This window comes from Anas acuta, chromosome 4 (assembly GCF_963932015.1).
Source record: "Anas acuta chromosome 4, bAnaAcu1.1, whole genome shotgun sequence".
Classification (NCBI taxonomy): domain Eukaryota; kingdom Metazoa; phylum Chordata; class Aves; order Anseriformes; family Anatidae; genus Anas; species Anas acuta.
Genome location: NC_088982.1, coordinates 47,429,829 through 47,574,007, shown reverse-complemented (window position 1 = coordinate 47,574,007; position 144,179 = coordinate 47,429,829). Strand labels below are relative to the sequence as shown.

Sequence of the window (144,179 nt, the reverse complement as noted above, 5' to 3'; positions counted from 1 at the left end):
GATGAGACATTATACAAGATGATCAGATTTGTTAGAAATATATAACACGCACGTATATTATTCTGGCAAAATGATTAAGGCTGCAGTTCAAAAAAGTACTGAAACATTCACTTAAACTTCTTGATAAATTTGGCCTTAAGGCTTGTTTAAATGTTACCTTATAGTTTAACATTTCAAACTGACACCTCACACATTAAGTGTGGCTCAGTTCCGTGAAATGAAGTCTTCTGAGTATTTTGTATTTAAATATGTGCATGATGACTTTGCAACACCTCTGAAACATGTGAAATTAAAATGTTAATGAAACAGTTGAAAATAAATAAAGAATTAGGTTGTTGTTAGGAAATCTTTACTCACTCTTTCAAGACAAAGCTTTCAGTAAAAGCTGTTAACATGGGACAATTAGTCCCAGGTACTGATATGCATACAATGGACTTGAATGAATTAGTGAAAAGATTAATGATCTACTTTTCTGTAAGCCTTTTAACTACTACATGTATATTAATGTTTCTACTGCACTGATATTAACTTGTCCGTTTGGTGGTCCTAATTCTAGGCACATTGGTTTCTAGAGATATAGTCTTTAAGAAGTCCTTACTTACAAAGAGACTGTGAATATTACAGGCTTATAGAGGGAGAAATGTTCTTTCAAAAAAATATTATTTTAAATACTGTCCTATCCAAATAATGTTCAATACAGTATACGTTAGCATGAGTATGCACACAGGTTGCTTATACCACTAACACAGTTTGGTTTTGTTGTCTTTGAAAGAGTTCTTACATGCTCAACTTTTGATTTTATATGGTGATGTGACTACATGTATTTCTAGATATCTAATGCAGTCCAAATGTAAATGTATAAAACTTGAATAAGGACATTTAACAAAAGTCTTTGAAAGGTTTGGAGCTGCTCTTTGAAAAGTAAAAAATATTTCAACCTGTAAAGCCAATAATATTACACTAAAATAAACAAAGCAGTATAAACAGGCTTTCTATAGAGGGTTCTGTTCTGACCGATTGGGTATGTTGTTTTTGAAGAGTAGGTTGTAAAAAATCTCCTCGGGGAAAAAAAAAAAAAAGAAAAGGAGGGGAGGAAGCTACAGAAAAGAACAACAAATCAAAAAAAGCAAAGGCAGTTAAAGAACAGAGGGCTAACATCAAGAAACAAGAACTTGCAGCAGAACATCATAGGTTCCTAATAACAATGAACAGTTTTCTTTTTGGTGGTGGTTTATATAGCCTCCAAGAACAATGCACTCTCATCAGAAATAGTAGTGGTAAAGTACAAAATCCTCAGTCACCCTATTCCTTATCTACTTACGGTGATGCAGTTCTTCATTGCATGGCCAGATACTATCAGACTCCAGCTGACAACTGGAACTATATCTACAAAATACCATAAGTATTCACTTATAATATAAGTGGTCAACTATTGTCTTATTCTCATTTCATTTCATTGATATAAGTTCAGCAGAAACTTCTTTCAAGTCAGCACAGAGAGCCGAGGTGCAGCTTTCAAACTTTTGCAAAGGTATAGACCACAATGGTGACAGAGGGGAAAAGGAATGACAGATTCTGACCAGCAGTGAGGTTTAGTTATGGGTATGTATGGTTGTCACTTTCAGCATTGCAGAAGCCTTTCAGATAGTCACGTACTGACAAGCATGAAAGCAGACTGACGTGAAAGGATTCCTTAAGAGAGAAAGTGAAAAAGGAACCTTTTGAGTTTTAATGTATTTTATTCAGATTTATTTTTTTTTAAATATAAAACTACTAAACATCAAGGAAAATGGAGGATATGAAAAGTCTCAAGGCACCACTGTATTAAACAGACTTACACAGAATTATCAGTTTAGAATATCTTATTTTTCCTCCTCAGACTGTAATTTGCTTATGCATCTCACAGATGCATTTTACAGTGAATCTTTCTATTGTTCAAGTTGTCATAGTTCCTGACCTATTTTTTCTTTCTTTTAAAATCTGTTTGAAACACACTGAAAATAAAATATTTTGAATTTTCTAGCAAAAAGGTTTTGTCTGGTGTACATATCTTACAGATACATCCCTGCATGATATCCTGTCTAGATAAAAGGTACCATTTTCCCCCAAATTGACAAATAATTTCAAACCTAATGACAGTGCAAAGGTGAAGATTACACATCAAACTTGTATCACAGATTTCAGGCAAGCAGCTTCTCAAATAAACAATATATTAATGGCACTCTACAGCAGCATGTAATGTGATGAGTCCTTGAGTCACAAAGTGTGTAATTCTATCTTCTGTACTGGGAGCAGGATGATGCCCAGTGCGTTGCAGCAGCCTGTGAGAGATACCATTACTGCAGCTCCTCATCAGGTGCAGCTAGACAGGTTGGCACACACCATGTGAAATGACCAAAACTTACAGCCTCAAAACACCCAGCAAAGCTTAGGAGTGCCTACATTTCTGCTGCTGGGGATGAAGAGAAACGCCTATAGTAAAGCTGCTTTTGTCTATGCTGTATCTCATTGACAGTGGGATTCACAGATTAGACCTTCAGGGCCTGATCTCACAGGCATGCTCTGAGCAATCTGAATTCCCTGAGAAAAAAAAAAATGTGGAGAAGTGTCCACTCCTGCCACAGAGCACAGCTGCAAGCTGACAGGGTGCTCAGCTGGGACTCGGTTAATGTCTCTTCCTTATCTGATTGCATTTTGATGAAAGTATTTTACTTCTCAGCAGAGCGCCCTAATTGCAATATTACCAGATAGTTTGGGACAGATCTCTCTTGCTCTGAATTTTTTTCAGCTGAAGGTATTTAATTATTTTTTTTTTCTACAAGAAAATAATGAAATGGTAACTGGAACAAAGAGAAAGTAGAGGGAAGAATTGCAAACTTAGTTCATTTGTGGGGTCTAGTACTTGTTCCAGCGAACACTGAAACTGTTTAATTGAAAGTGGGCATTTTCCAAAGGGGGGAAATTCACCCTGGAATACAGGCCTGCCCAATGATTAAATTATTTGGTCAAGTATTAACATAGACTTAAGCTGTGCTGAATTACTTGAGACTATAACTGGTCTAGGCAGCTACTGGGTGGACAGGGGAGGTATGGGGGAAGCTCCTTTCTGCCTATCAATATCCACATATATTTCTCTTAATTCCTTATAAGCCCAAATGTATTGTTTGTTATTGAGGACTTAAACTGGTAGTAGAACTATCAGTAGAGCTACTACCAGTAGAACAGCAGTCATTGCAATGCTAAGTAAGTCTTTCTGTCAAATATAGTCTCTATATTTGTCTCTATATATAGTCTCTATATATAGTCTCTATATATACTCTATGCATTTCAGGAATGTAGGATTTTTTGAGTAGTGGGAATGTGGAGCTACCTGCAATATTTTCCTGACTACATTGCCTCTGCTGTAGAGAGTGCATCTACTTGTTCAACTTCTTGAAAGTGTAATTTTGGACCAATACAAAAAAGTATCAGCAATACAAAGTAATTTGGAATGAAAGAAGTATAACTTTGAAACAAGGGCATTACATATAATGTAAACAAAAGCTGAATAAAAGCAGTGTTAAGGCAGTGAAAAAATTAACTGAATGTCAGCATTATCTCCCAGTTGTCATGGTTTTGTATAATTGGACTTAATATTATTTATAAATAAGTCTCTGCAACCCAGTAATGAATATAATGTACATGATCAGGATTCAGTAGGCAGTCAGATAATGCACATTTTTTAATGTCTTATGGGCTTTATATGATATTTCTTCTATCTTTCAGTCTGAAGACTATATTGGACTGTAGTTCAAGTGAGTTCAAATGTGGTCTCTCAGTTACATCTTCAAATGTTGCAAATCATCCCACAGTTCAGTGGAGTTGTGTCAACACGTACCTATTTTTGTTCTGCTGAAATCATTCACAAAGAGTAATAATTGTGTGAAAGTACTTTCACTTACAAACAAAATGCAATGTGAGATAATGTGCTTGTGTGAAAACCCTAGATAAACCAATTTTACACATGTAATTTTTTCACCTGCAAATGTGGCAGATCACAAAACAAATATCTTTGAAATTAGTGTTTACCCACAGAATGAAAGACATGGTTAAATAAAAAGACTTTTTTTTTTTTTACCAAGAAAAATTATTTTTACATGTTACATACTAAGATGTACTTACTTCTCAGAAGCATTGTTGATCATCAAAAACTCTCTTTCTTACTGTGAAGGAATATCTCATATAAAATCAGACTGTTGTGACTATAGAAGAGATTCATAACACTGTCAGTAATGACAAAAGCAGGTCATGACTGTTGGTTACATAAAAAAATATCAGTGTGGGATGAAGGAAAGGTCATGGGAGGTTTTGTCAGAATGTATAGATACACACCTTGGAAAAACAGAGAACACAAAGTCCTCTACATTTATTGACTTGTACAACAGAAAGGTTTCTATGTGACATGTTCTTTGACATGTTAGCAATAAGGCAGGCAAGTGAAAAAGTCTTCAGAAGTCTTCAGAAGTCAAATTCATTTCATGACTGTAAGCAGATGTAGAAAATAAATCATTTTAATTTTCAAAGTCCTGTACGGAGATGTCAACATAATTGAAGTTCCTTTTTAAACCTAAAGGTGTTAGGTGTAGTTACCATTTAAATATAATCAGAGTATCCTTGTCCTTTAAAGAATGACAAAAAATGATATTACTTAATAATTTAAAAACACAGAAAAAAATCAAAATTAAAAAAAAAGTTGCAATATTATCCATACTAAAACATGCTCAACTTAGAATGCAGTCAATAGAAAATTAATAATATGAGGATTTCTGTTGCTAAAAATGTCTGTAAAATCAGTAATAGGAACAATATTAGGAACAATTGCTTGAACTAAATGTTATGATTCATATTCCAGGTGCTGTGTCACACCACGTTTCTGAGATTGGAGCTCCCAGCATGACAATATTAATGCTTATCTATGCACTAACACTTGTGTAATTTATGAAAGCAGTGTAGATGCTATTGAATAAGGGATAGAGGTAGTAAAATAATTTGGCATTTTAGGTTCTTTTTTCTACATTTCTTTCTATATATATGAAAGCAGACATTTATCCATATATTGTGATTTATGATTATTCAATTCTCAGGATCATCCTCCTGAGATCACTTGTAATTTCATGCAACCTAAAGCATCCGGTATCTTCCCAGATTTGCATCAGAACCACACTTCCTGATGTGAAAAAAATCACATTTTCCAGACCTGGTTTGGTTAGTGACTGATTACTAATTCAGTGCAACTGCAGTGCCCTTTGTTTTCTTTCCTGATAATCTTCTCACTCAGCCCAAGAAAATACATTTATTTGGCATCTACAGAAGCTTCAGTAGCCTATTGACTATTGTTTCTTTACAATCTCTTATGTCTGTAGATCAGACAATAATCACATTTACAGTACCATACTAGACTTTCATCTACACTTATAGAATAATCAGCCTACTTATGTCTCCTAATATACATACATGTATATCACATATTTCTTCAGTCTCCTCCTAATACATTTATTTTCTCAATTACTCCTATCTCTATAATATATGATTTTATCCATTAGTTTGCACTTGTACATTGTTTTTCCTCGTGCTGCTTGAGTAATGCAAACTGATTATATGTGAATGAGAACAATGACTTTGGCTCCTACTTGCCTGTTAAAGTCTTCTCATTAATGATTTCTTTTTTTGTTCACTGGTTACATTTTGATGCTCTGACAATTCAAACGGGGCACAGAGTACCAATTATTTCTGTTGCTAAATCATTTTTTAAAATATTTCACTCATGCGTATCGGAATTAATACGGCATGACTTGGGGAATGGTTCTCCACAAAGGGTGAAATAACACCATCATCCAAAACATTGCTTTAGTTTGTAAATACTTATGTAAGTAGCAAATGAATTATTAAAAAAATAGGGTTGATTAATGAAGGATTTTCACATGTGAAAGCTGAGTAAGTTTTTTATCACTGTTATTTGAAATAAAAAGTCTAATCAAATCTACAAGAATGCAACTGGGATCTGCATAATAAATGCTATGCTAGCAGAGGGTCAATTGATTTTCCACTGAAGACAATATTCTACTTGTTCTAATGTGAATAGCTTAAGATGTTAGACATTTCATTGGGTGCTTGCATAATATCTGCCTTCATGATGCAGGCTTTAGAAAGAGATAAAAAACTACTCATTTTCTAGTTTGTATCCTTACTTAAAAATAAATTATTTAACCTCAATTACTACACAAAATTCACACTCTGTTTAATATCTGACAGGTAACATTAACAAAAGAAAGCAATAAAACATTTCTCTAATTTCATTTTCTTGGTTTCTGAAATTCAAAGGAAAACTTTGGAATGTTATTACCAGAGAGACATATTTATATGTCACATTCATATTATCCTAAAGAGGTTGAAAAAAAGTGGAAAGCTGGTAGAGAATTTAGTTGCCTGAAAGAACTTTTATTTATTTATTTATTTATTTTCTGTATCTGATGTCTAGGAAGCTCCTAAAGATCTGGGAACAATTGCACTGAGCAGGAAACAGCCAGCCAGTGAAAAATTTTAAGTAAGTAAAACAGTGTCTGAATCCCATCTCACAACTTAATGATGTCTTTAGAGGTACTGGTGGCTATTCAGCTACTTCTTAGCTTAATACATCAGGGTAGCTTCTGAAATGGTGAGCAGAACAAACTTTATCCTTTAAAACCTAATACCGTGTTGGGTGCTAATAAATATCTAGTAGCCTTCCAAACAGTGAAAGACCTGGGCCCTTTTCAGGCTAAAGCTTAAATTGATTTTTTATTTTGTTAGTATCTGAAGGTAGAAACAAAGATGATAAAACCCACTTGTTTTATCTTTTTATCTTATAAAAACAAGATGCTGCAGTTCGTTCCATGAGAGCTTATATTCTAATAATTATAAATAAATAATAATAAAAAAATCTTTATATCCTTACAAGCTTAAAACATCTTTGAGGTGGAAGGAGGTGAGGTCCCTATCACATGGCTATTCACCTTTATGGTTGTGAGTCACCTGGTTTCTTCCCCCTTATCTTTTATATATAATTTAGATAGAAGTGTGTGTTTGTTCATGAATACACATTTATAAAGCAAGTAGTTAAGGCTGGAATAACAGACTTATGAGACAAGAGCCATACTTCACTCTTTATAGGTACTCTAAGTGCTAAATAAAGAAGCTTAGCTTAAAATGCTTTTTACCATATCTGCACTCTGCATCTGAGGGTTGAATAAAATCCATAGCTTCTTAATGAACTCCTCTCTTTTCCCCCCTTCCAAAATATCTGTGATTCAATAACTAGTTTGATGGTAGGTACAAAAGTGACAACTAAGGAATTAAACAGCTCTTGGGGACAAACAGTTACGTATCAACTCACTTTCACATCTTTCTGGCATGCTTATGTTTATGGAAAACATTCATTTCTCTTTGAATGTAAATCAGAAATGCATTTTCTTATTTCTACTACTTTTCCCCTTTGCAATCTTATTTCGTCAAGGAAATTATATGATGTATAGTGCATAGATTTTTCCCTTGTAAAGTAACATGTAAGCAATTAATTGGCAGATTTTTGACCCACTTGAAAAAGGAAAGAATAAGATCTTAAGCTCATGCTAAAGTCATTAAAAAGGTATTGTATGTGTGTGAGATAGGACTATCAAGTCCTTGCCCTGAACAAGAGCTGAGTATAATACAAACAGACTTTTGAGCCTTGGTTTGAACCATGAATTCAGAACTAACAGGAGAAAAATACTTGAGCCTGCTAGAAAGGTATGCCATGGCAGACTGTGGGGCTGTGATGCCACCTGGCCATAGAAGCTCACACACACAGCGCTGGGAGCCTCTGCTTCTGAGAAGTGGTGGAGACTGCTACAACGGCTTATTTACACACTAAAGCAAGTTTTACTTATTGATATCAAAAATAAGCATTGTAGTTACCTGTTTTATCGATACTCTGTTGACTGATTGAGTTCCCAGCATATCGGTCCATGAGAAGGGAATCACAGAATCATCTAGGTTGGAAGAGACCTCCAAAATCATCTAGTCCAACCTGACCTAACACAAACAAGTCCTAACAAGCCCTCCACTAAACCTTATGATTAGACCTTCTAATTCCTATACATCAGCCCTCACCATGCAAATAAGGAAATCATTGCCAGAAGCAGTCCTAGGATGCATACCATGTTTTAATATATAACTGAAAAGTACTAATATTTAATACGAGTCAGAAAGTCTTTTTGTTGTTGTTTGTTTGTTTGTCTTGTTGTTGTTTTTGTTTTGTTTTGTTTTGTTTTCAATGGCAGGGGAAAAGCAAAATCTACTGCTAATTAATATGAAAGCTTTACTTCTTCATTTCCTAAGGCTTTGGAAATTCAGAAGTCTAATATTGATTTTTTTGGAGACCATTTGCTGTAAATTATTCACATGAAAGAATTGACAGTAAATTTAATGAATGGGCACTTATAGGATGTTCAGTACAGTTCCGTAATGTAACAACAACTGAAAAAGGATCTATTTTAAAATGATTTTTAAGTTAACAGAGAAGAACCTACCTGGGTCATAAATAACATACATCCCATAAATAACATACATCCCAATCTTAGTCTGCTGTCATTAAGTCAGTCTTATTACATCATTCAGGTAAAATATGACAGTAAATTCTTACTTTATTAGTGAAAATTAGTTCTCTGGTCCTCTAGCAGCTGAATTATATACCAGAAGCTACAATTTAAAGTATAATCAACAAATCAAACATAATACAATGCCACTGCTATCATTTAAAATGAATCAGAATTTTGTCTTTAAAAACAAACAACAACAAAAAACCACACAAATAAAAGCAAACAAACAAAAAACATTTTGTTGAAGATAGCGTATCCATATCTTTTTTACTTTATTCTCTTTCCCTACAAGCATGCTTCAAAATCAGTTTCCTGTCACCATACCTGGGCCTATAGCTTATTACTGCCAGGCGGAGGAGATTCTCCTCAAAGGAGGAGAATCTGGAATAGGAGCCGCTGAAAGATAACCAAGAATTGCACACCTCCTTTGCAATTTGGAGCATGTAGAGCAACTATTCCAAGTCACATGGGATCAGCCATGTTGGGGCCTGGCCTTCCAGCAGGCCAGATGAAGCCTCTTGAGTATAACCATGGAACTGTAGCTCTCCATCACTGCACAGCAGGCCATCTGGGTTTAAGTGCCAAAGGAGGTCTACTGAATCAAATTATCTGTGCACCTGGGACAAATTTCCTCAAATAAAGGCCAGGATTACTACCCTCTCCTCATGTTCCTTTGCTGTTGATGCCAGATCCCTGGAACAACCTGAGAAAAATTACTAGAGGGAAGTTCCACAACTGTCAGAAGTGGTATTGGTTGGTTGTTTTTGTTTTGTTTTGTTTTTCTTTGTTTTATAATAGGACGCCAAAATATATGTCTGGAGTGGTGAAATCATGAGCAAAGAAAGTAGGGTGTGGGAAATCAACCTACACTGAAATCTTTGGATGGAAGAGAAAGGTAGCATGGCAAAGTGATACAGTGCTGGCCATACAGCTCAATCATTCTCTGCCCCATGCTATCAAAACAACAGGAATTATTTGCTCCTGCTAGTGCCATCTATTCTAAAAAATGTGACAGAATAAACATTTACATTCTGGGTGCATAGAATGGCCTTGTTTCATATACTAGGGTAAAGTATCCTTTTCTCTGAAATATTGCCTTGAATTTTAAACATGTACTTTATAAGTGTATTCCTCCATGACATAAAATACACTGAGGCCATACAATGACCTGCAAAACAATGAAAAAGAGAACACCTTTAGTGATATACACGGAAAAATTATGTGCGAGGGAATATGGGATTTCCTATGATTTGCATATATACATAGGAGTCAAGGTCTGCTAGACCATCTAAATTAGGTTTATGTTTCCAAGATGACTAGATCCTCTATATTTGACACTCTCTGTGTCAAATAGAAGGTATTGTGCACAACTCATAGATTTGTACAACTATTCTTTCATCTGAATATCACTATTTCCCCTTCTAAACTAGTAGTTTATCCTCCCTCTATTTTATAACTTACTTTTCTGCTGTGTTAAAGCCAAAATTATTCAAATGTTATAAATTCTTTCCTGAGTACAAATGCGTAATTGAAGTAGGACTGAACGATGATAAAAACATAGTGCATAAACATTAAAAATAAATAAATAAATAAAACCAAGTATTTAAAAAACATAACCACTTCAAGTTTATATGAAGTGTTGATTGCTTGCCATTCACGTCAGTCAGTCTTTAGTTGCTTTGATCATAGTTTAGCAGATTGTATGAGGACCACCACTCCTTTCTTCCAATCATAACATGAGAAAAGAACATCTTATTAGGAGGTAAATCTGACTTTTTCCATATGTGTAAGAAATACTTTTGTTGAACAGCTTGCTTATAAGAGGATTGTGCCCAGAAGAAAGTCATGTCTAGTGCAGCCTTTTTTTTTTTTTTTTTTTTTTTTTTTTTTTCTGAGAGCTAGAGGGCCTTTGCTGACTTACCCTGTAATGTTTCAGCTATGTAAAAACTCCCGACTGAGAGACATAGTTTATAGCACAGAGACTACAATATTTTGTGGATACTTATTGCCAGAGTAAATAAAAGACATATTTGACAAATTCATTGTCATTGCAGTCATTGGCAAGGCAGGGCCAGTTTCAAGCAACGGAAATAAAGAATACAAGACACTCATCTAACTGACAAGTATGACAAATGGAGACTAGTCAATTCTAAACTATTGTTATTATTAATTATTATTATTATTATTATTACTATTTGCCAGAATTATTTCTTCTTTAGAATGCTTACTTATCCACGTTGATAGGAAATGTGCCACGAAATTACAGAATCACTGAGGCTGGAGGGGAGATTATCTAGTCTAACCCCCTGCTTAAAAGCAGGTTGCTCAGAACCATGTCTTCAGGTTTTGACTGTCTCCAAGGATGGAGACTACAGAAACAGACTGGATACCTTGTTCCAGTGGTCAATCACCGTTACAGTAAATAAGCTTTTTCTTTTGTTTAAGTGAAATTTCCTGTATTTCAGTTTATGCCCCGTCTGTTGTCCTTTCACTGGGCATCAATGAGAAGAGTCTAGCTCTGTCTTCTGTACTTTCTCCATCTGATATTTGTACACACTGAGATAGTCCTCCTGAACCTTCACCTCTTCAGGCTAAACAGTCCCAGATCTCTCACCCTCTCCTTGTATAAAAGATGCTTCAGTTCCCTAATCATCTTTCTATAATTACGTGAATATGAGTATTTTAAATAATATTATATATGTTTACTCCTCTGGCAAATAAGAAGCTGTCATAATTTATAGCTGAATGTATTTTTTTCCTCTGGTCTTTAGCATGTTAACCCAGATTCTGACATAGTTGTTTCCTGAAGGCTTTTGTTTGTTTGTTTGTTTGTTTGTTTGTTTTTTGTTTCATAAATTATGCCTTTAAAGCTACTTAGAATCCTTTCTTCTTCCCCCCCATCACCTCAGAAAAATGCAGTTCTTCATGCTCTGCTAAGCAAGTACTTTGGAGTTCGTACTAGAAAGGAGCTTGATTATTTTTCTGTTTTTGGAAAAAGATGTAACAATGGAAAAAAATAACAGACTAATACATTGTCTTCTTAGAGTTCAAGTTCATGCTTGATCCAGTAGCTCAAGTAGCTTCATCTTCAAAGAATTGGTCTTGTTTAATTCATTTTTTTTTGTTTTTATTTTATTTTATTTTATTTTATTTTATTTTATTTTATTTTATTTTATTTTATTTTATTTTATTTTATTTTATTTTATTTTATTTTATTTTATTTTTATACATAAATGAGTCCCAGTGGCACAAGTACATTTACACATAACATATGAAGGATATTTCCTTCAAACTTTTTTTGTTTGTTTTGTTTTGTTTTGTTTTAGGTACTTAAAAATCTTTTCTATTCCATCTAAACTCAACTCCTAGTCATTGCTAAGTACTGATATTTTTAAGCACAAGACCCTTTAAACAAATGATGGCCAGTGAATGTGAAATTCTTATTCTAATTGTCACCCATTCTTTAAATATGTTTCTTGTTTAAAATTTGGTTTTAAAAGCTTATTTTACTTTGCAGTTTGTGTTTGACTCTGTGTAAAGTGCTTTCTTGTATAGGGATGATGATATAAAAACAACTGAATCGTATTCTCTCTTTGTAACTCAGCATGCTGCACTGAGAGGTGCAAAGGTGGCTTAATTTCTTTCCTCCCTTCCTCCCTTCCTTCCTTCCTTCCTTCCTTCCTTCCTTCCTTCCTTCCTTCCTTCCTTCCTTCCTTCCTTCCTTCCTTCCTTCCTTCCTTCCTTCCTTCCTCAGTTTAAGCTAGATCCAAAGTTATTTAAACACATTTGTAGTCGTATTTCGTGCTTAACATCACAACTGGTATTTCAAATGACTAAAAAAAAAAAAAAAAAACCACAAAGAAAAAACCAAAAAACTTTACACAGATTTACAGTATTAATTGTTGATATTCTTTGACTGTTCTGTTGAAAATGTAAAAGACCAGTATTCTGCATACTGTGCAATATATACATATCTATTGCTAAATATTGTTTGGCATCCTAAGAAGTTGGCATGATTCTTGTGCTTCCCTATTAATGCAAGGACAGAGTCATGGAGAATGGGAAAATTCTACCTATATCTTATGATAAACACCAACATCATTTCCTTAAAATTCAAGCTGAAAGCATTTTTCCACGGGTATGTGTTTATTTATTTATGAGTTTTAACTCCCACAGAACAGTTTTTAAGGTATATTAAGCAATAAGAATAGTAGAATGTACCAACAGTTACCACTGCTAACCCATCTATCTGTTCTGGGAATTTTACCTGATCACTGTCATCATTACCATGAGCTTCAAAAACTGGCCTTTTAAGATTTAAGAATTTCATTGGCTAATGTAATTTGTATGTAGATTCAGTGGCAGGCAATTTTATTTTATTTTTTAAATTCCCTCAGGAAATATACAGACAAATGGACATTTTAGATCAAATTCTGGTAAAGGAATCTGGAGGCTATATTTGGACCATTTGCACAATTTCAACACTGATTGTGGCAATAAACCTCCCTTAAAAACACCATCCTAACTATCTGTCAATTATTTAAACATATAAAAGCACTATCAGTTTAAAACACAGCTCACATCTTCGAAAGTAACAATTTTGTGCAGTTACAGTTGGTGGTATTTCTTTGTTCTCCATCTCAAAATGTTAACTTTTAATATACTTCAAATTGTATTATCATTTTATAAAAGATATTAAATCGAGACTAGTGGATAGCTACCAAATATTATTCCTAAGTATTGCAACATTACTTAAACATGGTACTGTACATCAATCAGTTGGTTATGTATGTGACCCATTCACAGTCCTTTGTATATCAAACCTGAATTCTTAGCTCTGTCTTTAGAAACCAATGAACAAATAACAGAAGAAAAAAAATCTAAATGTAATCTTCCATCTTCCACATAACTTTGAGATAATTGATTGTGTCCAAGTTGTTATGAGGAGAATTCATTTAAAGCATTGTGAATAATAACGTTACCTTTCAGGTCTAACCTTCAGTACTTAAATTTCCATGTCAGTTTTCAGTAATAAACCACATATGGAGATAATAAAGACATTAAAATCCAGCATTTAGTCTAATCTCTGGTCTTGGAAAAAGATCTGTGCAATCTACATCAAGGACAGTGATTGTACTCATGCAACGGATGGTGGCTGATAGTGAAGATGGGCATCAAGCTTGTTTTTATGATGTAATATATTTGAACCTTACATGGTTTGTGTTAAACAGTATTAAACAATGGGAAGACATTGGTAGTATAGCACTTATTTTTTATTTTTATTTTTTACTTTTATATAAATATATATGTATATAGATAAACTGTTGCAATTAATAATCTACTTTAATGTGCTTTAGCACTGAGGGAAAATTATTAATCTTTACTGGAAATTATTCTGATTTGGAAGTTCATACCTTCTCAGTTCCACTGAACTTTATGAATACCAGGAATAAAAGCCTAATGCCTTATCTAAGTACGTGGTCTGATATGTTCTGTTCCATTTGTAAGTACTGGGCAGGGGGAGATGGAAAATAAGAAATGTTGAATGTTAGCTATCTTAAATGCTCATATGGTAATATGTCACCGTTTTCCCTTAATTCCATTGTTCCATTTATTTTTCCTCTTACTGGTTACTGAAATACTAATTTTAATTGTTAATACTGAAGCATTTCTACTTCTAAGTTATAAGATATAGGGGAGAATTTTTTTTTAAATATTCATTTCCTATTGGAACAGACATCTATTTATCCTTGATGTGATTTTTATGGCATAATGTCAGCTATTGGTGCATCATTTTTAGCATGCACATTTTTATTGGAAGAAGAAATTAATTCCAATATGAGTAATATTTAGAACTAATACATAATAGCAACTAACATGTTGGAAAGATATTATATTGTAGTATGACAGAAGGCAGATTTTTAAGTAGATACTTCGTAATTCAGATAAAGTTTTACATTATTTAAATATATTCTCAGTGCCATTATCATAGGCATAAGCTAACAGATTATATACAGTATAATTATATACAGAATGGTTACATCTTCTGCTTATTTTCACCTCAGATGTTCATGTATTATTTTACTAACATTTTATTAGAATTACCATAGTCAAACATCTGCAAACGTACCTCAAACATACCTCTTCTGTTCAGGATACATATAGATATTAATTCAAATGGCCTCTAATCATGTGTACAGATTGAAGAGTGGGGAAAATGATAGATGTAATTAATTTACTTAGAAATGTCATAAAACTCAATAGTGTATAAATAAATTAAACAGCAATAAATATATAAACATCACTTAATTCCATTAAAAATTATTAAATGACAGAAATAGCGATGAATTGTGATATAGGATGAATTTTATTCTTGGTAATCAAAGGTTTTTATTACCTAGTCAACTTCATGGGATTCAAGATTGCATATTTATTTAAGAAATGTATATTGGATTATATTCATCTTCAATTAAAATTTGAAAGATCCACTAATAATCAAATTAAAATAGCTGTAAAATAATATTTAACCATGGTCTTACCTTAAATGAATTATTTATAATGGAGTATAAACATCAGGAGAAGAATTCCAGTATTTTATTATAAATTGTGTTCTTATTCTACAAACCCCTCTACAAATAAAAACAATATAAAACCACAAAATCCTCATCATGTTTGATATATTTGTTCTTACACAGAAAATACTGACTCATGTAAGACTGTTAAAACAACTTCTTCTTTGTAAAATGTAATCAAGCTGAACAGAAAAAGAACTGTAGATGAGTGAAACTCACAGGCTTTGAAATTACAAAAAAAAAAAAAAAAAAAGAAAAATGCTATGCTGGAAGAACATATTGAAAAATAAATAATAATACAAATAGATAAAATGCAATGGTAAGTTTGTTTCACTTTTTAATTTTTGTTTCTAAATATTTCATCTTGTGCATGTCAGTAAGGCAGTATAATCATAAATAAAAGTATAATCACAGATTAGAGACTATCACAAAATGTAGCACAGAAAATTTCTCTTATGCAGAATCCCGCTCCTTGCAGTTTTTGGGATGAACAGTTGAGTCGACCCTCTGAGGTACTTCCCAGGATTTTTCCAATGCACTTTGTGTTAAGCTAAAAAATAACTCTCTATGCCTTCTTTCATATCACACTAGAACTTGCAGGATGAAAGAATACATTAGCTGAGGTGAGAGCTTTCCTAAAGGATAGTAACAATGGCCTTTTCCCAAATCCTAATACAGTCCTCCTGCACAGCATGACAATTGCAGTGAAAAGCAGTCTGCTATATTTGCTACATAAAGGCAACCTGTAAAACTGTATCACTGCAGATACATACCAAAATGCAGAAGAAAAAGATACCCATGGGACCACTTTAGAATTATAAATTGGTATAATTTATCAGAGTTCAGCTGCAATATGGAGAAGCCAACAGATGCAGAATTGAAACTGCCAGCATTAGCACAGTATCTGTATTTTCATTCCTGACCTTCTCACACCTTTCAGCAACAAATAACTGCATGAAATCTGAAGCCCTCAATCTGAACATTGGAAGGGTTCATGTTTTTGAAGGTAGAAATCCTTTATTAAAATTCAAGCTTACTTCAGGAAGGTTTAATATGTGATTATCCCAAACTGTCACAAAAATTGGTTGCACTTAGGAACAGCGATATATAGTTAGCAATTATAACAGCAGCACTTTCTTCTAAATAATTGGAACAACTCTGAAGTTATATTGACAATAGTTGACCACCATGAATGCACAATACAAAGTAAAGAAGGGGCTGACATTTACATGATGGGTTTTCAGTACAGAATTAAATAACCAGAAACACTTTTGTACAGGTCAAAATGAAAACAAAATAAACAAATAAAAAACAAAACCTGGATGAAGGCATGCTGGCTGTCTCAGCTCACCTCCTCCTCTTGCATGTTTTTAACATTGCTTGCTTCCAAGAGAAATGCTCTATGATCTTCCCAGGCACAGAGATGAATCTTTAGTTCCCCATGTTATCTACAACCCATAAATCTTGGTTACTTCTTAATGAAACTAAATCTAATACAGGATCATAATTTGTTATTATTTACTGAATAAAAGAGGTAGGTAATAAAATGCAAAATAAATAAATAAATAGATAAGTAAATAAATAAATAAATAAATAAAGATCCTGTCATCACTCTATCACTTTTACAATTTGTTCTTTTTCAATTTGAGTTTGATCCAGGCTAATTACACTCCTTTTTTGTTTGTTTGTTTACAGACAAAACAACAACAACAACAACAACAACAACAAAAACTTTGAAATCCTTCAAGATTCTAATTCTTTGATGGTATCATAATTTAGCAAAGTCATTCTTGATAATTTAGCAGGAATCTGTCAAGTGTCCTGTCAACAGCAGATTCTGCTGTGTTTACCTTGGAATTTAATTCAGCCTCAGATAATATCTGCTGGTCTTTCTTGTTTCATATGACTTGGTATCTTGTCTTCTGCTTTCCTAAGTTGTAGTAGTTGTCCCCTAGCATTCCCTTCTATGCTGTACTAACTGCTATTTTCATTTATTTATTTATTTATTTTCTAAACCTGCCATCTAATATGACTTGTTTTTTTCTGCAGCAGCAAATCTTTCTCTGAGCACTCTTCTCCATTTTCTATGTTCATGTAGATTCTTCTCTTTTCCATAATCTTCTCAAAACTAAACTTCTTTCTATGCACCAACTAACTCAGTAGCCACCAGGACTTGACCATGTGACACTGCGATCTTTCACTAGGGTACTATTCAAGAATAAGGAAGAGACAATAGCCTCTCATTTTGTCATCATTTCCTCCATTCTTCAGATCCTCTGCAGTTCTTTATCAGCATGGTCTTATTTACCTTACTTCCAACTCTAAAGAAAAAAAGCAGTATCTAGCAATGTCTTTCAGATAAACACAGGATATAGGATGTAAAATATGAGATGGGGTATGACAGGGAAAATAAAAATGCTGAGATGAGTAGGGGACAAAAAGAAGACAAGCAGAATCTATGTCTGCTGCAGCACTTGAATCAATGTGAACTAACAGTTTATCTGAGAGAGTTCTGTGTGAATCATTCACAGTTTCCTGTTTTAGCTATAAATAAGATAGATGGAATATAATACCATTCGTTATTTAGTATTTATTAAAACAAGGAAGTATATTAAAAAGATTGTAAATTAACTATTTAAAAAATAAATCAGAATTAAGATTAACTGAACCAATTTGATTTGTCATCTGGCTTTGGTCGATTGTCTTCATTAGATTTATGCTGATTTACATTTTCTGAGAACCTTGTCCAGGCCTGGTATACGGCATTAATTTACAAAATCTCTACCATGTTGGATAGGGAGGCCAGGAACGTGAAATGGAGTACCCTGAAATATTCACTCTTGCTAATGTGCAGTTATCACCATTTCCAAAATCACAGGCAGCATAATTTCTCTTCAAACAGGCATTGAGTCTGATGTCATTTATTTCTTTTTGTGAAATTCTGGAAAAAAATACAATAGATTTATTATACTTTACAATATAATTTAAAGGAATTTCAATGTCTGTGAAGATTCTAGAGAATGCTGTAATGAAGTCTTACTCTAGGAAAAGTTTATTTAATTATATCTTTTTTTTTTTTAATTCGGATTCAAAAGGCCAACAAAAAAAATTTGTGATGCTTCACATTTACTTCTTTTTACCTGTAACCCTCATCACAACTTTATATACTTAACTGTAGCTTTGTATTACCATTCACATTGTTTCAGTCTCTTTTCAGACTGAATATTGTGCTACATTCTTAGATAGACACAAAGTATTTACACACATATCAATATATATCAATATGTATTATTCCAGCACATCAGTTTTGCTTTAGTAAGTCCAGGTTTACCTGGACTTCCTCTAAAAAAAAAAAAAAAAAGCAAAACAAAACAAGACAAAAGCCAAAGCATTTCAAAGTATTTTTCAATTTGGATTCTCAGACTTTGGATTTGGATTTTCAGATATGGAATCTATCAGATCTCTCTGATTTCAAATAACAACACACCACAAGAAACATCTGAAATTTGAAGTAGATTCACTTTATTTTCTGACAGTTACTGGAGTAACACTTTGCTTCTAGTCTTTAAAAGGCAATATCATTATGATGTTCCTAGGTCCAACGTCTGCATTGATATTAAACTTATGCTGTCCTTGAATGAGGGATGTAAAGCTATAAGGAAAACTATTCTTCTGTAAGTAGGAAAAGCTCTTTGTGTCTCCCTCCCCTTCTGATCTTTTCTTTTGCCCTCTCTCTTTCTCAATGTCTTCTACAGTTTAGTAAAGGGGTTAGCAAACTTTCAAGGTTATGTTCAATCTTTGCAAAAATTTGTTTTTCTTTACCAAATTATGTCTTAAAATACCTCACTCTGGGCTCTCATTTCCTAACTGTTTGACATTTAGGCAAATTCTGACCCTAAGCAAGAAGACCCAAGTAAACACACACTAATAGCCAAAAAAAGGGATAGTAAGAGTTAAAAAATGCCCACAACTTTAATATGCATTTTTGAATGGACTTACCAAAAGAGATCATAAAGTACATCTTAAAATAAAACTGCCTATTCATAAAACTAAAATATTAATCTCTTAAATTATTCAGCAAAAATCATTACTTTATGTTTCCCAGTTAAATGTAATTAATGCCTTAGAGTATCACAGACTGCTTGATAAATCAGAGATGTCAGAAACTCTAGCAATGTTCTCTTCTAGTAAATCTCTTCAGTAAATAATGGTGGGTCAAACACAATAACTTCTTCACATAAAGGGATTTGCATATTTTTTCTGCAGAGTAACTATAAAATAGGCATCATTTTTCTTGAACCAGGAGTTCATTTTATATATGCTTCCTATGTTTTCTACATATATGCTGAAAAATAAATATGTATTTCCCTTTAAAGCATGTAGAAGATGCAACCAAAAGTGAGGTAATAAAAGGAGATCTAGTGTTTTACCAGTTTGTGGGGAGTAAAGGCATTAGAATTGTTAGAAAAGGTTTGCTCTATTATTCAGAGCTACCCAGAGATGCAAAGCTTGGTCTTCTGAAAGAGCCTTTCTTTTTCAGGATTCACTGTTTCTGTGCATTACACTGAAGATACAGAAATTCTGCAGTCTGATTGCTGGCAAAACTCTTACTTTCCAGTTAGAACAGGACTGGCCCCATGCACTTCTTACTCTTAGTTAGAATTCTGAATCTATATCATTGTAAAGGACTTTCTGTTGCACCACATGGTCTCTAGTCATGAATAATACTAACAATCATTCTGCTTATAAGGGTGTAAAAAATATAACTCACTGCTTTTGATAGACATTATGCTGTTCTTTCCAGTAGTACCTGCCATTCTCACTTATGATCATGCTGTTAGTCAGAACTTTAAAATTTTGCTGAGTGTATGATCATTAAAATGATAAAAGCATCCTCCTACTACTGCTATTGATTTTTCCACTGAATTTTCAGCATGAACATTTTCTGCCCCTGAGAGCACTCCAGCTGTGCTGCACAACAGGATAAATAACACCTTTCTGTTTCCCTGAAAAGCTACTTTCTTCATCTTCTGATCTAACTTCCCAACTCCAGTTATTTTTCTCTACACAAACCAGTTAATGGATTAAATTAGAAAAAAAAAATAAGTAAGAAACAGTCAAATGAAAAGGAAATAAATGAAGAAATTATTCAGAAGTTGTTAAAGATCTTTCCAAGGTTAAACTGATATGTGCTCTAGATTTCACTTCTTATTTTAAAGGTTAAAGGGTGCATTTGCAGTCTGTGAGAAGAAGGGCTTTCTGTTTTGCAGTGATTCCAGCTGACTTCATAAGGAAGGCAAAGAAAGTAAGGGGAAGGAAAGAGAAAAAAAAAAAAAAAAAGAAAGAAGAAGAAAGAAAAGTGAGGTGGACAGCTCTTTTACTTTGGCTTTAATGTGAAGTTGTTTGAGGTTTCTTGGACTTAGTTTACAATCAGATTGTATATTTCACAACTAGCAGATACAGCTCTCCTAAATATGAAAGCACAATGTTGTCTGCATTTTCTCTGAGCAGTAGGTCATACAGGTTTTTGTTATTTCATGTATCATTCAAAATTTAGTCATTCTGTGAAGTGCGAATATTCTGCATCTTTCTTAGTACAGAGCGGGGAAAAAATAGTTGTTTTGTTTGCTTTTTGGCAACACACTTGATTAGACATACATTTTGTTGCCATTATGCTGCAATGCCGTGAGTTACTTCAGATATCCATGAATTAGAAAAGAAAACCAGTCTTTTCTTGATTTACTATGAATGTGTTCTTTGCTCTTCAGGAACACTCAGCCTGGATTTCTGGATTTGGCAACATCACAAGCACACCTAACTCAAATTGAGTAGGTTATGATGTTAACAAATAAGAATAATGTCCCTGGAAGGAAATAGAAATACTAGGGCTTTAGTAGCTGCTTATGCTCTGTGTAGTCCATTTTACCCGAGTTGCTTGTGATAATATTATCCATAATCATTATCATGATGTTAACAAATTTAATTTATGACACTGCAGACAGAAAGATGTATTTTTAATTGTAGTTTTTCAGTCTCTGTGGTTTACAGTGGTTTTCATAATCCCCAAATTTAAAGGTTGGTGTTGAAATATAATGCAATGCTTGGTCAGACATCTTAGTAGAAGCAATGTTTCTTGATTGCCTCTAAGTAGACTGGGCCATTATGTATCTGTACTGAGCTGCAGTTAGCAGCAACGTCAAGATGAAAACAATGCTCTTGGAGAAAACTGCAGCGTTCCAGAGCTTGGGTCAGACTCTCATGAGATTTCAGGTTACATGTTTAAATATTTAATCAAAATTAATATTTTTTGTAACATCTAAATGTTGGGGAAAAAAAAAAAAAAAATCATTCAAATTAAGAAGGTGCAGTTCAATATGTATTTCTTTGTAGCAAAATTGTGGGCACACAGTCGGAGTGGGAGGATAGAAACATTTATAGTAATTTTATTTCATTTGTAGCTATGCTTTTGTTTTTCATGCCTTAAAAGTGCACTATACATCAGTGACAATGTTATAGAGATGGCATAACATATGTAACATTCGTATAGCATTCACACCACCTGACTTTGGGCACCCAAATTAAAAAGTTTAGTCAAGTACCATTCATAGTGTTTTCCAGTCATTTGACACAGTTGCAAAAGTACTTTGAAAAAAATTATGCTGATTTCTTTGGCTCACTGCCTAAAGGGGACTCCCCCTCTAGTTTGCCTAGGAAGACCAGCCACCTTCCTTAGCCTGGTAGTTGTGACATCTCTAAGGCTAGCCCAGAGGTACAATGCAAGAAAACAAAATACTGTACATCTCTGCACCTTCCTCTCTCAAAGTAGCTAGGAAACACCATGTCATTCTCCCATTCTGCAAGCTGTTAATATTCTGAATAAAAATAATCTCTGGTGTTTCAGACAATATAAACAAAACAGAAAAAAAAAAAAAAAAAAACCTTCAACTGTCATAATATATATTTGAGTGTGACAATCTGTGTTAATTCAAAAGTTCTGTATTTCATGCTTATATTTGTGACCTACTTAAGCCCACTTTTTGCTACAGTAGACCCCATCAGAAACAACAGAACAGCTGCCAGTTGCAAATGTAAGAAACATTGTTTTATAAACCTTTTGCAAAGTAGTAAGAATGCTCATTTTTCTTCTCAGTTCTTAAGATACCACAACGATTGCACAAGCCTTTTTCTTAACCTGCATATATTCAAGGAACCACAAACTGGATTTTTCTCCTTGTTAGTATTTAGTGAGTAGTTCTTGCTGAGTCCAGGATATCTCACACACAGATTCACACACAGATTAAATTTACCAAATTACTTAGATTAAGAGTGCTGTGAAGGCAACTCCAGTCCCAAAACCCAAATTCAAAAAGGCTGATGACAAGCAAATATTTTAAGGGAAGGTGAGAATAAGATTGATACTTAAAGCTATTAGGTAATTAATTTCAGCTGTTGTCAAAAAGATTCCATGCCTTTTTGTGTATTTGTTCAATAAAATTTAGATTGTAGTCTGCAGGAGAATTCATGTTGTTCTGTCAGAGTAGCAGCAAATACTCCAGAAAGTCTTCTGTTCTTGGCACAATGACACTAGCATTATTTACTTTTCATGTTATGAAATTTATACCTTGCCTTGAAATTACAGACTATTTTACTTAGTCTAATTTTGTATTGAAATATGGCTGAATCAACACTTGAACTGTCCCAGAGCCACAGTTCTAGGCCCCATTCCAACCTGCACTTCCCCTTTGTTCCTACGAAATAACCTTTTTGTGTGACTGGCCATCAGATACACTGAAAATGTTCTCCTCTCTGCTCAGCTTAGTTATGATGAATACAAGGGATGCTATGTGTTGCTTACCCTCTTCCCCATTTTTCTCACAGAAAGGTGAGTCTGTGTAAATATTTCACATGTAAGTATTGTTTACTTTTTAATGTATGGACATGGATTTACATTTTTATATAATGATTATTTAATATATGTATTCAAATATTTACATGTAAACATTTTTGCATGTTGTGTAGGTGTATGGTGAAATCTAAGCTGTCAGTGTCCTGGGCTTAAAGCCAGCCCCTCCTACCTCTATATCCCTCTATTTTTTCTTCTATATTTTCTTGCTCTTTCCATTTTCCAAATCTATACTTAACCTTTCATTCCCTCAATCCTTCCTTCACTTTTCACTTCACTTTTTCACTTCACTTCTTTTCACTTCACAGTGTCACTTTTCTCTCTCTTTTTTTTTTTTTAAATCATGACACAAAAGCTTTCATATCCACTTCTTAATAATACCTCATTACTCTGCATTTAAGTGAAATTGAGTCTTCTGTGGGGTAACACAGTCAGTACACAGACACTAATAGTATCATTTAAAACATTTTTAGAACAGTATTGCTGAAAACTATGCTTGAATGGCTAAAAACCGTTGCTCTCGTTAACAGGATGCTTTTCCTGAGACAACTGAGAGAAAAAGTCAGTGGATCTTTATAATGAAAGGTACAGAAACATTAGGAGTAAGATGTAACAAAAAAAGGCAGAATGTGTTTTGGCATTGTAAGTCATCAGTGCTTTGCTCTGACAGCACTGAGGTCAATATCAATTTTGACATCAACTTTAGTGGGAAAAGCCTATGGTTCATCATGAAAAACTAATGTGTATTTTTGTTAGCTCTTCATGACAAACCTATGAAAATATAGTACCCCCCCATCTGGCCGCAGCATATATATGCTATTTACTAAAGTAAAGCAGCTCCTCTTCAAATCCTGTACAATGCTTATTCTGTAGTTTATGGCTTCAGCTTTGGGCAAAGACATGAAGGTTCTTAAAGCACTGTATCTGTGTAACTGTGGTACACTTATTTTACATTAACATAATTAAAAAACCTACAAAACATTTTGAATCCAACATTTCTTTTAAAATTTCAGTAGGATTCCATCTAAACATGAGGAAAATATACTTGTCTGAACTACCATATCTTATCCTGAAAGCACAACATGACACATAGGAGGCAGACTACCTGTGGTTAAATTAGAGGTGACATACATGAGTGCATTCACTTATTAAGAAACTAAAGGCGATATTATATCAAGTCCCTAGCTTCTTCACTGAAATAAACAAAGACATCTTAACCCTTCAGTTTCAGGGAAAAATAATTTAATAATAATAATTCATAATACTCTGTGATGAATCTTTTTTGACTCAAAGAGGTCCTCTGGATATTTTTCACTCTGTGCGCTCTGGATGCAATGAGAGGGAAAGCAAGATAACATACCCCACAAGCTTCCATGTGACTGTGACATTTGTCAAATCTGTTACATTCAATGACAGCTGAAAGGTCTGCAGTCATCTGATTGTGCAGGCAAGTGAATCCTATTGTCATCACTCTGAAGTCTAAAATCTGCTTGGACCTATGCCAGAAGCACTGCAGTTTTAGCAAATGCAGTGGTTTGATAAACCCATATTGATTGCTAAGATCAAGCAACATTCAGGTTAATGACTGCTGTTCTGTGGTCTGCTTCCCAATGCAACATTGTTTACAGATTGAAGAGTAAAGGTAATATTTAGACAGGTCATTTTGGGGTATCGCTGTTGGGTACTTGTTCATTTCTTTTTTACCTTTTTTTTTTTTTTTCTTCTCATTAAAGTAGCATGCAAGGAAACTGGTAGAATATACTTCTATACATCACAAAGAAATAAGGGATGTTACTTTTGGGACTTTTCAGACAATATTCACTACTCCGAAACATAAAACATATGATTTTGCATTTAAGCTCCCTGAGAGTAAGGAAAGAATGAGACTGTTTCCACTGGGATAGCGTTAAACTATCCAAGTAGATGTTTAAGTGAGTGCTATTGAGTTTCTTATCTAACTTGGATGGTGGTTAGAATAACTGCTGAATCCAAAGAAGACCAAAGGCTTATTTTAGCTTCAGCTTTGCCTCTGTGGGTGACACCCTGTCTTGACTAAGTCAAGCAGAAATCTCTCATTGACTGCAACAAAAACAGTATTTCATCCTGTTTGTATCACTAACATGCAGAAAAATACACTCAATTTTTGACAGACTCTTCACACAGTTTATCTTCTTCTGGCCAATGACAGAACTGAACTTTTCAGGTACAAGATAAGACAAAATGTCTGCTTCTGTGGAAACCTTCATAATTTCATACAAATTAAAGCCAGAGGTATCATTAGATGTTTTCATATGTTAGGCAAGTACCACTGTCTTCCTACGATGTGAATGCAGAATGATAAAGAAAAATCTGCAGTCTTAAGCAGCCCACAGGGTGTTGCAGCATACTCCAGACACGTAAGCAGCTGAAGGCCTCAAAAGCTTCTTTTCATGTCTAACCCCTGTTGTTTCTTTAGAAATTTCAATTACTATTTTGTCTGTCCTTCTGTACATCAAAAGCCACCGGGTTTCACTTAGAGATGCTCTATCAGGTGGAAAAACTGTAGTTAGCAAAACATTTCAGTCTTCAGAAAAATTAAAGCACAAGCTACAGGTGAGTACAGCAGACACTAAGGAACCACTGGTGCCTGAAGCCCCAGACAGATGGAGATTCTCTCCTACCATTCCCGCGCTTCTCTCTGAACTTCTGCAAGGCCGGGGGGCTTCTCAGCTTTGACATCTTTTTCTTCTTCTGATCTACATCTCTTGCTGAATTCGTATCTTATATAGCTCCAGGCAATAACCAGAACATCCTAATGGTACTTGGAGAACAGTATTACCCAGATATACTAACCCCCTACAAAAGGACCTTAAATAACAGGAGAAACAAGGAGTGGTAAAGACCTAATGGGAGTCTGGATCTTTAGTGCATATACAACCTTTTGGTAAGGAAGACACAGCAGAGGTGAAGGTCCCATCCCGAATCAGAACATGGATTATTTTTCTTTGCCAATGGCACACACTGATATCTGCTGTTATTAGCCAGAAACAAATACTATACTGCCCTCATTACCACCAAATCTAATGCATATTTGTGTATGCATTTTTTTAATTCCTCCTTACCAAACCAGCATGTGCTGCCTTAAGTGTCTTCTATTTGTGATCTCACGAGAGGGAGAGAATTGTGACAGCCTAATCTAGTTGGAGTCCCTTACTGTTCATTCTTACTGAAAATAACCCTACCCAACACTGAGCCTTCACATCTACGTGACAATTTTATCAAAAACTGAATAGAGCTTTTAAGTGAAAAAACTTCAACTCTAAAACTACCTCTGTAAACACAGCTTGCCAGTGATAATACAGCTTGTCAATAGCAGTAATAGGATAATGAAAAGCAAGTATAACATAAGCAACTGAAAGGTAAAGCTAAGCACCAATGCAAGATGGATATGAGTTAGTTCAGTAGTCATAATTTTGTAGTCTATGCAGATCACAAAGAAAGCATTAGTTACTAACATCAAGCTGTCACAAAACAAGAAAAAGTATACTTGGATGCATAAACAAACATGACACCTCTAAGACATCAGAGAAATTTCTCCTAATTTATTGAGCATATACAGTGTTTCAGCTGGAATACCATATCAAGGTTTGGTCACTGTATTTCCAAAGAAATAAACTGATGGAGTTGAGAGGATGACAGGAAGATACAAAACACGATGCTCAAGAAAACAAAGAACTGAAATTATTTGGTTTGAGAAGAGATACATTTTGAAATATATTTCAAAATTTGAGCCCTGCCTGGTCTGACGTGAATAAGTCTTATTTGTTTCAGAGAAGCATTTTCAGGGAAGCCTGCATGGAAATAGGACATGATGCTGTATCTATTTGATGCTGATTTTGAAATATCTTAAATCTTTGAAATATCATTAGAAGAAAAAAAAAAATAAATTAATAATTAAAATTACAGTTTACCTCAGCCCATCGGTCCAGCCTATCCAGATCTTCCTGCGGAGCCTTCCTACCCTCAAGCAGATGGACACACGCACCCAACTAGGTGTCATCTGTGAACTTACTGAGGGTGCACACGACCCCCTCATCCAGATGGCCCACCATCTTTTCCAAAGATTGTAAACCCTCTTTTTCCTCCTAAGCTCAAGCCACAATTCTCTGTTCAGCCAGGCCAGTCTTCTTCCCCATCGACTCATCTGTGGGCACATGGGGACAGACCGCTCCTGTGCCATTGAGATTTCCTTCTTGAAGAGCGCCCAGCCTTCCTGGACTCCTCTGCCCTTCAGAACTGCCTCCCGAGGGACTCTGACAACCAGTGTCCTGAACAGTTCAAAGTCGGCCCTCTGGAAATCCAATACAGTGGTTTTACTGGTCCCCTTCCTGGCTTCTCCGAGAATGGAGAACTCTACCATTTCATGGTCACTCTGCCCAAGACAGTTTCCAACCACCACATCTCCCGCCAGTCCTTCTCTGTTTGTGAAGAGAAGGTCTAGTGGGGCACCTCCCCTGGTAGGCTCACTAACCAGCTCCATCAGGAAGCTATCTTCCATGCTCTCCAGGAACCTCCTAGACTGCTTTCTCTGGGCTGTGTTGTGCTTCCAGGATATGTCAGGGAAGTTGAAGTCCCCCACGAGAACAAGTGCTGACGATTTCACAACTTTTGTCAGCTGCCTGTAGAACTCCTCATCAGTCTCCTCATCCTGGTTCGGCAGTCTATAACAGACCTCCACCAGGATGCTTGCCTTGTTGGCCTTCTCGCTGATCCTAACCCATTGGGACTCAACCTTGTCATTCCCAGACTCAAGTTCCGTGACATCAAAACTCTCTCTGATACAGAGAGCCACACCACCACCCCTTCCATGCTGCCTGTCCCTTCTGAAGAGCCTATAGCCAGACATTGCAGCACTCCAGTCATGAGAGTGGTCCCACCATGTTTCCGTGATGGCAACCAAGTCGTAGCCTGCCTGCCACACAATGGCTTCCAGCTCCTCCTGTTCGTTACCCATGCTGCGTGCATTAGTGTAGATGCACTTCAGTTGGGCCATTGCCTTCTCTCCCAGCCTTGCCATTGTTACCCCGGCACAGCTCTAACAAGCCTTGTTTCAGCCCCATCCCCCTTCTCACCTAGTTTAAAGCCCTCTCAATGAGCCCCGCCAGCTCCTGGCCCAGGGTCCGTTTTCCCCCTAGAGATAGGGACCCATCTGCGGCCATCAGGCCGGGTGACGACTAAAGCGCCCCATGGTCAAAAAAACAAAAAAATTCTGTGTTGGCACCAGCCTCTGAGCCACGTGTTTATCAGGTGGGCTTTCTGTGTCCTCTCTGTACCCTTCCATGCCACCGTAGGGATGGAAGAAAACACCACCTGTACTCCCGCTCCATCCACTAACCATCCCAGTCCCCTGAAGTCCCATGTGATGATCTTCAGGCTTCTCTCTTCAATGTCATCACTACCAGCCTAGACTATTAAAAGAGGATAATAGTCAGAGGGGCAAACCAGGTTGGGAAGCTTTCTGGCAATGTCCCTGACCCTGGCCCCAGGGAGGCAGCAGACTTCCCTACGGGTAGGGTCAGGCCGACAAAATGTTCCCCTGAGAAGGGAGTCACCCACAACAATCACCCTTCTTTCTGTCCTCGTGGAGGCAGTCCTGAGGTGTGGAGTTGACTTCCTTGCCCTAGGCATCCTCCTGGGTAGACTTACTACCTCTTCCTCAGCTACCGGTCTCTCAAGCTCCAGGGCCTCAAACCTGTTGGGTAAGGGCACCTGGGAAGGTGGGGCTGGTAGGGGAGGGCATCGCCTGCAATGTCAAGCAGGGACCTGTCTCCATTCCTCCTCAACTCCTAGGTCCCCTGCCTCTGCCCGACAGCAACAGGGCAGGGGGTCCACCGCCATTTGGGGTGTCTCACCCTGGGGCCTGCCCTTCAGGCCGCACAGGGAGTTGCTGCGCAAGTCTATCTCCTGCTCACACTCCCTGATATCCCTCAACCTCTCGATCTCCTCCTTGAGTTCTGCCACAAGGCAGACCAGGTCGTCCATCTGCTGGCACCTCACTCACACAGTCTCTTTGCCCCCCCGCAGGTGGTAGCAACAGGCTCAGGCACTCCCTGCACCCAGAGACCTGAACTGCCGCAGTTTTGAGCAGGCAGTCGGTCTGGGTGTGTACAGACTTCCTGGAGAGCACACTGTGCCTGGTGTACACCATTGCAGCTGAGCTAGCGGTAGACCGCCGTTAAGGAGGTGTTTGTATGGGCGGGGGAAGCGCTCTGCCCTTCCTGCTCGCCCTGCCTGTGCGAACTGCCATGCTAACTGCCGCGTCACGCCCTATTTGTCTGTCCTGGTCGCCGCACTCCTGGTCGCTCACACTCCCTAGGGGCAGCTTATGAACGGCCGGGGAGGGGGCGCTGCTGGCTCCGCCTACGCCTCGTTCTCGCCTCATTCCCCTCCCTCGCCAGGGCTGCCGGGTCCTGGTGGCTCCCTCGAGTGAACTCGGTGCCGGAAAAATTAGCCCTGCCTGTCCAATCCCCCGCTCCACTGCAGAAAGCGTCTGCCCCGGAGCCAATCACCTTTGCAAGCCTCTGACTATATGCCTCTGACTAATGTAGCTTTGTTCTTGTGAGCATTCCACACACAACATATGACCAAGTTTTTAACACTGAAGTCCCTCCATTCCTTGTGGGAATTGGCATTGAAAAATTAATAGTAGGACAAATATATATTTTTAAAATTATTTTTAATAATTTAAACATGTACTTAATAATTTTATAATTAAGTGGCATAAAACTCAATATTATCAACAATTGTATTGAACCCTTTTTTAAAGTTAAATCAAACTAAGTATACACAGGGCTGCATCTTATTCAATATAGTGCTTCTGAGAATGCTCGCTCTCAGACATGAATAGGCACAGAGGCCTCCCTTTTCCCCCTGTCCATTGCAGCTGCATGCAGCTGGACCTGCTGTTTAGGGACATGGTTTACTGGGTGACATTGGTAGTAGGGTGATGGTTAGACCAGATGATCTTGGAGGTCTTTTCCAACCTTAATGATTCTATGGTTCTATGATTCTGTAGTTAATTATTTAGTTCAAAGTTAAGGAAAATAATAGTTTAGATGCTAAAAATATATAACTGCAAATGTAGCTGTAAGTATCCTGCATCATCTCACAATCACAAGTTGAACTAAATGACTTGCTGTACTGTAAACAAATACAAATTTGTTTTGACTCATATTTTATCTTGTACCTCTTTGGTGTTTGTTTATTGTTGTTTATTTCAAAAACAGAACAAATAAATAAGGCAAATATTTTATGGTTTTTTCCATGCCCATATGATGATTATTCCTATCTATAAGAAAGTCGAACTTGAAAGTTAACTATTTTGCCCTTCTTTTCTTAATAAATAAAAAAATAAAAATAAACCTGAGATAGTGAGTCTTACCTAAAAATCTCGTCTCAGTTCTTATTGCTTTCATTTTGGGGCATATTTAGAAAACTTCATTTCATAGTTGTTATTTCTAGTTGTGATGCAACTCCTAGAGGCTCAGGGGTACTAAACTACAGAAATACTTGTCAAAGTGGTAGTTTACCTAACAAAATTTATGTGATCTAACACTGCAAGTACCAAACAATAATATAAATCAGTCTTATAAACTCTCCATTCTGAGTGATAAGGGCTAACACCGGTCCTTAGCTGCAGCAGTCCTTTTATTAGTTTGTGTGAATTTATTTTAACACCACTCTCAGGACTGGATGTATGCCCAGATTTGCCTCAGTTATTTTCTCTCTGAAGTTGTTTACTAACAATATGACTAACCATTAACTGTAGAAATCCAATCAAAAAGATGAAGCAAATAGATAAAGAAGCAGAAGCCCTTCTCTCTTGATATGTTTGATTGACACAAAGCAAAACAAAAATCCTCCATTTCACCTGTGTGCAAACTTTTGAATTTCAGATTCCCTGTGGCTAATGCACATTTACATGATAAAGAACAAGACTTGCAACTATATATCTGAAATATGGAAACCCATACACTGATACTCTTACTGTAATGTTATCTTTTAATAATTACAAAAATGGATAATTACATAATTACAAAATGGATGACTGTGGCTGATAGCACAAATTCTGTCTCTATTTTATCAGTAGTTTATACTTCTATAATAATCATTCATACACATAGACATTACTATTCTGATCTCCAAACAAATCTACACAATATTTAAATATTTTGTTTGTTTGTTTCTTTACAATAAAAGCTTCATAGAATTAACAAATAATATTTGCAAACACTAAAAGACTGGACTCTGGGTATGTTGTAGGGTGTCTCTTGAAAGCAAAGATGTTCTAAATGAAGCCAAGATTGTTTTAAATCTACTTGATCCACAACCTGAAAGATTTTTCCTACATGTGCAGGAAGGTGATCTCAGGAAGTTATCAGGCGTAGCATGCAACTTTCTTCCTGCTTGTAGTAGATGTGGTTTTGTCAGGAGAAATTGTATGCCTCTGCTTTCAGCTGGTAGTGTCACTGACAAATAAAACAGCGGAGTTTACCTAAATATCTTAACCACACACACAATTCATGATATTACTACTTTACAGCTCTAAATGTGGTGTTACCTTGGGTGTCTAGCACAAATTATAAATTTTAGAAAGAAAAAAAAATCCTTGGAGAAGACTGTAAAGTGAAGGAACAGCTCTACTCAGTGAATATGCCCCCCCCAAAAATGAGAGAAAAACCTACAACCCTACACCACAGAAACACCAAGTCCCAAATTATCCCTAACTGACTCTGAGTGACTGAACTGAGAAATTGGATCTCGATATTTGAAGGACTAGTAATGACTCAATTTTGGGTAACACTGATCTCTGCCTAGTGCTACAACTCACTTATCCATAAAAGTAGCAAATATCACAACTGTTAACTACATTAACTGAAAATAAACAGTTTTACAAAACTGGTACTGACTTTTTTAACTTACTATATAGAATTTAGAAACCAAAGTATTATTATGATTTATCTATATGGTTTCAATTACTTTGGATCATCGTCATACTGCAAATTCAATAAAAGATTGCACACTATAGTGAATTTCTTCTTTGTGAATTCCTAATTTTTAGTTTAATGGAAAAAAACGTATTAGAACTGCAATATGCCTGGCTGGCTTGTTTCAGGCAAGTGGGAAAAGAGCCATCTGTCTTTTTTCCCATCTTAGATATAGATGGCACATGGACCACACAGAATTAATGTCTCCAGCCTAGAGCTCCAAGGTCTACAGTAAGGGGTAGAAAACAACCAGTGTAGTTTGGCTGTAGCTAGGGAGAAGGACTGTGAAGAGTAACAGTGCTGCACCACTACTGGGATCTACAGATTCTATGCTGGCTTGTGGACAAAAGAGATCCAGGAGGTGTTTCTTTGCAAATAACCCAGTAGTGATCTGAAGGAGCCACACAGTCTTGACTTGTTCTCACTTTGGTGTTCATATGCATATTTCTGCATTTTATACCCTTTGATCTGTAAGGCACATTATGACAAGAGCGGGATTTTAAATAAATAAATAAATAATATCCAGCAATTAGACCAAGAGAAAATTACAAAAATATATGCTAACTTCGTTGGTGAGATTTTGCTATTTCAAACAGATGGCAAATTAAGGGTCTCACTCTGCATGTTTAGAAGCACTCTGCATTGCAACCTAAATAAATGACTAATTTTGCTACCACTACCTTACCATGTGAATCCATGGCAATTGCCTTGATAAATGAGATATCTCCAAACTTACTTCAGTAAACAAAGACAGCAGAACTTAGCCCATGGGGAGTTGAGGGTAGTCATCATCTTGTAAGAACAGAGACAAAGTTTTGGCATTTCCACAGCTGAAGATGGTAGACAAAGCATATGCTGTCACTTATGAAGTAAATGTCACTCCTAAAGCTGTCTTTACTGTTAGCTTGCTATTGCTTGTTTTGCCACAGTCCCTATAGTACTACATAGTAACTATAAAAATTAGATTTCTACTATAAATATTTAAATCCCAGTCAGACTTGTTAACATTTTTTTGGAGAACAAACATAAAGGAGCCACATGCTTACTCTGTTTGTTCCGGGCCTCATAGGAAGGTTTTATCAGCTGTAAGTCTTTTTGTGTTTCTGGGTATAGAGATTTCTAAGTAATTTCAACTATAGTATGCTCTGGGATAATCTCATTGTTCCAAGAAAAGCTAGTTACAACACGTTAGTAAATTGCTGGGTACTGGAATGTTATTTTCTTCCTCTTTTTTTTTTTTTTTTTTTTCTCCTGCAAATAATTGACAAGTTTATGAATTGAAGAGCAGCAGGGAGTTAGACCTTTTCAAACATTTCTAGTGTTTGAACTGACATCAGTTTAGTTATTAGCACTAAAATCTCACAGAACGTTTTTTCTCAGTTATGATTAAAATTGAACATACAAACAAAAACTATCCCAGGTCACTTGAATTCAGCAATTTCTGACAGTCACTTACTGTTATTTTGCAGTTTATCTTACAAATGAATTCAGAGGTTCTTATCCACATAACACCACCACTGCACTAGTACAAAAACACGTAAAGGCTTGATGTTTATCACAACAGCTTTATAGTCTAAATGAAATTAAATATGACCAGAAAAATAATTACCAAAAAATGCTAAGCAATCAAACAGAAAATACTGATCTGAATGTTTAGGTTAACAAGAAAATCACATCATTTTATGAATTAAATAGAGCCTAAATGGAACTTTACAGAAAACATGAAAGTGTTTTCCATTGTTGCCTTTTTATACTAAAATAAACAAACAAACAAAAAACAACAACAACAACAAACAGAAAAATCTGTGGATTTGTTGGGACATGTGAATAAAGAATACTGCTAGTGCTAATAATAGTCTGATTATTTTCCTTCTCAGGAAATCTGCACATGTATTATTTACTTCATTTAATTTGTTGGCTAAGCAAAAAATTAAGAACATTGTTCTAAGTGCTGTTATATTGATCTCAGACCAGTCTTATTGGCACTTGTGTCAATTGATACAAAATCAATTTGATCTACTTTCATACTTGAAATCATATTTTATTAATAAGAAACACTTAGAAAAAGAAAATACTTTTTGAAACAAAATCACTCTGATCCCTCTTTAGAAGTTCCATTAATTTATAATGTTATTTAGACCTAGAAAATTGTTCACTTTTATCCTTTCAATGAATAGGGATTTGCTCCTGTATCTATCAAGAAAAATTTCTTCAGGCAAGTTTCCTGATACCTCATAGCACATCAGTCATTACAGAAAATAAAAACTTACTTTAAACAGCCTCAGCATGGTTATAGCTGAAGGCACAATTTGGCCAACAGAAATTTAATACCTGTGGAAAACAAATAAATATCTCTGGTTGCTATTTGCAGATATAGCTGTAAAGGAGCCATATGTTTATTTAACAAATTTGTATAGCTTTTATTAATTTAACCTAAATATTGGCAGTGTAAGTCCCTCGGAGCTATTACATATAAGTGCAAATCTCCTGTGCCAATATTTAAAAAAGAAGAGACTAAAAAACCTAATGCAATGTTTACATTACTTACACTATTTTTTGAAGATTGCACCCAGAGAGTGGTGGTCAATGGCTATATATCCAGGTGGAGCTGGTGATGAATAGTGTCCCTTGGGGGTCTGTCCCGGGACTGGTAAGGTTTAATATCTTTCTCGACAACATAGACAATGGGATCAAGTGCACCCTCAGCAAGTTTGCAGATGACTCTAAATTGAGTGGTGCAGTTGATACAACAGAAGGAAAGGAAGCCATCTAAAGGGACCTGGACAAGTTTGAGAAGTGTTCTCACATGAACCTAACAAGGTTCAACAAGTTCAAGTGCAAGGTGCTGCACCTGGGCTGGGGCAATCCCAAACATGAGTATAGACTGGAAGAATAACTCATTGAGAGCAGCTCTGCAGAGAGAGACTTGGGGGTTCTGGTGAACAAAAAGTTTGACATAAGCCAGCAGTGTGCACTTGCAGCCCAGAAGATGAACTGCATCCTGGGCTGTATCACCAGAGGAGTGGGCAGTGGGTCACCAGAGGGGATTGCCCCCTTGTGAGGTCCCACCAGCACTGCATCCAGGTCTGGGGCTCCACATCCCAAAAGGATGTGGACCTGTTAGAGCAGCTCCAGAGGAAGGCTATGAGGATGATCAGAGGGCTGGAGCACCTCTCCTATGAAGAAAGGCTGAGAGTGGGGGCTATTCAACCTGAAGAGGAGAAGGCTGTGTGGTGTCCTCAACTGCAGCTTTTCAATACTTAAAGGGGACTTATAAAAAAAGATGGAGAGCAACTTTTTGCTCAGTCAGATAATGACAGGACAAGGAGGAATGGTTTTAAACTAAAAGAGGGCAGATTTAGATTAGAGGTTAGGAGGAAATCATTCACTCAGAGAGTGGTGAGGTACAGGAACAAGTGGCCCAAAGAAGCTGTGGATGCCCCACGCCTGGAAGTGTTCAAGACCAGGTTGTACAAGGCCCTGGGCAACCTGATCAAGTGGGTGTCATCCCACTAGAACTATATGATCTTCAAGGTCCTTTCCAACCCAAGCCATTCTATGACTCTATCATTTTTGATGTCTTACTTGACAAAATATTGTTCTAAACTTAAACATTACCATAAAATACAAAGAGAGCTGGTGTTCACTTAGCAACATAATGGAGAAGGGTGGAGGTGAAATGTAAAAATGTAAAAAAAATGTAAAAAAACAGAGCAGTTAAGGCAGCTTTAAGCCCTCTCTTTGGCCTCCTAGGAGACCAATATCTTTGCAACAATAATGACAGCTACAAATAACACTTGTCTGATCTTTTAGCCCTTCCTCACACTGCCAAAAATATCTGCCTTGCTCAGGGCAGCAAAATATCTGAGAAGTTCCCTAGAGTACAGAACAGTATACATTTTCTCATTCGGTGGTGATCTGTCCTAATTCTCTCATTTTGTCCCTACAAAATGCAGCAAAAAGCATTTAAATCTGATGAACTATTGATCACTTGTGGTGGTGAGTTTTGGAGAAAAAAGGAGGTGCCAGCTTCCCTTTCTACTCCCGTATATTTCTGTAACTGCTTTGGCACCAGGCACTCTAGTTTGAGTCCTTTTTTTTTTATTTATTTATTTTTTGAACAAACAAGGATGCATGTGTCATAATTACTCCTTTAATTTATGGGTCATTTGCATGTTGTAAAATGCATCTGTAGAATTTCATTACAATTTATGTTTATTAAAATACTGTATTCACCCTGGAGTCTAGAGAATTGTGGTATGTTGGCCCCAGCTTGTAGCCAAATGCCCAGCCATGCCCTTGGAGCCAGCTGGGGTTGTCTGCATCAGGTACAGGGCAGCACCAGCCTTCCCTCCTGGAGGTCCTGCAGCCTTGCTTCCAGCACTTGTGCCCCAGTACCTGGTACTAGAGTCTTACACATTTCTCTCACAGGTCTTGCAGTCTTTGTCTATATTCTGTGTTCCATTAGAAACCAATGAAGGTTTTCCTTCTCAAATAAAGATTCCCCTTCTTCGTCATTTTTTTTTCTCCCCTCAGAAAATGAATAAATCTCCAAAACCAAAATAACTCATTGCCTGACATAACCTGACTTGTGTACTACATAAATCACTTACTTTCTGCTCATTTCTCCATCCATCCAGAGGCTAATCTGTCCCTGTGTTTACATGTATTCTTCTAGCAAAATGTAAAGCTTTTGATGGCTGATGTAAAAGGGCTGTTTGTACTTGAGACCAGTAATAGTGGAGACCAGTAATAATTCAGTAACTGCGCTGAATACAAGTTGCGCTATTTACAGACATCCCTCTGTGGGGCAGTGCCTGGAGTCAATGGAGGAACTATTCTCCCTCCACTGCACCTTGTGTGTACTGACTTATAAAATAAATAATGAAGATTAAGGAGTAAAATGCCACTACCTGTTTGAAGCAGTTTGTTTGCTATATACCAGACCATAATCCACGTTTGCAATTTACCTATATGTAGATCAGAACAGAGGCTTACACTCTGTTCTAGCACAGAGCAAGGGTGCCTGAAACAGCAGCACAGATCTGTACAATTTCTGTGGGAGGGAAAAATGAAGCAATATTGCTGGTAAATAAAGCAAAAAAAAAAACCTACAGTATGTATCCCTAACAGTTGTCCAGACAAAATAGTTTCACGTGCACCTGTACTGACAGAGGACTTTCTCTGTTTTCGACAAATTATTTTTGGTCCATAGCAGTAGGATTCTGTAGGAATAAAGTACAAGCAGCACAGAAGAATGAACCTTAGTTTAGTGTTCATAAAGCTTAGTGTTCATAAAATTGGTTTGATAATAACTGTAGATTCATAAATGAACTACAATGAATTATAGTTAAGTTCTTACAAAGCTTTTGTTTTATAAAGATAGCAATTTTAAAGATTTAAAGAAATGCTTGTACACAGGAGTCAAAGCAGTTATTTTCACTCGTGCTTTTAGAAAACAGATCTGCTTGTGTGCTTTCAATCTTCTTACTAATAAGTAGAACACACAGGGCAGGGATAAAAGAAAGGGCAAGAATATGATTAATTTCAAATCAGAACAAGAAAAACGAGCCAAACAAACAAACAAGTTCTTGTAACTAATGGTACTTTTCAATCTTTTCATCTTTAGCAGTGGGTAGGGAAAAAGAGAAGATACTGGCAAATCAGATAATTGTGAAAGAAAAGAACTACTGTCCCTGAAGCAGAAGTTGTTGAATAAGAGGTGCTTACAGCATCTACTGATTTCTAAATATAACTGAACTAAAGAAGAGAAGGCATCCTTCCAAGGCCATTAACTCCAAATCTGCAGCTTGTATCGGATTAACTCCAAACGGATACATCTTTATGAGCATTCAGAAACAAATTCTTGTCCAAGTGGTTGTAAGGAGAACACAAAAGCATCAACAAATTGAAATTCTTCAATTTGGAAGAATCGTCAAAGATGATTCTGATGATTCTTTGAATCATCAAAGAATCAAAGATGATTCTCACCATCTTTGTCACTATAAAACAAAACATATTTTGATATTTTGAGCGGGATTTCTGGCATAGAAGGATATTATACTGAGGTGAATTACAAGTATGCATGCATGAAATCTCCCAAAGAGTTTAGTCTGTTGGTTCATTAGCATCATGAAAGTATTCCATGAAGGAGTTTACAAGACTTTGCTGACATGGATGTACAACCAGATTGAAAGTGAGTGCAAATAAAATTGAGCTAACCAATTTAGTATACCAGAGAAAGTGTGTCATATAGTTCCTAAAGAATCAGAAATACAGTACGCACACCCTAATGTTCACAGAGTTAAATATTGCAAAGGGAAAGAGTGGAAGAAAGATCTAAAGCTAGGAGTCTTTGCCTATGATAATTTTTCCCCAATGTTTCACTCAAGGGACTGCAAATATCAGAAATGACACTCAGAATATCTCCTCAGATTTCTCTTTTACAAATTCAGGACAGCAGTTTACCATGGAATATTCATGAGATAGAAATTGAAACAAAGAAGTAGGTGAAGATCCTGAGATATAAATTTTACATTTTTGAGTTCCAGCATATGATCAAAATCAGAGGAAAAGATGTACTTAAATTTCTCTTTGCTCAAGAATATACATATGACCATTTTCAGATACAGAAAAGAGGACAGAAGAAGAAATGGAGGGGAAAGCAATAGCATGTTGGAGCTAAAAGGCAATTAGAGCTGAGTAGTCTCTGAGGTCACATGTGAGCTACGCACATCATTACCATATAGAAATGCCACAGTAAGCACTGAACATGTTGACAGAGCACAGCCTTATACTTTACGGTCTTACTAACTTGGATCCCATAAAGAAGATAGACATGTTTTTATAGCAATGACACCAGGATAATTAATCTAACCCCTCATCTGAGCTGTTACATTCACACTGATACACCAAAAAGGCTGTGATACTTACTTTTTGAGAGCTGAGTTGGATTTATTCAGAGGATTTCTATATCTAGCTGCAGTTACATTCTCTCACACCATAATTTACAAAGCTCCACAATTGTGGACCAGCCCATATCATTCATGTCCTTTGCTCTACTTCTTTATTATTTAAGTCATAAGAGTAAAATAACAATGATTCTTCCAAAATGTTGTGAAAATAAGATACTAAAAGTAAGGAGAAATTGTATTGGTACCTGAGAATTATCACAATTGTTTCCATATATGAGAAATAGGAAAAGGTGGTGGCATTTTCTTTTTTTTTTTTTTTTTCAATTTATGTTTGTCTTCATAAAATATTTATGTTCTCCATTTTGATACCATATACAAATATTGTACACTCATGTACACATTTATATTTTAAAATAAATTATATATTTATATTATAAATTAATTTTAAAGTTCAGGAATTTAAGGAATATAATGGCACCCTACAATAAGAGAGCTATCTGGAATTATTTGGAAGGCTATGTATGCTTTTATTGCACCTACAAGAAAGTCATGAAAAGAATCAAATGAATTGCAATATCAAGTACTTTGTATAAAGATGAAAAGATCAAGTATTTATTTGCCTCTGCTTCATGAAAAGATTTTCTAAAACCACTTATTGAATGGAAAAGTGAGGCGGGGAAAAAAAGAGCATTAAGATATGAGAGAAGTCTAAGTAACAAGGGTTATAGGAAGTGCATGCAGATGTTAGTGATTACTCTGCATTTGCAAAATGGTTATACTTCCATTTGTTCTCAATGTAACATTAAGAGCTTGTTTCTAATGCAAATATATTTTAGAGAAGCATAGAACAAGAAACATTTATTTTTTTCCAGTTATTTTTTGCAGAATATATGTATTGGCATATAAACCACACAAGATGCACACTTACGTATTTTTATATATATCTCACCTTTATGGAAATTGAAATTGTGTTCTGCAGAGTAAAGCCTTTTGAAAAAATTGATGCATTCCTTCACAGTTCAGATTACTATGCAACTGCAGCGTTTAAAATACGCTAAGCAAATTATTGCAGCAGTATGTTATTTACTGTTCAACAGTGGGTTTTAACTCTTTAATAATTACAGGAGAAAATAGAGTACCAAAAAGCAGCAACTCCAATTTTGGAGTTCTAGCAGCAGAACAAACATGGTACTGTAACTTAAGAGTAATATTTTTGCTTGCTGGCTAGTCCATAGCACCAAGAGAAAATTGTTCTATCCCTAAAAGAAGATTCTACTGTGGAACTACTGAGAAACAACAGATTTCGTCTACCACTGTTCAAGATGAAATGGTTCCCACAACCTGTTTCTGTCTATTTATGTCCCACACACCTGTTCAAAAGAGAAGAAACATATCTAGGGAGTCAGACTTGTGCTTTCTGCTACAGATAGTTTTACTCACCATATGCTAACCATCTCACACCATCATCCTTCTTAGTGTCAAGCCTTGGTATTAAATCCCATTTTCAAATAGCACTCTAGGATGAAAATAAAAATAAAAATTTAAAAATGGGAAAAGGTGAAACAGGTTACTTGAATATCTATTATCTAGGAAATTTTATTTGTGACAATTAATAGTTTCTTTTCAACAGCTTATGAATTCAAGAAAATGCAATCTTTGTTCCTTAGATGCTGATATCTCTCTCTACACACCTGTTACATTTCCTTCGTGGCATCCCAGAACTCTGAGAGCTGTTAATGAGAATGAATGGGTAAATAAATAGAGAAAGTAAGTGAAGATTCTGAGAAAACCTCTCTAGTTAGAGATGATTATTTCATTTTTTTCAATATGTTGTTAGGAGTGTAGAAGCATTTAGAGGAACAGTATTTACTTGTAGCTGTAGAATATGCTGTTTTCATTGGCTTCTGTTTTCTGGATCTGACTTCATTCATGGCATAAGCACAATGCAACCACGTAGGAATACAGACTTATCCAGTCCTGATGTGGGTCTTTTGAAAACTCTTGAACTGAATGAGTTATGAGTTCATGGTTATTAGAGTATTGCATTTTAACCTTCACATACAAATTAATAATCTCTAAGAAAAGGCATATAATAAATATAATTTTTTATGCCTGCTAAGGCACATTTAAATATTAAGTATTAGTAATATGAAAAATGCACATTCATTAAATGGAAAACCTACTAATATTTATCTCTATGAAAGAGAAAGTTCAACAGAAAAAGAAAAAAATATTTAATACTGAGTTGGAATTCCAGGCAGTAATATATATTTTTTTTTTTTTCCATATCCACAACATATTTGATTGCAAAGGTCTACATATCACAGAAAAAAAATAATAATACTGAGGTTACCTTAATTACATGTAATAGAAAACTGCCCATAGCAGTACCATGGTCATCATATTTCAGGCAATACACTCAGAACACATTAGCTCATACTGCTACATTTCTTGACAGAAGTCAATAGGAGCTGGATAACTAATTGAGTTTAGAATACTGAGAAACAGTTCGACTAGATCAACAGATGAAAGGGAGAACAATTTTATCTTCAGGCAATTAACATCTCAAATGGGCAGCAGAAAGTGCAGAGGAAATAGGAGACAGTGAGGAACAACATATATGTATCCCATAGTTTTAGTTGAAATTACAATGAATGTTTAGTTATTGAGCAGGTTTCCAGTAAGGCAGGCATTGTGTTGTGTTTTTTTTTGTTTGTTTTGTTTTTTTTTTATCCTCTTGATTCAAGTAAAATGCATGGTGTTGGGATATTTTGTGTTCCTTAAGAAAAGCAGATTTAATTTCAAGAGCAAATCATAAGGTCTTTCATGAAAACAAAGGAAGAAACATTGCTTTACAGTCACAGCAGCCATAGCAACTTCTCTCCATAGCAACCATTTCATGATGCGGTGGTAAAAATGCTTACAGAATTATCAGCTCATTGAGCTCATCTTTCTGCTTGGTACATTAGGAAGATTCTGTTTCCTTTAGCATCCAAGCAGATAAAGAAAATCCTCCACTGGTATTTCAAGAGTTCCTTTTGCTACACCAAGGGAAAAGTTTTATTGGTTTTTATTTTAAGAATGACTGACTGGTGAGTGAAGTCAGTCCTTGTTAGGAAATTAGCCATTAAAAGGCTGAAGTTCTCTGATAGATCCCAAAAGGATTATACCACCTTCAGTAAGACAAAGAAAAGATGTGGAAAGGAGAATATGATAGAAAAGAAATAAATCCCATTATATGGGTGTCTCACCAGCTAGAGTTCCATTGTTCCTGAGCCCACATCACTCACCACTCAACAGCTCATCTTATAGTTCAGTCTGTATCTAGTAAGCAGAGGTACCCTTGAGTATCTATTCATGCTATGAGAAATACAGATGAGAAAATGAAAACCAGGTTCTAAACAAAACAAGCAAATACACAAGATGTTCTCAGGAATAACACTTATTATGCTAAAAGATATGTACTTATAAAAAATCCAGATAAAAAGAGATGTTGGAAGATAGTTGTGATGGTTAATGTTGTTTTCAATGTGCAAATCAAATTAGGAATTTTTGCTACCAGATTTTCATAGATGAGATGCAAAAATAGCATCTGCAAATTAAGTCAAAAATATGATATTTATCCCCAGAAAGATGAATATAGTCCTACCTCACTTGAAGGAGGAGTGGACCATGCTGACTCAGCCACCACCTCTTCACAGGATGCAGAAGTACCTCCTGATATGGTGAAAGCATATATTTTGTGAACTCTCACAGAAAATCTTCACCTTATGCCACATTTCCCAGGGCAAAATTGCAGCAGAAGGCTTGGCAGCTGATGGTGATCCATCAGAATATTTTAGCATGAGAAAGGAGAATAGTTGCTATGATTCTGATCCTGCTTCCTACCTATACAGCTCTGCCCAGAAGAAAAGAGTTCAAGATATGGCAAGCATATACACATGGCTGCAGACAGATCTGAGTTTCTTTATGTGTGTACCAAGTAAGCTGGGCATAAATTTGTTCTGGCCTGGAAAGTGAAACAAAGATTGCTCTGTATGGACTAAGCCATTCCAAAACTCAGATGTCTAACTGAAAGAAAACAGGACTACCGTTTCATTAGGTGGGGCTTTGTCTTGTGTGTCTCAAGAAAAAAATCATATCATATGATTATGTCTTCATTGTCTGTTCTGCTTTTGTTAAAATACAGTGGCCTTACTGTTGCTGTGATAACGTGACACTGAATTGTTCTGATATGCTGGCATCACAGCTGTAGTTAGTTGGGCAAGCAAAAATTCTGTTCTTAAGACATGAGTGTGAATTTGAGGAGTTGAAGAATGCAGAATGCTGAGCAGAAAAAACAGTACTGAATCTTCTACATTGTTCATTTTTATATAAATTCCCCAGATTGAACAGTTAAAAGATTTTTAAACTAGTAATTGGAGATACTACATAAAAAGCATTGATCTTGGGGTAATTATGAAACTGGAAGTAATAACTAAGATAACTGACATTTACCCTATAACCTTAGGTTACAAAGCTAAAGACCTGAAGAGAACATCAGACACCTTTAAATACTACATTTTGAACTCTGTAGATTTTGGAATGCAAGGTCAGCAAGACAGATAGCTTTTCTACTATTCTAATTTGCAAAATTCTTTTTATTTCATGAGAAATGTAAAAGCGATTTTTCATGGAGAACTTTTCCTGCTTAAAAAGCTAAATTCTGGAGCAAATCTTTCCAACAAGGACTAGATCCTATATAATACACATGTCTGGAAATCAAATGGAAAGCTTAATTAATTAATGAGAGTTATGCTGGTAAGTTAAGAATGGATTTTATAGCGTACAAAAGACCAAAGTTAGAAACTTAAAGCACCGTGCAGCTGCTATTTTAATAAAATTAAAACTTTTTTGTTGTTGTTCTAGATATTTTAAAGAAGCAAGGTTTCAAAAAATAAATCCAAAAAATAAAAAAATAAAAAAAAATCCATTGTAATCTTTGTACTTTTGAACCAAAATAACAGGTTAAATAGGTCAAATTCAGGCCGTCATTAGCATAAAATGCATGTATCATCAGTTACAGATGAAAATCATCAAATGAAGAAGTGTTCTTTACTTGTCAAATTATAATATAAACTGTCAACACACATTGATGAGTTTTATGAACTTGCATGTAGCTCAAATTTTGTGGTATCAATAATACCACAACCATCAATAATACAGAGCATTTTCAAATGTGTGCATAAATCCTTTCAAAGGTACAATGTTCTGTTGCTGAGTCACAAGAGGTTTTTCCAAGTACTAATATAGAGCCCCAGGTTATGTGAGAAGAGGGTTTTTTTTTTTGTCATTGTTTTTTTTTTTTTTTTTTTTTTTTTGTAATGGTGGCAAAGTACAGGCTGGATGATTAAACTGCTTTTAATCATTATTTGATTTGAATCATTGTTGGGAAGCACAGTTTAGAACTGAAGACTGACTCGTAAACATCTCCATCCATGTTGCTACAGAGCTTTAGCACTACTTCCAACGTTTTCATAGGGAGGAATATAATATTGTCCTCTCAGGTGGAGACTGATGGGGTGTCAGAGCCTGCCTTCTGCCCTCCTCAGCCATCAAGGTCCTTGTATAGTGTTATCTCCATCCAGGAAGAAATGGTATAATTATTGCTGTTATCCAGTAGCCCATACCGTCAGCAATCATCCCTTCTGAACTGATGAAAACAAAATAACAGAAATGCAAAAGAGGGGGTCAAAACAGGTGGGAACAATACAAATGTAGATACAAAGTATAGATCAGACAGACAAGATGAGGGCTGTATCATTTACTCTTTATATTTCTTTGAAATATAAATAACATAAAATCTTGTCAATAAGTAATTAGAGAGTCAAATGCTCTGAAATTCTAAAAAGCTGATCATTGATTAATAAATAAGAAGGTGACAGGTGATTTTCTAGGTCTAATATATCCATTTAGTTATTATACAGAAAGCTTGTGAACTTTGATAGGGGAAAGACTTCAGGCTAGGAAAGTATCTCTTTCCTCTCACCTCCCTGGTGGAAAAGGTGTTTAGCTTTCTCTGCACTATAAACTACAATTGCCCTTCTGTACATGCATTCCTGCTAAAGCAGAGACTAATCCTGAATGCTTTAACCTGATGAGTAAACGGCAACACAAAAACAGTGACACACCCATACACAGGGCACAGGAATTCCATTTCCCTCCCAGATGCTAAGGTCTTGTAAATTTAATTTAGTTCCCCATAACATTGGGGAAAACATATTCTTAGCCTTCCAACTGCTTTTCATTAAATGTAAATTTTAATAAATTACATAATCTTTACACAAAAGGTGCTTAACTGAGTGCTATGTTGGTTGAAAAGCTCAATTCTTAGGACATGACAGATTTACACTTCCTTAGACAATTGTAATTCCTTTGACATTGTGCTTGTGCAACACAACACTTCAGCTGCAAGACCACATATATTCACCACAGGGTGTTGTCTCACTCAGAACTAAAGCCACATAAGAAAATACAAGTACAATCCTTCAAGTGTTTGCCTTTGCAAAATTAATCTTTCTGGACATTTTCTTGTCATGTTTTTTCAGTATTCCTTTATACATATGTTTTTGTAATTAGCAGCAGAATATGTATATTATTTTTAGAATTTACACTCAGAATAAATTAAGCATCTTTGTTTTATTTGGTTTCACATGGTAATAACCTAGCACAAGCCTAGCAGCTGTGGGTCAAATTATTTTAATGTTTTTCTTAATGCCTCTAAAACTATGCCTGGGAACGGAACATATACTGCATTTAATAGAGTATAATCAGACCTAAAACATAGTCAGCACTCTGCTTGTGTTCGCTAAAACATGGCTTTCTTGAAATTTAAAGGTCATTTGAAAGAATTGTAAGAAAATCTGCCTGTACAAAAAATCCCTGTGACAATTCATTTCCAGCCATTTCATACTGCTTTCCATAGATCCAACAAAAATGTAAATAGTTAAAAACAGAAACAAAACCAAAAACTTCTCTGTGCTCACCAGGTAAAAAACTAAAATGATAAAATAGTTACAGTCATTAAGATGTTTTGTTATTTCAGTGATGCTAGGGTATTCCTTTAACAGAATTAGGGTACTCAACAAGAAACTTTCCTTCCCAAGATATTAGAGTTATTAAAAGGTGCACAGGCTTATTGTTTGAAAACTAACATTACTATGTCAGAATATTTTTAGCATTTTTCTTCTTTCTTTGGAAAGAGGATATGTATGGAAATGTCATGATCTAACAGACAGATGCCAGCAGGAGTACCAATGAGAGCATTTACTATGAAATATCAAGATAACATTTACTTTCCTGAAGAATGTAGCAGAAAGTTGGGTCAAATTTGGGTCTGCTTCTGTGCATAATGAACTGCTGGTGCTATTATATTTTTCTGACCAAGGCAAGGATTATAAATTATTCTTGGGCATGTACTCTTACATTTGTCATTTGCATTCATTTTGGAAGTGTTTTGAACATTAATTATACCCATAACCTAATCTCCCTAAGCTGTTCATCCCCTGTTCATCGACTGATGGGAATAAAGAGCCTATGTAAAAGCAACAGAAGGAGTTTCTCTGTAATTGTACAGACTTTCAGCTGTACATCAATTGAGTTAGCTGTTTGCTTTATCTTCTCTATTTCCATAGCTTAAAGACTTTATGACTTAGTCACTTTTAATCTTCTTTCAGTTTACCATTTATATTTCTTCCCAGAGGCATTATCTTTTTGATGTTTGGATTTTTAAACATCAGATAATGGCTTACTCCCCCAATATTTTTTTTTTTTTTCCTGAAATACATTCCTGCAATTCAGGCCAAAATTCTTCTAATCAGACATGGCTTGTAATTACCTTGATTTTTGAGTGCCTGTTTATGATTTTCTGAAGCACAAAATGTCATGACCCTGATAAATGCAATAGATGTTGTGGCAGAATGGTGCTTATAGAAATCAGAGGCACACATGGCACTCTTATTGCAATGGGCCTTCATCCAGGACTCACTGCAGTTGGTTATCTAAAGATAACAAAGTGTTACTAAACACTTAGTTTATTAGTTTAAGATTAAGGTTTCATTGAGGTTTTCTCTCTCTCTCTCTCTCTCTCTCACACACACACACACTTTTCTGCTTGAAAAACAGTGTATAGTCCTAGCTGGTTTAAGATCTATCTACACTATGGCAAACAGATTGTACTGCAGGTATTTAGCTATTGGTCTTCCAGAATATCTCTATGCTTACTGGTACAGCCTTCTGGATCACACCCAGGATAAGTCACATGTGACTCTGTAACCAGCCATTGCCAGGTTAGCATTTGCTAGCTAGTTTTTGGTGCAACATTGAACACTGCAGTTCCATTCCCCTTCAAAGTGGGGAACTAGCTTGAAGTTTTGCTTCATGCTAAGTGATTTTAAACATTTAGGTTTGGTCACTTTATCTTTTTTTTTTTTTTTCCATTTGTTTTAAATCCCCACATACTGCATTCAGCTCTGTCTCCCTCAGCAACCTGTTTGTGCAAGTAGGACATGTCAAGCATCAGTGTTTCACTGTGGGCATCACAGAGAGGATGCAGGAGAGGGAGGAAGGATGCCAGCTATCACCCATGTTAAATTAGGCATCTCAGATAAAAATGTCTTGCAATTCTACTACTAAGCATTTAAAAAAATAATTGTAGGGAGTTGCAGACAGAACAGAACTGTCTTTGCCTTGTGGAAGCTGCTGTTCTTATAATTTGCTCATAATTAAAAAAGGTCTCTAGAGAAACTGAGATAATATAGAGCAATCTGTACCTATACCTCCTTTTCTCCTTTGGTGGCTCTTCATTTAGTGAGGTTTATCCTACAAGCAGAAGGCAGATCTTCCCCTTAAAATTCAGTGCTTTCCTTCATGGCACATTCTGGGGAGGTCACCCAATGATTCTGGATACATTCACTGTCTATGACAGCAGGGTAGCCCAGAGTAGCCCTGATGAATATAAAAATGGGAGAAATAAACATTAACACCATATATAAAAAAAAAAAAAAAGAAAAAAAAAAAAAAACAACGGGAAAAAAAAACACACAAATATAACAGAATTGATTAAAAAAATGCTTATGAACCACAAAACAATGCAAAACAGTTCAGTGTACTCCTTACTTGTAGGTTTGTAGGTCTGAAATGCTTCCGAATTAGGATTTCCTTGACAGCTGCCTCAGGAGCAAAAAAGGCTGCATTAGAATTAACTGAAATTTGTGTTACATTTCAATGAAAAATGCTGGCCTTAGTAAAAGCATGAGATTTCAGGTTTATTTTGATGCACAATATTTTATCAATTGTGCAGGAAAAACAAATAATATTTTTCTGTTGTCCTTTTTATCTACCCCAGTTCTTCTCAATGATATGTAAAATAAAGCCAGATATTAAAGGTGAATTATTTCAAAACCCACAAATATAACTCATATGTAACAAAATTCAAGAGAGAGAAATAATTTTGAGTTTTGACATGATTCTTTGCCTCTATTTTCTGACTGAGACCTGAGACCGTATCTTTTAAATGAATTCTTCATTAAATGCATTCTTCATTTTAAAAATCTGGAGGTTTATAAACTTCTGTGAAAAGCACAGGAAAGGTAAATGGATAATGAATGTTAGAATCAAGTAGTATGTTAAATTGATTGTATAATTGCCTATACTAAAATACAGATAAGAATATTACATACTTATCAATACTTTCTCAAAGGCCTCTACTAACTCTCTCTACTGATGCATGAAACTATTTATGTGAATGCAAATCTTTACTACAACGAATTTGTGTGAAAAATCTTGGTTCCAAATATCATAAGTATTCAAGAAAATGAACATTTAAAGTCACCCAGCCAACATCATTCTGACAAGAACAGTTTACAGGACAAATCACAATACAGTATTTTGTGCCAATAATGCATTACATACTTCTTTGTAAAGACTCTAGATGTTTTACTGATGAGTAAGTCTATTACATATCCATTTGTGTTTGTTTATTCATTTTCTCTCTCTCTCTCTCTTTTTTTTTTTTTCTTCTGAATAGAATTTGAATACTTTTTGCATTGTCTGGTGTCTGTGGACATCTTGCAGTTTGTCCTGGTTGCTGGATCCCAAATGAAAAGTGACATTAAAAGTGGATGTCACATTTACAGTAAAATAATGTTGACGCACTCAAGATCCTACTGAATTATTACAAATGTGCTATCCAGATGTTCTGACTGCTCAGTAAATCAGACATACTATATTCACTGTACTTAAATCACACCAGGTTTATACTTATTCTGTTATGGAAATCCTCATCATGAAAATGGAAATCATTATGTGCAAGGAGAGACATAGTGTACAAATGTGCTCCCTGCTCATCCCTTCACCTTCTGTGAACATGAGCAGTGATCCTGTTTCTCTGCTTTGGCTTGGTCAATATTACTGTACAGAGACATATGGAGTACTTTTGACACCTTAAGACTTGTTGAATATGAGAGAAACAATTACTAAAAATATGCTTTTTTGTTTGTTTTGTTTGATTATTAATCTTTCCTAATAAATTACATTTCAATACACTATATCAAATTCTCGCAACTAATTGTACAGCCATTTCCCGTAGTCATACATGTTAGCCCCCCTCTATCCATATAACCTGTAAAACACTGAATAAATATGAAGAAAGTGTTACCTGCTTCAGCAGAACAAGTATAGTTACTTATTTTCATCAGGTCAGTAACATTCAGAAAGGTGCAGATCACCTTATTTGCTTTTGTTAAATGAAACTCTTCACTTTTGGATGCACAGATGTAAGTATTGACAATCATAACACCAGGATTTAATCTTATTGAAGCTTTGTCTTTCCATAACCAACCAGCTGAGTTATACTTACCAAAATGTGTTCCAGACACAAACTTTATTTAGACAGACAGAACTTCTTCCAAAGGAGTCTTGCAAGGTCTAAGGAGATTAGGTATGCAGCAGTTGTTGAATTTTTATGGGAGCTGAATATCTTATGTCCCTTAGGATTTATTTAGGTTGCTGGGGATTTTTTTATTTGTTCTCCTAGGTAAAAATTTGCATTGTTTCTAGTATCTTGTGCGGAATTTTTTCTTTCCATTGTTTGTTTGCTTGCTTTTCCCAATTTGAGATTCAAAAAGCCATGTAAACTTGCTTTATAGTTTGTGAAGTAAATTCCTTGATGCTTCTGAGGCAATCCAGTTGTATTTTCCTTCTGCACAGAACAGTGACACGGACAGATGAATCAGCAGTGGAGGCAAAGTACAGCGCAGCAACCTACTTCTAGACATGAATGTACAATTGCATTCTTAACCATGTGTCTAGCACAAAAAGCAGCAGTGGAGTGGTGTTTCTCTACCCATTTCAGCATGTCAGTTTGCTTCAAGAAATGTGAAGGAAAGTTGCCATGGTGCAGGTGGGAAAGCGTTTCTTCTTCCTTTCCATCCCATCAAACATAAAACCATATAACCTAATTTTAAATCTTTTCAAGATCCATCTTTACATAAAGGAAAGATATATGCAGTTATAATACTTTATCCATCACAAATAAACACTCTAAATTTGAACAGTTCTCCAAAACTAGTGGATATCTTTATATCTGTGCACCACCAATGTGCAGAATGTGTCCTTCAAGAACATCAGAATCAATGGGAGATTTTCAGGAGTGTCTAACTGTTGCCCAAATTAATACAACTATAGTAGGACATAAGAATATGTCTTAGCTAGGTAATCTTGCTCACCAGTCAGACCTGGACTTGAATTTATTAAGCTTTTTTTCCTCTGACTGAGGAAAAAAAATGTAGTTTTGGTAGACAGTGACTACATAAGAGGAACTCCTAGAAAATACAGAAGTATTATCAAAGTATTATAAAAAAAAAAAAAAAATCTTTTAGAAAACATGGTAATTTTAAAATATATAAAAAGCTACTGTAAAAGCAAGTAGCATTCTTCCTAGTCCCTGAGGATAGAAAGAGAAATTCTATGTGCCAGAAAGGCTGTGAAATCATAAAGAATACATAAATAAACACTTTCTAAAAAATATTGGGATAAACTCCAAAAGGAGCCTAAGAACAGTGTCAGCAGTGTCAGGAATCTGTCTGTCTGTCTATCAGAACAGTAGATGTGTCAATGAGGGATTAACCAAAGCACTCTTCCTTTCTCTGACTCAGTGATTTCTCCATTTTAACTCTCTATTATACAAAGAAACATTTTCAGTCCCTGCTGTCCCCACCTATCAAAGAAAAACCTTAGGTAACAGCTCTAACAGGTAACAGATCAGGAAGTCAATAGGACAATCAGAATAGCAATCAACAGAGGTACATCAGAGTAAAAACAGATCTGAAGATGAACACTGAGTCTTGTGTTTTCTAATCATAACATGGTATGCTTTTACCCAAGGCTTTTATTAAGATCAAACAAAAATATGAGACAATGAGCTTAAGAAAATCTTTCATATGCTCAACCTTTACCTAGGGAGTTTATGCAACTGCAACAGAAATCAAAGGAAACCCAAGCTTTAGACTACCTAACTGGAAGATTTAAGAAAACTTTCTTTGATTTCCTATTCCCATATTGCAACTGTTCATAAAAAGACTCTGAGTACTTACTCACAATTTCCAGACCTTAAGTTAGATCAGACTGTTTCATGTCCAGTGACTTTAATGTATCTACCTTGACTGGCATGAGACAGAAATACGTCCATTTTGCTTTTACATAATATTTGAAGTGCATGATAAACTAATGATAAACTTCCTAGGTTAAATCAAATAGAAAATAACCATTTTTTTTTCCTATTTCAAATATTTTTTTTTTTTCTGCAATCTTCACTTACAATTTAACTACCTTTAATTTCATCAAAGACCTGCATACAAGTGAAACTTATGCCATTACAATTGACCAGGAGAAACAAAAACAAACAAACAATAAAAGATTTAACATCCTACACTGTCTAAGAACACAAAAGAGGATAGTATGAGTATTTCTAATCTGGTCTTGCAGCATGAAGAAACAGTGCTTGAAGCATTATTTTGACTAGTTCTAATTTAGGGACAATGAGGGAGATGGGAAAGGAAGAACAGTTATACATACCATATAGGCCAATCAAAGCTGGCCGTGAAACAGTTAGCTGAGATACATAGCTAACATAGACGTGTCAACCTAAAATTTAGAATATAATGTGTAAAACTTGTGGATGACCCAGGGTGAATACTTACACAACTGACTGTACACAGACCTTCACAACTTAGATACCTGTATCTTGTTAGTCATGTAGTTTCCATTCATAACAAATGGAGACTCATCTAGAGCACAATCACCCTGACAAAGATGTCCAAACTGTCAGATGAATTATAATCTAGAAATGCCTAGTTCTCTTTATTGACTGTAAATAATAGCCTATGCTGATTAGCTCAGAAGTAAAGATCTACCAAGTACATATCTAAAGGCAGGTGACATTAATTCCATTATTAATCTGTTCTTACTACTTCAGCCATCTTGTTTACAGCCAGTTGGAACATCTCATGAGAGCTGCAAACCATATAAACTTTGTATTGTAATATCAGCTTCCTAACAATGAGAAAGCCACAGAGAAAAGCAAGCCAATTCTCTGAAGTACACACTGTCTGGATTGATGCAGCCTTTGAAGAAAAACTTGTGGCTTTGAAGCACACTTTCAATGAGTAAGACCATTCTAAAATGTAGTTCCTTGATGGGATTCATAATTACATTCCCTCAGATTTTGTCCATTTTGTCCATATGTAGCTCAATAACAGTCTACTTGAATGTCCTAAAAGTTGTAGGGAGATTTTTGGTGGGAGACAGGCAGAACTGTCAGAATAATAATCTTTCTAAACATTGGAAAAAAGTACACTAGAGCTGTAACTGGTCAACCAAGAAAAATTATGTTCTGTATTTTAGGAGACCAGGCAAAAAATAAATAAAGGAAATTTTTTTCCAGGAAAAAAAAAAAAAAAGTAAAAGGAAAAAAAAAATAAAAGGAAAAAAAAAAAAGGATAAAAAGGGGCATATATTCAGTTACAATTAGTATTTCTAACTTGTCTTTGAAACTCACATTCCATAAAATCTATTCCAGTAAAACCCAGTTATTCAAATGTTCACAGAGAATAAACACAAAAGGAATTTGAGCACGCTATTAAAAATTCATTAAAAACCTCTGATATTACATTGATGGACAAGTGCAAGAAGCTACACAGATATTTATGTTTAAAAATCCAACAAATCTTTGCAGGCTTATTTTTACATATTTCACCCAGATACTACTACCATGACTTCTGTTTAACAGAGAACTTATTGTTTCTCAAGTGTTAACGACTGTTTATCTAAAGCCCTTGACCTTCTTCAGTTCTGTTGTAATTATTTCTATTTATGTGTAACTTTACTATAATATCCATGGGACAAATAAATAACTTGGAAATCAGTCAACTCAGTGTTGCTTTTGAAGTGTTTGATTACTGTCATATCTAGTTTCAGGCAAGATATGCCTCCCCCCCAAATAACAATAAAAAATAGGCACTTTAATTTGAACTGAACCAAGTATGGTAAGGTATCAAAAACACTGTATGGGGCTGGACTTAGGTCAGGAGGTATGAGAAATCTGTACCCTTCTGTATCATCAGCTATAGGCTGGGTAGACGCCCAAGAACATCTAAAACAGTATTAAATGCACCGCTATCAAGCCACTGTTCTAACTAAGAAAGGCAGCTTATTTCGAAGAAGAACAGTCAGACTGTCCCCTGGATGAATATCAAGTTGAAAGGTATCTGTCTGAAGTCCGTGGAAAATTTCAAAAGAGCAGTAGTCTATAAAGGCTAACAGAGGCTCAAAAAAGAAAGCTATACTTTGTTTATATAAAACAAAACAAAACAAAACAAAACAAAACAAAAAAAAAAAAAACAGAATGGAGAAGAGGGAGAGGCAAAAGATCTTCCAATTTACTCATATTTTAAGAAATTTATTAATATTTTAACTGATTATCTATTTTGGATCTTCTAATCTTCTAATACTTCTATTCAAATTTTATCTTAAACCAGGTAGAAGAGAAAGTAATTTTAAGATTAGTAGGTAAGAGCAAGACGAGTGGTAAATATGTGACAAAGTAAAGACAAGTGGTAAATATGTAAGGCAAAGCACTGAGGCTTCCTAACTAGTAGAAAGATGGTAATGCAGGAGGCACAAAAAAGTCTTCCAGTGAATAATAATAATAATCAGTAAGGGACTTCATCATGCATTAAGATATTGATATCAGGTGCAAACTTACCCCCTCCTTGGTCCAGTTTTAAGATTGAGGTCTGTAGAGATAAGGCGTCTCTCAGACACAGTGGAAGGTTTACTCTATACGGTACAATATTTTACCAAGGAAAGCGAAAAACTTTCTCAAATGCAAGTAAAAGAGTTTTAAATAGATTTACATTTTTCAAGCTTTTTTTTTTTTTTTTTTTTTTTCCCCAGAATCACAGAATTGAAGGAGTTGGAACGGACCACGAAAGATCAAAAGATCATTGGGTCCAACCCTCCTGCCAAAGCAGGTTCCTTAGATCAGGCTGCCCAGGTAGGTGTCCAGATGGGCCTTGAATATCTACAGAGAAGGAGACTCCACAGCCTCCCTGGGCAGCCTGTTCCAGTGCTCCATCACCCTCACCGTGAAAAAGTTCTTTCGCATGTTGGTGCAGAACTTCCTGTGCTCTATCTTGTGGCCATTAACCCTTGTTCTGTCCCTGCAAACCATTAAAAAGAGGTTGGCCAAATCCCTCTGTCTCTCACACCTCAGGTATTTATACACGTTGATGAGATCCCCTCTCAGTCTTCTGTTCTCCAAGCTGAACAGACCCAGGTCTCTCAGCCTTTCCTCATAGGGAAGATGCTACAGGCCCCGTATCATCTTTGTGACTCTTTTTTAGTAGCAGCTTATTTACATAAAGTCTCTTATTTCTTTCCTTAATTTTTGTAACAATTCTATAACAATCCTTTGGGTTTCATTTTTAAGTTTCAAGTTTGGTATCTTTTCTTTTTGGTAATAATTGATCGGTATCTATTACTGATGTAAGAGTTATTAGTGTGTGTACTTTCCTCAACTTCTAACTCAGATGTTTGCTTTCTTGCCACTATCAAAACATTTCTGTTTCAGCCTGAAAGAGTATAAATCACCAAGCTGCTAAAGCTGCTTCAGCAAGCTGCTAAAGTTAAACAAGCTGCTGAAGTCAAATGTAGTTTGAATCACTGCAGTTCACTTACTGTAGAGTTCATTTGGTAAGGATTTCTTAGAGGACAAATTCCCCAAAATTATTTCTGAAGAGTTCTGAAGAGTTTAATGGGAAACTTCCTATTAAAAGCCAAAAAAAAAAAAAAAATGAGTCCCACCTCCTAAAAAGGGCAGAAAATAGTACAATATTTTTTTCTTTTAGGAAAAGGGTGAATAATTATGGGAGGACAAGAAGTTATGAAGAACAAAGTAAAGAATTAAAAATCCACCTAAACAATGGCTGAAATTTTCCCCTGCTGCTTTTCACAAATAAAAATAGCTATCTATGTTTAAAAGTTTGATTTCAAATAACCTGTAAATAATGAATTGTTAACTGAAGGAGAATAAATCCAAACAGTAAAAGAAAAGTGAATTAAGGAATTAAATAGAGTAATTTTTCAGAGAATCAAATGTGGATTAAACAATTCAATAATTCAGATATAAATAACCATTATTTAGAATTCCAGGGTTATACATTATACAAACATAATAAGATTTATTTAAATAACCTAAGTAGATATTCTAATTTAGTTATATCTTCACAACTAACCATGCTCACTGCAATGGCATTTAGAGTGCTATTAGCAGAAAATTTAAAACAATTCTGTCCCTTGTAAAATGACAGTAAAAGAAACATGTTAAATGAATTAATCAAAGAAGATACATGCATGTTAAACACTAATATGTGTAAATGGATAATGAAGATTTTAACTTTCATTAGATATTATGATTTATGCAGATGATTAGATGCCACTGATAGAGAAAAAAATGAAAGGTGACAGGGCTCAGTAATATCAGTGCACTCAATGCACTGATAAAATGAGCTTCTGGCTAGCTGAAATTAAGTATACGAGATTATCAACTATAGAAATTCTATTATTTCCTACTTGGAGTTCATCTCTGAGTACCTGGCTCAATTGAGCACTCTTGTAGATTATCTGGTAAATTTTACACAGTTTTGCCCAATAACATGCAAAGCACTAAAGCAGATACTTAGGGTCTACATGCCTATACAAGGCATGATACAGAACATGAAGCTCAGGGCCAAGGAAAAAAAGAAATTGTATCTCTGACTTCCAGCTCCCAAGAACCCACAGTAACCCAGAATTCCTAAAAACTATGCCCATGAGGGCTTTTTTCCTTTTTTTTTTTTTTTTTTTTTTTTTCCCATCATTTTCCACCAGCACAGGACCTGCAACAGGAAGTAGTTACCTATTATAGTTCTCTGAGGAAACGTTCCTGCTGCAAATGTAGTGTTGTTTTTTTTCATCCTCTATATACAGTTACAGCACTGAAAAGGGACAAGGGCAGATTAAATTCATCCTCAAATGCACTCAAGAGCCAAAGAACTTCCTTCTGAAACCAGTGGGATATGAATGTGTTATAGCTATCTCAATTACAGCTAATTGCCAGAGCTATGGATCTTTTCCCAGCTTTATAGTTTGAGCTCCTGCCTGCTGCTACACCAGTGTACAAATCTGAAACAAATCAGCAGAGGTGCCATTTCCTCATATCTGTTGTGTGAGAAAATGGACTGGATATATCTGTAACACTGTAGAGTACACCAGGAGGGCTGCCTAGCTAATGAACCAATCTAGCCAACGTCTGGCATGAAGCAGGGCACAAACTGCTGAAAGAGGTGCACATCACCTCCTGGCAAGCTGGCATTCAGTCTGTTAAAAAACTATCTATCATGTTGTCAAAGGTATCAAATCAACAATGTTGTGGATAGATCTTTGTCATTATGACAGAGAAGTTTTCCTAGAGTTTAGTGTCACCTACCTATTAGACACCTAGCTTAGCTTTAATTTTTGGTCCAACACATACATATCATTGCTCTTCACCGTTGCAACTGTTCCTTCTTCCATGCATTTTAGAGCTGAGAAGTGGGAAACATTTTATGTTTGTTAATTTACCACTCAAGTCAGACACCACTATGTTAATTTTACTCTGAAAATTAACTGGCAACATGAGATCTTTGAAATCCATCATCTAAGCAGAAACATGGACATTCTTTTTGTGCAGGCTGCTGAAATATCTTAGAGTAAAACTGAGATATCTTTTGCAGGTAATAAATCTAGTCTACTCTGATGCTGGCACAATTCTTTATTATTATTATCATTATTGTTATTATTACAGGTAATGTAAAACTTATCTTGTTTACAAGAATTACCTGAACAGATATGTTATGACAGTCTTCTCTCTATTTTAATTTCAAGGTCTACAAAGAAAATTCATGAAACACCTAAATTAGATTTGAAACCTACATCTTTGTAATTCTAAAAACAACCATCATAGCTATATTACAGCTAAACTACTAATTCTAGAGTCCATTTGAACAAACAGAATTTCCAACAATGTATAAGACCTAAACATATTAATGGATAAATTAATTTCCAATGCAGATAAAGACCTTTAAATAAATTTAAACAGGACTCTCTTGTTATGATGGATGCTATAGGAACTATCTAGCAGTGTAATATCAACCTATGTGTGAGAAGGAAACAAACAGTTTGGAAGCTGACTGTGCAAAGACAGATGGATCTAATGTTGCATGGATACCCACTGGAAATGCCTTAGTAGGTAGACATCACAAAAAGTCTTACTTTGAACCATTTATCCATTTGTTTGTCTGGTTTGAGAGTGCCTTTGCTCCTGGCTTGTGTCCTAGATTGGAGAAAAACTTCAGTGTTTACACATTCTAGTCAATCTTCCAACTGACAGAGACAGTGACCTCTGGCACTTTTCCCCTCACTTACCCTTCCCACACAAATTGCAACTTCAGCTAGTTGAATCTTGGATATTGCCTCCTCACATAATATAAGAGCAATAATGGACAAACGTCCTGTTTGACACACAGAAAGGGCTTTAAAGACATTAACACAAGGCTGATGAATCTTTAGTTAAAGAAGGAGCTAATTAACATATTTATGTACTCTGTTTTTTTGTGTGTGTGTGTTGGGGGGAGGGATGGGTTCTGTCACAAAAACATGCTGAAAATAAGATTCCGCATTTAGTATAATTTGTTTAGGAATGTTCTGTTCAAAATCTGGTTTTATTACTCCTAACTTTAGAAAACAACTTCCAAAGCCAAAATCTTTTCTAAGGTCCTTCTAGAATTTCAGTTTTTCTTCATTGTCTTTCCAGGTGTTTTCTCTTTTCCTGTCAAGTTTTCTTTTCCTCTTAAGCTTATCAACAACTTATTAACTTTCAACAGACATTCCAATATTTTCATTTAGAATCAAGTCCAAGAAACTCCTCCTCAGAAAAAAAAAAAAAAAAAAGGAATAGTTTTCCACTTGCCTTACAGGTCTTTGTCCTCAAACTCAATGCTTTCTGCACAGTCTATCAGACTTTTCAGTCATCTAAATACACCAACAGCCTCAGTACTAGATAATGAGGTTGCCTACATACCTGCCAAGTTGCTCACTGCACATGCTCAGGACATTATGGATGACTTGTAGGTGTTTAATCTCCCACGCAGCCGAGAAGCAGGTAGGGATGTATTGAAAGTTTGTATGAGGACAATGGAGTCTCGTGCTTCAGTCATGTCTGGGATGTTTGTGTTGCTCCCATATTCTGGGGCTTGTCTGCTTCCTCCAAAGCATGCACGGGAATGTAACCAAGAAATACAGAGCATCCAAACACCATACGCCTTAGTTGGAGAGACGAGTTCTCCTTTTAAGCCCTTTGAGTTACTCTTTGGAAGCATCTGCCACCTTCTCCCATGACTGTTTACAGAGATTAAGTTCCCAGTTAGCATTTACTCCACCAAGCCAGATACTTTTTATTAAGAGATGAATAAAACATAAACTAAAATCTTTGAGTAGATATTTAGAATACAACCTGTTATGTCAGCAGACACTTTGCTTTGACCATTTCACCAAGATGAAGGGTAGTAGTCACATTTACTAGCACTTTTTTAAAAGTCTAAAATTACATATGTGATAAAGACATGCTTGCCAACAGCTAATATCAATCTTCATCAGTCTAATAGTCAAAAATCTGACCCAAATTGCCTACCATAAAAAAAAATCTAAAAAAAGAAAAGGCATTAAAAAATGTGCAGTTTTAAATGATTTTAAATAAAAAGCATCAATTATGTGTAAGCGTTCATAAGATCAGGGCTAAAATGTTAACACTTGGTGTTTATATTGATATATATAATCATAGACCAAAATATAATCTAAACTGTCATTCAGCAATTAAAATTCTTTAGAATTATTTGGTCTTTTAACATCTGGTTTATCTGATTGCCTGACACATACTGAAGATGATCATTTAAAGCACAACTAGTATTAAGTGTTGGGGTAATAGTTCAGTCACTTATATATTGATAGCATGGGTATCATCCTTCTAGAACAGCAAATTAGATAAAATTAGCACTTACAGATGAGATTTAGATTACTGTGCATAGAATTAATTATATTACATTACAATTTCTTGATAAAACCTTGCACATTTCATGCTAAATTAATATGCACCAAATATATATATGTGTCATCTCTAAGATAGTAGTGTGTGCTGCGTCAGGGGACAGAACACACCAGCTGTACAGCAGTGGTCACAAGTCTGTGCTGTGCCCATGTGCTGTGGGGAGGCTCCAGTGCAGCAATGCAGCTGGCACCGCCTTGCAACTAGGCAGATGACAGGGCTGTTATCTCTCGGATGTCTTTGCCTCATTGACACCCAGTGGGGTAGCCAACACAGCCCCTTCATCCTATTCTGTAATTTATATGAATATATAAGAGAGGAAAGAGAGAAAGAGAAAGAGAGAGGAAGGGGGAGTGAGAGCGAGTCAGTTTTGCTAAGAGTCAGTTTGAGAAAACTTTATTAGAACTAATTGACTTTGAGATTCCTTGACAATCTTGGGTAGTATAGCCAAGGGTCCTCTCCCCTCTCTCTCTCACACACACACATATTTACTTTCCTGCTTACTACCAAATGAAATAAATCAGCAGAATGCGTTAACATGAAAAAGGAAAACAAAACCTTTTCTTCCTGCTCCCAGGTGAGTTCTTTTCTTCCCCCGATGTTCTCCCTTCTCAATCTCTTTCTCTAGTTCTTGCTGCCTAGTTCAGAAGTGAAATTAAAGCATCTCATATCAGCTTAGTGGTTATAGCATTCCTGGGAGCTAAAACAGCATACTCAAGGAGAAGATGCTTAAAATCCACATTTCAGTTTCTAGGGACCTGCTCTAACTTTTTAATTGTTTTTATAAAGATGTTCATTCCTGTGCTGTTTTTGTCCATATTCTGAACTCAACTCAGATGTCTCCACCTTGACTGTGTTGGCATGATGAAGTGCCCAGTCCAAGAATTCTTGAGGGTCGAATCTCTCTGACAACTGTAACAGCTCAGGAGTCACATCTGAACCGTAAGGGAGTTTCAGTGTCACGTATCTAGCTGGTCAAACTCTAAACTATGAAGAGTTACTTATTCTCAGGCACTTAGAGAAGTATGCATCCTAAAATAGAGATGGCTTAGGTGTTTCCAGGTAAATGACAAAGGATAGTGCATGGCCTGAATAGTTTTCTCAGACTAAGATAACACAAATTTATGGTAAGCATTAAAGTTAGGCCACCTCCAGTTTAACTTAGATTTAACCACGAGCTCTATCATATTTCATAAGTAGTGAAGTATTAAAAAATCACGTTTCTGTTTTGTATAAAATGGTGTTAGATTAGCATATAGCAGGAAACAAAGTGATGCATATAGCATTTGCTGTATCACTCACAGGCAGAAGAAAAGGTCTTCTGACTTCCCAGAAATTTCCATGCCTATGTAAATATACTTTCAAGCTTGATGATATGATTTCCCACAATTTACCATACCCTTGCTTTTTTTGATTTCTATTATGTCACTCTGACACAACTTTAAAATCCTTTCTTTATTAAGCTCTTTTTCATAGATTTTGTCTTTTTTTAAAAAACTTTTATATACTAACAATTTAATAAACACTTTACTTGAGATTAAATTATGTTTCTTCACATGATAACTGAATAAGCAGCAAATTTGTGAAAGCAAATAAGTCATCACAATAAGCCATCTCACTAAGAAGGCAATGTGTTATGTCATTCTGAACAAACAACCCAGGTTGCATTTTTTTGTAGCTATTTCGGTCTTCTTGTTAAGCCACATAGAAAATCAGAAACCTTGGTAATAAGAAACTTACTGCTTCTTCATTACATCTCTCAAATGTAGCCATTTCTTTGCTTCCCTCCCCCTCCCCCTAACAGAAAAAATAGACATTTGAATGTGCATAGCAGAGTCAATTTCCCGTTAGCAATTAAAACACTAAATAAATATGCAGAGATGACATACCATCTTAAATGACAGCCATGATGTCTCATGATGTCTCCCTGTAAGAATACTTTGCCCTGCAATCTGAGCTGGCTATGTACCTTATCCTTGTTTGACCTTGAAGTATGTGATCTTCTTGCATCCTACTACAGCTCTGGCTTCAATGTAATCTCTGACCAAAGTTTGGGCTTCACTCGACCATCCCTATCATACTCTGTATTGAACAACACTGTCATTTTGCTACATATACATAAACTGTTGTTTGGACATAAACTGGCTTCACAGGAAGACTACAGTCCTGAAAAATAGAGGGCAAGAGGCAAAGGGGCAGGATGGATTAATGGATTATGAAAACAAACAAACAAAACAAAACAAACAAACAAAAACATCTCAAGGAAAGTCTGATTAGAGGTACAGTGCACTGGCAGGAAGTCAGTTTTACTTCCCTCCCTGTTCATTTTATGAAAGCATTTAGTATGTTGGTAATGTAAGCAAAGAATTTTACATCATATATAAGCAATCTTTCCAACACAGTGATCACTCTAAAACTAAACTTTCTACAGCTATTGCATCAAATCAAAGTGAGCTCTTGAAACTGTAAGTTTTCAGAGAAATAAAGACAGAGAGAGAAATGGTACTCGGAGTGAGAAGTACCAAAGCTCTCAGGCAATGCTGGAGGGTCAATATTCAATCAAAATTTTGAATCCATGCATAAAGAACTAGACTTAAAAGTAGTCACAAAAGATATATTTGTATATAGCGGTACCTAAAGTTATCTGTTTCCTTATTAGTATGGTACTAAAAGAGAATGGGATGACTATCTGAGCGTGCAGGAATAAAAATGTATTCCTAAGAAAAGTGAAACTTTTAAAGGACATCATTGTTATCATATGTTCTTCTCAAAGAACGGAATTTCTTTCATTTATCTAAATTTGAGGAATGTTTGACTGACAGTCACTTAGCAAGTCAGCCATGTAATTATGGCATACTGACTGATTCCATTAGAAGAGATCAAATAGTGATTGGAATCAAAGATATAAAGCTACTGGAATGACAGCTACATGATAGAAACCTAAATCAGGAAAAGCAGTAAGGACTTGTCAAAAGGAAGCTAGAAGAAAAATGAGATGCAGTTACACCTGATCAACAGATTATCACAAGGGGAGACTTGGAAAGTTGAAAGACAAAAAAAGTAGGAAACTTCACAAAATAGCAAGAAGCTGTGATGGATAGAAAAATCATTAGCTGTGGGAACACACACCAGTCGAAACATTTAACATCTGTGTTTAGATGACATAAATTCAACCATTTTGCAATACTTTTCAATTTAACAAGCACATCAATGCTCTGTATTAAGAGAATAAATGTTTGAAAATCTAAAGTGGATTATCCTGAATCTCCAGAAGCTGAAATCAGGGGCAGAAGGCTGAAGTCTTTCTGTACACACTGAGGGAATATTTCTGAATTATAGATCGGATATTGATATCTATCTGAACATGGGAAAAGGAAATGTGGTTGTTAGCTTTTGACTTAGAAAACAAGATCACTAAAATCCCCATCAAAAATACCTTAGAGAAGAAATAATGAATAACGTGATCTTGAACTGAAAATCAAAAGTGGAAATAGAACAAAGTAGTTCAGTGAGATGGGACCTTCAAAGATCTAGTCGAACTGCCCGATCTCTTCAGGGCTAATGAAATGAAACTGGTTGTAAACATGCTGTAAATGTTATGCCAATAAATATGCTAAGCATTTACGAGCAAGTTTAATTCAAAAGAGTGAGGAGAGAACCTGAAATTCTAGTACAAAATTGCAAAATTGGTCTATATTTACAGATACTGGCTAAAACAGTTTGATGCTACATTATCATTCACATTTATTTGAAAGTGGATTCTTAGAGAACCTAACATGTTAGTGTATACCTGAAATATAATAAATAGGCATAGTGTAATACGTCATAGTGTATATTAAATTTGTATTAGTGAACATGACATTCCAGAAGTCTTTGTCTGGTGATGTTTCACAGTTTAATGAGGCTCTGGTGATGATTCTGTTGGGCAACCTGATCTAGTGGATGGCATCTCTGCCCATGACAGGGGGATTGGAACTAGATGATCTTTAAGGTCCCTTCCAACCCAAGCCATTCTATGATATGGCCTGATATGAAAATGAACAAAGAGATAGTGTCTCTTGCAAACTGTTTAAACTTCTTTTTTGTGAGATTGTATTTCAGCATTTAACATTACAGGTATGTGACTGAACCGTTTGATGAACAAAGAAATGAAAGCAGTTAAATGTTATTCAAAAGGATACAGAGGTTGGATGGGTTTAGCTCTGCTAAACCTACGGGCATCACCTTTGCAGCACAGTACAACACCACTGAAATTGTGTTTCACAGAGGAAAGTGGATTCTTAATTTAGCAAAACTACAGCAGACAGTAGAAAAAAATTGTAATGTGCAGCAAGAGAAACTGATAGAGACACAAAAAAGGCATGATATAACAGGGATCTCAAAGTATGAAATCCATTATAAAGTGCAGTTACCATTCATTTTTACATAGGTATTTCATGAACTTTAACACACTACAGCTATCAGAAAGGTTACTACTAATTTCTGTGAAGTATGTGAAACCTGAAGACGAGGTTTTGAGAAAAACAAAAGGCAGATTATACATGTACATGTACATGTAACTAATTCTTAGTAATAAGCAGACAGACAGGTGGAATTTCCAGAGTTAGCTCCCACTTTCCCCTCCCCCCACGCCAAAAAAAAAATAATAATAATAAAAAAATCTAGATATATACCAAAGAAAAAGTAGCAGAAACTGCAATGGAGCAGAAAACAGGAATATTTCATACCAGTTCAGCCGGAATTCAGGAAAGATTGATTGCATATTGCTAAAACAGTTAATGTAGCTGTAGTTGTGTTTGGCAAAAGGCATATGCTCTGGCATTTTTAGTAACTGAGCCACCAGATCATTAGCAGGCAAGTCAGACATAATTAACATAAATGCCTAGTCAGTCTGAGCCCATTCTTAAAATACACAGATTGCACAATTCACAGGCAAAGAAAGAGGCATCAGGTTCTGTTCCCTTGTGTTTTTATAGCACGTTTAACGGGAGGCTTGTCTCACATCATCTTTTTCCTCTACTTAAGTTACTACACAGTCTTATCAAAACTACCCCAGACTACTGTTTTCTTTGGTCAAAGATGTCTTGAGTTTTGGAGCCTGATTATTTTCCTTTATTCTGCTCCTTGAGATGTGACTTGCTGGCTCAGCTACCCTTTGCTGCCAACTAACAGAAGACTGTATGACTCCACTGCTGACTTCAGGCAGGCAGTTTTGCTGCCGGATCAGACTTTCTTGCCCTGCCTGTTGACCAGCCAAGTTGCTTTGTGTCGCTGTCTCAGCTTACTTTACTCTTTCTGCTGACTTTTGCTGAATCCTGTCAAATTCCTCTCAAACCTTGACCTCAACTTTAAAAGAAATGTAAACATTTCAAAAAAAAAAAGTTATAAAAATTTGCATTAATTTTTGCCGTGAGCTGTGCCAATTAGGTAATATATTTGGAACCTGAAAGACCCTGGAAATGCGCTCAAGTGTACTAATTGTTGCAATATTTTCAAGAGAGATCAACAATCTAGGCCTAGATATGTGTGAAGAATCTTTGGGAAATGTAAATCTATGCATAATTCATTTTGCAACATGGAGAAATTGAATTAGCATGAGAATATCATAACTGTGACAATAAGTGTGTGAAATTCCAGTATTCATTTTCAAAAGCCTTCATTTTGAATAATGTATTGCATGTGATAAAGGTTCCAGTATTTGTAAGCTTAAATATCTAAGTAGAAATGTATGGATTTCATAGTAAGTGAAAACACCTACTTAGACAACAAAGCAGTGTGCTAGCCCTTCGGAACAGGTCTACCTTTATGCAAGCAGTGATATTTTTCAGCACAACAGACAATTGGTATAGAAGGGACTACAGCTGAACTAAGAAAAACAGAGAAAAAATCATGTACAGCTGCATCTGTGTGCATTACAGTTGAGTTAAAAGCCATGCTAACGTTAAGAAATACTGTAGATCTCTCCTGTCTGAAATATAGGCATAACGTATGATATTTAAGATTACTGTGATGCTAGTAAATATTAAAATGTATGTTTTAGTTATGATCACCATATCATTAGCCATGACACAAAAGTTCTAAATCACAGTCTGAGTCCAGATGCCACAAGCATTACACTTGAAGACTAATGTCATAGAAAACAACTTGTTAACCCTTTTTCCTCCCTTTCCTTGGCTTGACATGACCCATTTCAGTAGCAGGCATAGATCTTTAAACCTAGGGTTTCATCCTTGACCCTGAAATTCCTACATCTACTTTTTTTTTTTTTTTTAAATAGAAAAGTAAGATGTGTTTTGGTTTTTGTTTGTGTTTTTGTTTATCATATTTTAATGAGCTTTACATGGTTTATATGTTAAAGTATTTCATTTTTATTTAATTTATTTAATTTGCTTATTCTAAAGTAGTGAGAGATCTCAATATTTTTTGCAATTCCAAGAACTGAGCAAGAACTATTATAAATAGATAAAATTCAGTGATACCTATATACTGAACTGTGGATGTTGCTATAAACACCTACAGCAGGTAGAGTCATACTGTGTTGTCTATAAGAGAATGTCATGCACCCATCAAGACCTCCAAGTCCTTTTCTGCTAAGCTGCTTTCCAGCTTGGCAGCTCTCAGCATATGCTTGTGCATGGAGTAACTCCTCCCCAGGTGCACAACTTTGCACTTTCCCATGCTGAACTTCCTGAGGTTCCTGTCAGCCCATTTCTCCAGCCTGTTGAGGTCCCTCTGACATATAGAATCATAGAATCATTAAGGTTGGATGAGACCTTCAAGATCACCTGGTCTAATCATCACCCTACTACCAATGTCACCCACTAAACCATGTCCCTAAGTGGCAGGCCCAACATTTCCTTGAACAACTCCAGGGTGCTCCTTCCAGTTGTGTGTCACCAGCAATTAATCAGATTATTAATGAAGATGTTGAACAGGATTGGATCCAGTATTGGGTCCTAGGGAACACTGTTAATTACTGGCCTCCAACTAGACTTTGTGTTATTGTTCACCACCCTCTGGGCCCAGCTTTTCAGACAGTTTTCAGTTAACATCACCGTCTGAACATCAAGCTCATACTTCAACAGCTTCTCTATGAGGATCTTATGGGAGACAGTGGCAAAAACATTACTGAAGTATAGGCAAACAATAACCACTGCTTTTCCCTCATCTAGCAAGCCAGCTATTTCATTATAAAAGGTTATTATTTATGCCAAACATGGATTCCCCTTGTTGAATCCATGCTGACTGCTTCTGTTCTTGTCCTTCATGTGTCTGGAAATGGTTTCCAGGATTAGTTGTTCCATCATCTTCCAAGGAATCAAGGTTTAGCTAACCAACCAAATGCTTCAGAGTAGTATTGTTTTCCTCAGACTAAAATATTAGTTCCTGGTAGCAGAAAACAGCTCTTTTAGTGATTCTTTATTGTTATTATAGGACAATGATTCCAACTTTTCTGCTCATGTTAGTTCATGCCAATTTATTTGTTATATTTTAAAATATCCCTTGTCTCTCTCTGACTTCCAAGCCCTAATTCATAGGCATAAAACTTTTTTATATAGGAGAGCTAACTAGGATGAATACCCCTGTTTGCCAGTAACATTATTCACATGCATAAAAACTCTTTGCAAATATTTGTATGAACAAAAAGTTTGCATGAATTTTCAGGGAAAAACTGAGCAAACAAAGGTGCATGCATTACTGAACCACAGAGAAATCAGAATTTGTAAAAATGATTAATGAAGAAAATTATTCGTATTGTACCTGACTTGAGATAACAATTCTCTAAACTTAATCATTTTTCAATAAGCTCTGGACTAAATTTCTATGTATTAATTATCTCAAGATCAGTAGAAATTTCTCTCTTACCTGAAAGTTTGGATAATCCTTAGGAATTCTAGAGTCACTGAAACTGTCTGTACAAAATTCGCCTGTGAGATATTATCAAATCTCTTTATTCAGATGCCACCTCTAGATCAGGAAATTTGTAAACCATCATTAATTTGAAGATGTTCCACTGATGTCTCCACCCATTTCATCACATAGCTCTTGGGCCATACAATTCCTGGATAAATATTTTGAACAGAGATTCAAAGAAAAAATCCACCTTACAGATCAAGGGATACTTGAATATACAAAAAAATAATGACAATTAAAAAAATCTTTCATGATGGATCAAGTTCATAAATCATTTGTATGATTTACAATTACTTTCTCTCTCTAATAAGTGAAACTTTCAAAAAAAGAAGTGAGGAAAAAGAGAGGGACAAGAGTAAGAAGAGGGGTTAGTAAGACTGCAGCTGCTCCATCTGGTATGAGGAAGCTGGAAGTTTAAGCCAGGAAAGTTCAGGGTTTTATCACATATTGAATTACTTACAAAATGTGGGAAATCTCCCAAAAAGTTGAGTAAGTAGATTTTACTCTGCAATGATAAGTAGCCTAACAGAAGCATTACTTGAAACAAATGTAATGGATTTAAGCATCTATTGTGAGTAAGGCATTCCAAATGTGATTCTCTCACCTACCAAGTAAATAATATGAGCATCAGAGCATTAAAGTACTAGGCTAGTCTGAGTCTCTGCTCCTCTCAACACTTCACAAATTATGGGCCACCGAAACATGACACACACATCAAATAGACATTCTTGGGATTTGATGTTTAGGTATTAAAAATAATAATAATAATAAAATAAAAATAAAAAGCGCAAAATGTTTTCCATGAAAATTCACAGCTGTCACTCCTGCATAGAACACTTCATCTGTGTCCCTTTATTTCTTTACAAAAATTATTACCTTGGAGGGAAAGGAGGTGCAATTCCTCTCCAAATAGCTCATATTTCTTCCTTAAATCATGTTGTTACTTCAGCCTCTGTAATTATCCGGCAGCTATGACCAATCCTTAAGTCAATACTATTTGCAATCCTAAAGTCAATCTCTGTCTTTCTTTGTAAATCTTTCTGTGATTTTGAATGTTAATAGGAAATGCAGTCTCTCTTTTTCTCCTTTGAGGAACTTCGCACATTACCAGAAAAGTGAAACTTGCACAATTTTCTCTGGCATCACCTTCAGCCATCCTGCCTTCTAATCTTCTGATGAAGATTGATGTATACAGCACAAGTCCTCTCATTATGCCAAACCCTGTCTTGGAACAGACCTCTGGGAACTATTAGCAAGTTCACACCAGCCTTGGAGCAGTCCTCAGAGCCCAGTTTGACAGCAGGAAGTGCTACATGCGGTACCATGTCATGCACCACACAGCTATTCTCAAAAAGCTGGTAGTTATGTTTGAACACACATAGTATCATGGAATAGTTTGTCTTGGAAAGGACCTTAAAGATCATCTAGTTCCAACATCCTGCCATGGGCAAGGACACCTCTAACTAGACCAGGTTGCTCAAAGCCCCATCCAACCTGGTCTTGCACTTTTTCAGGGACGGGGCATCCACAGATTCTCTGGGCAATCTGTTCCAGTGCCTCACCACCTCCACAGTAAATTTATTCCTAATATCTAGTCTAAGATATATTTTAAAACCTGTTTTTAGTTTAAAGCCATTACTCCTTCTCCTACCACCTCATTCCCTGATAAGGAGTAAATGCTCTGTAGTTTGTGTGCAAAATTACTAAATTTTGCTTTGCTTTAATGAACAGAAGTCCCTGAACCAACTGGCCCTCATCAGTGTTGAGAAAGAACATTTTATTAGCAGAGTTCACAGAGACATGGCTTGGGAACACCTTCTAACTCTTGGTCTAATGGAGTAACATTGGTTAGTGGTTACAGAATTGATTGGGTTTATCAGGAAAATTAATTGGCCATGAAAGAGAAGAAAGGAAAACCATACGCTTCAGTTAAACTTCAAATAAAGTAGACTGAAAGTTCCTTCTATAGGCAGCAAAACACTTTAATGAAGTTTTCAGTGCTAAAGTGTGGAAGATAATTCAGAAAACTGCAAACTCTATATTAAGTACTACTATCTAAAGCAGGACAAGCTTTTCTAGTCTGACTTTCAGACCATTTTTCTGTCTTCATCTTTTCTTCAAGAACTGCAAGTAGAAGTGAAAGTATCATAATGTATTGGAAAGTGCTTGTGATACACTGTGGAACATTGCCTATTTCTCAAACTGCAGACAAAAATATTCTAATGGTATCACAGCAGTAGTCTGAACTATGAATTGAGCAATACTACTGTAATTCCAACTAATACCTCTAAAGTCAGTGAGTTTAAGTTTGACAGATTAGTTCAAAAACACAACAGCTGGTCCAAGGTTTGCTGAAGCTATGCAAATAAAATATGCTGATTTTGTTTAAGTGATAGAAGTGGGAAAAAAAATGTTTAAGTTTATTAAATGCTTTTTTTTCTTTTATTTCTTCCTGTGTTTTCTTTGTTTGTTTGTTTGTTTGTTTTCACTGCTTCATGCTGAAAATATGAGATGGCAGCCCTAATGGCTTGCTAAAAGAGAATAGAAAACATTGTATTTAATGCTTGCCTACAGCTGTGGAACACTACACTCAATGACTAATTTTTTTGAGTCTCTTTTCCTGTGTAAAAAGTTAAAACAATATTTTTCAAAAGGATCGTTATTACCAGTGAGAGGGATAAGAGCTTTCCATTCTCAATAGTTGAACCATGTATTTAGGTGCTTAAATATTTGGTAAAATGTTCAGCTCGGGTGACCAGTGAACATAGACCACTCTGGCAGATAGAAAGGTTGTCTGCCCTTTGCCCAGTTGTCTTTGCTCTCTAGAATACGTAACCCATAGCTTATAACCAACTGTTTTAATGGACACAACAACTCATTCTAATTAGTATAATTCTAGTTGGTTGTGTTCATTGTATTATATTTCTTAACTGCTATTGTGTTGTTACACAGACAGCTTTTGTATGTTTTCTTGATATTTTCTCTCATTGTACACTTCTAAGATGAATGTAAATGTGATAAAGACTTATTTTTCACACTAATGAACAACTCACACTATTGAGAAACGTCTGAACTGTTGCCAAATTCACATCAAACTCAGAATTGCTTAATTTTATTTTATTGTGCTATGCAAACTGTTTTAAGGTTGCAGAGAATGCCTACTGTATGTATGATGCCTCATGGAGGTTAGACTTTTATCACACTTTAGCAAACGTGGAACGATTGATCAATATTGTTACTACCACTTGATTGTGGTAGGCCTTATATGTGTACAGAACCCTGCCCAGCTTTTCAAATGGCTCACAAAAGAACCTGAAGTGAAAACAGCCTCTGCATTCATGCCTGATGCTCTTAACAGCTGTGAGGGAAAACAACCAAACAACCAAACAACAAAACGTAATTCCACTGACATATTTTCACAGAATCACGAAGAACAGTTGAGGTTGGAAGGGACCTGTGGGGGTCATCTTGTCCAATGCTCCTGTTCTAACAGGGTCACCTAGAGCAGGTTGCCCAGGATCGTGACCAGGCAGCTTTTGAATATCTCCACATAGGGTGACTGCACAACCTTTCCACATCCACTTAAACCCTTTTACAGCCTGAAAATCAGTGATTAGAACTACTTGCAGATATTAAAATAAAAATCCCATCTCAGATTAATTTCTGACCTATTCATTCAATCCATTCTATATGCATAATTATGCGTCTAACCGCAGTGTGTACTGGAATTGTGACCTGTTAACATTTGTACTATATTTAGACTTTTGCAATGAAAAAGAAAAAGCACCAGTATAGTGTGCCTTAAGCAACAAGGCATTCCCTTTGCATGTACAAGAGATGATAAAGTGAAATTACGATACACACAGTGCTTCCGCATAAATTTTTCAGTATTTGTCATGAATACTGGACACACGGGCTTCAACACTATTTATCCTTCCTGTTGTCTGAAGTCTTTTTTAAAACAAACAAACAAACAAACAAACAAACAAAAAAAACCAATGAAGTAATCAGTGAAAAGTTTTGGTGCTCTGAAAATCTGTGAGGAAAAAATAAAAGAAAAAAAGAAAACAGTGCAGTTTCATATAAAGCCAACAAACTCAAAGGTCATAAGATAATCAGTGCTTTCTTATATTATGGGAATCATTTTTAGGTCAAGGTTCTACCTAGTGCTTAGGTGAACAACTACATCTAGAGGCTTACTTTTCATTACTTTGTCAGAGGCATAAATATAGAACCTATCAAACTGTACTGGCAAGAGCTATATTGCACCAAATACCAAATACTAGACTTGCTATCATCTACTGATTTTACTGCAAGCTCAGTAAATTACCCAAGGTATAAAAATGTTGTCCAAAACATCTGCTTGGGCATTTATGGTGAGGAGTGAGTTTTTCCAGAATATTTGAAAAACTCAGGGTCCAACAGTGCTTTCATTAAGACCAATGTCTAAATTCTACTTCAAAGACATCTGGAACCATGATGCATTAACCAGAATAAAGAAGACTTAACTCAAATAAAAGAGCCTAAGCATACCTGAAAATCAAAAGGTAGCTCTCTATTCCTCAGTGATAACGAGGTGGCTCTTTTGTTTGGTTGGTTGGTTGGTTTTGGAAAGATTTCTCATTTGGTAGCTATTCAGCTATTCATACATTATTATGTTTATATACTACTTATTATTCAGATGCTAAAAATATAAGTGTAGAGAACAATGACAGAAGGGTCTGCTACAATAACAAATTGTAGCATTACTCATGAAAATCAGTGAGTATAAATGCTCCCTAGTGCCTGTGGCAAAATGCCATTTTAAAGGCTATTCTCTCTTCTCCACTTGGAAGTGAGATCTCTAGGAAAAGTTAAAAAAAAAAAAAAAAAAGCTTTAAAAATTGTATTTGTTTTTGTGGTCCCCTTTTTGATTGTTCTCTGCCACACCTCCCTGAGTATGAAACGGGTTAATACATGCTTTTGGGTATGATCAGGTTCTTGCAAGTCAGATATTCTGCTTATATTTAAGATCATCATACCCATTCCTGCCCTCACTCTCTTCTTTCTCCAGACCTAACTTATTACTGAATAAACAATACAGTTCCCTGCTGTGCAACAATAAAAAATTATTCTGACACTGTAATCAAGGAGAGGAAAAATACTTTTGCAGAATTACAAAGATAATATCCAGGAACTTGCTATCTCAGACTTGCAATTCATTTAGTCTAGTGGTGGATTATTGCATATAATGTTGCATATAACGGAGGCAGCTAATAGAGGCATCAATTCATGCAGAAGGGCACACGGGAGGTGGTGTGGCAGGGGATGACCTGAAACTCTGCTGAGGACATTATATGTATTGCTCAGCAGTGGTGGTGACACACTGCAGGTCACAATCCCCAGCAGCCCCTTGCAGGGGCTCAAACATTGCAAAAAGACTGATGGGACTTGAGCCTTGGACAGTTATCTCTGCTGCTCTTCACATGCCAGAAAAAACCTGAAGCATATCAAGTGTGACTATACTATGTGGCGCTGGGGGTGACAATCAAGAGCATGAGACACAGAGAGTTTTCTCCTCAGCCTGCTGGTGACCCACAGATGTTGTGAGACCAACAACCAGTTGAGTAGCAGGTGTTGGAAATAAGGATTATTTATTTATTTTACTCTGAGACTCTCTTCAAAAATTGATGACTTCTAAGAACAGACAGGGTCCCCCTTAAAAAGTGGGTCAAAACTATTTTTGCTGACAGGCTGTGCAAATTAGAGAGGTGAGCTTTAAAGTTGGAACAAGGGAGAGGGGCAACAACTCACAAGCAAACCATGTTGGCAAACAAATATTGAAGGGTGATGTGAACTGGAGTATCCTCATAATCAAGAAATCAGGGCTGAAAGAGGTCCATTTCAAGTGTAAGCACAGAAATAAGGGAGTGCCTTCAAGAAAAGAACGTATCATGAGGAAGGCACTTGTACCTTTTCTGGGAAATGAGCACAGCTGGGTGTCTCTCTGAAGTGACTGTACAATAAAGTGTGCAGCATGGGGAGCAAACGAGAAATTAGATGTCAGTGTGCAGTTGCAGGGGTATGAACTTACCACAGAGGCAGGGTGGGATAATTCACACAAGTGAAGTGCTGCAGTAGATAGATACAGATTCCACTTTAGGACGGACAGGATGGGACAGCAAGAAGGGAGGGTCAGCCTTTATGTGAGAGAAGCAGGAATCCATAGAGATCTGCCCTGAGATGGATGATGAGGCAGCTGACAACTTGTGGGTCAGGAATAGAAGGCAGACCAAAGTGGGTTATGGTGTGTGTGCCTGCTGCAGACTGCCTGATAAAGTAGGTGAGACCTTCTTCAGACAACTTGGAGTAGTCTCACATTTGCAGGCTCAGGTCCTCACGAGGGACTTGAACAACCAGAGTATTTTTGATGAGACAACACAAAAGCACACCAGCAATCCAAGACACACCAGTGTTGCACCCCAACCGTCAGGGGGAACAGAGAAATCTCATGAAATACAACAAAGGGAAAAACAAAGACCTGCCCCTCTGCACCTGCAGAGGAATAACTCCCTGCACCTGTACGTGCTGCATGCTAACAGGCTGGAAAGCAGCCTTGTCAAAAAGAGCCTGTAGGTCCTGGCAGACAACAAGGGGAACATAAGACCCAGGCCCATGTGCCCTCATGGCACAGAAGGCCCACAGCCTCTTGGACTGTGCTAGGAGGCCCGCAGGCCGCAGGATATGATCCTTCCCCTCTGCTCAATCCTAGCAAGATGCCTCTGGAGTGTCTATGTCTCTCTGTGTCTAGGTCTGGGCTCCACAGTACAAGACAGACATACTGGAGTGGGCCCAGCAAAAGACTGCAAAGATGACTGAAAGACTGGAGCTTCTGTCATATGAGGAGAGGCTGAGAGAGCTGTGACTGATTATTCTGGAGGAGAAATTGCTCAAGGGTGATCTTCAATGTATATATAAATATCTGATGGGGGGAGTAAAGAAGACAGAGCCAGACTTTTCTCCGTGGAACCAAATGATAAGAGGCAATGAGCACAAACTAAAATACAGAAAAATTCTGTTTAAACACAAGAAAAAAAAATACTGTGAGGGTGACTGAGCACCTGCACCAGTTTCCTAGAGAGTTTGTAGAGTCTCTGTCCCTGGAGATACTCAAAACCTGACTGGACACAGCCCTAACCAACCTGCTCTCTCTCAGCCTATTTTGAGCAGGAGTTCAGAGTAGACAATGTCCAAAGAGCCCTGCCAACCTTAACTTGCTCTATGATTCTCTTATATAGTAGCAATGTTGATACATGCAGGCTGCCAAGGTACATGCAGGAGTTTGTACAGTATAAACAAGTCTGGAGCCTGAAAAAAAACATTTACAACAGTAAATCTATAGGTGAATACAATATACCTGAAAACAAATATAGTGAGAAAATGTCACATGGATTATAGTGGTAAACTGTTTAAACTACTCTTAGAGTCAGAGCGGAAGGGCAAGGAGAATAAAAAGAAACAGTTATAGCTTGCCATCAAAACAGACACAATCAACAGCTTGAGTTTATCAGGTGTCGTGACAGTAATAAAAATGAAGTATATAATAGGGTATATTTTATCACACATTTTCCTTTTTATAAGCTATGCTATATAGAAGAGATGCTGCATGCCTCCCCCCTCATTCCCCCACCAAAAAAAAAAAAAAAAGGTGCTGTTTTCTTTCTCTGCATGCCTCTATTTTATGAATTTTCAGTTCCTGAGTCACCAGTCCCAAGGCTTCCCTTATGCTCCCTAATACTATGCACAGCTTCAGAAAGATTCAAGAAAACTCTCAGGGTGGTTGTTTGTTCTTGTTAGGGAATATATATGTATAAATGCATAAACATAAATGTATAAATTGTACACAAATTTTATGTATATAAAATGTATAAATATGACAGGACAGGTTTTAGTGGCCAGCAGCTAGTTAAATAGCTACAAGATATAGATAGATGTTTTCATATATAAATATAAATTATCCATAGATATAAATAATATATATGTCTAACAAATTTCTGAATGTTTCCACTCTTACTATAAATATTTGATTCCTTTCTGAACCCCACAAATCTATTTACGATAGAAACACTTAATGACAGAATGACAGAGTTCTGTGGGTTAATTGCAACGTGTACAAAGTGTTTACTGTAGCTTTAAGCATATTGCTTCTATATCACTGAACTAGAGCTTTTACTGTGTAATGAAAGGTAAATTAAAATATTCTTTTCCTTCCCTTTATCCTTTTACAACTCTACCATATAGTCTTTACTGTAATTTCTCCCCACCTCTTTTTCCATATCTTTACCTTTTCCATCTCCCTCCATGTTATCATATATCATCTCCATATTATACATGTACATCATATTCCTATGATATTTCATCATACAGCACTGTATCCTCTGGATTACTTTTTCTAGAGACAGGATAATCAAAACCAAACACAGCACTCAAGACAAATGCAAAATGCATATGTTAGAGTTGCCCCATTTCTGAGGAACACAAGGATATTATTTTGGGATCACTAATACACACTGAGCCAACATTTTATGAGTTGTATAGGTGTGGGTTTTTTTTGGTGTTTGTTTGTTTTGTTTGTTTTTTACACATTGATGTAGTTAGCATTAAACAGGAATTTGTATGATTTGGGATTAGTGACTGTAAGCCTGCCATTGGCCTTAGAGTCAGATCACACTCATTCAGCTTGCAGTGTATGGGCTATGATAATTTACCTTGTAAACTGGAAACCTCAGCAAAGTGACAGTTGTCTTTCCTTTTGTCCTTCATTTCTTTCATCTGTGAATTTTCATTTGTCACACAAGCAATCTCAGAGCTGCCCTTAAAATCTTCACATCATTCAAAGCTGGAGAAACTCATGTAGAGCTACTTGGTGCACCTCCAGGGCCTTCGTACAGCTTCCTGGCCCTCTGTTTTTTTGCTTGCACATCCTAGGAGCCCTCTGTTTGAATAGAGAAGCACACACATAATTATGCTTAGGGCGTGCATATGAGCACTCACAAGTTGGCTGACACTGCACATCTTGGATGTGCACGAATATTCTCAGCCTCATCAGCAATGGGCAAAGCCACAGCACTGAGATACAGAAAGAAATTAATGCTTTTATATTTCTAACAATCTAGAAAATCAACACATAATAACGCATTCTTTCAGCAATAAGTAGATGTTTGATGGGAAGATATGAACAGAGATAGTAAATGTTGCCAGAATAAGAAACCAATTAAGCAATGTCCATATGGATTACATTGTGAGCACAGCAAGATGCAGAGCAGAGGGATTGAGTGCCATATGGAGTGTAGACGGTGATCCCATCTGGGTGTTTTCTTTACTAAAGAGACCCACAATTTTATTATACTCATTCTGAACTTCAAATTATACACATCTTAAGAATGTTTGAATTATTTTTATTTTATTGTGATTCATTTATGGATACACACTTCAGTTGGAAGCGTGCAGATTTCAGTTATAAAGAATAAATCTCTCTTACTGAGATTCAGTAATGTAGGGTCAGACTGAAAGTTCTCTGGCAGACAGTAGCAAGAGAGCAAAAAGCTGTAATACCATGGGAACAGAGCAGGAAGAAAATTATGTAAGGGCACAGTTATGTCCCTACATCTTTTTACACTCCAGGGGGAAATTAACCTGCATTTTTTTTTCTCAACTTGCTCCATTTCTTGCTCTACTTTTCTAGTTTCTGTATATCAGCTTTGTTGGAGTTAATTCTCCATTCAGCCATATACTAATGTGAAAGGGAAGGAAAGACAACTCAGTCATCAAATGCTCAATGTCTTTCTTAGGTGTCCTGCCCAGAAGAAAAATAAATCCCCATACACCTACTTGCACAGGATAAGCCACAACCTTTTTCCTTAAATAAAGCAAGGGACCCCTGTATCTCCAAAAATATGGAATGCACCTTCTTTTTTTTTTTTTTTTTTTTTTTTTTTTTTTACACAGAGGACATTTTAGTGAGCCCATTTAATTTTGCACTGCAGCAGAATCACACAATCAATTACATGTCTCAGCTGAACTTCTAAAATCAGCATATCAGGCTCTGAAGCACTTACCTGATCATGCCTGGAGTCCTAATGCTTTACTTATTGCTTAATGCTTTACTTATTGCTGGAGCTTCATGTTTCTTAATGATAAATTAGTGTGTTGCCCCTAGACAGTTCATTAACATAGGGGCTGAAAAACATACATTTTCTCTTTCAGCACAGAATGTATACAACCAATTTTAGAGCATTCAATGCTGTTAGCTTCATCCATTTTTACATGCCCTACCCACCATCAAAAGGAACACAGAGCAGTGAAGCAAAATGGCAAAGATCATACTTACTTGCTCCTATGACTAACCACAGGAAGTCCTGCTTCTGTGTCCAGCCCACTTTCAAGGAATTAGTCTGTGATTGCTCAGAGACCCAAAGACCAAGAGATAGAATGGGTTTTGTGGAGTTTTCACCACCACCAATACTTATGTCAGGTTAAATATAATGTGCTGAATTAAACACGTTTATCTTCATTCAGAATTTCTTCATTTTCCAGACTTAATGTGGTTTCTGTGCTCATCGACCAAAATATATGCAAAATAATTCCCTGCTTAAAAACAAAATAACCAAATGACACTGTAATATCCAGCTACAACTGCAGTTTGAATTTCAGGTGACTGAATTTCACTTTTCACGAGCTCAAGGGCATCAAGAACTTTCTGTCTTATGCTTCTCATTTCAGTGTGCTTGATAAATTGTAGTGGACAGTAATAAGAAACTGGAACTTTTTGAATGTGGCACCATGATAACGTCAAAAACAGTAGGAAAGGCAAGTAGTGGGCACATTTGCAGATAAATTTCAGGAAAAAAGTCTAGGTTCAACTTGACAGCAATTGCATCAGTGTTGCAATTATAAATTATAAACACAGCTGCAAGAATAGTGATCTGACTGCAAGCTTGAGGCACTACAAATTTTGCATCACAAAAAAATAAATTTCTTTCACAGAAGTAGTAATGAGTTTCTAAACAGAAAAAAAATGTTTTGAAATAGGAATACGGAGACCATTCTTACATAGTTTTTCTGTAACAGAAAAAAAAATATATGAAAGCAATTTAGGAGATGTATGGGGGAATATGCATGTTATTCTTGTTACCTTATTAGAGTGACCAAAATACCACAATAAATCATTTATAGATGTGTGAATCCCTTGGAAACATCTGTCATTCACAAAACATGTAAAGAAAACTACTTGCTACATCTGTAAGTATAGCAACTAGTTTTGCAAACACTTGGTATTCCTGTCTTACAGGCTTTCAGCAGGTTCCCGAGGCCCAGGATCTCTCTCATCTGTGCCTTCAGCTTGAAGAAGGGATCTGTCTAGGCTAAGTTTTTCCTTTATCAGAGCAGGTATGATGTAAGCCAGAGGCTTATAAACTAGCTTGAATCCTTTGAAGTAACTGGAAGAAAATTCCAATGGGATTTGCACCAGAATCTAAGCATATCCAACATATTACCATTAAAAATCCCCAGTGATACCGAGTACATTTATATGGTACTATATTTGTACTTCAAGTTAAAATCTTTGTGTTTATGTTTTCCTATGATTTTAATTTCAAATAAAATACTCAATAATTTCTCACATAAAATCTCATTGCAGAAGGTCTCCAGTTTTACTAGTTTTCTTTAGCCATTTGAAATGTCAGGTGGATCTGTTTTCTTGCAAAAACCTTTCATATACAAATCTGTACTTATGGTTTTCCAATAAAAACTAGCAAAAGTAGTTATCATATGCCACTATAGTACCCAGAAATAGGTAACAAATATTATCTATAAAAGTATTGCATTATTTGTTCTGTGTATTGTTTTTCTGCTATGTCATAGAATCATAGAATGGTTTGGGTTGGAAGGGACCTTAAAGATCATCTAATTCCAACCTCCCTGCCATGGGCAGGGACACCTTTCACAAGAGCAGGTCACCCAAAGGCCAATCCAACCTGGTCTTGAACAATTCCAGGGATGGGGCATCCACAGCTTCTCTGGGCCATCTGTTCTAGTGCCTCAGCACACTTCACAATAAAGAATTTCTTCCTAATATCTAATCTTAAGCTACCTTATTTTAGTTTAAAGCCATTACTCTTTGTCTGATCACTACACTCCCTGACAGAGTCCCTCCCCAGCTTTCCTGTAGGCCCCCTTTTGGTACTAGAAGACCACTATATGGTCTCCCTGGAACCTTCTCTTCTGCAGGCTGAACAACCACAATTCCTTCAGCCTGCCTTCATAGGAAAAATGTTCTAGCCCCTTGATCATCTTCATGGCCCTCCTCTGGACTCATTCTGATAGGTCTATGTCCTGTTGGGTGCCCTAGAGCTGAACACAGTACTCCAGATGGGGTCTCATGAGATCAGAGTAGAGGGGCAGAATCACCTCTCTTGACATGCTGGTCGTACTTCTTTTGATGTCAATCTACTATTCTGCACTTACTATTGATTGTTCTATTTAGTTCATATTCCTGAAGTTTGGCTGCTTCGGTTTTTGTTGTTTTGTTTGTTCATGGGGTGGGGTTGTTTGATTTGTTTGGTTGTGGTGTTTTTTGTTGTTTTTAACTACAGAATAAAAAGCAAGTTTCACTCTTTAGAAAGCATAACCATAAAAGGAATCAGCTGGAACATTTTAAGATCAAATCTATGACAATGGAAAACTAGGCCTGCAAAGAAACCAGAACACTGCCATCAGAACCATAGAAGGAAAAAACTCTCAAAACAAAGAACAGAATGTTAAAGACGTACGAAATTTTTATCACTGAATATGAACAAAGGTCATATTCCAGGCCAGAAAACTATGAGTTCAATGCAAAATTACAGACATACTAGGCATTCATTTTGATGACTTCAAAAAAAAAAGTTTGAACTTTACCTAAAGCAGTTCTAAGTTCCAGTCTAGTTATCACCCAACAACAAAACATCTTACTGAATATGCAACTGTAAAAGCAACACAGAAGGCTGAAAATATACTTGTTTGTTGTGTGGTGTTTTTTTTTTGTTGTTTGTTTGTTTGTTTTCCCCTAGCCTTTTCTTCCTCTTTTTCTTGCATTCTTTACAATGAAATTATTCCAACTGTGGTAAATGTTCAGGCATGGATCAGCAATATATTTTGCACTTTGATGTTCACAAGTATACATTTCTTTCCAAAAGAACATTTATTGCATTTTGATTGGCAGTTAGTGACACATTTACTGGAAGAAATATGTTTTATATTTAGCTTGCTTTCCCAGTTTCTACTTTTCTTTATAACTACATTATCTTCCTTTTTATTTATGGGTTTGTGTTTTTTTTCCCCCCCCACTTACTTGTACAACTTCAGCCTTACCTACTACAAACTACCATTCCAGCTCTTTCATTTATTTTCTTTAGGTAAAACTGTGAATCAAATTCTATATTTTTATTCTAGTAATTTCATACTTCTTCAAAAAAACATCAAAGCACACTTTGATCAAATGGAAAATGATCAAAGACTACGCTTGTTTAAAAAAAAAAAAAAAAGAAAGAAAGAAAGAAAGAAAAAAAAAAGGTGGAGATTCTAGTGCTTTTCTTCACTTTTATCTTAGCTCCCTGCTTTGATTATGTGTTATATTGTATAAAAAAGGTTGATGGTCGAATAACGTAACACAGAAATCGAGAGCCAATGGAAGTATAAATATTACTGAAGTGCTTGACCATTTCAATGTCATGTTTTTAGTGCAATGCTGGCTTGTGGAACAAAAAGAGTTATATTTCTCACGTATACACGTAGGTTTCCACCTCAGGTTAAATGGGACTTTCATTTCAAAAAGTACCTACCAGTAGTAAAATAATGCTGCCTGTACATTCCTGTTTAACCCTGTAATGCAATGGAGTCCCAAGGACTCCAAGAGGATGATGCAACCATTTTGTGTTGCTAGTACTAAGCTAGCCTGTGGATTTAGCCTACACAATTTCTATGTAGGTCTAACTCTACTTTTGCAATACAGAACCACAGAATCACAGAATTGTCTAGGTTGGAAGAGACCTCAAGATCATCGAGTCCAACCTCTGACCTAACACTAACAAGTCCTCCACTAAACCATATCACTAAGTTCAACATCTAAACATCTTTTAAAGACCTCCAGGGATGGTGACTCCACCACTTCCCTGGGCAGCCCATTCCATGCCTCACAACCCTCTCAGTAAAGAAATTCTTCCTAATATCCAACATAAAATACCCCAGCGCAACTTTAGCCCATTCCCCCTCGTCCTGTCACCAGGCATGTGGGAGAACAGACCAACCCCCACCTCACTACAGTCTCCTTTAATGTGCTTATAAAGAGCGATAAGGTTGCCCCTGAGCCTCCTTTTCTCCAGGCTGAACAAACCCAGCTCCCTCAGCCACTGCGATGTCAAGCAGGGACCTGTCTCCATTCCTCCTCAACTCCTAGGTCCCCTGCCTCTGCCCGACAGCAACAGGGCAGGGGGTCCACCGCCATTTGGGGTGTCTCACCCCGGGGCCTGCCCTTCAGGCAGCACAGGGAGTTGCTCCACAAGTCTATCTCGCGCTCACGCTCTGATATCCCTCAACCTGTCGACCTCCTCCTTGAGTTCTGCCACGAGTTGGACCAGGTCATCCACCTGCTCGCACCTCACGCACACAGTCTCTCCGCCCCCCGCAGGTGGTAGCAACAGGCTCAGGCACTCCCTGCACCCGGAGACCTGAACTGCTGCAGTTTTGAGCAGGCAGTCAGTCTGGGTGTGTACAGACTTCCTGGAGAGCACACTGTGCCTGGTGTACACCATTGCAGCTGAGCTAGCAGTAGACCGCCGTTAGAGGAGGTGTCCGTATGGGCGGGGGTAGTGCTCTGCTCTCCCTGCTCGCCCTGCCTGCGCAAACTGCCGCGCCAACTGCCACGCCACGCCCTTCTGACGTGCCACGCCCTGTTTTCCCATCCTGGTCGCCGCGCTTCTCAATACAACCACTTGCATTGCAGCTAAGGTCGCTTCAGATATTAATTCAAATATAGACAGTTTGAATTATCACCACAATGTAAATAAGCCATAAAACTGATAAATAAAAGGAATGAAAAGTAATTATTGGTTATTTTCATTACTTTCTTAATATGTACTTTTCTAGTCCTGGATTAGAGTCTCGTATCGTTGTTTTTTTTTTTCTAAATGTACATGAAATCAAAATTGCCATATGTTCTGTACATAATTCCTACACGTATATATTACAAAGAATGTTTTAGGAAGTAATTAAAGCAATCCCTTTAAATAACAATAGAATCAACACATTTCTCATGTGGAAGAATTTATATTTTAGTCTTGGCTTATGATTTTTTTAGATGCTTGCCAAACATTACTATATCTTTATTAATTCAACCACAAAAACAGAAATTTAGGATGACATGTGAGGGATATGTGTCAAAACAAAGTGTTCAGGCAGGCTTACTCACCTTCTGAAAATGATCTGAATGGAAGAAAACAGTTATTTTGTAAATCTTCAGATTTTCAGAATGTTAATGAAATTTAAAGTTTTTGAACAGGTGTTACCTACACAGCCAAAAAGTTCAGGGTGACTAAGTAGTCAAATGAACACATAAACAGCAGGGAGAAAAAAAAAAAAAAAAAAGCTGTGATTTTCTCTACATTCTTTATTTAGTCCCAGCAGAGGATTAGCATTGCCGTACTCCACTCTTACCTTGTCCTGTCACATTTTTAGTACCACTTGTCTCTGAATCTTACACCTTAGCCCATCAACACACTTTTAACCCTTACACTCATATTTCACAACCTTGATCATCCTTTAACCACCATAATAGAACTGATTTAATAATCTTTTTCTTCCATGCCTGGATGAGAAGCAGTGAATAAAAACAGATGGATTCACAGTGTATAGCGGGGGATAGATCTTTGCTGGGAGAATTCTGTCTGATTTCTGAGATGAAATGCAGTTTGAAGGATGACTTGATCATAGTTTCTAAGTATTCACCTAAAGAAAAAACTGGCAGTTAATCTAGCAAAGGGAACATACGAAAGAGAGGATTAATCACCAGAGTCAGAAGAAAAAAACAAACAGACAAACAAACAAAAAAAAAAGTACAAATTATTAACCATGTTTTATGTGCTGTAATTAATTACCAAGGAAAGTTATCATTATCCAGTTCTTAATATCTTTACATTATACCCAGTAACTGCTCTTTTGGAAAATGGCCTCAATCTAGTGCTATCAATTCTTGGCAAAATACAGCGATAACTGATTGAAATGTAAAATCCTGTGATATACAGGAGTCAACAAAATACATTCATACATAGAAAAAGATCAGGGAAAATGTGAATTTGGTAACAAGTGGAGAAAAGTATTAATATATTTTAGTGAATGCTGAGAAAGCTGAAATGTGTCATGTCTTTCATGAGCCTTCATTAAAACAATAATTTGCAAGCATGTAGCTACCTAATATTAATTAATAGTAACAACAAAAAAGTGGTAAGGTATCAGGAAATGAAAAGTTTAGAGTTACATATTTTCAAAACTTTGTGACTTGTTGAACTTCTTCCTGAGATACTTAAAGGACATGCTGAAAAATATTTTTGCAAAATCATCAAGGAGGAGTGAAGCACAAAAAAAATGGGAAAATAATAAATTATTGTTAGAAAATGTTAATGTATTATTAGTGAATATAGTAAGTAAAGTGTTAATGGGTGGGAAAAAATGAGCATAAGGAAACTAAAGAAATATAGCCAGCTTGTGCTTAGTTCTGAGAAAACCATGACATAAATATTCCAGCAAGTTATTTGCAAACATTCTGCAGAAGCAATACATATCATATACTACAATATTATAAAATACTCTCATAAAAAGATGGGAAGCTGAGGTTGATTTAACTGCTAGATGCGAAACTAGTTGGATAACTATAGTCAGAGAGCATTTAACATAGTGAAAGAGTGTTTTGGGGGACATGCAGAAGCCTGTACTGAGTTAGGATCTATTCACTCACTTCATTAATTTACATGGATGGTGGAGCAGAGGATGTTAAGTGTATTTGCACCAAGGTGAGAGGGACGGCACCTAAATTTCAGGACAATATACTGATAACAAAGTGAAAATTGGTGCTAGCCAACAATAGCCACATACATATAGGACAGGGGAGACAGGATGGAAAAAAAAATGCCTAGTTAGCAGACCTGCAGAAAGGGATCTGAGAATTATAGGGCATCATAGGCTGAACACCTGTTCCCTGCTGTAATTATCAAGGCTACAGCCTTCATACAAATAATGCAGGCTTGGTAACTGTGGTCCAAGAAAGTGAATTAACTGGATACAGCTTAGAGGATATCAGCAGGTGGTCAGAGGTCTAGGCAACAGAATATAAGATACAAGATTGGACAGCTTTTTAACTTTTAAAAATAAATAAATAAATAAATAAATAAATATATATATATAAATGAATCAGGTCATGAGGATAGCTTTAATTACAAAAAAGGCTGTGGAACAAGGAAAAAGTAACTTACTTCCTGCATTACAGTGTTGTATAGGACAAGAAGTAATGGAGCAGCAAATCTGCAGCAAAAAGGATAGGATATTATGAAAGAACTGTGATGGTGAGTACTGAGGTACTGGCACAGGTGACTAGTGAACTCACTATTAGAATGATTCACTGATTAGATAATGTCCAGGTTTTGGATAAAGCTTAAACTTTGATATAGGTGATATTGATATAGTTGATGCAGCTTATGTAGCTAAAATCCATGAAAAAGTCTGCAGTACCTCGGAAGATGAGGTTTTCAAAGGTTATATAGGTATAGTCACATCAATTGCATTTTAGTTTATGTAACAAGTAAATGCTGTGGCAACCTTCTGGAAGGTCAAGGGGCATTTTGTCAAACACACACAGCAAGCAAAGGATCATAGATGATATTCATATGACATTTCCACAGAACAGGAACTTAATAATAATAAAACTATAAAATCCTGTTAAAAGACCTTGAAGAAGACACCTGCAGAGAGCAGTTTTCTGCTAAATATTCTAAAGCATTGGATTCACTCATCTGTATTTTATTAACTGAAGATAATTATATTTAAGATAGGCCACTTCATTAATAAGATGTTTTACAATTACCACTTAATAAAAGAAGAATTCAGAGTTCTTCATAAAACTGGGAAAGTTTGACTTTGAAATTCCAAATACCAAAAGCAACTAGAGGAATATTATTTTTTTCTCTCAACTTTTTGATGAAGAATTAAAACTTTCAAAGTTGTATATACACTATTTGACACAAACCAATTCAGTATGATTGAGGAGATATTCTGTGGTTTTCTGCATTAAAAATGCAAATAAGATGAAAAAGGTGTGCATGATGACCAAGTGATTTTTTTCCAAGTACATACTTAACAATATAGCAAACTCAATTATTCCTCCCAATCTACATTTCATGCTTATATACACATAAAATCCATTGTCTAGTGCCCTCAATGGTTTTCAAAGTTGTTATTTACAGATTTTCAAGATGACATCAATGTAGCTATAACTTTTTGCTGGACTTCAGTTCATTAGTCTATTCCTCCCTGTGGTAATTTCATTATGTCTTCAACCTATGTTCTAACTCCCACTGCTACAATTAGGTGTGAAATTTAGAGCTACCAGATTGTAAAGATATGCTACCTACTACCTACTACCCAAGGGTAATTTAAGCATTAATTAGTGGAGCAGCAGCTAACATTCCTCCCTTCTACTGAACAAGATCTTCAGAGCTCAAACTTTACCTCATCTGTAGGTGTATACTCTGTTAATCTCAAGGCTGAATGTTCCCATTAATCTCACACTGAATAAGAAGCCTTAAAAGCACCCTTTAAATTACCTCATAATTTCAGTGGAAATAAAATCTAGAGAGATGGAATGAAAAATGCCATGGAAATCCACCATGGAGAGCAGTACCTCTATGGTTCTGGATGCTTTCACTTTGCTGCATCTGTTCATGGATGAAAAGCCTGAAAGGCTGTACGCTGCATAAACACAAATATAATTATTTTTTTTTTGAATTCAGTGGAACTACACTGATGAAGAATAAGTTTTTGGGGACTGGATTCTTCAAAGGCAGGGGAAATGAACAGGAAGACCACTTGCTCCTTCTGTTCTGATGTTGCTATTTGTCATCTGTATTTTACACATACAAAGCTTGCAGAGGGTTGGGAGTGGGGAGAATGAGTTGTGGTTTCTTTTTTTGTTTGTTTGTTTGTTTTTTATTTAAAGTATTTTTTCATCTTGTGGAGTTCACAATCCCATCCAAGCTGCCTCAACCCTTTTTGTTAAGGATATAGACAGGAAGTCTGGGAAAAGGAATTGGAAAACCCACTACCAGAACATAACAGAATATCCCATGTTGGATGGGAGCCACACTGACTTTCAATTCCAACACCCAGCTCCATACAGACCTACCTAAAAATCAAACTATACATGTATGTCTAAGAGCATTGTCCCAATGCTTCTTGAACTCCATCAAGCTTGGTGCTGTGACCATGTTCCTGGTGAGCCTGTTTCCTGCCTTTCCCAGCTTGACCCTCCCCTGCCCCAGCTCCATGCCATTCCCTAGGGTCTTGTTATTATTACCGATATTATATATTACCTATCCCAACAATTATAATGATGCAGTAATTCTTGGATCTTACTTTCTTTCCCCACCTCTGTCTTCCCCCTTTCCTTTCCTTTCCTTTCCTTTCCTTTCCTTTCCTTTCCTTTCCTTTCCTTTCCTTTCCTTTCCTTTCCTTTCCTTTCCTTTCCTTTCCTTTCCTTTCCTTTCCTTTCCTTTCCTTTCCTTTCCTTTCCTTTCCTTTCCCCCAACCTAGTTTAACATCCAAGGCCAGAGACAAATAATATATTGTTTGGATATTGATGCAGACATAGTGCTAAACTCATAGTAGACATCAAGCCTGGAGGCTTGTGTTACTGCCATTGTTTCTGTGGCAGTAACATTAGACTTAATCTCTTCAATCTGAGCTGTTTTCTTTCCTTTTTGATAGGAATCTTCCATTTCTACTGAAATGACATGTCTCTTCTACCAGAAAAAAAAAAAAAAAATAAAATTACCTACACCTTTTTTCTTTCCCTCTATTCTATACACTAGTATACTTATGGAAAATCCCCAAAACTATTCATAGGTCTATGAATCATAAATGGTTAGTATTAATAGACTGTGATTTTATACAAAGTTTAAAAAAAAAAAAAAAAAGGTTAGGATGTGATAATGAGGGCACTTACCCCTCAAAATACAAGAAGAGTCTCTGAAAAAGGATGAAGTTGAGAATCTACTTTAGGCAAAAGAAGTTGGAAAGTTAGATTCATGTTCTCCAGGTACTTGAGCTCAAGATGTCTTCTGTATTAATAGACTGAACTCAGTTTCAAAAGATGGACTAAGGTGTCTAACCACAGGAGAGAGAAATGCTTCTTTTCCTGACACTAGAAAAACACTTCAAAAAGCATTAAACACGTAAGTCCACTATACAAACAAAATTTTTGTTTGGACATTTTGATACATTACCACACACCATATAAATTTTCATAACAATTTACTCTGCTTCCTGAAGATGAACAACTATTTAGGCCTGAAGGAACTATCATTTTCCCTGAACCAAGTAACCCAATGTCTCTGTGCCATCTAAAGTTTGGATTCACAAAATAGGCCATATTCATTGGGAAAAAATAAGTAAATAAATAAATAAATAAATAAACAACATATACAAAACAACATAAGTTTACTTAAACATAAGTTTAAGTAAACAACATAACAAAACAAACAAACAAACAAACAAACATCCTCAGATTCCCAGAGAATAATGAAAACATTCTATGTAAAGTTATATTGCTATGCTATTTTCTCACTGTTACTTCTGTATGAATGATGCCTGACACTGGAACCTATGTTAGTTTATACAAAGACTTTCTCTGGGGCAAATTAAAAATAATTACATCTTCGGGGAAATTCAGGTGCACAGAAAAGAGTGGTGTTTCTCCTCTGTACATCTATAGATGCTACTGTTCACTGCACTGAATTTACAGCCATAAAAACATCTGTGTTACAAGCATACCTAGGGTTGGATGCACAGCCCACCTTTTCTGTCATAGCACAGAGAAGCATTTGCCCAGAAATTCAAGCATTGATTCTTACTCAGAATGTCTTCATTGTCAATAGTACATACTTTGTCTTCTTTTCATGCAACTTCAGTGCAGATTTACCTAGACTGTGAACTGTTCCTCAGTCTCTGACCCCACTGTCTATACTTCTTATGTATTTGAAAAGGAAGTAGGAATAGGAATTAGTTAGTCCATTAATAACTCCATTTCATGAATTAAAACCAGAAACAATACATCACTGGTTAGTACCTTTTGCGATTGTCCTTATGATAGTTATAATCTCATGCTACAAAATTAATTACATAGATTTTAGAAAAGACTAGATTCCAGAGGAGTTTTTCTCTATGCCCCCCCACCATTTCCTCCCTCCCCCCCCCCCCTTTTTTTTTTGGACTCTCCATATTATCATGCATAAAACCTTTCAAAAAAATCAAATATACCCTGTGTTCCTATTCAAAAAAGCAATTGTTATCTCTAAATTTGAAGACTCATATACCAGGTCATTCTCTCAGGTCAGTCTGTGCTTGGATGTTACTTTGGATACATTTATTTTTCTTTCTGCCCAATAGGACTGTTTTCCATTTGACTGTCTATTAGCATTGACATTTTCTCTCTCAGGCTTTGTTCTTGTGCTTTTAGAACTTGATTGGAAGAATTTCATGGAGTTTATGAAGCTTTTATGCCAAGGAAAATGTTCCATTTTATTTTGTAGCTATTCTGCTCCTGACATTTCATGACATTTTCTCTTCTTGTTGACAGTTTTGTATTTCCTTAATGAGTATGCTAGTCCTAGTGAAGGTCTTTAATTTGCTTTGTCCAGTCTTTACCATATCCAGCACATACAATACACTTCATTCTTGTGTTAGCTTTCCTCTCTGCTTTTTTCTGCACATCTGTTTCCTTTACAGTCTCTGCATGGAGTACCTTTTACTTTGGGCAGAATCTGAACATGTATTTGCTGCTAGCCTTTAAAAAAAAATCGAGATTGTAGCAGAACATTTTGTAGATTTTCACTTTAAAAGTGTAAGTAAACAAATCTTGTAACAGTATGATGTTGGAAGTTCCTGTTGGAAAAGGTCAAATACAGCCTTTTGTTTTCTCCTCTGGCATGCCAGTTTGAGTGATTATTAATCTTTACAGAATATTTAGTGTGCTGACTAAAATCCAAGGAATTTTTTCTTTAACAGCTGCTGCAAAGGTGAGCTAGAAGAACAGACTCCTGTGCCAAAATGGATGTGATTGGACCTGCAGCTGCACTGCTAATGACAGGAAATATGGAATACTGCTGAAGAGCTTTCAAGCAGAGATCTACGATGTATTTCTCAGCCACCAGAAATGAAATACCTGCCAAGATGCAAATAGCATTGTGTCTTACAATTGCAGGATCATAAACAACTGATGTTTATAGCAGCATTTTTAAAGGCTGTTAAAAGTCTGAGCACTAAACAATAAAAGTAATTGGTTAATTGCAACTCAGCTATTGAAAATTAGAAGCTTTAAGGTTAAGTTTTCCAGAGGTGATACACGCTTTCTTAATCGATTAGATTTCGGAATGACTTTGGTGGGGAGAGGGAAGATGACAGTGAATTATAGCAGTGCTAAGGAATTAAAGAGATGATGTTTTTTGAAAACAAAGGCTCAGCCACATGGCTATATTTTTAGTTATGTCATTTGGTTTTTAACCAATCCAGGTTTTGTAGTTTCAGATTTTCACATTCAATACAGAGCACGTGATCACCTACTGTGTATGCCAGAAAGAGGCAAAAAATTTGAAAGGGAACTGGATTTTCCATACATTTAAAACTTTACAAAATTTTCCAATTGTAACATAGACTAAAATCAAAAATTTTCAGAGCTTTTTTCATGATACATGTGTTTTTGAGTGCAGGTGGCAAGACTGTGGTAGCTGGGGCAACTGCAGGGGTGGCCTCTGTGGGAGGAGGCCAGGTCTGCCCCATGCTGGACACAGCCTGGTCCCATCAGCTCTGCAAGGGGTCCACCACAGGGCACGATTGAGCCCATCAGTGAAGCTGGTGATACCTCTGTGAAGACACATATAAGAAAGGGCATAAAATGCCAGAAGGAGAAGAGGAGGGAACAAGAAGAGCAAGAAACAGCAGAGGAAACCAAGGCCACAGGAGGAGAAGGAGCTCAGGCTCCAGCTCTGTGTCAGAGTAGATGTCCCCTACAGCTTTTGGAGACCCAAGGTTGGAGCAGAAAATGTGAAGAGGAAAGAGCAGTAGAGAGAAACCACTATGTACTGACCATAATCCCAAACCCTGCAACCAGCTGGGGAAGTGGCAGAAAAGTAAGCCTGGGAATTTGAGCTTGGGAAAAGGGTAGGAGGAGGAGGAAGGGGTTTTTTTTAAAGAATGAGTGCATGTGTGTCCCTGTTATCCAGATTAGTAATTAAATATTTATTTTAATTAGCAGTAGATTGGGTTGTTTTTCCCTCAAACTGCAAGAAAGTCAAAACACATGGCACAAACTCATGCAAAGCATGATTTCAGTGTTAGTTTTATACAGAAGTAAAACAAACATTGAGCTATTTCTCTTTTCTATATATAGAATATGTGCATTCGTTCAAACTTGGAACTGACAATCATTTCTCAAGTCTCAAATTTTCATTTGATCAGTTAACAAAACACCCTTTTCTACAGATAATCAGAATGTTTCAATTTCCTAAAATTATTTAGTAGTTACAAAGCATCTTTCCATGTTTATCATTTTGCAACTCAGATAATGAGGATTAAACCTGTAACATTTCTGGATTTATCTGTTTTACGGTATACTAGAGTTCAAATCAAGTGTAACTAAATTTTAAAAAGTGTGTCTCTCTCTCCTACTGTGTTGTTGATTTACAGGCCTTAATAGGCTATTAAAGTGGATTGAGAAAGTGAGCATGTTACTCAAAAGACGGTCCCTGTTTTTTATCTCTGGTTGGGTGTTTTGTTGGTGGTGGTTTTAATCATTTCCTGTTTTCTAACATTTCCATTTCTTAACATATTTAGGGTTATTTTCTGTGTGTTCTCAATTCATGAATTGCTAATAGCTCTGAGAAAATGACAGCACCCCATCTGCCTTGCACTCCTGTCTGTAACACCAGTGGCAACACTGCATGGCTATCAGCATAGAGATGTATCCCACAGTAACCCTGTTCAGATTTTGACAGAGACAACCAGCACTGAAAATTAAATACAGATTGGCTTTGATTAAAGCTACAGAGGCCAATAACATGGATATATTCTTGCTTGTGTAACTTAGTTTCCTGAGCAATAGCTTACCTTGCATGAAGCCACCAGTAACTGAGAAACTCCAGGTGCCATCTCTGTCTCTTCTGCTGGTGGCCATCATTTCCAGCTTACATAAAAAAAATATAACTCTGCAGAACTACTAAATATCCTTCTCATTCTAGCAAGGAGGCAGAACACAGAAGTGTTGAAGACTTCATATCTTGGGCCCTCCAGAACTGAAGCTGCCATTTGACAGGATGCTGAATGCATGGAGAGGTTAAAACCTCTCAGGAGTTACAGTTCTACGGTTTCACAAAGAAGTTAGAATGTTATTGTCCAAGACTGTCCCAGGTTATTTCATTGACAATTGAACTTTCATTTGCTATGGGGCAAGTTCATATATTGATGATCTGTCATATAATCCTCACATAATTTGTGCATATGGAAAATTATTCATAGCTGCAGTCATGTTACAAAATAGTTAACTATCCAAAACTCTCCTACACCTGTGACTGCCAATTTAGACCTACACAGAAAAGCTGAATGCTTTCCTCCCCATAAACATTTCTCTATACCTTCACATACATTCCCACTCTGAAAATCATCTCTGAAATAATGCTGCTCCCAATTCTTTTACTAGTCTGTGGTAGAAAACTGCTCCTTAGATATATGATCCCATGAAGTTCAAAGACCCCAGAGATACCATGAAATGTCCAATGCTGGTATTAAAAAAATAACTGCAGTAAAAAGGGACTTTGTAGAGATGTTACGAGAAAGAATTGATGACTGGAATGTGCAATGTGCTTTATACTCTCTTTAGCTTTAACTTTGTTTCTGTTTTCTCATGGGAAGTACAAATTACATCCCTGGCTACCATTCAAGTGACATTTTGCGGATCATATAGAGCTAGATAAAAAACCTTATAAAGTGCATTTTGGAGCAGGTTTAATTCAAGCTTGATCCATTTTAAGAAATTGCATTCATTCGCTATAAATCATGATTTATAGCTCTCCCTATTAAACCTTAAGGTTTCTGCAACAGCTGCCTGTTTTTAATTGCAATGCCTTTTCCAAATGAAAGCATAACTTGCTTGTTTTCTATTAATGTATATTTAAGCTGATCGGTAATTTACCTTATTATTTTTGGTATTATCAAATAAAGGCAGACATATTGAAAAACTATCCAATATTTACGTATTTATTATGTTAAGGGTGGTTCTGGAAACAATTAATCACAAGAGTTTTCACCTTAAGGTACTGCTTAAACACTTTGTGCAGCTGTTAGAATTCAATTGCCACACATAGTGGAATAAAAACCAATGATATTGTACTGAATTAATTTGTGATAAAAAACTGGTAATATTAGACTGGTTGCAATTTTAACTGTTCAGCATATAGAATTAGATTTTTCCAAAATGATTTCCAATCTGGACTAAAATTCTTTTAAGTGAAATTGGTAATTCAGAAGAATTAAAGGTTTAAATCTTCTTTGATTTAAACTCCTACTACTCTTCCACTTCATCAGTACTCACGTGGGACTCAATCATCAGTGTGCTCATACCACTGCAAGATATTACTGCACTTGTAACATCAGTTAAATTGATAGGGTTAAATGAGCTCCAAAAAAAATGGATTCACACTATAAAAATAGTATAAATTTGGTACAGTTTCTCAACTCTGGAAATTTATCATTAAAGAGACAAATATCTACCAGAGAATAGCCCAGAGCTTCAACAGATTTATATTACTTAAGTGGTATAAGAAAACTCATTTCAATTTCAATTCCTGTCTAAAATCATGTATGAACTATTACAAACTTCAAGCATCAAATTTGTGCATATACATCCTCCATCTCTGTGGTATTCTTAGTAATCATCCAAAACAGCTATATCATTTTGATCAGATATGTTGGCCATTCAAACTGAACACATTCAAATAACTTTTTCTTTTTTAACACCAAATTTCACGTGAATAAAGAATAATAGAATAAATCTTATGCAAAATCACGGATTATTTTATTAATCTGGCATCTCATGGTCCAGCTAACATTACTGCAGTTAAATACAGAGAATATTAGAATATAAGAATGTCTTTGGGGTCATAAGATGTCTGACGTGCATTTTTTGGCTATAACTGTCCTAGGTAAAGCCAGTACTGTTCTTTGCTTCACATCACCCTTTCCTTCCTATTAATATCTATTCAGATTCTTCCTATAATGTCTGTTCGCTTAACCTAGATATTGGCACTCCACATTAGCATAAGATAATAGTAGTTTTTTTTTTCTAAGCCAGATAATTTTACAGTAGCAGGTTGGTGATGACTGAGTGTGCTTAGGTTGGCAAACAGAAGTGGTGATAACTCTTAGAGGTGATGACATACTGGGAGAAGCTACGAACTAACATTTTCAGCCATCTGAGCTGCATCTAAACCAACAAAACTTATTTCAAACTCAGAAAGACTGTGAGTTTGAGAATAGCTAGTAGCTGCATCTATAGACTGTAGAAGATCAGCTGTGTTCATTCTAGATAACGCTCAACTGTGCCACTAGATAAAGAAGTATTTATATTTTATTTTTAATGATTTATTTGTTGGGAATTATTAAATGAATTTAGATTTTTTGTTTTTACAGTGCTCAAGGGTCAGTCCTATGTATTATATATGTATGTTCTGAATATTCACACTTCAAATGTGACAAGAGTAGTCATTGCCAAAATAAAATAATAAATTTTATTACATGATTGCCAACAGTAAAGGTTTTGACTTATTAGTCATTTATAAATAAAGCGAAAGATGTTAAGCTCTGATTTTATTGTATATAACCATCTATCATTAACAACTCTGACATCTATCATTAGTACCTGTGGTACTAAATGTCACAGATGCTGTAAGTGATATATTATTTTTATATTTCAGTCTAGACATATGGCTGGAAAATGAAACAGCTGTACTTGTTTGAGCAGCCTGGAGGCACTGCTTCTTAGGCAGCAAAAATTCTTATGATGGACAAGTTGAAATTTCAGGGACAGCCCTACAAACCCCTGCTGCAATAAATGTTCTTGAATTGTTCTACAACCCCAAGTAATATCACAAAAATAAAGACATGGGAATCATTTTGTGCCAGAATGAGACTTCCAACTTGCTATCAGTGTAAGGGCTGCTTGTTGCGAGCATTTGATTAAATCAGATAAGGTTTCAAGGTAACCAAAATTAATTTGAGACCAACATATTTATATACGTACATATATATGATATATATATCATCTGAACTTGGAGATTTTATAAATGATTGAAACATTTGAAAAATTATATGCATGCACTCTCCTTGTTCCAGAAGTTCTGATATCTATTTGCTATTGTATTATATTTAAATATCTTACCCTCTGAGGTCATTGGATGAGACAACACAGATCTAAGCATGTTTGACCTTAATATGACTTTTTTTCAGTCCCAGGTATGAAGAATTTAATAGCTACATTTAACATCATTCTGAGAAATTTGTGCATAAATTTAATAGGACAGAAAGGTATCTGATGTTTTTTGGGAAAAAAAAATGTTGACAAGAACCCCTACAGAGTGAGTTAGAAAGAAAAACTATAGCAGAGTAAAGGTGCTTTTTTATTGTAATGAAGCACCAACAGTGATGTAGAAAATATATGGGTTCTAAAATGTCCTTTAGGAAAATTTAATGAGAAAAACAGCAGCACTAATGCTTTGTTAAGGCTGTAACTGCATGGTGCAATGAGTGCTGGGTGAAGTAGTAAGTTTGAAATTGATTACATTGATTAAGATCAACAGTCAAAGTATTCTTATGCTATGTAAGAGAAAAAAACAGGAATTTCAGAACACCAAAACCAGTTAAAATCTTGGTACAAAAGAGGAATCAATGAAGAACTTAAAAATCATTGGAGTTATAAACATCATTGCTGTTTACAGCAATGATGCAAACATCTAGATTACATATTGGATGCAATAACAGAATGACTCATTATTATGGCTTTTAATGAGAAAATTATATGAAATCATACAAAATTCCCGCTACCCAACCAGGAAAAAAAAAATCCCCAAGAGTCATGTTTGACTTTCATTATTATGTAGGAATCTTGAATTATAAAGCTTCTGTGCTTGAAAGAAGTCATATCAAAATCTTTTTCTTCTAACTCATTCCTTAAGTATCAATCTCATACAGAGATGAGTAGGATGAATGTCATATGACTGGATATCTGGGGCAATCCAAAATGCAACTGCAGAAGTGTGAAAGTCACATGCATCTTTTGAAGTGCATCTTATATAGGCTATTTACGCAGTTGGGCATAGAAACCCAAACTGTTTAAGCACCCTTTTTAGTTAACCTTCCAATTTGTACAGTGAGTTCTTCATGACTAGCTAAAAAGAACTGAATATTTAGTGTTCAGTATTTGAACTGTGTATGAATAGGAAGAGAAGTCTAGAAAGGTAGTACTTGGTCTACGTATACACTTCACAGGGTCACAAGCTGCAGTGGTGAGGATATAACAAGATGAGGTAAGGCCAAGAGTCAAAGCAATGGAATGAGACACTACTAAAATTTTAGATTATAAATAAAAAGAGAAATTACAAGAACATGATGAGGGCATAAAACAAAGAATGAAAAATAAAGGGTTAATGCTTTGATGACTTTTAGGAATACCAAATGTACATTTGTTCTACCTTAATGATACGTTAAGTAAAAACTCACAGTAGATCATGATATTCTGAATAGTGCATCTGATACTATCAAATGTATAAACTGATACAAATCAATGTAAAATGCCTATAAAGGGAGACTTCTGTATTACTTTTTTCCACCGCCATACACCAATATTTCCTCCCAGATTAATAGTTGTTATTCCTATATTGAAATAAAATCTAAAATAGGCTGCATGAGAACCAATGTGAAAAATAATTAAAGCATTACCTCTCAGTTTTCTTTGTTATTATTTTAAATACAGACATATAGTAAGAGAGAATCATTGTCTACAAGTTGCAGCAACCCCATGAAATAGCTGAATAAGTTAGAAGCACACACTTCAAAGAAGATAGAATTCCCCTGTATAAGTGTATCAGTACTCTACTACTCTATTTAAGTCATTACATTTGAGAAATATTTTCTTCTATTTGGACTTTCAATAGCAGATTAAATCTGTAAGGTAAATTATGATGTTCTGTGGGTATTTGTGTCACTGTGTTTTCCTCCCATAATGTTCTCACATATACACTACGATAATATGAATACATGCTAAACAACAACAAAGTCAATATGATATTATAGGATAAATGTTTCATCTGAAGTTTTATATCTTTTCTTGAACATATGAAAAAGGGAAATTAAAATCCAGATGTTAAAAGTTATATTTGCCGAGCTAACTCTTAGGATGGTAATCAAAGATTAAGAAAAATCCATCTTCCTTCCATAAATTATATTTGCTACTCTTTTGTTATATGAAATTCTGTATATAGTTATAGTTCATAAGGCTGTACAAAGAAAGATATTTCTGGATCTTTATGCTGAATATTCTCATGTATATATGGTTGTACATGAACTTACATCTTATGGACAATCCATAGGTCAGCAATGGACCAGAAACAACTTTTTGATGAAAGCAGTCATTAAATATTCCAAATTGTGGACAATTAATACTAAAATTCTAATGAAAATTAAAAATAATTAAAAATAATTCTAGACTGTCATTGTATAAGAACAAACAGTTTGGCAGAAAGAATTGTCCATCTACTAACTATTGAATACGATTTTTTCAAGAATCAAAACTAATTCATACAAATCAAAGAGTTCATGAACAGAAGAAAAGAAAATTCGTCAAATAAAAAACCTTAAAATGAACTTTTAACCCACTTATATCATCTTTCTTGATTTCATGTTTGGAAATGCTATCTAATGAAGTTTTATCATTACCACTTCGTGCTGATTAAATACCATAATCCTCTTATTTGTGCAGATCCCTAGTGTTCCCCACTTTTATTAAAAGCAGGGTTCTAATGAAGCTCATGAGGTATCACTGGGTAATTACTACTTACAGTCTGAAACGAAACTAGGTTCCAAGCCATTTGCATTTATGTGCTAAAACTAAATGATTAATGTGGATTTTCACACATTTTTAGGTTTAATTTTTCAGTCTAATGAAACCATAAATTTCAAGCTTTCAGAAATATTCCTATCTCTTATTTAATTCAATATGTAATTGAGAACATGCTTTTGCTACAGATGGAGAGTCCTTTTCAAATTTGAATTAATTTGGTGTTCTGCTGAGCTGGTAGATTAAGTACTACAGATTGCCTGATGTTCACTATGCTAAATCTTAGCTTTCAAAGTAATGAAATGAAATTTTAGAATTTCACAAAGTCAAAAATATTTTCTGCAAAAATAATAGAAATAGTTTTTGCTCACACTGTCTGCGTTGAACGATGCCTGCAAAGTGGTGACAGCTGGAACAGTCAAAAGAAAAATTCTACTACACCAAAGCAAATAAGGTCCAAGATCAGCACTGAAATTCACTATATACAATTTATTCAGGAATTAGACCTCATTTGAAAGAAGCATATATATTTAGCTCATAGTACTAACAACCCATACAAAATGATTACAAAAGTGTTATCATTAAAGTAAGGGGAAGTTTACCAAATTACTAACACCAGACTGAAGCTAGAGGCTTTTGGAAGGGAATAAAAGAATACTAAACCAAAAAGAACTTTAAAATAGCCACATATTTAACAATAAATGAAAGTCAAGTATAACTGCCTCAAAACTTGTTCAAATAATTCTGCTGCTGATAAAATTCTCAGGCAAGTGAACAACTGCCAAGATAGAAAAATACCTACTCTTTCTACATCAATATTCAGCACTGTTGAAGAATGCTGTTTTCTATGGCTCACATGGGCATTCAGCAAGTCTTCTGCTCTTGTGAGCTACAGGGAGTAAGGATATGTAATTATGTTGGCTATCTCAACTTTTACCACCAATATCTACTGAGTGTTCATGGAATTTTTGCATGAGCATGATGAGAGGTGCATGGCACATAAGTGTCCCCTGACTCATACTGTCACTAATAAAGTAATGCCCAACTCTCTACTATATCTACTATATACAGTGTGGATATAGTAGACACTATATGCAGTGTGTACAGCAGCCTAAGGGCTACTTTATCTATAACTATACAGGGATTAACTCATAAATCTTTCTGTATAGTGACATTATCCTATATTTACTCCACGAATAAGGCAATTGCTTGATATTCAAAACTATCATATTTTGTCCCTGACAGGAGACAGTAGTTATTAGGAAAATGTTACAGGGTTAATCACTAAATCCCGTTGCAAAGTCCATTAAGAAAAAGCGTCCAAAATGTTCACAGCAATAATGGTAGATAATAAGATTGCCATGGGTGATTACATCTAGAGTCACCCAAATTACAAATCCCTGGGATTTTCCTTTTTTTTTTTTTCTTTCCAGTCACAGGGGTATAAAATTGAGGGCAGTACTTCAGTTTTGCTCTATGATGTCTGTGACAAATTGTAATGGATTGCTGACAATCTAGTGATTCATGAACTGGAAACTCCTTCCTGTTTATATTGATGCAGACATTCCTTGAGGATTCTGCACAAAACACCTGTCTGATCACACAGTATGCAGAACATGAGACATTAGCTATCTCATAATTCTCTCTCTCTCTCTTTTTTTTTTTTTTTTTCCTTCTTATTTTTTAAAGAAGTGCTAGCTTTAGAGAAGCTGCAGTATCTATTTCACTTTTTGTCACTGGAATTTAAAGACATTCTCAGCGTGTGGAAGCAGCAAACTGATAACCTCAACACTGGCATTCTCCACAGGTCTTTGAAAGATGTGCAGCATCACATGTTATTCAAATGGTTGCTTTGCATTTATTTCACCAACCTCTTCAGATTCCCTTTTCAAAAACACCCTTACCTTCTGCAGAATTATACCTTTGAAGCACTGCTCACAGCTATGAAACCAAGAGCGTGTCAGTTGCTCCTAATCCAGAAAACACAAAGGCCCACCTGGCTTCCTATAGACAGCATGGAAAGAAATTAGCCACCTGCTGAGGATAATCCTAATGGCCCAGCTGGTGAGGAGAAAGCAATCAAGAGCAAGCCAATGGGAAATTATGAACCCATGCCTGCATCTAACTAAAGCAAGATGCTTCTGCCCATTTTGATTTCTGCCCAGAGCTTATTGAAGGTCTACACTCATTTTTTTCTTCTCTTTTATTTAAAAAGAACAATAATGTTCCTGCTCCATGATCAGTGGTTGCTGGATTCCTTCTAACCAAGGAGATATTACAGTGCTGACCTGAAACCCTATCATGAACCCCCCCCAGTCACACCTAGCAGGACTGTACCAGCAGTGCTGTGTCAAGGATTGTGTGGCTACTTCTGGTGTGTCCATCCTGTGTGGAAAACACATATTAGATAGAGTTTCTCAAGTGATAGTCATCCCACTCAGGCCAGCTTCTGGACTATTGATGGGCCTAGCTTTTCAAAGCAGAGCAGTTCTGGGCCTGAAAACGAGGCAGCACTAACTGGGCTTTTTGCATATTCCATGTGTAAAAGGCAAACATCTCATAAATGCAGGCATTAATGAGCAATTTTAGGAGGTTAGCATCTATATAAACAGCTTTTAGACATGGCACTTGGCCAGGTTCCAGGCTGTCCAGAGAGGCTGAAGAATTTCTCTAAATCCCCCTTTCCTGACATTTGAGATGATGGCAAAACTGTGAATCTCTTTCTGAAGCCTCTTTGCCTCATAAAGTGTCCACAAACAATGTCATAAAGTGTTGAACTGATCGGTGTTGATATGATGAAGCAATTGTGGTCCCATATAACATCAGCAGCTTGATAACTATTTGTCCCTGGAGGTTTCCGTTGGAATTTAGATATCAGTTTTACCTTCTTAACCGTAACATGACATTTCTTTTTGTCACATGTAAGTTTTTGTGCTAACATTCCGGTTGTGTTTCACAAAAGAAAAAATCAAAGCTGCAGTCCTTTGTGAGGCACTACCAGTATTGGAAGTAACATGGCTGTGGAACTGCTACGTCAACGATCGTTATTGGGATAGTTGAACAATTTAGAGCTATCATAGAAATCATAGAAATCATAGAATATCCTGAGTTGGAAGGGACCCTTAAGGATCATCAAGTCCAACTCTTGACACCGCACAGGTCTACCCAAAAGTTCAGACCATGTGACTAAGCGCACAGTCCAATCTCTTCTTAAATTCTTAAATTGCTATACGCATTCCAAAAGTTTTGCTCTGTATATGCGGTATAGCTGACTGACTTGCATACCTCATTAAAACAGTAGAAAGATCTCATTAAAGTATTTGCCTGCTTTTCACTTGTAATGCACATTGTCTACAACGCTTAAATAACAGAGCACAGTTTTTATTCTGAAACCTGTAGAGATGGAAAGGTTGCAAATAAAAGATATTTGACACCATTTCTCTACAGCTCTGAAACGGTTGAGAATGAATTTGATGTAATGGGACTACTGCTCATAATTGGTGGAGTACTTGGGCCAGAAGGACAAATTTCTGGTGAAAATACACTTCATCTAGAAACTTAAATTATGTTACTTTAACATAGGAACTCCACCACCATGTTCATATCATAACAGTCTGCCTCTGGGTTACCTATATTTCGTGGAATATATGAAAATAAAATGAAAATACTAGAAATTCAGTCTAAGACAAATTACCTTCTCTACCACTTTTGTAATAATGCACAGCACAGAAGATGACTGATAAAGTATGAATTGCACTCCTTACCCCCCACTCAGAGACACATTTGAACACTTCCTTTTATCTTTTTTATTTATCAAAGCACAAAAACACGCTATTCCTAAGGCAGGAGCTGCTACATCAGCTTTGTTGTGAGAAGTATCTCTAAACCTACTGTAACATTAAAACAGAGTCAGTAAATGGGGTTAGGATTTTGGCCAGTGATTATATCTAGATTCAAAATTCTGCAACTTCTTTCACATTCCAAGAAAAGCAAACTAAATTTGGTTTTCTGTTCCTTTCATAGTCTGATAACAAAGATCTTAAAGGGGACTGCATTAAACTTTTGTCATAAATGAAAACTTATTCTTGTTAAGACCTTAAGAATAAATAACATGCTGATGGAACTGAGAAGAGCTAACACTTAAAGTAGGTTACTACAGTTTTCAGATTTCAAATATGAAATTTCTAAATTTATTAAATATTTTTCAGCTATATAAAATCCATTGAAATTTGGGGCAAGTGTTATATCTAGAAATAAATTCATATAGACTTATTGGAAAAAAAGCACAGTAATTAACATACTTTTCTGAATTCCCTATGCAGGCATCTGCTAGGCTTGTTCTTTGAGCTTGTGGTGACTCTGGTGAGCATGCCAATGTTATGGCAATTAGGAAATCTGGTTTTAGGAATGTGAGTAAAGTGATATTCAATTTTCTCTTTCTTGAGATGTTGGGTAGCACTAATAAAATAAATTGGTTCATTCTTTAGATAGTGGCAAAAACAGGAACATTATTTTTTTCACCTGAGTACTTATTCTTTTGCATCTTACAGAAATTCTCACTTATTTCAGGGATAATATATGTTAAAAATAAAAATTAAAAATTAAAACAGCAAGCACCAGCTTAAGCTAAAAAGAGCTCTGTTAAAGAACTCATTAACAGTCGATGCAAGATTATGTCACACATGCAATGCACTGTTTCTAAATCCCTTAGTGGTTTTTGATAATATAATGATTTAATTCTGATGATTTCTTTATGGTGTAAGTTATTTTTTCTAAACAGAAATTGAAATACATTATTTATTTATTTATTTAGAAAAACAAATATAAAATTACCATCTAACAAAACCACATTTTAACTTTTCAGAGAGAGGTTACCAAAATCAATAGCCTAGAACATTTTTAAAATAAATACAATTAAAATGAAAGTTTATAGAGTGCTGCATATGAAATTATATTTCAACATAAAAGATTCAGAATTAAGACTCCTACACAAAGCTTTTTTTCCCCTAGGTTCAATGAGGATTTCATTTCCATCCTGGCTAGATGAGGCTTTCATAGAATCGTAGAATATTCTGAATTGGATGGAACCCACAAGGATCTTTGAGTCCAACTGCTGGCTTCCCACAGGACCATCTAAAAATCAAGCCATATGTCTGAGAACAATGTCAAAACCCTTCTTGAACTCCATCAGGCTTGGTGCCGTAACCACTTCCCTTGGGAGCCTGTTCCAGTGCCCGACCACCCTCTTGGTGAAGAACATTTCCCTAACATCCAGCCTGAACCTCACCTAACAGAACTCTATGGTGTTCCCTTGGATCTTGTTGCTGTTACCAGAGAGATCAGTGTCTTTAATTATTAGCAGGTTACCACTACAATTGTAAGCAGCCAGCTCAGATAATTTTCACTTTTTTCCTATTTGTAAACTATCTAGTTTACAAAGATGAGACTATTTTAATGTCTCATTATAATGTCTCAAAATAAGATGAGAAGTAAACCTATTTATAATTCATATCCATATGACTGTAATCCATATCTCACATCAGAAGCTATTTCTGTATCTGCTAGTTCCCAATTTTAAGTGTTAGGGTTATACAAACATCTCTACAGGCATGCTAAAATTCAAAAGGTGGTTATTTATACTGAACAAAGTCGTTGAGCTCTGTCTTAGTCAATCTGAAGCCTGTGAATGTTGCAACACTACATGTACAATACCATCAAATACTACTGTTTCAAAAGCTATAAAAGCAATCAATAGCATTCACCCACCTTTTCATCAGCATAGTACTCAAAAAGCGTTTGCCAGTCATTTCTTTATAATCAGAGTACTCAGAACAGCTCTGCTTAAAAAGGATGGTGGTCCTTGTAGGGTACTCACCTTGTACCTCCTATCTTTTCCAGGCTGTGAAGCTTCTCACACCATATGGGCACTTCAAAAAAGCACGTGCACAGGTACATACACACAAATGAAAAAGCTTGATTTGAAGAGGGCTATTACATGAATTCTTGTAGAGGGCCAACATTTAAATTAATGTTCCCTAAATTAGTATCTAAATTGTTCTCAAAATGGTGTTTTTGCATGCCAAAACCAATGTCCTAAAATATCAGTTTTAGTTTCAGACAAGAAAAATGTAGCTGTTAAGGACTAACAATTTTTTGAAAAACATGCAGCAATCGCAGAAACATTCCTCAGCTTTTATAGAGTCAAGGATGATAAATAGTGCCAGCATACAACATATTTGTCTACTGAGAAGAAGTTTGCTATTTACAAGCCATCATAAGGAAAATATTATTTTTGTAAACAATATTTGTTATAAACACCATGTAGAGCCATTAGTGACATTAAGGCCTACAAGCTCCTGAATAGGCTACTGAATAGGCTAGGTATTCAGATCTACAGAAAAACTCAGGGGAAAAAAAATACAAAAATGAACAGAAAAGATTTATGAAAAAAAAAACATCTGTGCACCCTGCCATTCCCTAAAGAGCAAATCAGCAAGAGGTACTTCTCTTCTTCTCTTTGTTTATGACTAGCCTGTTCTAGACTCATTGCTTGTACAATTTCTGCCATGCATTATATCAGACATAGATTGCTATTTACTTTTGATAAAGAGGATGGAATTATACTGTGGTTTCGTTATAAACTGCTTTTTTTTTTTTTTCCTTTTATAAGTTTAGAAAAAAAAAATATAGCAGCATACATAGCACTGAAAGTAATGCAGAGCACAAGATTTTTGTACTACATTCACATTGGTGCTACCATACTGGCTACAAGAGCATCCTTTATTCAGACCTTGATAAGTGTGCTTGTGACTATGTGTAGAAGACAGAACATTACTTTATTTGAGAGATTTCATAAAGAACTGCTCCTGAATGATTTTCTAAATCTATTTCAAGGAATTTGCAAAGTTTATGCTCCTCTTCCCTCTATCCTACATTCAGAATAGCCCATACTTCATGTGTTTACCACTTATGACTGTTCAGCTTTGATGCCACTTTGCTCACTCTCTTTTCCTGAAACATGACATGCTATGGCTCAAAATGCAACTCTTCACATACTTGGGGTATTTTGACTCACAAGAGCCCAGACATAGTACAATACAAAGCAAACTAAACATTAACAAATATTGTTTTCATTGTTTGTAAAGCAACTGAAAAAAATCCACATCTACAGCAAGCAGCTACAAGTGTCTGCCTGATACCCTGCTCTTGCCTGACTGGGAGAGCTCTGGAAGTGCTTTGTAGGATATGATACAGCACTCTTATAAAGGTAAGGAACAAAAGCGAAGTAACTAAAGGCTTGATTCAAAATGCTTTGAGTCAGCAAAAAGACTTCCAGCAACTACTACTGGTTTTGTGTCCTGCCATTAGAAAGCAATCTGTACCAGACAATGTATTTTTCTAGCATTTGGAACTCTCCTGTCACAGAAACTACAGTTTAAGTAACTACTTAAGTATCTAAACTGAGATTCAAGGTTTGAAGTTTTTCATTTTAATTAATTAATTAAAATGAAAGTTATATATATTTTTTTTTGCAATTAGCATAATTTATTGTGTTAATATTAAATGTTAATCTTGTCCTGTTACAAAAGTTTACATATGACTTACTGCTTTTGAGATAGCAGAGAATGATCGATACAGAATGGCAAAAAATCATTTCTGTGTCACATCCCATTAATTTGTTATCAATAACTGCATACAGAAAGATGAAGAGATAAGTGTAAACTGTGTCATGCATTAGGGAAAACAGAATCATATCGCTTGCCATTTTAGTGTTTGAGTTCTTCAATTACTGATTTCCTCTTGGTATTAGATTAAATAGCCAAGGAATTGTGATGGCCAGCAGCACAATACATGGGTGCTACCTGCCTTATTATCAAAGGACACACAGGGGACACAGAGGAGGTATGAGAGATATCTTGCCACTCTTGTTTTCCACTTTTTGTTTCTTTGTTCTTTGCTAGTGCTAGCGATACTTATTTTATTTGTATTTACTCATGTTACATTACAATAAAATACAGCTGTCAAAAAACATGTTGCTGGATGCTTTTATTTCTAATTCTCCTTCCCTGCATATCTGTGTGTGCTGGGAGGCATGTAGGCCAATTAGAGCACAAATAAAACAGACCACTTTCTTTCCTTTTTTTTTTTTTTTTCCTTTCAGACAAAACAGTGTTCCTGTTTCTGTTGTATCAATTTGTTTAAGAAACAACTGTTGTCCATTTTGAAATTTTAAAATGTCAACATTTCTAACTTCACTTTAAAGTGAACTCTACTTGTTTATTTATAGTGTGTTTTTAAAATATCAATATCTACACATATCTATATATTTAGATAAAAAAAAATATATAGCTTTTTTTTTTACCTTTGTGGCTGTGATTCCACTACAGAAGCTCTACATTTTCTAATGCAAAGTGTCAGACATGCCTCTGGAAAAATCAGAAAGTATTTGAAGGTGTTGATTTTAGTCTATTGCATACATATAAATAAGGATAAAATGATTTTCCTAAACTATTGTAATTCAAATGCTTTAAAGTGCTACAGGCAAAAAGTAAGAGGGAACTTTTAAATCTTTAAAATTTGTTATAACTTATATAAACCACATGTGGGAGAATTTTCCAAAAGACAGTCTGGGGTAAGCAGCATCAGTAGCAGACATTCAGGCCAGGACATTCAGAGGAAATAAATAAATGCAACTTTCTAAAGTTAATTGAGCACTTGGGCATCATTCTGCTCTTGAAATATTCTCTCAGTCCTCAATATGCTAAGGTAGAAAATGAACATTTAGTCAATGACCTTTTCAAAATCTGCTCCTGTAATATGTGCTGTTTTCACTGTTCTGTTCACAAGATCAGACAGAAAATCTTCTGATAGAACAGATTTCCTCTGGTAATGCTGATTCAACAAAGCTGAAATCTTCTGTGGGAACCAGTTTGTTTTCCAAATTTTAATGCAATACCAACTGACTCGCTTATAGCTACCAGCTTCTCTGTTCTAGAGACCGAGTACTCCAGGCTCTCAACAAATTGTTTTGTGATATATCTGGGGAGACAGGGCTCCAAATGTTTCCCACAACCTCCACCATAAGCAGAAGTGGCAGAAAGATGTTGCAGAGTGCCCTACACATATTCATAAAGATCCCAGGCACCCAGTTTGCTTGTTAACCATAGTAGTCTGGGTAGGCACAGATGGTGAGTCTCAGAGCAGAGGAAGCTGATTTGTGAGATGTTATAATGCCCAAATAGCTGTAGATATTGAGAACATGGTAACTTCAATAGCCCCGGTTTTGTGGCAACTTTTTTATGCATAAGCTGCTGAAGGATGTGGGTTGCTGCTGTTCTGCTTGCCCACAGCCTGGCTATGCAATGTGATGCCACTAAGAAAAGGTAGAGAATAAATGTTTGGACAATCAGAACTGAAAATCAAACCATATGTCTACATCTTCTGAATGGCTTGTACTAAAAGCTAAGAGCACAACAAAAATAGCGGCTCCAATTACATGTATGTTTAGTGAATTAGTTTTATAAGATAAGAGCTATAAAATGCTATATCAGGTGAAAATATTGTAACGAGCAAGAAAAATCACTTCAGCCAGAAAAACCTGTTTAAAGGAAGACATTGAAATTTAAAGTACAGGGAAGTGCTTGGAGAAGGTATTGACTGCAAAAGGACACAGGCAACATGAAAAGAGCCATAGCTGTATCTGCACTGTGGCTAGATGAAAGGTTCTGAATAAAAGCAGGACAGAGAGGGTGACAGTCTTGAACAAAAGCAAAAGTGTATCAGAAGCCTGCTGTGCCTATTTCTGAAAGCCAGCATTCAGGAGACAGGGTGCTATTAAGTAGTTATCTCAGCTGCAAGCGTTACTGTAAAGGTCAGTGTAACTAGACATTAAGCATCCAGGGTAAAGTTCTTCTGACAAGTAATAATTAACTGGATTGTGGAGTTCATGACTGAGTAGTACCCTTTAGAAGTTATTTCCAAACAAGTCAGCTGGTCAGTGTCTTAGTGAGAAATATCCAAAGCAAGCCTTTGGTGCCAGCTTGTTTTAGATGCCCATTTCCTGGGCTAATTGGTTCTTGATGCTCTCAGGCAACCTAGTGGCCCTGCAGTTTAGGGCACAGGCCATTGTAATTCACCAGAGGTATTTCCAGTAAGCTAAAAAATTCCACATCCACAGTTGCTACTATATTTGGGAACCCCATGGAGGAAGACATTGTGTTTTTATTAAATGAGAGAAAGAGAGAGAGACAGAAACAGACAGAGAGAGAGAAAGAGAAAAAACAATCTAAAACAGTCTTCTTAACTGTAAAGATCTGTGCTTTCCAGTTAGCTCTATTGTCCATCGTTTCAGAAAGATACAACTAATACTCAAAGAAACATATAGTCCACTCCACTAGCAAGGGATAATCCCTTTAATTATGATAGTTATATGGAAATCTGAAGTGTTTAAATTCACGGGACACATTTCACAATTTTGTCGCATTTCAGTACTTGGTTGTTGCAAAACAAGTTGATGATGAGATAAGGGACATCATCTACAGCTTCTAAGCCCAAATGGATACATCTTGAATAAAAAGCTTATCATCATTCATTATTTGTCAATTTCTCAAGACCCCTTGGCCAAGTATTCCTAGGGAGGTTAATCCAAAGCCACAGACAAGATATATATTATTATTTTCTGCTTGTTTTTTAACAAAGCTTTTTGCAGTGTGTAGTGAGCAAACCCACAGGATTTTTAGGAAATAGAAGGGGATATAATTTGAGGAGCAGAGTTGAACATGACAAAACCTGAGCTTGGGAGCACTTCACAGTCTGTAGAGGCATAACTGTCAAGCAAGTATGATAAATTACTTACCAGGATTGTTCTTTTTAAAAGAAAAATTCTTGATGATAAGCCTGTCCTCTCCCTCTGCATGCACATGTATGCACACACATAAATAAAACCCTATTAATTTCTAGTAGAAGGTGGCATTGAATATTTTATACTATGTATATACTGGAGATGCACAAGTAGCTAATATACTATTTACTTACGCTTCTTCAAGGATGACAGAAAAAATAAGAGCATGACTCAAAGAAATTTGGTAAAGTGGCATGTAGCCATATTGTGTCCTTGTGCTACCAGTCTACAAATCAGATTGATTAATCCAGTGTATACAGCTGCCCATCATTCTCATCATCATCAGTCATAGATGATAACAAGAACTCCTCTGCTCCATATATCCCTGTTCTCCTCAACGGTGATTTGTTCAGACAGCTCCTAAGTGGCTGTATAAATATGACTGAAACAGCATATAATAACAAAATAAAATAAAGCCTAACTTGAGTACACTAGGTACAAGTTTCCTTCAAATCCATTAGTAAAATATGAATTAACATCAATATGATTTTTAGCAGGGTAAATGTTGTTGGACAATTCTACCAAGGCATACTTTATCACTTTGCACTGTTTCTGACCTGTATTTCACAAGCAAACTTGGAAAAAATCAACCCATTCCTGTCCACCATCCATGCCTGCTTTCTCTCTTGCCTGCTGGGTGATAGCATTAGCAGAACGATCTTGATGCAGAAAATACAACTAACTTGGACACCTTTTCTAACAATTGTCAGTGCTTACCTCTGGCTTAGTCTACCTTTTTCGCATAACAGTTCAATTCTTCCGGATTACTACATTGGCTCACCTCCAGCAGCTTCTTGCCTTGAATTAAGAGGAGAAAAAAAAAAAAAAAAAAAACAACTCGGAAAGAGTAGAAGAAAATTATGCTTTAAGGTATCTTAGATACCATAGCTCATAGATAAACCATTAATACACAGCTTCAGCGGACTGAGGAAACTTAAGCATGGCCAGGAATGGGCATCCAGCTTTTCCAGAAGTACAGAACTCTCATTTGTCAGCCAAAAATCTTAATTCTGTACCAGCTATGAGCTCAGTGAAATGGTGTGGTGATATACACATAAATATTAAATACATAGAATATTAAAAAATTTTAAAAAACACCACCAAACAAACAAACAAACAAAAACAAAAAAAAACAGTCATCAGAATATTGTTGTAATACACCATAACACTTTAAGGAATAGATATGAACCTTGTTGCACTAGCCCTAAAATTTTAAATGGTTCCTGCATCCAGCTAAGGGCTGAGTTTGGCCTACAGATTTACTTACTGCTTTAGAATTTGCTGTTGAAAATGTTTAGATAAAAAAAATTAGCAACTGAAAAGATCCAGGTTTATACACTTTAAATTTGCAAAGATTTAAAACATTTTCAAGGTTTCCTTGCTTAAAAGTTTGAAATTTAGAATTAAAGATCTTGAATCTAAAATAACCTCAAAAGAAGTATTATGTACAGAATTAGTAATTGATCTTCAAACCCTATCAAGACCTATTTCTCTCTTTTCCATGAGGTGTCGTTCAAAGACACTACCAAGTTATCGTACACAAATGTTTACTCCGTCATATGAATACTGCTCACACAAGATCACTGGGTGGAGGATTTGGGCCCAGTACTTTTAAGAATTAAGCAGAAAAGCCTCCTCCTATTTGTTCTGCACTTCCTTCATTAAACATAGATTTCTTCCTACTATTGGATGGGTATTATGTAATACCTGGTGTTAAGTATTACTGTGCAGCAAACCCTGCAAGTGCTACTGTGGGATTAGTAAGGGAAACAACAGAGCTGAGTGCTGGGATTGTGGGAAATGCCCTCATTATATTGGTTTAAATTTTGATCACAGGACAAATCCAGTCTAACATTCATAACTGAGCTTAATATAGCATTTTGCTTTGCCTAGCTACATACTATAAAAACTCTGAACACTGAAGATTAGCTGCTTCTGGAAGTAGCAAGTGCTAGATTTGTCTTTTTGTGCAGCTATCAGCTATTTTGTATAAACATTGAAGTTACAAAAAGGTATTAAAATGCTTTTAGTTAGGAGGTGAAAAACTTTTAATCTGAAGCAACTTGTGTTTATTACTTCATTATACCACTAAATGGAAATTAGACCTTAACACTGGCTCATTTCCAACACTTTAAATTCTATCAATAGAATACAAAAAAAGAAACAATAATGAAACAAGGAGTTTCTGTTAATTTGCCAGCTTGCCTAATATTAGCAGCATGGTTTCACTATGATTCAAAATATGTGTTTCAGAATGAAATTAGCCTTCAGTTGATTTTCCAGTTTTCAGTGACAAGGTAAATGAAGTGTCTTCATTTTTCTAAACTTGCTGAAACCATTTAACCATAAGCTAAATGTGCTATTTTACTCTTTTTCCTATGAAACAAACCTGAGAGCAAATCTTTCTTTGCTAGCTAGAAGTGGTATAAATTCCCCAGTGTGTTATGCTTTCCATTGCCCTGAGCCACGTTGCTCTCGGCTTTCTACTAATACCCACAATGTACAGAATATAATTGTCTAAATTACACCAAACTGTAAAACAGCCACTAACTAACTCCATTTATTGTGGGAGAACAGTAGAACACTAATGTGATCAAATTAAAGCTTCCATGAAGAGATAAAATATTTGTACAATAGAATAAAAAGAGAATGAATGCTAACAAGAAAAGCTATTCTTCAGAAGATATGGGTCTTATCCTTGTAAAAATCTCAAAGAAAACTAGTCCTCAACTCCTGTACTATCAGCATTCAAAATCCTAAACCAGACTTCAGTGATACCAGGTACTTTTTAACACCTTGCAAGAGTCTAACTTGAAAAGATCCTTTGATATGGCTAGCTACTGTTCTAAGATAAATCATATGTATATCTTTGCATAACGAATGTGATGCTCTTGAATTTTTAAAATATGTGACTCTATTCTCTCTTACATCTGCATTTGAAAGTTAATCTAGTTTCCCATTTTGACATCCTAAAGATTTAAGCTTCACTTGGCTCCTGCTTGCTTAATACTACAAGAAATAAAGTACTCATGGGAGTTCTGCCTGAAGGAAGAGTTCAGTGGTGACCCAGAATTATCATCTGAGCTGCAAGAATAAAATACATTGCAATTTTACAGAAAATATAAAAAATAAAGTCTTCATCCTTTATCACCCAGATACTTCAAAAAGGACATCACATATGATAATGAACTGTTCTAAATGGTGAATTATATTTTGTATTTATTAAAACTATAACACAAAGTGTGGCCTGTTTCTCATTATAACCTAGTTTACTTCTTAACCAAGCTGAGGCTGCATGTAGACAGATTGGCCAACCTGATGTGACTTTCCTCTGGAAAAAATGAATTAATTAATTAATTAAATAAATTCAAGAGATGTTATTTCCTCAGTCAACTTTATAACCATACATCAATCTTCTCTACACAATGCTATGAAACATTGCACCAGTCCTCTTAAAAAGGATATTAAGATAACAGGGACCAAATATGGGTTGACTGATACATAACAATCTATTTTGAACAGCAGAGTGAATCCTTACTGCATTGTTTTTTGTTACAAGCTAGTTGGATGTGTGTTCTTCAATTTATGGCTACTGTTTTTTGGGAGTGCTACTAATCTTAGTTCAGTCCTTAGATGCAGTAGTAGATTTGGGGGTTGCTTGATTCTCTTCATAGCTATATCTCCAGAAACCTTCAATATATCCTACAAAATAGGATATATTTTGGTAACGTTCCAGGAGCTAAAATCAAAATTATTTGTGTCTGTCCTTCACCTAATTACCCACCAAATCTCTTTGTTCTCTGAGGTAACCACATAAGTCCAAAATATAATGTACCTTAAAAAATGGAATTTTCACTGATACTTCAATTTGAAATTCATGTTCATATACCTGATTTGGAAATAAAAACATGAATCTAGATTAGATATTTAACACCAAGACTAAACATTTTATTTATTATTTTTTTTTTTTGTATTCAATTTAGCTAAACAAAATCAGAAAAATAATAAAACGCATCGTGGAGGTCTTTGCAACCATGTTAGATGTCTTTTCATATGATTTGTGGGATCAGCTGTTGGGAAAAAAAAATCAAGAAATGAAAATGAAGTACAATTTTTCATGCATGTGGAAATTCTCAGAAGGAATAAACATTTGTTTCACAAGTGCATTGTGGGAAAACAAATGTTTACAAACATCTCTTCTAGTGTTAGCAGGCAGTTAGAGATAATTAAAGACCATAAAATATATTCAAACTTTGACACTGTATTTAAGAATTCCCTTGCTCACCCTGTTTTTTCCTCCTGCAGTTCCAGGGAAGCCATTTACAAACAGGTCACTAGTTCAAATGTAACAACAACAGCAAAGAATTCTCATGACAAATCTTATTTTTTCCACTACTTTAAAACTGTTTCTCGTTGTTTTAGCCTATTGCTTAATAAAGCAAAGCTTATTAGCAGTAAAAGGTGTGTCTTAGTTTTTATCAATCATTCTTTTTCCATCTTTTAGATACTGTGTCACATGAACATTTGGCTCAAAGAATTTTCATCCCTTATATCCAGCATAAAAAGGGTATGTTTCTTAAATTATTGCTTATGTTCAGTCTAGCACAAACATGGCTGTGATGTCATACAATATCTGACTTTTAACAGCCTTGGTTGTGAAGGCTGACAGTACTTAGAGTCTGGAATTGCTACTGCCAAATTTGAAATTGCACAGCCTCCAATATTTGTAGCAGGAGTTCTAATCCCCTGAAAATCAGGTAGTCTGCACACTACTTAAGTGGCCACAAGAAAGTAGCTTAAAATAAGCTTTTCTATCCCACTTTATGATGTCAGGGTTTGGAGAAGAATACAAATAGGGAATTTTGAGGAATAACAGTGCTCTTACCTTCAGCTTTTTCAGTGTATACTTACTGCATTGGATACTGGGTTCAATTTCTTTCTCTAAAAGGAGATACCTTGCTTTTCAAAAATTGTTATATGCTTATCCCTGTCTGGGTATAATCTATTGTTACCATGGAAGGAATGGAAAGGGTGATGATAGTAGTTCTTTGATTCTACACATATTCCCACAGTACCTTTAGAAAGGCTTAAGGCTGTGGTGAATCATCTGATTGGAGCTCCTGCTGCAGTTCTCAGGCTTAACTCTTTGCAAGAGTACAAGATTAAACTTAACAAATATTTTCTTGTCCATAATAGACTGTTTATTAGAGTAATAATTTAACAAATAAATAAATGGCAGTAGATGATTTTTTTATTTTATTATTATTTTTTTTTTGTGAACAGTGAAAAGCAAAAAATCCTTACTAAGGAATTTTTTTTTTTAAATTAGAAAAGATTGGATCAGTTTCATGGCAATTAATTTGTGTTTCTGTGTATGTAAGATCAAAATCAATTTTTTGAATTTAAAAATGTAAGTAAATTACAAATTAGGTGCATGAATATGATGATTATGGTTAAACAAAAGCACACATCTGTGTAAGAAAAGCTCTCATCTCTGTAACAAAAGTGGCATTTGCAGATATTTCATTTCTGAACAAGACATCATTTCTTGTGATTGAAGACTGTTAATATAAAGAGGAGAAAAAATCTATAGCAGAATTATTTCATGTAAATGCATAAGTAAAGCTACTTTAGAAAATCTTTAAATAAGCATAATTCACTTTGAAGATTTTAGCTGAACTACAGAAGGTCAAGTTTTTTATTGTGGTTATTTACAATATGTTGCTAGTAAGTTAATAATTTTTAGTATTGACACATTATACTACAAGAAAAAACTACCATTCTTCAACTGTAGCACTTAATATAATCTATACTATTTATTTTCCAAAGGCTTAAGTATTTAAAAAATACATAAAGAAATCCCAGAAATCTGGTAACAGTACAGGACTTTTTACGGTGTTTAAGATAGTGTCAGCACTTGCAGTAGAAACTTTAAAAGGTTTATTACTAAGCCATAAAAATTAGTCCGTTGTATAACTTCAGTTAACTCTCATTTTAGTACTCATTTTTCCCCCCACTCCTCTATCCAGAATAGTTTTTCTTTAAATAAATTACAGAAATATATATTTTAGAATGACTCTTTTATGTGTTATTTTCTTTCAAACCCTTACACTTTACAAGTCCATACCATCATATTTTTGTGTACAATATATAATGAACCTTTTAACATAAATGAAAGGTGATCTATCAACTACCAAAGACAGATTAGTAATAACTCAATAACTCTAATACATTTAATCCCAAAAGACTGAACTTCTACTTTATTTCATCATTTCAGTCATTACTGAGAAGTTCCATAGATGTTTGTCTTTGCTGTTGCCACAGCCTCAGTAGCATCACCATCTGATTCCATATTAGTCTGCCAGTATATGTAAAAAGCTATGAAAGAGACTCACTTTTTTGGAAATATTTCCAGAAATCCCACATCCTGGTTCATGTGTTGTCTCTCTGTGACACAGCCATGAGCCATAACACTAGCCTTATATATTTTAAGCAGACTATGGTGTTTCATCACCCACATCTGGTAAGAACAATCCCTTCTCTATCATTAAGGTATTCTGTTAGATTTCATATGGTCACATAAATTCTTAGCTGCAAGCCATCAGAATGGCTAGCAGACACAGCTACAAAACTGTCCCACACATATGTTCCTGCACACATAGGATCCTTATCCAACACCATTGCCAAGGCCTCAGATTCACATTATCAAGAACTCCAGAGCTTCCAGAAACCATATGTAGAAGAGCCCCAAATGACATATGCCTACACACGCACATCTAGCATCCTCACCCAGACAGTGATATATCTATGGCAACATCTTTTACCTTAACAGCTATTCTTTACCTTGGATCTGTTTGGCGTATCCGCTCTTTATACCAGCTTTACAGCCAATGAGTACAAACCAGAACAAGCAGTCATATGTGAGCAGACACCAGTGTTCACAGCTTGTTGTGTAGCAATCTGCAGCTAGACAAGAAACCTTAATTTTGGATCAGAATATCACATACTAAATAACCTCCCTTACAATGCTCCCTGCTGCTTTAATGCATCTCTCTGAAGCACCACTGTTCTCCTACAGTAGAGCTCCTGTATTAATACATCAGAGTATTAATAGTGATGAACCCCCATGAGTTTTGGATAGAACTATCCTACTGATATTCATGGACCCACTACATCCAAACCCTCTGTGTAGCCCTGTACGTCAGACCTTCTGAAGCAGGAAAACAAAGTTAGCAGCCCTGAATTACATTCAAAGCTGTTTGAGCTGGGGATGGGGGGGGTAGGTTCTAGAGTTCTTATAAAAATAGTTTTCATCAAAGACAGCTGCTCATGTGGTAAGTCTTGCCAATACTCTTAGGTACTCTCAGGATTAGCACATCCATGTAGATGTTCAGTGATTTCAGGAATTGCAAGCAGATCTAGAGGATAAACATATCAGGTATGAGAGCAAGTGACCCAGCCTTTGCTTTACAATCTGTTTTATGCCCCTTTCTTTTCCTCATACTAGATGTTTCTCTACTGGAAGGTGTCCGTGCCCATGGCAGGGGGTTTGGAATAATATGACCTTTAAAGTCCCTTCCAATCCAAACCATTCTATGATTCTCCCAAATTTAGTCAAGGCATTGTCCAAGGTTTTCTTAGTCTCATCATCTCATCCTGCTGGAAAGACAAAAGTCCTCTCCTGTCTTGCTTAGACAGTCTAGACAGCCATCTTCAGGAATGAAGGAGACAAACTTTTAAGAACAGGTCTTGACCCCCATGAGAATCCATGGGATTCTTCCTCCTGGTGTTAGTTTGTTCAAAAACCCTATGGAATGACTGAACTACCTGTTCACTGTATTCAGCACTGGTTTCCAGAGTAGGTGAGTTTCCTGTTTTGTGCAAGCTGCAGAATGTCTAACATGGTCAAACATTACTACACGTTCACAGTCTTTGCTGCACTCCTGAGGACTGATCTCACACAGCAATGGTCTGTGTTTCTCAATGAGTATGTTAATTTAGTGTAATAAAAAATTGTATTGATTTGGCTGTCAAACAAAGATAAACTCACAGACATTCCCAGAAATATGGTAGCATTCTCTTGTCCTTTTCTATCTAAAGAGAAGGAAAAAACATATCACACTGCCTCCCAGTGAAACTTCCTGTTTTCACTTTCTTATTTATATAAGATTTATAAATATATCTATTTACTTGCTTTCATCCTTTTTTTTTTTCACTGCTTCCTTCATGTTGACTCAACTTCTCTCTCCCCTGAGAGATGATGCTTTCAACTGATCTGTTAAACCTAGTTCTTTTCTCAAGAAAGTGATAGCAGAAAGCAAGTAAAATTAGGCTATCTACTTGTTGTTTATATTAGCACTCTCCTATTTGAAGCCCTCTTAGGAAAGGGAGATTCGTATGTCTATATATGTCCTACTCTTTCTAAGTAACTGTCTGGGGAACTGACAAAATATCTAATAGACTGATTGCTTTCTGTTGCTTTACCGTCTTCTCTTCATGTTGCCCATTTAAGATTTTAAACTCCACTGGGAAGTGCATCAGATTTGTATATAGTATTTCTAATAGCACACATATGGCCCAATGAAAAACAGAAATAATGAGACATTCTAGACTCACATTGCTTTTCACTTACTCAGTGTGATCTATAGAGACTGCACAGCTTGGATTCTCTTTGTGAGAGTATCACTAACTTTCAGAATAACCTCCAGTAAATCACTCCACTCTTTTCCCTAATTATGAAATGGTGATAGTAATATTCTGTAAAGCACAAAGCACTCTAAGTCCTAAGTGTGGTCATTACCATCTAATTAGCTTCATTCTTTTTCATTTCCTTCACAGAAAAATATATATATTAAAAAAATTTGCCATACTACTTACCTTCTACAAGGCCTTTTCCCAGCATGTAAAGGACACCAATCCACGGTTCTTTATTATGTGGAAAAAGGACTCTACATTTACCAGTCATCATCAGATGGCAGGGGAGGAATCTGATGAAAGTAAAATTTCAGAAGTCCTTAGATGAGACTATGTATTTTTATTTAAATACCTAACAGTACACAAGAGAGAGTTTCTACTAGATTATATGGTCTTCAACAGTATCTCTCATTCTGCAAGAATAAAACTTTCTTACTTCAATGGGTAGCTGTTCAGCTATGGCTGCAAGGTTACGTTCTTTCTTAGAACAAAAGTTACCTGAACCTGGGCCTTTCTATAAATAGATGTCTCCAGGTGTTAAATTTTCATATTAACACTTATACTGAATATCAGACTTCAACATGAAAAGTAAGTGAAATAGTTTTCTATTAATTTTCTCTTAATTTAAAGATTACAGGTAGTTTCATCTATCAACAGAGTACATCCACTCTTCAGAAATTTTAAAATTATATTATTATTTTTGAATCATTTATTAATGGCAGCCACTTTTCTAAAAATAATGTTATCTCAACCCTGGAAAGGTAAAAACTTGTTAGTAATAGACTCTAAGTACACATCTGCTGGCTGGGATATAAGAAAACATTAAAAAAAAATGCTTAACTTTTGAAATATTTTTCAAATTTCAGAGAGAAGTAAAGAAATAAAGGAATCAAGTTTCACAGCTAAAAATTTCCTCCAGTAATATTAGTAGCCATTCTTCTTTCAGCAAGACAACAGCAAACAAAAGAAGCTTTTGTTCTGAACCATCTGCTTTTTTGTATTTAAAATTACACATAATGATTATATGAATTTGAATATTTCACATTTCTGGCTACTGAGAGAGAAGAATGTAATTTCACAGACCAACTTTTCATTTATATTTTGGCTCATATGCTCAAAAGAGAGAGACCTGTTGCCCTTACTCAGATCATAAAGTTAGTCAAGAGTATGGAGAATTACATACAAGATATTCAGGATTGTTCCAACCCACACAGAATTGCCACTAGCACCACATGAACATACAAGTAGCCAAAAATGAGACAATTCTGTCTCTTTTTCCAAGGAACTGACTCAGCACCAGGACGTAAACTATGTTTATGATAATCATCGTTAGGGACTTTGTGTATGCAAGCATATGATTTTCAAATACTTATTTCTATAGCAAAATCATTGCTGAAATCTAGCCAAGCCCAAAGCTATGTCTCTAAACAGTATCAGGCATGATACTCATTTTCTTGATTTCAATTTTTGTTTCTTTCTCATCGTCTTCACTCTAAATATCATCAAAAGCAACAAACTAAAGCAACTGAATAAAGGATGCTTTCAAAAGAAATCTATTCAAGCACATTGGCAGCAATAATATAAGTGATAATAATTACTAGACATGCTATTCTCTCTTTTTTTCTTTTTCAAAGCACTCCCAGCAAGTTGTTTTTTTCCAGCAATCCCAGAAGTTCAAACCAAAAAAAAAGAAAAAAAAAGTTTTTGTTTATTTTAATTGAAAAGTCTCTGTGAACAACTTTGTTTTTAACTTTGACTAATATAGTTCAATCAATGATTGTTCTAGTGTTCTAATATTCCTTTGGATCTGAGTAAAGGTATTACTACTCTGAATTCGATCATGAATTCGGTGAGGTGCAGATTAATAAATTTATCATGAATAAAGGAATACACAGCACAATTGGGTTCACTGTATGGTTGTCTTTCTAATCAGTACTTTATTAACTGCCAATTTAAGGAATTATGCTAGCAAGCCCAAAGAAAGCAGAAGGCACTCTGGGCACTAACAAAAGCTTGTTAAGAAGATCCATATACTCTACATAGTCATTTGCTGAGACAGTGAGGAAAGTTTGGTCAACCAGGGGACTGATGCCCATCAAATCCTATCATCAATTTAGAGCAGGTGTGTTCCATGAAATACTGACAGCTTTTTGGATAAAGAGAAATTTCTATTGTGCATATATGTGATCTATCATTACCATATACATATATATATATATATTACATTATTCTTATTACATTTGTTTTTTTCGTTTAAAGGTATCCATGTTTTTATACGATTAGAGTGTATTTCCAAATGAGGATTTTCTTCCTGTTGCAGGAAGCTTACTGAGTACAGTTACTTTTGCTGGAGTTGTGGGGCACAAAGTAGTTTATGTATTGATTAGGAGTCAAATTAAACATTCCGAACTAGAATTTTTCCCTGCTTCTAACCATGTGGCAATAGAGCTAATTATATAAGTTTTTCTCATAAAATACTTATTGATAGAAAGTAGTAGATATATTTATTACAAAATATTATGATACAGTAATTGAATCATTTTATTATTTGACAGAAAATAAGAAAAAGGCTAAAAAATATATCCATTGACAATTTTAAAGTGCCTAATCACTGTTTTCAAAAACATGATGATCTTTACCCTGATATCCTGCACTGTAATAATGTGTAAAGGTGTTATAAACCTTTTCTGGATTAGCAGGGGATCCCTTAATGATGTATTGATGACACAGATATCACTAAAACATTCTCTTTTGTGCAAATGGAAGTGAAGAATTGGTGGCAGAGGCATTCCAGAGCACTACTTCATTCTTACTAACTTCTATCTGGTGTAATGGCAGTTTGGATATACTTAAAGACTAGCATAGTTTATTGAGATGGTGCCAAAAGCAAACTAACAGAAGGTTGGCATGAAGGTTACCTTTGCACCCAATTCAATAATGCCAAAATGTGTTGAAACTGCTTCTGAATTAATTTTAAGATCTAATATAGACATTGCGAATTTCAGTTAAAATTCTATGCACTTGACACACTTCTCAGAATTTTTACGAAAATGGCATTGCTCACATTTATTGCCTCAAACTTTGCATTAAAAGTATCCAGCACACAGAACTAATAACTAGGATAGTGATAAACACATTATGTAAATGCAGGAACAGAGAGGAAGCTAAACAACAGAGATTAATCTAGAGGAATGGACTGTTTCCTCACTTTGTTATTGTAATCTATGAATTTATCAGAACACCTACCTGTCTCAGGCAGGGAGTTTACTATTTCCTTTCTCATCAGAAAGGAGTAGAATAGAACAATCACTTGAAAGTGTTGCTGATAAAACTGAATTATTTTTCTCTTTCAAAGATCGCCAGTGCTTTTACAAGTTATTAATCTTCTACTGCATATTTTCAAATTTGATACACAATTGTTATTTACAAGCAGTGTGAATTCATTAGCTTTATGAAACTGATAGTTATTATGCATGAGTAGATTCCTGTCTGCCAGGACTGAAAAGAAAATGAGATACTGAATCTCTAAAGGTTTACCTAGAAGGAACATTTATAAGTAAATAGCTTAACTAAACATTTGGTAAATTGGTACTAATGTACACTGAATCATGTCTTACCTAATTTGAAGAAAATCTTAGCAGAATTTGAAAGAAAGGACTCTGCTCTTTAATTGCCAACGTCTGACTGGAAGACATAAGTGTAATGGTAAGCTTGCTCAGGACGGATGCAGACTTCAGACTTGTTGACACCAGAAGTCCTCTTCATATTTCTTTTATGGCTACTAACATATTTCTTTAAAAAAAATAATGTTTCTCAGATATCAAATTTAATATGACAGTTTAATAAGAAAAGGAATAAAATTAGAAAAACAAACAAACAAAAAAACAACAACAATAATAATAAAAAAGTGCTGCACAACCCAATTGCTCACTACTGACCAATGAGTAGCCATCTCCCAACAATGGCAGTTCTCCCAGCTGTCTCCCCCAGTTTTACTGTTCAGCATGTGATATTTCTAAAATAAATATCCCTAAAATAAAGCTTAGTAGTAGAAAAGAATGTAAAGCTTATACAAATACAGAAATCAGGAAAGGCCACAAAACTTCATAAACCAGGCATAAGAGAGATATTAAGAGGATGAAAATAAGAACTTGAAAAACTCCTTACAATGTACACTCAAGCTAATAATTTTTTTTTGTAAAAATATAGAGAAATAAATTAGCTAGTGAATGAAGTAACATGTGATGAAACAAGTGTAAATGAGTTCATAAGGCCATGAGTTCATAAGGCAGAGAAGCTTGGTGAATTTCTGCACATTAGAGCAGGGCAGCAAGAGCTTAGGAACTAATAAATAAGTTTACACTGAGACTGGCAATTGAATGGGGTGACAACCAACAAAAAGAACTATGCTACCCTGAAAATATAAAACAATATCCTGGAGTTGGCATTGGTACTCTTACTTCTAATGCTTCCATTACACAAAAGCAGTGCACAAGGCACAATGGCTCCTTCACTACACACACACTGGCTAGTCCATTCCTACAGCAAACAGCCACTTTCCTGGCCAGCAGCCACACCATGCAGAGAAGTCATGCTCCGCGTACTGCCCTATGAGTGTCTGAGAGAGGGTCCACATGCTCATGATGCTGGAGAACTGTCTTTGCAGCCTGTGGAACACTCTTACCCATGCAGACGAAGCTCCATGCACACAGCTCTGCCTCAGGCTCAGTGCTCTGAGCTGGCTCTTCTCTTTCCTCCCATCAGCAGTCAGGTCTGTCATCAGGTATCCTCCAGGATCGTAAAAAGATCTTCAGCCAAGCATTAGCTATGGACTGTGCTTATCATAATTACATCCAGTCTAGACATCTCATGAGTTGCTTGGTAAGGTAATTCCTTGTTCACCTCACTGTGATTTTATACAGCCATCATAAGTGTCCAACAAACCATGCCTGCTGTTAGTTTCAACAACCACCAGCAGGTGGTTTATTATTTTTTGTTTGGTTGGTTGGTTGTGTGTTTTTTTTTGTTTGTTTTGTTTTGTTTTTTCATTATACCAAAACCTTACAGCTCCTTTCAGTTCCAGTACCATCATTTTAAAGCTATATTATACACATGTATCTCTGGCAGAATTTAGGCATCAAGGGAGCTAAACAGGCTCTTCCATGCTATGTTGAGTACTGTGGACAGTCCTGGCTCCTGCACTTCCAGCAAAACATCACAGAGTTAGAATGGAACAGAGAAGGAGTAAATGCCTTACAGGAAGAAATGAAGAAGGCTAGAATTCTTCCACCTGGAAAGAAGGATGATGAGGTATGCTTGAAGTTCTGCAAAATCACAAAGGTGAATGAATGGGGAACAACTTATTCAACAAATCAAAACCAGAAACAACCAGCACTCAGTGAATCTATTAGATAGTAAGAAATGGACTTCTGAAATCTGTTGCCTCAGAAGGCAGCAAATTCAAAAAAGAAATAGACAAATGTAAAGACAACAGGTCCATAAACAAGTACTAAAGAAAATATGAAAAAATGTACCCTCTAATATCCTGTTGTGGTTTAGCCCGGACAGCAGCTAAACACCACACAGCTGTTTGTTCACCCTCCCCCCTCACTCTCTGGGATGGGGGAGAGAAACAGGAAAGTGAAGCCTGTGAGTTGAGATCAAGACAGTTTATTAAGACAGGAAAATAATAATAATAATAACAATAATTATGATAATGGTACTACTACTAATACATATGAATAGTAATACTAATTGTGTACGAAACAGGTGATGCATAATGCTCACCACCCGATGCCCAGCCTAACCCCAAGCAGTCTGGCCCCCTCACCCCAGCTAGTCACCCCTATATATTGTTTAGCATGACATCAGATGGTATGAAATACCTCTTTGGCTCGTTTGGGTCAGCTGTTCTGGGTCTGCCCCCTCCCAGCTCTTGCTGTGCCCACAGCCTGCCCACTGGCAGGACAGAGAGAGAAGCTGAAGAATCCTTGGCTTGGTGTAAGCACTGCTCTGCAGCAATTAAAACATCAGCATGTTATCAGCACTTTTCTCATCCTAATCCAAAGCATAGCACCCTACCAGTTACTAGGAGGAAAATTAACTCTGTCCTAACTGAAACCAGGGCATATCCTTAATCCAATAACTATAGATTTATAATTTCTTTAATATCAAGAATTTATAAGTTTGTACAACTTCTTATCATTCTTATTCTGTTCTTGTACATTTTTACAAGGTTTCAAAACTGGACAGAGTAAAGTCCTGAGTAGCTTGGTCTGACTTCATAGCTGAGATTTCTGAGTAGGAGGTTGGACTTGAGGGTTAATGAGGTATTATTTCCAGCATACTTTATGAACTTACAATTGCAATATGTTTAAGAAATAAGGAAAAATAATACTGATAGCCTTCTAGTGACAGTAATTTCTTCAACAGAAAGGCCTCGCCATAGGAGAAAATTATAGCTACACAGAAAGGCAGAAAACGAAAATTCTGTAATTATGTTTAAAACATAGTAAAGTTAATGGAGCATATTTTGAACCAGCTTAAACTCCATGCACTTTCACTGCATAGAGGTGGAGGATCATTTGTAACTTGGTCCCAGGAGAATTTCAAATGCCTACCCAGAAGGCAAATCTTAGTTCACAGAAATGTTTCCTTTTTCATTTGGAAGGAAAACAGTTGAGATTGTTTGCTTAACGATACCTTTATCAATAATGCTCCAAAGTGAAAAAATTGCTTCTGTACTGATCCAAGGGGAATTTAAATGAAGAAACAAAGCTGTCCATGAAATAAAACTCTGATTTGCATATTGTTTAAGCAGGATTCACAAAGGGCTAGGTTACCACTCTTCTTTTCCAGCAAATAGTAAGAAAATTGTACTTTACCTAATATTTATTCTGATATTGAAGGGGAAAGATAAAGCAGCATATTGTTGTTGTTGCTGCTGTTTTTATTAATATTTCCAATTAAAAGATAAAATCCATATACCTTATTTCATTTTTGGCCAATCAGTGTTAAAACTTCATTGCAGTACAGCTGTAACCAGCACTGCATTGGCCATTATAATAAAATCATGACAATTCAATTAGAAGTTTTTGTGAAAAATTGGTAGAGAAAACTGAACTCCAAAAGACATAACTCTCAGAAAAATAAATAAATAAATAAATAAATGTATCTTAAGTAGGCTACTAAAGGTATATTAATTATATATTTTAAAAGATGTTACATAATTTATTCTCAGATATATGGAACTGCATTCACATATGTAGTCACGAAAAGAAAAACATAGTTGCCTAAATATTGCTTTAAATGAACAAGAATGTGCTTTCGTTCCCTGTTCTGACATTTTATGCTATTCTGATAATTTACAATTGAAGAAATACAAAGTGAAATTGAATAATTCATACTGCTTCACTTCCCCATGTTGTTATGCACACTAATAATGACTATAATGACATAGACATGAAGTTCTTTACTCCATGCAACAGCAGTCTTTTCAAAAGTTTCAAAAATGAGCATTCTAGAAGTAAGCATTTCCAGGCATTTCTGTTTACAGCTCCCTGAGGAAGCAGAAGCCTATGGAAAACTTGCAGATGCATATTCATCATTATCAGCATCTTATCCTCTCAGCAAATTTAACTGGTGTTCCAGAGAACACCACATACCAGTATTTTAAAAGGAAAGGTGATACTCCAAATCACAGCTGAAATAAATGAAGATATAGTAGAGAAGCAATACATGTTTTTATCTAATACATACAGTGCTGTCCTATTGATCTAGACAGATATACACACTGATGTAAGCATGACAGTGCTACCAGACAGGTTCAGGGAAAAGCACGTGTACTTGCAATGAAAGCCAAAAAACTGACCTTTCTGATTCTCTTTTATTCAGATAGACCAACTATTTTTCTGCTTTGTAGTCTCTTTGTAGCCAATTTGTTTTGGCAGGGACATTTCTGAGCTCATAGTAGGAATTTGGAAAATTTCAAAATGTTATAGAACACTCCAAAGCTGCATCCCCTTCTTTCCATGCCCATTCGTGCATCCTCATGCATGATTTTGACTTGCTGCTGCCACATTCAGTTTGGAAAATGGAATCCCACACTTACCTTAAAATAAAATGACAAAGTGACATGCATATTATCATCTTAAATGGTTTCGCTAAACTTAGTGGTTAGAGCAACAGTCAACAGTCATATTGCTGACAAGGACTTGGTAGTGCAATTCAATTTGTATCTCATGAGGAATGGAGGGGAAAAGATTTGATTTTACCCTTCTCTGCCTGAGTCTTTAAGAGAAGCCAGGTTTCATCCTAATGCTATGCAGCAGCCCACAATTTACTACAGTCACAAGGAACTTCACATTATTCACCTACTTTCTGCTAAACTAAAATATAAATCAGGGTCAAAGCAATAGTGGATGATAGAGAGCAAACCTACAGATTGCCTCAAATCCAAGATATAATATCTCAAATTGCCTCAGATTTTGAAAACCAGCATCTGTCCTTGCCATGTCAACATTTTGATCTAAAAGGCTCATGACTGAAACATTTCTATTAACTATTTTATTTCCATTGGGAGTGAATCTGAAGCTGGTAGTGAAAACGTGTATCTTTCCATTGATTTTAATGGAGCTATGCCAGCTGGCATCACCTAAAAATTTCACGCCTTATCTCAGATTCCACACTTCATATGACTTAATTCATAAACAAAGTAAAACCTCATGGGAAGAGGCCATGCCTCTCTGCTGCACTGTCTCATTACCAACACTTACAGAAGATTAGATTTTAGAATTCATGACCTGCTAGTACCTCAGACAGAAACAAAGCTAAAACAGAAATGTAAAAAAATAAAGCTGTTTTATTACCTGGCTTGTGTGATTGTACATCATGTTCAGCATCTTGGCTTCTCAGTCCAAAAGTAAAGAAATAAACAGATGGCAAATAAAATTCTTAAAGCATCTTTGAAATACTATTGTTACATCCAAAACAGATGAATTTCCCAAGGTCACCTTCATCATAAAACATTAAAGGGGAGTGAAGGAGCAACTTGAAAGAACCTGTAACTAAGCTTTCAAATTACAGCAGCTCAAATTTTACTCTTAATTTGTAATTGTTTTCTCTGATTTCTGTTGTTTAATGAGATAGAGAAGTCTGGCTATTTCTTTCTTTCCTTCTTTCTTTCTTTCTTCCTAGTTCTGACTATTCCTAAATAATTCATTATTATGGAAACCCTTTATATTTGAGATATATCTTAGATCTGTATCTAAAAGGGATTTAAATAGAACAGCACTGAAACATATAATTTTACTTTCTTGCTCCCCTTAACAAAATCTATTTTTCTGACTTCGCCTCCTAAATTCAATATAAGTAGTACAAGGAAAAAATAGTATCTCAAAAACACAAAAATCAAGGAGTACAGTTGGAAGTCAACCCCGTATAATGTTCCTAAAGTCAGTGGATGAGACAGTGTAAAAGATATTCTGCAGCCTAGAGCATGGGATACAGAGAAGAATAAAATTCAGGCCATGTTCTGACTACTTAAAGTAAAACCCATGCATTAATTTGGAAGTAAACCTTGTCTAATGATATATCCTGCAATACAGCAAACATCCAAACATAATGATACAGAGTTATGCTTAGATTCCCTTCCACTCTTCCTTTTCCCTATATCATCTTTCCGTCTCCTATTTTTCCCTCTTCCCCTTCCACACACACACTTGGGAACTAACTTAGGCTACAAAGAACTAGTTATTTAAGGCCACTTCCACTAAATTAATGAGATGCAGATCTGGTGTACAGCCAAATATGCAGCTGACATACTGTCATTAATGCAGAATTCTTCAGTGTCCCATCCACAAGCTGTAAAATACACCTCACTTCACAAAACATGCCTTTGCATCTGATTGCAGAATAGGACTTTTACTATAAAAGACCAAAAGCCTCTAAAAGGAAAACATACCAGAGGAAGAAGCCTGCACTGATTAAGGATATTACCTGTGTTAGTAAAACAATGCAGAATAAGGGAAAAATCCTTCCTTTCCCTAAATCTGGCCACAGATTTAATTCAGGGAAAAAGAATGGCCATGCAAATGACCTACAGGCTAAACTAAAGGTTTTCTCAACACAATAGAGATGACAGTCCACCCCTGGTATCTGTCCTTGCCTATCGTTAGTGTAACTTCACTCTTTCAGAGGAAAGCAAGACAAGACCTTACCCCTGCATCCACCCAAGCACTCCTCTGAAACCAAATCACATATCATAGGAGAGGATATCCTTTCTAGCTAGGTCTGAAACATTTAAAGACAGCAGTAATTGAATGCAACGCAGATGTGGAGCAAGAAAATCAAAAAGAGTGATCATATCTCATTTCAATTACTAGTTGGTACTAATATAAGGGGTCTAGAGCAAGTTACTCTGTACCTTCCAAATTAACTGACAACAAAGAAAGAGAAAGGGAGGGAATGAAAAAACATTAATTGTTCAATGTGGCATTGCAGTGAAGAAATGCCATCTCCTCCAAAATAATATGTTCAGCAGTCATCACTGGAAAAACTGGCAGAAGTTCAGAAAAGGGAGTTTAAGTCTCAGAGGAAGATTCAAAGACATTATCAAAGGGATGGAAAAATGCACACCAATGTTAGAATTGTTTTACTTACAGAGATGATGGAAAAAGATTGCTTTTTTTTTATACCCCTCACAGTAAAATTGTATGTACCAATAGCCTGGAAGTGCTTGGAAACTTCTGATCTCCATTTCTTGTAATAAGTGGGGAGGGGTAAAATAATTAAAGGGTGATAAATTAATCATAAACACTTTTTCTTCCACAGAACAGAATAGAAGTCACTATTTCCAGAAGCTGCTGAGGCCAAAAACTCAACAACATCCAGAAAGAGAATACATATCTGATGAATATCCTAAATTTTTATAAGTAAAAAAATCTTTATTTTGGAATACGTATGTATAAAATTTCATGTCTAAGAGCAAAGGCTTTGCATCCATCAGAAGCCATTTAAGACCTAGAGGCACAAAAAGGAAAAAACAATTCTAAATTATTCTAGACTAACCAAGCCAGAAATTATTGCACTTTTTTTTTTTTTTCTTTTCCTGTAGCTTTTAAAATACAGTAAGCATTTTTTAATGTCAGAAAGAAATTACTGGACTAGATAGACACTGGTCTAACCCAATTTGACATTTCCTAAGACAGAAAGAATATAAGAATTATCCAGGTGGTGGTTTTACTCAGGTGGGCAGCCGAGCTCCACCACAACTGCTCTCTCACTCCCCCTCTCCTCAAAGAGGAAGGGGAAGAAAATACAACACAGAGAACTCAAGGTTTGAGATGAGAAAGGTTTGATTAAGGGGAAAGGGAATGAGGAGAAAAAGAAACAAAAGAAACAATAAGCCCGCATGGAAGCACAGAGAGAAGGGAAAAAAATTAATCTCTACTTCCCATCAACGAGCAATGTTCAGCCATGTCCTGGGAAGCAGGGCCTCAAAACACGTAGTGGTTGTTCAGGAGGAACAGCCCCCTCCCCCACGAGAGCCCCCCTTTTTATTGCTGAGTGTGACATCAGGTGTTATGGAATGGTTGGCTGGTCAGCTGCCCTGGTGATGTCCTCTCCCCATCACTTGCCCACCCCCAGCCTGCTGGCTCTTGGGGGCTTGGAAGGAGTCCTGATGCTGTGCAATCACTATGCAGCAATAGACACAACACTGGAGTGATATCAGTGCTGTTCCAGCTGCGAGTGTAGAGCACAGCACTGTGTGGTCTGCTGCAGGGAAAGGTGACTCCAGCCCAGACAGACCCAACACAACATTACACAACATTTTTGGTTAGAAATATATCAATAGCAGCAATGTTATCTTCCAATTAACCTGCTGCTTAAAGATCTAGGTGAAGTGAATGTTGTTGTTTATGTGACAGTTTTTATTAAAGTAATGCTTTTTCTCTGATTTTCTTCTTGCCCTTTCAGTTATGTACTTTTTCTTGAATTTGAGTTTAGCATATGCTCAATTTTTACCTTACCTCTACTTTGATACAAAAATCAGCTTGCTGCATGATTAGGTAAATTATAATTCATGCTGCATACCGTATTGCACATACTCATCTATACATTGCAGATACTGGATGTTTCACTGTTTTAATGGCGGTGTAGCTATTGAATAAAATACAAAGATATGTCTTTGAAAAGGGAAACAAAACATTTATGGCCTCACTTCCAAAACTAATATCCCAATACATATGAAGAATAGAAGAATAAAGTGTTATGAATTCCACAGTCATTTGTTGATATTACAGTATGTCTGTGATAAACAAGGCTAACCATGTTGCTGAAAACAGTATTTTTGTACACTTCACAATTGCATGTTTTTATATACTGATTCAGTTTTATTAAACTGAATGTAAATTTTAAATCCTATTTTTCCATGTGCTGGAACATTGCTTGAGCATTTCTCATATGCCCATTATAACCCTGTATTTCCTTTATCATTAAAACATTTGTTCTTCACCTTTATTCCTCAACAAGTTTGTTTGGATCCGTGTATTTGCTTATGTACTTCAAAATTGGTTTTGCCATCAAAAACATAATATAAAATAAGCCCAAATACACCAAATTTCCTAGCATTTTACAAAACTACTGTTATTTTTTCTTCACTCACTTCAAAACATATACTAGCATCCCTTCCTTTGGGTGACTAAAATTTTCAGAAAATGTTCTTTGTCTGTCTGCAAAGAATTGCATAATCAAGTGGATTTGGGCACACAAAAACATATCAGGCACTACGTACAGTAACATTGTCACCACATACCCCAGTTAAAGCTTATTCTTCCCCACCTACGGTTTATTTTTAAATAACAGGAGGAAGTACCAGGAGATGTTGAGGTGTCTGAGAGGATATTATCATAAAGCATTATTCTTTATAGATTCTATTTGAAACTAGGGAGAAACATTCTCCCTCTGTAACCCTGCTGGCATACAATCAGAGTCTTTCTTACATTACATCAAAAACATACAGCTTTGACTTTATACGCATTTCTGACTGTTTGGTAAAGTGGCCTCAGACCTTATTTTTCTTAATAGAATATTATAAAGCTTTGATTTTATAAAACAGATACATAACATCTCATGGCCTCTTTTCATTTTTTTGTGTTTTTTGTTTTAATAGAAGAAAAACAATCTCACAGACATGATAGGGGATTTGAAAGAGGTTTTTTCTCACTTTTTCCCTGCTGATTTACCAATTAAAAAAAAAAAAAAAAAAAAAAAAAGCTAATATTTAAATGTTATTGTTAATGCATTAATTATATATTCAGTTTTATAAAAAATAATGTAAAGTGTTTAATTTTTAAAATTTTATACATAATCTGTACTAGTCTTTAGAAAATTAAATCTGGAAAATCATATTCAACTATGTTTCGTTACTAATATTTTTAAGTGTTTTTCTACATATGCGGTAAGAGTTCTGCATTATATTCATTGAATTTGTCCAGAACACCGCCATGCATAATCTCTGGATAAGCATGTGAGCTTCAAAGCACTCTTCAGAATTAATTTGGTCACACAGACAGATGAGAGTTGTAGGGTGGTGAAAGGACAAGAGCATCTGCTGTCTCACTGTAGCTGTAAATGAGTCCATGTTGGACTGCTGAAAAAATCTTGATCTCACTCTAATCAGTGACAAAATTTTCACTTACAGTGATGAGACCAGAGAGTTTTTGTAACATACACGCTACACAGAGTGGAATAATATGCAGTTTATATAAATTCAGACTACTCAACCTTTTCTTCAAATTATGTTGAAAATCACTTTAGAGATTTCTTTCTAAAGATCATTACCTTTTCTTGAACCTTCCTTTCCATGTGTTCTGGTTTAATTTATTAAATAGTATTTCTGTCACTGAATTGCATTCTCCATTGGCAGACTTTCCTGAGACTGTACTTTTCACTGACATGAATATGCCAACGCACCAAAGTGTAACCTGAAACAGACCAGCTGACACTTTGCTGCAACTGTGAAGGAAGTATGTCCACCACAAGAATAAATAACTTAGGAATTAATTACATTTATTTGCCTCTGCCATTCTAAAGCCACATCCATTTCCTTGCAGATTATGACTCAGCAATTCAGATACACAGGAATTGATAGGGCTCAGGATGCTCCCATATTGGCAGGATTTTAAGTCAGAATGCTCAATATGTGCTTGGTTCTTTTTTCGTATTTGTTCTTTTCTGTTGTGCCTATGTGCTTTGTGTTGTTGTTGTTTTGCTTTTTTGTTTGTTTCTGTTAAGCTAATCTCTTTTACTATGCACTTGAACCAGATTAAGAGTACACAAAGTTGTCTGTTATTACATTACAGGTAACACAAGAGATAATGTTTTCTTTGCTATTGGACTATGCTGATGTACGAGCATTGCCCAGCACTGGAGAATCCACAACACATTCAGAGAAAACAATTTCCCTCTGAGGAATCTGGTCAAGGGTTTCTCACCATCTGCAGAGAGAAAGGAGCATTTCTGCCACCACATAAGGTCACCACTCTGAAATAGTGGGAAACCCAAATGTCAAACTGCTTTTAAGGTAGAGCTATTGATAGAGGTAGAGCTAAATTAGTATAGGTAGAACTAAAAGGCATTGCATGATGCAATTTATAATAATAATAATAATGATGACGATGAAGCTGTGCATAGCTAACAAGGATATAAATAGAAAGGTCTGATATTTCACTGTTTGCCCCACAAACCAATTCAGGAAACTTTAAAGCTAAGTTGATTGGCCAGTGGTCACACAGATGCTGCAATTCTTTTGTCAGTGTTCCTGTTCTCATGTGCAGCATCTCCACCTTATCAAGCAGCACAAGAGGGGTTCACATTACAAGTCTGCTATCAATAACTGCCAAGTAATAAAAGAAACCACCCATACATTATTCTATGATTATAAAAGCTCGTGAAAGTTTTTTTTTTTGTTTTTGTTTTTGTTTTTTAAAAAAAATGCCCCAGATCACTTATTTTCTACATGTAAGTGGATATTTTCCCCACTTTGTGTTCTTGTGAGAAGAAAACATTTGTTCTCACCATCTTTGACTGAAATGCAGTATAGATTTGGTGTCTTGAGGAATTAGATTTAAAACACCAAGAGATAGTTATAGAAAGGATTTTATAAATGTATCACTCCAAGTCCTGTCTCCTAATGTGATCTGTGAATCACCTTTTTCTCAACCACTGAAAGTATTTTTTGCCTGAATAATCACTACTTCAACAAAGTATGAAGTAATTACAACTTGTCTTATTTTTATATGCTCAATGTACATTAGTAGTGGAAGTTATACACATTATTATTGAATCCGTATTTTCTATACAAAAGTTCAGTATCTTTACAAAAACCACTTGAATTCATTAGGAAGTCAACAAATATTGCAGTAACACAGGAGTCCTACAGACGGCATTCTAAAAATGAATTTTATAGAGAATTGTTTTTTACTTTTTTTTTTTTTTCCATCCTGTATGCTGTAGAATGTGTACAATTAGCTGCAAAATTATATACAATAGTTGAAACAATACTCTGTGAAATGTGCATTTTTCACAGTTTCTGTAGGACATTTATACACCACAGGTGTCACTACAAAGCAGCATATTAAAATAATTATCATTCATTTATTACTATTTTGTCCCATGACAATTTGATTGCACTTTATTATAAACATTCACTTCTTTATAACACTGAGTTTATTCAACTTTTCAGACACAATATACTTTTGATCATGGTGTATTATCAATATTTAAATGACTACACAGATTTGAGGGTCAATCATTCTCCATCTTTTTCATAAAAAAAAAAGTTAGAGATAGATTGTTTGGGGATTAATAGGCAGAGATAACCAGTTAAATGGAAAAAGAAAAAAAAAAGTCAGTAACATAAAATTTACTTCAGGAGGGAAATATGTTTGAAGTTGGCTATGAAATAAAGGACAGACATATATCTGAAATTGTTAATCAGTTTATTGACTGCTAATCACACCCAAAGGAAAAATACCTAAGTAGGTAATTAAACTATACTGAACAGAGAATGTTACACTTTTCTTAATGTCTCAGTACTATCTTATTGGTCTTTAGGCATGAGACCACCCTTGGTTTTGGCATCTATGAAATCACCCGTTTAGAAATCACAGTATACACTCACACTGATCCGAAGAGATGGAAAGAAACAAATGTATGAGTAAATAGAGAAAATAATTTCTTCCACAGGGAAGGTAATGGAAACTGCTTTGTTTAATAGCTGATGCCTTTACAGATGCTCTGATCCAAAGGAGTAATTCCAGTGGTATAAATTATGTAAACTTAAAGGTAGCAGGATTAGCATATAGTAACAGCTCTTTTTTTTTTTTTTTTTTCTAATTATATAGGAAAAAATATGAAAAAATTCCAAATTTGTGGACCAAATCTAGAGAGAATTTGTTTATCATATATTAAGAGCTCTTTAAAAATGAGTCTTGTTATAATTACACAATTTGCTTAATGTTTGGGCAAATTCATAATCTAGCTTTGAAACTAGCATTCATTGGCAGTGAGACATCTTTGCTAACAAACTGGAGTACTAAAACCACTAGGTGTTATTTTATTTATTTATTTATTTTAATTTTCTAGGTAATATGAGGTAAAAAGAAAAACTGCTTTTCCAGAAAGATTGAAATACATCACAACACCTCTTTAATGCATATTTGTAAGGTGACATATATTTTGTAGAACATCAAATGTGCCGTTTGAATCCATTCATTCATAAGAATTTCTGATTTTTGATTTTGCATTAAAGATGTCTTTTACTACAAAATTTTATTTTGTTTTGCTTTGTTTGGGGGAAACTATGAGTTGAAATTAATATGTCTGATTTAAGACGCTTGTCATCAGAGGAATTATTCTTTCTTTAAGGTACATAGAAAGGGAGATTTTGATTTTTGAGCCAGTGGCAATATTGCCACTGGTTTCTGTGGGGACCAGAGAAAGGCAACATTGACAACACTCTTTTAAGAAAGAGGAAAAAAATACAAAAAATCCATAAAATATTGACAAATTCTATACTGATGAAGGAATGTTTGCTTCACACACAAAGATAAAACAAACAAGCTGCAGCATTTCATCAGGATCAAATTTCCAGTAATTAATATCTCCAGCCTATCTTTATGCAGTGGATAACAGAACTAGTTCTCAGTATCGTGTATTGGATAATTGGCATTAAAATTTCAAAACAATAAATGTCTGAAATCAGTACCATGCCCTAGTGATACAGGTTTTCCTACTGACAGAGCTAAGTATCATTAGTACTTACCATCAGTAGTTACAAAACAAATTTCAGTGTTCAATGGCATGTTGATAACTGTATCAAATTATCTGAAAGAGTCAGATGTACTATCCTAGATGAAAACTTCTGGAGAGAAGGCACTCAAAAAAAAAAGAAGGGGTGGGGTGGGGGTGGCAAGAACAGTAAGAATTACAGAAATTCGAAATAAAGTATGCAGTTATATCAAGAATATAGTGAAATCATAGAAGCCAAAGAAAAAGAGGATTGCAAAAACATCAGGGAATAATATAGCAAAAATTCATTTCTGCAGACAAGTCTGTGTATTTCTCTTGCCAATAACTTTTATTTGTGGGGAAAATTGAGAGCCAGTGAAAAATAACTTTCTTCAAGACTGAAAAATAAGTCACAAAAGATAGCTGATAACTAGGACAGAAACAAAATGAAAGTAATTTTGCATTGCCTAAGAATCCTGTTTCCTAATTAGTCTACAGAGATATTTTGGAATGAAACGATCTTTTAGAACCACTGGTGTAATTAACAAAGTCAAAGCAATACTTTCCATCAGCAGCCCAGAATGCATCTGATTTTTTTTCACCCTTCTTTCCCTATTTAAAGCTAATGGAACAAATACTCCAGCTTTTGCTTCTGGAATCTCTTTTTATTGTATTAGCATCCAGAATAGTATCAGGAGAAAAATACAGCAGTAATAGCAGTATTACTGCCATGAGAGGCAAAGGATACCAAGGAGGAATGTGTCTGCTTGTGGAAGGAACATGGGCCCATGTGCCCCTTTGACATCATCAATGATGCATCTCATTCATCTAAGGATTAAGCTACAACAGAACTTCTGTCTTTAGCCAAGCTTTTTCTCTACCTTCATCTACTCGCTCCATCTACACAAAAGGTGCTGATCAACTGATAGAGCTGTGAAAGAAGGGAACAGAAGTCCTAATAAGTAATATATTGTTCTGTTCTAAAAAACAAACAAACAAAAAAACTACCACTTGATTTTCTTTCTGGTTTTACCAGAAGGAAACAAGTCTTTTTGATCACATTTATTTGTTCAGAAACCAGCTTGTTTGATTACATGAGTGAAAAAGTACATCCCAAAATGTATTTTGCCAGTGGATAAGCTATTTGAGATGCATTTTAGTGCTTGAGCCCAGTTCTCTGTAGTGACACTAGCATTCTTTTCTTTGTCTTCAGATCAATCCCAGGAGCAAACATGCTCTGTATGTACAATGCAGGAGCAAAGGCATGACTTATATGTCTGTACTGTCTTTTAGGGCTGTTATAAGGTTTCTACCCACTGTAGGCTCATTCTTCTAAAAGAGTAAGTCATTTTTCTTACATCTAAATAAATTTTTAATATAGAACTCTGTAAAATCTAATCAGCATATCACTGAGAGTTCAAATTATTTTAAGATGTATAGGACTATCTCTGAAGATCTTTTAACCCACTTCACCTCATTGTTCCCCCTAAAATCAGATGTGAAATTCCCACTAACTTCTTTGGGAGTAGAATTACTCCAATGTTAAGCAGTTTTAACAGGTTAACTATAACTGTACCTTTCCTCCTGTATTCTACATTTTTTCTATTCCAGCTGCTATCCAGCTCTTTCTTTTTCTTAGGTTGATTTGTGTTCTTCAACCTAAAGTAGATTAATATTATTTCAGTTGAACTATTCCAAATATAACCTCAATATCTGTCCATGTTTAAGTTGATATTCAGATGTTAAACATCAATACGTCACTGTGCATGACGAGTGGTTTATTTTGAAGTTATCTTCTGTGCCTTGCCTGTTCTCCCATATCTTTATTTAAAAAGCAAAATAGAGTAATTAATGAGCAACACCTATATGGAATTTTCTTGTGATTTACATGTGAATTGTGCAACTTAATGATGGGAGAACTGATATAAAATGGATTCCATCAGTTCTGTTCCCTAGGATTAGCTCATCAGTGAATAAATTCAGTGAATACATCAGTGAATGCAATACACTATAAGAGAAGCATCTCAATCCCAGTTTAAAAGATTTTTCTGCTGCATAGAACAGGTTAAATAATTCTTACTAATCTAACACTCAGAAGATTATTTCCACAGTATATTTCCCCAGTATGTAATCCCAAACTATGCATTTTACTGAGAAAATGTGATTACTGAAGTCTTCAACTTCTGTCTTTTCCATTTAGTATTGTGGTACATTCACTTAAAAAACAAACAAACAAATAAACAAAAAAAAAAAACCTTCATTTTTCTGGAACTCTGGATTTTGGACTGCTCAGATATAAATCTCAATACAGCACACCTCAATCAATTTCACTGTTTTAGTTGTGGGTTCATGTTTTCCAAAATGCTAAAACCTTCACAGTTTAGGTTTGACTACATAAATGCAAATGACCCTGTTACAAAATATTAGGCTGAATGCAAGGAAAGTCATTTTTTTTTACAACTATAGTACAAGCCTCACATGTGCAGTATACTAATCTTCACTTCATTACACAACTGCAGTTCTATAAAGTACTTTACACCCATAATAACAATAATTTGGATGTGATTTTATGCAACAGAACAATTGCATCTACAAGACATTTTCTATTTAGAATAAACGTACTCTAAATGGGCTTAATTTTGGAGCTACAACTAGAGGGGCTGCTGTTTAAATATTATATGGTAACCAAAAATCTGCAGCTACAAATCCCTTTCTTATATATATATATATATGTATATGTATGTATATATATGTATATGTATGTATATAACATATTGCAACTGAAGTTTTATTTAGAAAGCGTGCTATATATTGTCAATTCCTGTTTGCAGTAAATACAGGCAAGGTACAGAGTGAAATGGACCAGCATGCTTTCAGACCCAGCAAATAAACAGAGTTCTGTAGCTGACAGGATAAGGGCTGGTCCTTGTCAGACCTAACTCTAGCAAATTTCTGTGAATCTACTGGAGGAAAAAACAGTCTTCAATAGACAAGTAATTTCTAGAATTAGTATATGATTTGGGAAGAGTTAAGAAAAAAGATTCCCTGAGGTATACTTGAGTATACTTAACATTTTAAGATATGTTAAAGTGAAATCTATAGGTACAGAGTGAAAATGGAGATGATTGTTCGAAGTCAAGCTTAGACTGGATTCACATTACAGATTTTTCTTAACATTCTTTATTACAGTTGAGGCCAGAGTTGTGTGATGCACTAGCTTTCAAGGTGAATTTCAGACAGTGAAAGGCAGAGACTATGATAGGTCTGCATCAAAGGTTTTAAGATGGATTTGTAGCCAAAGTTTCAAATTAATGAGAGGTTGCTTCCCAGAAGTTCTCAAATTACAAAGGAAAAAAAAATGTTTCTGTAACTATTAAAGTAATTCTACAGTAGAATTAGTAGATGAGGGTTGTTTTTTTTTTTTAAGTTATTATCAGTTCTGCCGTCCTTATTAACATTCTGGAGGGAAAAAAAAAAAAATGCTAGAGAGGTTTTTAAAAGTATGAAGCTTTCGAGAATTGCATTAAATCCTCTGACAGTTTGAGTGTTTCCCTTTTGATTTTTTCCTTTTAAAATTATTCTCTTTCAAATCTGGATGAAGCTTGAAAGGCCTAATTATTGAACATGAGGCTAATGCAGGGCAAGAAAGAAGCCAAGACAACTGAAGCTGATGGACCCTTTGGTAAGTCAACTCAAAGAAGAAGGTTTAAGGCCGAAAAAAAGAATACACTACCAGAGAGAAGAAAGGCTACCTGCTTTCAAAGTCTTCTAAATAAGTGTATATAAGTGGTGCACATTTTTCATTGGCTTTCTCCAAAAGGTACAAATGGAGAAAGGAAAAATTAAACAGCCCAATTCCTATGTAAATAGTCCACATTTATTATATTTGTAGGGAGTCTTCAGGGTTTATACTGACTATTGTAAAAGAAAACATAGGAAAATAGAAGAGTAGAGCTGTTGAGAAGGGCAGACCTTTTAAAGCACCAGTGCCCAGTGTGAGTGCCTTTTGTTATTGCTAATGCAAAACATGATACTGGCAGATTTGTCAAATACATATACACATTGAGAAAATGCCCTCAGAGAATGAGACTGTTCTCCCACAGTTTTACTGGGTGTCTGAGTCATTTGTAGATATTTGATTCACTATAGGTCAATAATCATAACTCAAATAGCCACCAACGACTGGTTCAGGAAAAACAGCCTTGCTGATAACCTATGTTTAACTGAGTTTCTATTTAATACCATGAGAATAAGGTTATTTGAGGCATAGGTTCTAGCAGTGGAGTTCTACAAATCTTCACAACTGAGCCATATAAAACAATTTCAAAAGCTAAATATGGAATACCTTAAAACAAATCTATTATTTAAACCAGGTTGTTAGAATTTATCACTTATGGTTTTGTATAACAAAGATCTGAGCTTTAGCTTATTGATATACTTAACATAAAGCTTTGCATGACAACTTAACTCCAAACAGCTCAAATGAACTTCATATAAATATAACCTTCCACACCATCTACCTATCTGCTGTATGAAGCTTATCTGTTGTAAAGATCAAACATTCCTTCCATACTGAGGAATAACTTACCCTATGCACACCACTGTTCTTATTCATTTGATGAAATTTCTCTTCAATTGATTTGTCAACATATAATATCTTGAAGACCTTACAGGCTATATGTCAAATTGTAAGATGAGCACATGTAAGGAAACATAGTTTCCAAGAGTGAAATACAAAATTTAGGGGTGGGGAGGTAGCAAGACATGTGATTATTTTTATCTTAAACCTTGAGAAAAAGATGGATTTGGGTATATTCCAAGAGCACTACATTGCTTTGTCAAGATGAATAATAAAACAGAATACTATTACCCTTGGTAGACAAATACATATATATATATTAAAACGGTGGGCTGGGTGCAATCAGTGCTGCAAAAGAAGTAGAAGGCAACACTTTATATTCTCCACACTTGCTAGAATTTAGGAATGCAATATACACCCAGGGCAGCTTGCACTTGAATAGCCTAGCAGGGTGCATGAGCACAATTGGAAGCTGCCTGCATAACAAAGTGTGAGGAGAGAAGAGCAAATTATTCTGCTGAATTTTGTCCTTGAATTGTTTCTCACAGTATTATAAATATCATGTTTTCAAATACCTGCAAATATTTCTTGGTTTTAGTAAATAGAACAACTGCACTTTTTGGACACTTAGACAATGAATGAATAACTTGCACATAGAATAAATACCTACTCAAGAGCCAAAGTGATGTGAACAGTACCAGTCTAATTGAAAGGTTGGGAAATGGTATGAAACCTCCAGAATACCATGTTTCCACACTGCTATAAGGAGTCATTCAGCAGCAAATAGAATAGGATTTCTCTGTTGCTGTTTCCAGAATGCTTGCAATAGCTCCATCCCAAACACCAGACATACAGAGAGTTGATTTAAATCAATTGATTAACCATGCACTAAAGATCCACTTTGAGTTTCAGTGGAAATCTAAGCAGGCCATAAGGTTTCACAGAATCACAGAATCACAGAATCACAGAATTTCTAGGTTGGAAGAGACCTCAAGATCATCGAGTCCAACCTCTAACCTAACACTAACAGTCCCCACTAAACCATATCCCTAAGCTCTACATCTAAACGTCTTTTAAAGACTTCCAGGGATGGTGACTCCACCACCTCCCTGGGCAGCCTGTTCCAGTGCCTAACAACCCTTTCAGTAAAGAGGTTCTTCCTAACATCTAACCTAAAACTCCCCTGGCGCAACTTTAGCCCATTCCCCCTCGTCCTGTCACCAGGCACGTGGGAGAACAGGCCAACCCCCACCTCTCTACAGCCTCCTTTAAGGTATCTGTAGAGAGCGATAAGGTCGCCCCTGAGCCTCCTCTTCTCCAGGCTGAACAAGCCCAGCTCCTTCAGCCGCTCCTCGTAGGACTTGTTCTCCAGGCCCCTCACCAGCTTCGTCACCCTTCTTTGGACCCACTCAAGCACCTTGATGTCCTTCTTGTAGCGAGGGGCCCAAAACTGAACACAGTACTCGAGGTGCGGCCTCACCAGAGCCGAGTACAGGGGGACGATCACCTCCCTAGCCCTGCTGGTCACACTGTATCTGATACAAGCCAGGATGCCGTTGGCCTTCTTGGCCACCTGAGCACACTGCTGGCTCACACTGTTTGTGTGAATCCTTTTAACCTTAGTGGTCCCATAACAGAAATAAAAACTGAAAGAAGTGGGAACACACTGTTTTAGAGGAGCACAGTTCAGTTCAGTGGAGGCTACTGATTTGTACAGTCCCAAGCCAGCAAATTGTCCTTGTTTGGAGCAATAGGTCATATGCCCCAGGAACACATCAGGAGCTGAGAACTGCTACCATAATACAATTCAGTAACTCTCACAGAGTTTTTAGTGATAGATACTTATACTCTGTGCAACAGTATTTGATATAGCTCCTTTGGTAATTCAGCAGAAGCCAGGAGCAATTGCTTTTTATAGAAAGGCAAGATGATGGCCTGATCAGATAGCACTGATCAGTAAATCAGTGCTGTCCAGATGGAAGAGTGACAATTTTTAAGTTGTTGAGGGGAGCAAAATAGCCCCCACTAGCCATGCCTTCTCTTCTATTGAACTTCAGGATCAAAAGCATATGATTTTACAAGTCTGAATGGGAGAAAAATACAGGAAGAGTGTACTAAAGTGAGAAGAGTAATAAAAACATTACTCTTATGTAAAGAAATTCCATCACAGGGAGATTTCTAGGAATAATTAAAGAAATGTAATTCCTGAAAAAAAAAATAAATTAATTTAAGTGCTGAAGTCATTATTGGCTGTGGGGACACTCACTACACCAAAACACAAAACTATACAGAAATTTTGTAGTAGCTGGCACATAATCAATGCTGCCAAAATAATCATTATTTAAGATAATTACTACATCCTAAACAAAACAAAATAAAACAATACAAATCCAGTGAGAAATCAAGAGTTTTAAATTTCAGCAAAGCCCAGCACATAGTGAAGAACGAAAAAGAATTCTTTATGCATTAACATAACCCAAGAAACACCACACTAATCCTCCCAACCTCAACTATTCTCTTAGCCAATTGGTCAATGTTCATCAGCCTCTTCCACTACTCTCATGAACCATCCGTTTGATTTAATTACATACCAACATTTTCAGTGCTAGCTTGTGAAACAGTGAATACTGGGTGCCCCCAAGCTGTGACAGTGTCTGGAAGTCACATAAAAAGCGAGCACTGCCCATCGTGTCTGGTGATGCCCAGCAGTGTGACAGCATTGTTGGTTTACACCTCATTCCTCCAGGAACTGCTGAGCAGATCAGTGAGAAGGAACATCACAGCTGGAAGTTGCCCTTCACAGCTATGCCACTGGCTGTCTCTGTATGAGATTCAAAAATGTTACAAATCTTATTTAGACCATGTGAAAATATTTCCACAGACAGCTGGAGTACCACAGAGTGCTGTCTGATCTGCATTTAGTTTTTAAATGAGTCAGTGCACTGAGTTCAGCCAACTTGAGTTGTTCAGAGCTGATACAAACTGTTCAGAGCTCCAAACTTTAGTAGTGACATGTTTTTGTATTTATTTTTTTTTTAATAGTAAATCTCCAGACATGAAGTAAGGGTAACATGAAAAGGGCCAACCAAACCACACACTTACCTTGTTGGTCTGAAGCTTCCTGCACCAGAAAGGTGAATCTCATGTGCTCCTTTTGGTCTCTTACTGAAAATGTGATCTGTGTACCTCCCTATTGTATATGAGTGGAAGTGCTAAGTGTTGCAGACAGCACACACACACACACACAAATAAATAAATATATATAATAAAATAAAATAAAATTCACTGCATGATAGTCACTTATGTTCTGTCTTCCTATTAATGAAGGTGTAAGACACCTGGTTTTGCTGTGCTATTGACACAATTGATGCAGCCCCAGTAGTAACAGCTTGCAAAACTTCATCTTTAGACATCACATAGACTTTACTATCCTCAGATTAAATTTAAAGTTAATTTTATTATGTGTCACCTGATTGATTAATCTTTTCCTTACCATTACTATTCTATCTATATACATTCAATTTTGAATGATAAAAAACATTTTACTTCATTGTGCTCCCTAGATTTTCAGCTTGTAACTTAAAAAATAATATAGCAGTTATTCATTCCCTTTTGAAGAAATTAAAGTTACGGCATTATGGTTACAAATATTACTGAATCCATTTCCCAAAATTACTTTTTTATGATGTACACAAAAAAAAAAAAAAAAAAAAGCAAAAAGCAAATAACATAATAAATAGGTTAAACAATTGGTGAATGAAGTGTGGTTAGCATTTGATTCTGATAATTAATGCTGAAGATGAGTTATGTATTAAACTAGAAAAAAGTACAATGTTAGAAACAAAACTATCTTGAAATTTGCAAGAGAAGCATGGAACAAATTCTACTGCTGTTACAAGCTTTGTGCATAATTTGGGTTTCAACAGGCATAGTCTCCAAAAATGAAGAGAAACTTCATTTAAAGGGATGCAGTCAGAATAAAAAACAGTTGTTTCTAAAAAAGGGATAGAAGATGCACTGGCTGCATAGACTTGAGTCAGTTTTCCTCATTATAATGGCACCTGATGAATGACTTTATTATATTATGTCCTATCATAACTGCTTTCTCAGGAAGGTGAATTATGGGCTGTAGTACAATGATAGGTAGTTAATCACTGGTGATATTTTGTGCTTGGTATTTTCTATACATCAGTGCACTGCCCTGTCATTGGTTTATTATAGTGACTGACTTGATTTTACTATGTACGGTGATTTATTCAATATTTTTTTGAAAATTTCAGACTATATTTTAGCTGTTAGTGACACTTTCTGTTGCCATTACCTTCAGCTAATTAGCACTCCTGGATTTTTTTATACAACTGACTGAATATGATACACACCACCACCAGAAAATTTCATGAAGCATGCGACACTAGAAAGACTGCAGTGCTTTAGGCTAAATTCAAACTTGATATTTCAGCTACTGGAATTTTAGTGGGGAAGTTTCACTGCTTGTATTGCATCTGAATTTGTTTTTTAATATTAAACTATACTGTTGCTCTTGATTCTTTCTACTGAAGAAATCCACTGCCTGGGT

The 144,179-nt window shown here is 35.8% G+C and overlaps 2 long non-coding RNA genes across 4 annotated transcripts; both read right to left on the bottom strand.

Moving 5' to 3' along the window:
* Nucleotides 1-44,401: 44,401 nt before the first annotated feature.
* On the bottom strand, nucleotides 44,402-100,175 carry LOC137856118 (uncharacterized). 3 transcript variants are annotated; one of them, XR_011096207.1, is made up of 5 exons: nucleotides 100,043-100,175; nucleotides 76,447-76,673; nucleotides 48,226-48,275; nucleotides 47,886-48,054; nucleotides 44,402-44,761 (listed from the first exon to the last, which is right to left on the bottom strand). It is a non-coding gene; the product is annotated as an uncharacterized lncRNA (long non-coding RNA). The 3 variants fall into 3 exon arrangements; XR_011096206.1 differs by lacking the exon at nucleotides 48,226-48,275 and having other exon boundaries at nucleotides 47,880-48,054; XR_011096205.1 differs by lacking the exon at nucleotides 48,226-48,275.
* A 9,472-nt stretch (nucleotides 100,176-109,647) lies between these two features.
* On the bottom strand, nucleotides 109,648-123,372 carry LOC137855255 (uncharacterized). The gene is made up of 3 exons (XR_011095641.1): nucleotides 121,350-123,372; nucleotides 117,916-118,025; nucleotides 109,648-109,836 (listed from the first exon to the last, which is right to left on the bottom strand). It is a non-coding gene; the product is annotated as an uncharacterized lncRNA (long non-coding RNA).
* Nucleotides 123,373-144,179: the final 20,807 nt, after the last annotated feature.